We start from the raw sequence: 144,077 nt of genomic DNA, 5'->3' as shown, positions 1-144,077 counted from the left end.
GTATTCATGGAAGCAGGATGAATTTCCATTATTTTCCAGTTTCTCCTTTGTCTATGATTACAGCAGTGGCCATGATGTCTCAAATAGCACAGGTGCCTCCACCGGTAAGCAACGCTGTGTCGCCTTTCAAGTGTTTTTTTTTCTATGGAAGTGGGTAAGAAGGCGAGGTAAAGCTAAAAAGGAAATACTGGGAGGATCATCAATCCTGCTTTTGATTGCAAGGTTGAAATCGAAAACTCATTTTGACCCTTTTTCAATTTAAAATCAATAATGTGACACGCCTACTGGAAAGGTTGCCTTGGTAACTGACCTCTGCTTAAGAAGGGAAAATAAGTATTTGTGTTGCGCGTGTGATGTATAATTTCATCTACCCAGATGTTATAAGGATTGCAGAGGGAGGAGAACTAGCATCTAAACCATCAAAATGGAAACTAATTCTTATCGCATCTTGATTAACAAAGCCTTTTTCAAATGCAATGAAATCAGGATACTTAAAAGTATATATGTACAGTATGTTTTTAGAGGCAATCATTAAGCTGCTATTGCTAATTATTGTAAAATTCTTCAAAACAGTTAAGGCTTTGCCAATCAGACACACACATTCACACACAGAGGAACCAGCTAACCATGACAAATGATGCACATTGCCTCAGGCATTCAGGGAATTACTGAGCAGTTTAATATATTCGTTTTTCTTAATAAGGATGACATACGTAAACCTTCCCATTACACATGTGAGACTGGCGATCTTCCATGGGATTGCACATTTTTCAGGGCGTTCTGCGATCTATTAATCATGTTTATTCTTAATGAGGTGCACAGTCGGTGTGCTTAGAGGAGAAGAGAAGAAACAATAACACTAGGGCTAATACAGGGTCTCACAAAGTGATGCTGTGTTGCACATTGTTGTTCCATCTGTGTGAGATTTTCTGGAGCTGGACTGCATTCCTAACAAATGCCCAGGACACTTACAGCTTAAATTCTAGGTCGACTTTCAATAGAGCAGTGGTGTTCTGTGGACACAATATCTAAAGGCATCCCACTAAAAGAAAACATTCATCACCAACAAAGTGTAATACTTTGTCGGCTTCGGCAGTCGATGTGTCCTTGGGCAAGACACTTAACCCCAAGTTGCTCCCGAAGGCTTGCCATCGGTGTGGACTGGATGTTGCATGAATGTTAGTTAGAGTCTGATGGTGGCACCTTGCATGGTAGCCTGTCATCAGTGTGTGAATGGGTGAATGATATGTAATATACTACTGATTGTAAGTCGCTTTGGATAAAAGCGTCTGCTAAATGACTGTAATGTAATGTAATGTACATAGTTTGCAAATGTATCATTGTTATTTTGAACAAGGTTTGGTAAGCATAAGCCCTGCTCCTTTTCTCCTTAGACAATGCTAGGTGACTTGCAGTTTAAGTACATCGAGGCTTGGATAGGCATAAAGCTTATTTTTATTCAGAACAAAACATGTAACCCTGTCTCCTGCATTTGTTTATACTGTATACTTTTTTTTTCTAATATGTTTTGGATTAAATTGCTGCATGTGTTCTCCTAACAACGTTTTCAAGTCCATTAAGTGCTACGTTCTTGTAATCGGTTGCACAAAGTGAAAAGGTTTGACACCAGAGACCTTGATTCACATCTGCAAGTGTTTATTAGGGTAAGGGAAATATAATGGCTTTGATGTATACTGGAAAGTAAAGAGAAATAATACTTTAGGCTGTTGAATACTTGTGCTCAAGCTGGGGTGGTCTTGAGAGCTCCCTATAAATAAAATAACAATCAACCACATAAACGGGTGTATTTAGACTTTTGACAACAGCTCTCCTACTTCATATGGACAACATAAACCACCAGATCTTGCTGGGCATACTAACTGCTGGCATCAATGTCCCTTTAAAGACAACGATTTCAAGCATAACATTGATTTTTGTAGTAGATTTAACCTGATACATGTCTTAATCTTGTCCATCATTTATTTAACATAAAGATAAGATACCCCGTACTTACACTCCTCATGTTTCCCGTGTATCAATTGATTTTTGAAGCAAGAAAAAAATAACCTGAGAATAATGATAATTTAGGCTGATGGAGGAATATTGATCATATACTAGGCCTTTCCTCTTTCCTGTGCAGTACTTCTGACAGCACACCTTCTAAAAGGAAACATCATATCACTGCTTGCTTCCTTTTATTGCCTTTTGACTATGCCAAACATTTAATAATGAGATTATATCCACTAAACCTCATCTCCAAAGTAACAATCCATATTTGACAGATGGAGTGCTGCAGTCACCAAACTTTCACAATAAGGTTTTTTAAAGATGCAGGAGTTCTAGAACAACAGTTCCAAACCTTGTTGCACTGAAAAGTCTTCCTGGCATACAAACTGCTATCAACTCACTCTCCTTCTATAGCCAAGGCCAAACATTCGCAGCCCACATGAGGATCATGTAGTTCAGCTACTCCTGCTTTCAATTTGATCTGAATAGCCCAATATCACAAATGACATTACATTACATTACAGTCATTTAGCAGACGCTTTTATCCAAAGCGACTTACAATCAGTAGTATATTACATATCATTCACCCATTCACACACTGATGACAGGCTACCATGCAAGGTGCCACCATCAGACTCTAACTAACATTCATGCAACATCCAGTCCACACCGATGGCAAGCCTTCGGGAGCAACTTGGGGTTAAGTGTCTTGCCCAAGGACACATCGACTGCTGAAGCCGGGTATCGAACCACCGACCCTCTGATTGGAGAACTACCTTGCTCTCCACTACGCCACAGCCGCCCCAAATTTGCCTAAGAAGGGTTTACAATCTGTGGATCCCAGGATGGGTAGAAGTGCAATAGATGTAATTTGTACAGAATGAACAACATAGTCAATCCATATGACAGAAATAATATATATAATGAGAGTACTAAAAGCAGTAGAAGCACTAATAATAGCAGAAATAATAATAGAAAAATGAATACTACTAATGACAGCAGCAGTGGTTCACACATTGTCTTAACAAGAGAAGGAGATCGCTTTCATGGAGGTAGGCTCCTGGGTTGAAGCTTTTAAGTTAACAAATTAGGTAGAGATACACCAAATCTGTCAACGTATGTAAAGTTGATGCAATTCTATGTAGAGCAACAGAAACTTCAAAAAATAAGATCTCAATTTGAAGACAAAAAATCTGCAACTGAAAACTGTAAGAAGTGAAAAATGAAAATAAATATTTTATTCAAAACAATTCCTGAATTGAATCAAAGTTATATTCAACCCCCAAAAAACTTTTCCTTCACTTATTTTTAATAATGTATTTTTAAAGTTCAAGACCAAAACTTTTTCTCAAATGATCAAGACGTTTGGCCTGGATTTGGCTCCATAGATTCACAGTATGTACAAGTGATTTAAGATCATTTGTGGCATTAATCAATTTCCATGTACCTATGTTCTATTAGTTATGATGCAATTTGATTAGTCCAGTCTGTAAAATGATGCTGAAATAAAATAAAATAAAATACAGCACTTAAACAAACCTAAGACAAAATATAGAACAAACTCAATGCGGAATATTTGAATTGCATTATGTTTGCTTTAATTAGAACAATATTAATATTCTGTTCACCATGCAATATCATTATGGCTTGCCAGTTTATTAAGATGTTTTTTAGATTGTATATGTATTGCCATATTTCAGAACAGTAACTTCTAAAGTTCTGTATTGTAAAATACCATCAGTCCGACAGCTGCCTCAGAGTCTTTATACAAGAGGCTGTCCAGTATTGTCTTTTTCTACCAACAGTGTAACATCACCTACTGTTCAAGTGAGCTCATCCCTAACCCAACCCCCCAGCTTTGGCGTAGTTAATATTTTGAAGCATGCGAGTTAGGTTTAGGCAAAACTACTTGATAAGGGTTTGAAGAAATCTTATGGTTTTGGCTTAAAATAAGTATGCTTGAAGCGTGACTTAAGCTACGAAATTAAAGTCATGTGACTCAGTGAAGTAGCGTCACGTGACAACCTCATTTTACTGACATAGCTAGGTATAGTAAAAACTTCTCAACTTTTGGTTACACAAGGGTACCTAAAAAGGGAAACGAAAAAAACCCACCAAAGCACATTCTCATTAACAGGTGTTATTCATCAGGCTGAAATGGGCCATTTACAGCAAATTGGTCAAATTGAGAGATTGGTGTATCCAACTTGGAGAACTCCTCAGAGCAAACCTCACAGCAAAAAAGTAAACTAGATTAAGGATATGAAGATATTCATTCGTGTTAATTTTTTTGCCAACAAAATGAATAGAATGACACTGTATCACCTATTGCTTATGGATTGATCTGTAATCAATTTTAGTGGTTTTTTAACAACACTGACCTGTAATTACAAAGGTTAACTGTAACATTATTTATCTCTCTTTACATGGGCAAAGAAAAGTAAGAAAAAATGAGGTGTTAATAATTGATGCACCACCAGGCTTTTGGGATTCTGACCTCAGCAGTGTCTGGCCAGCAAAGCTAATAGAAACCATAAAGCACTACAGCACACCATATGTGGATCTGTTCGTCTGTGTGTCTCTCCGTCTGTCTGTGTCTGTCCAGCCTACAAGCTTTCCATCCTACTGTCCCTCCATGGTATCTGTAGTCTCATAACTACATGCGAAGTGATGGTGAAGCCGCCTGTATATGCACACTGTCATTAAGGTCGAAGCTACAACTTCATAGTGTACATCTTTCACAGCAATATAATAAGCGTCAAATCAAAACAAAACATTTAATATTGCATTAGTCTGAATGAACAACAAAAACATACCTGCAGGGCAATGCATATTTCACATATAAATTAGCACAACAAATAGCAGAATTCAATTCTTACAGCAGAAGATTTTTTTTAACCTTGAGAGTCTTCATTAGCATGGGCTTAAAACTCATGCAAGCAAAGAAAAGTTGGGCTTACAACATCTATTTGATGCACCTAAACCTCATGTTAGACTAATTATTAGGACAGCTGTAGAATAAGGGATTATCCAACACCATAATACATTTAAAACAAAACCTCTATCAAGTATCATCATTGATGTAATCAATCTTGTTACTGGCCCAATCTTGGGTCTCAGTAACTCGCGTATCCAGGATACCTTTGCTTCACTTCTGTACAGTGAGAGGAAGTGGGTACACGTCATCCATATATAGTCTGTGATGCAGTCTATGCTGGTGAAACTAAAGGAATGGTCAGGCTTAATGGGAAGCAAATTCTTGCCTGAGAACCTGTTCTATACAAATTTAACCTCTGGAATTGTTCTGCAGTCTGTGTTTATGCAACAAGCATCTGTTTGAATACTCTTACATCTTGACTTAATAGGCTTTAGAATAAAAAACCTTGAAGAGAACTCATGTCAAAAAGATGCAAATACAACTGAATTAGCAATGAAATAACAGTCAACAAAGACAATAAAGCAGAAGAAATAAAATATTCTTTCACCCCCATCAATCCAAAACATGAGACCGGAAAATTGAATAGATCACAGAAAGAGAGAGAGAAAGTGACAACATGTCAGACGATGTGAGAATGTTCTCATTTCTCAGGGAAAACTTGAAGCAATTTGTCTCATTAGAAAGGTCTGGATTTAAACTTGTTGAAAGAAAGCTGCAGTGGCTGTCTCACAGGGATTACTTATATGGGGATATGTTGACTGAAGGCTTGTTTAGTTTTTTCCACTGTTTGGTACTATTAATGTTTCAACGTAAGCCTCTCTGTCCTTGTGAGAAATTTCTTTGTGTGCTTGAGAGCCATGTGTTGTCCTTGATGAGCTGTGATACTGTGCCCTTTAAAACCAATCTTATTACACCATTATAATACATTTTTTCCTTAAAATACTGCATTGCAATGTATGAGTTATTCATGCAACTAATATGAGGTTGCCATCACTGTCTACAGTACATTGTAAAGCATTGGATACTTAAGTGGCAGTGTTTCCTCATGCATTTAACAGGGGTTCAGCTTCACCATATTTTCTTCAGGAACGCAATAAGCTTGCTATCTCTGCTTTAAGAAACCAGTGTCTGGGACGCCATTAGCATAATGGTTATTGGTCTTTCGAAAAGCGCAGTTGAAGGCAATGAGGGCTCTGCTGATGGTTTCGCTACCTACCTATTGCAGTGGAGATGAACAAAGACTTAGAGACAACGCGGAACAGCTCTACTAAGCCATCATCAGAAGTAGTCCCAGAGCCAAATTAACATCTGTGTAAAAGGAACAGCCAGCATGGCGGGGCTAAACGCACACACGATGCTGGCGTCTTACACTTAACATCTGGAATAAACTGCACATGATGCCTGCCAATAAATTAGACCCAACCAAGTGTTGCCAACTATTCTCCAATGGAACTAGTTAGCAGCACTAGCTGTGTGCTAGTCCGCAAGTCTGCAACACTGAGAGTGTATCCCTTCAGACCTCCTTGCAAAGCCACTCCCCTAAAATTATCTATATTATATATTATATAATGTTTATTACATATTATAATAAAAATAAAAATAAACAGCAAACTCCTTCAGTCCTCCCACTGAAGTAACCCTAGTTTCTAGCCAGCCAGGCCAGCTGCTAGCCATATGGGTTTGTCTGTAGCCAGCGGGGCTGGTTGCTTCTAAGACTAGTAGGCCATTAGCTGGGCAGCGCGACTATCATCGTCCAGCTAAATCTTGGCCTCTGTTTCCAGTATTTCCTCAGCAGTGTACACATATATTTATTTTATCTCTGACAAGCTGCAAAGCATTAAGTACTCTCCATAGGTGCTGACCAAAACGTGGTTACCAATTCAGATACAGTAGTAGAATGAGCTGTACAGTTCAGTATATGCCCCCAAGCAAGGAGAAAGAAACTAAAAATAACTTTGGTCCAACTTGCTCTTGGTTCTCATATAATCCAGTCATGTCAATGTATCAATGGCTGGTGGCAGAAAATGAGGTTGCTGCAGCTATGTACAGCTGGTTGTTTTATTCTTCATTTGAGTTTCCTGCTCAATAGAATATATGTCTAAGTTGAATTATTATCTGAAATGCCATCATGTAAGTTCTCACATGTCTTGCAATAATAATTTCTTTCTCCATTGCTCCCAAGGGAGGATCCAAAATTATTTCATGCTTTGCAAATGCTGAATTATATGAAATAATAAATCATTCCCACTAGGATGTCAGAACTTCAAGATAACTTAAATAATAATCCAATTGTTATGCTCTCAAGCTAGTTATTATCACATGTCACACAGCCACAGTGAGATAATTCCACATACATTTTTAATATGTAATGGAGTGTAGAGAAATCTATCAATTAAACAGAAGCTGCATTGTAGTTGTTACTGATATTTACCACACTTCCACTAAACAACTAGGAATTCTTAAGGTATTTTTTTAATCTTTAAGCCTAACATTTATTTTGTACACCTTCCCTTTCTCTAAATATAAAACAGAAGTCTTGCTGATTGCTAAGTTTCCTTTTTCTTTGGTGCCTGCCCTTGCAACTGTCTCATTTTTGTGTGTGTTGCCCTAGATGATAGAAAAGCGCCATAGATTAGAAGGGGCCTATACTCAACCCTGTAGGAGCAAAAGTCAACAATGCAACAGGATCTGTTTCCACAAGGCTCAGCCTTAAAGATTGAGTGAGAAGCTTGGAGTAAAGCCGCTGCTCCTTCATGTCGAAACGGGCCAGCTGAGATGGTTAAGGAATCTGACCAGAATACCTCCCTTTATTACTTTTCCAGGCTTGTACAACTGGTAGGAGGCCTAGGGGTAAACCCAGAACATGCTGGAGGGATTATTCATATCTTCTGGCATGGGAACGCCTCGGGGTACCTCGTGAAGAGCTGGAGAGCATTGCTCGGGAAAGGGACGTCTAGAATACCCTCCTAGCCTGCTGGCCCCAGATAAGCGGTAGAAAATGGATGGATGGGACGGACGTGAGGTCACAGTGAACTTTAACTTTGCTATTTCCTTCAAGATGTTCCTGAGATGTTCACGTTCACTGCAATGGTTTTGACGTTAGGTCACATGACCTTGACCTTTGACCTTTGCCAGGAACCCCCACCAGCGCGGACGCATGAATGTTTTTTTATTTTTGGTGCACACTTTTTAACTAACAAAAGATACACACAGGACCGATTGGGTGGTCTAATCCTACAGACTCCAACCATCTGCCATAGGCATATCATGCTCACAGACAAGGCTTTGAGGGAATTCTACTGTGTTAGGTATGCTGTATCAATGAAATGGAGATCCATCATTTTGCCCATCAAACAATAACGCTGACAAGTAAAAGGGCAGAACTCAACACAACGGAAAAGAGTGGTAGACATTGCAATGTTCAATGGCGCAGTCATAGTGTGCTTCACTTTGCAGCGGGAGGAGGTGCCATCCACAAAGTACTATGTGTGTGTGTGTGTGTGTGTGTTGTGTGTGTGTGTTGCAACTCCTGAAAATGAGTATTTTGAGCCGAAATGTTGGTATTGACAACTGAAATCCCATTTCAACACGTTAATACACCGTGGAGGTAAATGTTTTTCCTGACTGCCGGCAAAATATATTTAAAGGTTTTCATGTGTTGCAAATCAATTTGTGTCATGAGTCCATTCTTTGTTTCACAGAGCTTAATCATTTACAATTCTGTGCTAATCTGTTGTTTTGAAACCATATTGTAAGGGAACAGGTATGAACGAGCAAAGAGAGACCACAGCGCCAGTCAATCATGCTAGAGTGTGAATGAAGAGGGGGGCCGGTTTTAGTAAGAACAAAGCACTGAATCAGAAGAATAAATAATTATTTTCCAATTGTTTCATGACGGTTATGTTTTAAAGCACAAATAAATAACTATACCGCCTGTTTGGGAGAATTACACTAATCACAGATTTGTGAAAATATAAGAAAAAAAGAAAAATACTACTACTACTACTACTTGAACTGTACTACTTACATCCAATGTTGAGGTACTTGTAGCCCCACTACATCTCAGAGCGACAATCTTATTTAGTAGTGAGGGTACTTTGGAGATTCAGATATCTTAATCCAAAATATAAATAAACTAATAAACTATGATGTATCATTAAGTATTAAATAGCTTAATCATTAAGTATATAAAGCAGTTAAAATGAGCTCCCCCTTTACAAGCTGCAACATTAAAGTGATGAACAGAATAATGCATCAATAGATCTAATCCAATGGTATTGGCCTACCGTAAATATAATATTTGCCATTCTGCATGATGAGAATACTTTTACTATTTTACCAAAGTACACTTTGATGCTAATACTTTAAAAACTGCATTTGTGAATTGAACAAAGTCAGGGGAGTCTCAAAAAACCCACACATCTTAAAATGTCAATGCAAGGCAGAATATCAATAATTAAAATGAATGTTCTTGGTCAACTTAACTTTCTATTTTCTATGATCCATATGCCCCCACCAGCTAAATACTTTGATGAATTACATGCTCTGACTTATAAATTAATTTGGAACGACAAGAGACCTCGCTTTCGGCTGCATATGCTTCAACGCTCGAAGCACTCTGGAGGTCTGGCGTTACCTGATATTAAATTATATTACTGGTCATTTCAGATATAATCATTGACAACGTGGTGTGATGAAGAAGCTGCTACACCTTGGCGTCGGATAGAGGGCTGTAATGCCAAGCTCTGTGACCTGTATACAAATCTGTATATTTACAAGTTATAACAGAATTCTGGTCCATATTTCAACAACAGTTGGGCCTCTGGGGGAGTCCATAGCCGTCAAGATCTGTATGATAGAAATGGATTCAAGAAGCTGAAAGAGTGTTATTCTCCTCCTGGGTTTTCATGGTTTCTGTATCTGCAACTGAGAGCTGCAATCCGCACCCACAGGGTTCCTTGGGATTCGCCTTTCCCCTCTTATCCACTAAGCACTTGGGTTTACCCTCGGGCATCCTTTGCTGGATTGGTGTCCACCATTTACATTGATTAAATCACTAAAAGTGACAAGACTCTGGGGGTGATTGAGGCCTGGAACCGTGACCTTGAGGGACAGGCCCTTGAGCTCAATTGGAACAATATCTGGGCTAACATATTTAGCTCATCAAATAAGCCAGACACATTAGCATATTCACTATACGTTTGGCATACATTCAATGCCACACCATACGGGGGCTTCTAAATGAAGCTCACAGATAATCCAAACTGTAGAATTATGTTGGTACGTATACTTCCATGTTTTCTGGGACTGTCCTACATCTAATCTCTACGGAGGCTAAGTGTCTGGAAAACATCCTGGAATTTTCATTCAACGATGACTCTGCCCTCAGTGATAATTCCAGGTTAGCCCTTAGGAAAATCATATTTGCTGGTTTAACTGCCGCTAAGAAGCCCATAATACACTCATGGTCCTCTCCTGATCCCCCATCGATAACGGCATGGCTGAATCATTTTAGGGATATTGCTCTCATAAAAAGATAATTAGCTGTAATTTATAAAGCGCAGGCCTCCACTGTAGAGGCTTGGGACATCCTCACTGGTTGTCTTTAAAACTCACATTTTCTTACACAGGTATAATGTGTCCCTTTGATATAATGTACGAAGACCTACACATACATATTATCTTTTGTTTTTTTACATTTTAATTTATTTATTTATTTATTTTTGTCTCTCTGTTTGTTTGTTTGTTTGTTTGCTTGTGGATTTAATTATTTATTCTTATTTATTTATTTATTTCATTTTGCAAGGCAATGGTAATGTGTATATAGTTTAAGCTAAATGTTGTTGGTTTGTGCAGAAATCCCATCTGTGGGTACCAACAACAACAATGTTTATGTGACAACTCAATAAAAGTTGATCACAAAAAAATACAGCTCAGTCATAGCAACAGTTTGTAAATGCAGGTTCAACAGTTGTTATATAAATGTCACATATAAATATATATACATATATTTTTGATGACAATTTTAAATCCCTTAAATAAATGTATTTATAACAAGAAAAATATGTGTCCATTAGAAATATACAGTATGTGTGATTCTTTTTTACATGAGGATTTTGTTTGCATTTATATACAATAACTATTTTGTGTCTATTTAAGATATTTTTGTGGAGAGAGTCATTTATAAATAAATCACAAAATACATTTGTGAAACCTCTTGTGTGCATTCGTTAATATTGGGACTGATCTGACCCCATAGCTCTCTCATTGTTAACATGTCTTACTGGATAGAAGATGGAGGAAACCAATGCGAGTGATTCTCCCTGATCGATCAAACAGTCCTCTTGGTAACTGACCTGCTGACAAGACATAACAGGATACTGAGCTTACACCTTGAATCTAAATTGCGACGAAGGATTCAAGTCTCAACCAGCAAATTCCTACATAATGTGATGGATCATGCCAGCCCGGTAGCTCACACAGATTCCAACTCTGGATTTTTCTATAACAAGTCAAGCACTTCGGGGGGACGTGAAAAAGAATGAGTTCTGGGAGTACCTCTTCACCTTTGGTCACCATTTTATTTTCAATTACTACTTGAGGCAGACTGAATACTATGCTTCAGATCACATTTTAAAATACACGCTACATTTTCTTCCCTATTACTTTAGAATCAAGACCTGTAACACTTGTTTGATACTTTCATTTGTGCTCTTCCATTGAAATTCCCTTTGTGCTAAAGCATCAATATTCTTGCTAATTAAGATTTAGGTCTCTGTTGTCCCCTGTTGAGTCTTTTGTCACCACAGTGTAAGTGATCTGCATTGATTTTATTTTCTCATTTCTTTTTAATTGCATGGATTGTTTCCCAGTGTAACTGAACCTCTTCACATCACCCAGTTCACAGTATTAGTCCTCAAACACTGGGATGGTTTAAAACATCAAACAGTGCATATAGGCTGAACTTTTCTCTTACTTTATGACAGCACATAAACATATATACAAATGTAAAGCAGTCTATCCATAGCCAGCACTCACAGATGTGTGTAATGTGAACCATCCTGCGATCAATGCCACATATTCAACAGTGTATTCCAATCTGAACCAGAGACTAACCAGCTGAGTGCTGGTATTGCTCATTTCTGTCAAATTATAACACAAATCTCTTCTGCATTATTATGTTTATGTGCAATTACAATAGTGTTTCATTCATTATTATGTTCACTGGTCCAATTAAGCTCCAATGAAAGATGAACGTATCATACAATAGAGTGTAAAGGATGTAGAGGTCAGGGAGATGGCTGTGGGCAAACAAAACATATAAGTTGTGTCTCGAAGAAGTCGGGAAGTGACCATGCTTTAAACTAACACTACTCCATTACAAAATGCCTTGTTGCCCCTTATCCCAATTATATAGATCAGCAATGTTCCTACTTCAAACTGCAGTTTTCATAGAGCTGATTATAGTAATTGAGGAAAAAGAATATTATATCATTTTCTAATGGATATGGTGGTACAAAGTTATGAGGTTTTATAACTTAAAACCTTTAGTTATCATTAATAAAGATGGATTCTTGCTTCCATTTAATTTATTTTAAAAAGATTATTAAACACAATGCTAAAGTTTTAATGTGACCTTAGTCTGGTTGCAAAGCAGAATTGTCGCTCCAACACTTCTAAGTAAAGCCTCCAAAACAGTGTTGAATGACAACATCTTATTTTGAGCTATTTCAATGTACATTTAATGCTTTGGGTGTTATTTGTGAAGCACACAAGATAAATATTTTTTAGCACCAAATCACTGCATTTGTCCTATCTTTCCCATTCTAGATCAATAAGGTTTTCCAAGTCATGGTCAATGCTTAATTGGCTGCATAACTTTATTTTCTACAAAAACAAATAATTAAATAAATCCCAGTTCAGGAGGTCATGGTTGATATGCCACCTTTCCGGATCCTTTTCAGAAAGGAAACCCCTGGAGTGAGCACCATGTCTGGCTACATTAGACAAAAGTAAAACTAAGGATGGGTGAAAGATTGAAATGCAAATGAGGGAAATTAACTTTTATGGTTTCTTTAGGCTTTGAGACAGCTGGCAGTAGGTTGAGGGGGGGAGAAATCCCCACATCTTCTCCAGATGTAATCCCCACCAACAGAGATGGGGGAACATTTTGGAACAGGTTTGGAGACAAATCGGGACAGGGAAAATAGATGTGTTTATAAGTTTATGGCTTTATTACCAGGACAGATGCAGGCCCCTGCTAGGAGGGACACGTGTCTGTTACGTGCGTTGTGCTTGCATATTTCAAGTATATTGTACTTTTTCTAAGATGCAAATATTGTATGGTTACTTTTTAAAACAACATAAAAAAGGCACTGTCAGGTTTGTAGATTGCTGAAGAGTTAAGTTCTTAGTGAGACAAGAAGGCCAAGAAAACTGCATTTCAGAAATTGTGTTTGTTTAGTATGAGAAGAACGTTTGGCCAGTGGCGTTCAAGGATCAACTGGTTAACCTCCCTAAAAGCATTTCCTGAATAAAGTGTTGAAAGCTATGTGTTTTAGTTTGTTTATTACGAGGTTGTGGTGGATGACTGTATAAATAATTTGACCTGAAATAGCAGGATTCCCGTGCCTTCTCCTTAACATCCGTCAACATTGGTTTGTTTTCTAAATCTTAACCGAAGTTGCTTAAAGACAGACATATTTTAAACATGGGGGTAATGTTGGTCATTTTAAAAAGCACTGACATCAATCTATTTTATGGCTTAGGTAGGATGATTTGTTGTCGTAGAAGATGATGCAGCTTTTCCTTTCTGCGTCATATAATAAAATAAAGCCTGTCCCAGATAAATCTAAGGTAGTCCTTTGTTTTTCAACCTGTCTCAATGGAAGTAGTGAATGTAGCACTCCTCCGAGAGTGATCTCTTTCCTGAGTCCTGTTCATTACCCTGCTACAGTGCAGGGAGCTGTCTGGTAAATTACTTTATAATGGCTCTTTGCTTCCACTGTGATCTCCCTGCCCATTTTTCTGAATCCTGATGCTCCTTGGTGCAAAGAACCGTGTGACTCAAAACTACTATTAGTCTACTAATAACACTAAACCTTTTATTCTAACATTAAACCTTTTAGAGCTATGCACCTATATTCATTGTAGTGAATATTCACATTCATTTGTTGCACTGGTATTAGGAGCCGGTTGTCAAAGATAGTTTTTGTTCTGGAAAAGTAACCAAACAGAGAGTGGGCTTATATTAAGCATCTCAATATTAATAGGCTACTGACCATTTTGTCCTTGCCTCATTTCATTTTTACACACACATGCCCATACTATTCCAATCGCAGCAGCATCATTCTCCCCGTCTACAACCAACACTTCACCATCTTCTCATCCGCCCACACAGTAGAGTCACTGACCCTTGCATCACCTTATTTGATGTCAATGATCTACACTCAGCCAGGTGATTATTGCTAGCTGTTGCATAGAAAATATGCAATACACTTAATTGTCATGAAGAGTTCAAAATGATGCATCCCGAGCATTTGAAATTCTCACAAAAAAAGAAAACAGGCAATTCAGTATTTCAGGGTTTAAACAGGCATGCTGCTCTGTGACGATAAAACTCATGATATGAGAACAAATCAATGGAGATGTAAGTATTTCTATTATATATTTTTTTCCTACTGCCATTTAAGGACTTAAACATTTTGTTTGTACTCTATTGTATACCAACACAGAGGCTATCGGGTTAGTGTAGCAGGTCACAAATATCCATTTTTGTGTCCTACAACTTTCGTGATGCACATGTATCTAACAGAGACATGAGCCTTTAAACTTTATTCAATATATTCTTTTCTATCTAAAGTAAGAGTTTCATGGGTTTCATCTTTACAGTCTTCCTTATGAAGGTGTACCGAATTTAAGACCAGCAAAAGCTTCAAACTTTCAAACCAAAGTAAGCTGTTTTTTAAAGTCTTGAAGACTTTGAAGTTTGCGATGGGATGGTGCCGCAGGCTGAATTCCTGATTGACTTGTTATCATTCAGAGGTTATTGTATAGAGCTTAATGCGGTCTCAGGCTGGCTTGCAATTTTTGTTTTCTCAAAGGTGAGGTAGCAATACTTTTTCTTATAGTGTCAAAATATCTGAAGTACTGCATTCATATATGAACACTTAAAAATAATGATTTTAACTAGAATACTTTTTATGTCACAGCACAACACAGGGCTTCCATTTAAAGAATTACCCCTGCCATTCATATTTACTGCTACTTGTTTTCTTGCAATTTAGAAAGCTGCTGACAGGTTAGTTTATGTACAAATGTATGATTATTATATAATTTGTATAATTATTATTATTATTATTATATTGACAACCCCTAATAAACACATGATATCACTACAATCTAGATTAACAAACATTTCTACAGAAGAGAATTTCAAATATAGCTTCAGCTAAAGCCATTATCATTATCAACCATTCTGCTTTAGTTTCAACTTTCCTTTTACTGTAATGAAGTCGGATCATGGTGTTTTATATCCCAAAGCCATAAGAGAGCCCATTTCAAAGGCCTTGATTTATTCTACAGCTGTTTTCATTCTTTCCCAGACAATCAATAGACGCTATCAAGTAAACAGATATTACTGGCATGTGTCTAAACTAAATTATAAGGGTATTGCAGCGTATTGATTTCAGACAAACGGCATTTTGAATAATGTTGAGGAAATCATAACAATTCTGTTCCCCTCTTAAACCTATAGTGTCATGTAAAATGTTTGGTTACGGTACATTAAGCTCTATTTCACTTTACTGTGGTATGAATTACAGACTCCTTTTAACTCCTCACAACAAAAAGTATGCACAACTTGATCAGCTACATATACAGCTATAAAGTTACTTCCAACTTTGTACTCACCGTGACACATGCTCACTCCCTCTCTCCAGCTCCCTCGCTCCCCTCAACCTCACACTTGCTACTGTGATAGGCCGCCAGTCTTGCAATACATTGGCTCGCGGAAACACATCTTTTCTCGCCATCCCCAAAAAAACACATGATCTTAAACAAACACAACGTGTACCATGCACCTCTTCCCAGCTTCCATTTCTACTGAAATTTGTTCTCCTTTATATGGATTCCCTTGGCTCTGCAGGAAATTGCAAGTGGCAACAAGTAGCGACACACAAGTGTCTCTTTCGTTTAGAAATTAAAATGATATTATGTTAATCACGTTGTCATATGCAATACAAGCTGGATTTATCGATTTGACACCGTCAACGCAGGTTGCTGATGTAGGTTACTTTTAAATATGCCAGAATGACAAATGCAAGTTCAGCTGGTTTGAATCAAATCAACCCGGTGTAAGCTCGTACATCAGACCGGACCGGCAAAACCGGAAATCGACTACAGTGGTATCACTTTATCACCCCATTCTTAACTGAATAATGTATTGGTTGCGAAGCAGCAGCCTAGGGCTTTATGAAATTGGCAAGTTATTGATGCACTACTTTTACTTTTCAGTTCAAATTCAATATTCTGATTGCACTGTACAATTTCCGTTACTTGGTGAGCTGCATGGATTTACCGCATCCTCATTTTTGGATTTGCAGTGCAAGCTCATAGGCATCATTGGCTTTAATGAAATATGGGCCTGAGTTCTTTTTGTAGGCAGTGGAAGATTTTTTTTCCAATTTATAATGATTCCACACCGATGCATATTTCCTCATAATATTGTCAGACAGAAAAGTACGGAGAGAGAGAGAAGTGACAGCAAAAGATAACTCGGATTAAAACCACTACAGCTACGGCTTCATTTGAGGGTAAATGCACGTAAGCGCTGTTTACCCGCCTCTCAAAATCGTTAATGCTGCATGCTCTCATGCATCATCACACTCACACAGGGCATCTATGCATATAGTTTACAGGGGTTAGTAACTCTCGGATTGCTTGCCTTTATTTTTATATTTCTATATTTTCCACCGGATCATGGTATTCTCAGTGAGCACAGAGCAGCCGCCCACATGCTAGGTGGAGATAAAAACAAACCCTCCTCTGCACTTAAGCCAGCATCAGGCCATGTAAGACACTTAATTGTTAGCTAGAAATTAGAACTTTTTTGTGATAGACGGCTAGGTTGATAACGTATAAGTGCACAAACGATGGGAAATCAGGGATGTACAACATTCAATATTTGTTAAAAGCACATAAATAAAATAAAACATCTTTTTATCAGGTTTTTTTCTTCATGGACACCTACCATCAACTGGAAGGAGCTCTGCAGAGTAGAAGACTCCAACACAGAGACTAACTATAAGACACGAATAATGACTTCTGCAAATGATGGTTTAGTGTTACAGGCAAACATGTTAATTAAAAGTGTGTAATGTGTTGTCCCCTGTCCCACCACCTGTGAGTGTTTTAGCCCCAGTGGTCAATTGAAAGTGACACTGTAATATACAGCATAATGTATAACAATGTAGATGAACCCAAGATAAAAAATGTAACTTCTAATCTTAGATGCAACTGTTATTTTTAAATGTTTATCATTGATTAGATTAGATTAGATTGGATTAGATTAAATTAGATAAAATACATTTTGATTAGATTAGAAAAGATTAGATTAGATTTAATTGTCCGCCTCAGTGGAAATATGTCTTTGGCTTCTCCCAAGTACAACAAAGGTAAGATACACACAACACATCATTAGAAATATCCAAATATACAGTATACAATATACAATAATGCAAATGTGCAGGTAGCAGCAACTATGATATATAAATAATAAAAGAGAGAACATCTCTTAACATAACAACTGATCCCTGAATGGTCATTCTGTGTTCAGTGTCTGTATGGCATAGGAAATAGGACTTCTTATTTATGTTCTGTCAGGCCCTCAGGACCCTAAATCGACGGCGAGACGGGAGCAGCTCGAACTCTTATTGTAGTGGATGTGAGGTATCTGCAGTTTTATGTTTAGCCTTTTCTGTGTACAGCTCTGTCAAAAACATAGAAAAGCTGTTTTTATGACTTGCCAATCACCTTCCCTGCAATACTACTAAAGCACATTATTAGCAATCCTAAATTTGAGCTTTTTTTGCTCTCTCCACTCAAGTTTTCATACCGTGATGTTAAATGATAAATGACAGAATGATTTCAACCAGGCTTCTGTATGATATGTGTTGGCAAAGGCCAAAGCTCCTCAGCTTCCAGATTTAAATCATTCCTGATTGGCTGTCTTAAAAATGCTCTCGGAGTTCTTATTGAAGGTTGGGGTCTGCTTAATGATTGTGCCAAAGTACTTAAAATAGTAACTTAATACTTAACTTTTCCTACAGGCTGGTCATTGATGTGACAGGGAGGATGTACTGGTCCCACACCGTTTTGTTTGTATTATAAGAACTTTTGTTTGGGCCACATTCATTTTCAGTTTACTTGCTTGACACCAGTCCTGAAGAACAGGAAGTCTGGTGAAGTAAGCCTCCTCATGTTGTCTCTCAGGAGAAGACCAACGAGGGTTTCAAACTATCTCAAAATGAAATCATGTACTGTAGCTGGAACAGAAAACTCAAGACTCACCTTAACTTAACTCTGCTTCCCCCTCCATCTGCAGGACAGACACAAAGGTGCTGACGCATCTTAATGCCTCCTCTGCTCTTCTTTTCGGGTCAGTCATTATCATATCGAATTTGCATCAACTCCTCACTATCCTGGAGCAGGAGCAGCACCTTTCTTACCATTCCACGCATGTTCTCTCACAAGCAAATCCTTGCATTAATCTCTGCCCACTAACTCAGATGTGTCTTTTGCCTTTGTAGGTGGAAGTCACGTCATCCCAGAGTTTTATTGTCCATGTCAGACAGCATTCATTATTGGTAAGATTTATTAACATTAATAAAACAGAATAATTAGAATAAATTCGGTATGTGGGAGTTGATCCAATATGATTCTCATATTTTTTGATTCAGCTTTTGACTTACAAACCCGAGGATATCATTATTTTAGAGAATAAGTGTCCATAAATACAATATAACTGAAATAGAAAATGCTCATTTTGATTCCTTTTCTGAAAAGCATGATGTTTTGAAGTTTTCTTCACTAGTAAAATCAATCATAGTTGTCTGTACATCCATGGCTACATTGCAAACAGGAACTGCTCATAGCTAATTCGGCATACTTTTGATGATGCCAGTTAAAAACGCAAAAAAAACGGAGCTCAAGTTGTAGTTGCAGTTTGACCAATTTTGTCTGAGGGGCCAACAATGTGACTTAGAAAACCCCTATGCATTCCAAGATCTACAGCCAGAGTAATCTGGTCACTGTTAAATGCAGAATTTGCCAACATGGATATAAATAAATACATAAAATATTGATTATTGATTATTGAATTTTAGTTTCAATGTCCTACATTATGTACACACAAATGAAATTGCTTTTCAATTTAGTTCAAGGCTTTCTATTTGACATAGTCAATTAAGGATTCCCATGTTGCATGATGTAGTTGTTGGTGCTAAACAGCTTAATATTATACAATCTGCTATAGATCAGCCATTATTTCATGTACTGCTCAAAAACAACAAATCAGTTTGTCATTTTTTTTTCATGTTTTCACTGCATTTTATGTAGAAATTAAGATGAAAATATATTTGAGCTGGCTGCTTTCCTTGATGTTATTTACACAATATTGTTTCTTATTATTTTTGCTTTACTCGTTTTATTGTTTGGTTAGTTAATAAATGTAGACAGAAGCTTACAAGCTAAATATTTTAGCTTGGGTGTTTTTCATAATGGATTGCACACACTCTTTTCTCAGACACAAACAAGGGAAAAAAATACAGATGCAGAACAACAACATGAAGTAATCACAGTTAAGTCTAAGCAATAGTGCATCTGTCCACTCAGATGGTGGTTTAATGGGGATTGTAGAAGTGGTGGTATGGTTTCAATAGATTGGAATATAACTAAAGCACTTTCTTATATTTTAAAGCATAAATTAAAAAAAATAGCACTTGTATAAGTGAATCAACCAAATATACAACTAATATCACAGGTGTGGAGCCTGATTCAGTAAAGCAACACAACACAGTCACACTACAGCAGACACTATCATAAACAAAATATTAGCAACCTACCCAAATTATGTTCATACACTGCAAACGAACATCAGCTTATAAGAGAGAAACTATCAACAACTCAAACTATTTCCAACCAACAACAACAACAACAACAACAACAACATAATGCAAATACACAGACCGCAACTAAGAGCAATATCAACTACAACTAAGTCAACAATCAATAATCAGCACTAAAAACTGTCAACAATCAAACCAAGTCAAACGATTTGAACATCCACACTAAATAGACACGCTAAGAAATCACTGCTGCAGGTTCACAGCATAATAATACAATGCATAACATTAAATTAACATATTACACTCACTTTGAGCTGTCACTCCCTCACAGATCCTGGCACAAGAGGTCAGGGGGTCCAGGATTAATCCCACAGCTTCTCCACTGTCCCTGGCAAGCCTTGTGATATAATTACTGATAAACCCCTCGGGGGAACAGTTTCCCACCTTTCTGTCTTCAGCCAGAGTAAAAATAATCGTCATTTTAACTCGGACACACCTGGTTGGTCTTGAGTTTCTGCCTGTAGCACTGGTTGTAGTAGATAGCTCTCTGTGGATAGTAACAGCATAACGCCGGTACTCATTACAAGTCTTCTTCCGTTCACTGAGGGCTTCATTTGTGTTGCAGGGAACATTTTAACATCAACCTCTCATGTCAAACGATATTTGACAACCACTGACGTCACATAGGGGGAGGAGTCAGGTGCCAGGTGATAAACAAACGCGTGACGTTAACTAAATAAATCCCACTCAAATGCGAAATCCAAGATGTTGATTTTCCTCCTTCATAGTTGACTTAACTTCTGCTAAATGCCACTAAACGCCTGGAAGTCACACTGCAACAAACTGTGCTCCTACATCAGACTAAATGTGTTTATATCATATTCAGATTTCCCAGCAGATATGGAATTATTATTAATTTATTTATTTTTTACTGTTTACTGATTGATATTAGCCTACATTTTGTATCCGTGCCACATCGGAGCAAGAAAAAGTAGGACTGGGTCAGGTTTATTTATCCACTGATTTTATGGTGTTTGACCTTCTTTTCTCATACTGTGCACATGTTCTGATAGATGTTTGAAATGCAATGCTAGTTTAGCTTATTATATTTGGTACACTACACAAACCACATACTGTACAAACAGCAAAAGCGATAACAAAGGTAATGCAGTTGTGACAGTAAGAGGTCAATAAGCCTTATAGTCTTTCAGTGAACTTTGACAAAATAAAATATATACACAGTAAAAAAGAAACACACAAAATAGACAGAGCAATGCAGAACCCATTAGCTGACAATAACTATGGCATATACAAAGAAATGCTACTTGACAAACTCTTATAGGCAGTCTTTATCTCTGTCAGACCCACAATATTCATGATGAAATAGAAGCAAAATAACAGAATTTAAACTTATTACCATGGAAATGCATTGGCAGATTAGCATCTTGAGCATGCAAACAGATCACAATCAAAATGTTACACATCAGGGTGAAACATCAGGCTGAGTCTACATCTGTCAAAGCTGTACTTTTTTCTTGGCTGGTTGTTTCCTTGAAGTATCTTGTTGCATTTCTTAAAGGCTCAAAAGCTAATTTTCTTCCAAAGGTCTCTCAAGGTAAACAGCTCCCAAGACAGCTGAATTGTTCCTGCGGTCAAACACCTGATTTAAATGTGTCATGCATCAAAGGTGATGCTGTTCTAGAGATAGGGGTCCCATTTCTCGTTCTGAACAGACATTGCCATAAAACGTTTAACTTGCTATAAAACTATAAACAAGCGACGTGGACATCCACAGAAGCAGTCATACAATCAGTTCAGCTTCAGGGAGAGCAATCTTGAGGCTAATAGTGCACACTCCCATGTGGGCAGTGGCAACTTTGAATGCCTACTTTAAGCTTTCACTTTGTATTTTCTTAATTATTTGCCTGAAAAGTGACCTAGCCCAACTACCCTGTCATTATTTTAAATTGTGATAAATAGTAATCAGTAACTCTAACTGCCTTTTAGACAGCACTGTACATTGTCTGCTACATTCATGTGCATGTGTTGATTGGACTCAGCTGCGATGTATAATATATATTCATGCATTAGCGGAGAGTGCTATTCCTTACATTTCAACAGACAATACAACAAAACCACTTTGAAGGCAATCAGAAAGGCAAACCACGATCAATTCAGTTTTTTTCCCTCCACAAGTCGGATGCCCATGTTGCCCCCGCTTAGACTCAAGAAGTTACATTAAATGCAATAATTGAAGAATCTCCCAGGTGACTGGCACTGCAGAGGAAGCACTCTCAGTGTTCTCCCAGCCCACATCCTGTTGTGATAATGTTTCAGACCTTGGCAGGGACAACACACACCAGGCACTGGGGAGAGGAGAGGAGGGGAAGTGGAGGAGAATAAGCTGAACTACAAACCTGAGCTTTGAGGCTCTTGCTGAAGGAACAATGAAGGAAATTGTATTATTTGCCTTTTCTTTTTTCGTTTCATGATCTGACTGTCGTTAACACACTGAATCCTTTTCTTCAGTTTGTAAACTCATCGATGGTAATGTACTGGTGGCATGCTGGCTCCAAGTCCCTACCAGGGTGAGCAGCCAATTTAAACCTGTTGTGTTGATTTGATATATTATCCGCAAACGTATAACAGCAGGAAAGCCGGTCTTAACAGCCAATGAGCCCCAATTGTTGCCACAATGTATGGCTTCAATTTTCACCTTTTTTTTGGTCCACTTAAAGCAGTACACATACTATTTACTCATAAATATGGTCATAATCATGCTCCCTAATGACAAGATGATAACATTTTAGCACAACAATAGTTATACTAGTTTATCATTATAATTCTTATCTTTCTCTGCTTTTTTAAGCAGATACACAAGGCAACGGGTAAGTTAGAGTGTACAAACCTGCATAATGTCCATATGGACATGCATCCATAGGCTACACAAATTAATAAATAAATAGATAGGTATATGAATATGCAAATGTTTGTCTTAGATTGCAGGATTATCTGGATTAAATATGCAAAACAATGACCATAGCTACTTACATAGTGTAAGGGGAGATGTTTGTCTGTCCGCCTCTCTTTATGCAGTTCACAGAGGAGCACTGTAGGCGAGCCCTCCAGCTAATGATCTCAGATTTGAGAACCATGAATCTAATGATTCACTAATGCAGTCTCTGCACCAAGTATAACATTACTATGTAGCTCTCACTCATTGTGTAAAATAGCTAATACAATACAGTACAGAGAGTACTTTGGCTATGCAGACAGACATATCAGGTTGATGCCACAGTGAAGGGGGTTGGATTGAGACGAGCGCTAATGGTTCAATATTCTGTATGGTTTACATGACACACTGAAGTGTACTGTCCAAAATTGAGGAACATACATCTGACATTGAATTAACAGATGCTTATAAATCACCCCCATCAAATGGGGAAAACTTTTCCTAATTTAATGGTGGAAACTGGGTAAACATAAAGTTAACATAATAATAATAATAATTAAGCCTTTATTAGTCCCACAATGGGGAAATTATTTCTCTGCATTCAACCCGGAGGAGCAGTGGGCTGCAATGAAGCGCCCGGGGAGCAACTTGGGGTTAGGTGTCGTGCTCAAGGACACCTCGGCATGTTGCCGGTAGAGGGGTTTGAACCACCAACCTTGTGGTTACGGGACAAGCACTCTACCTCATGTGCCACAGCCGCCACATGATCATATATTTAAATGTCCTGTATGCTTTTTGTACGTATCAGTGTTCTTTGGGGTCAATTTGACCTCAGGCTGAACATTTAGTTGATGTAGGATTTTAAGTTTGAAATTGAGGTCACTATCACATGCGATTTTTTAATATTTAGTGCCCTCAATTACAATCATTTTCTGGTGGTTTAAATAGCTGGGTTCAAATTTAGGGTTTTGAGTGATTCAAAATTTTTAACAGCACAATTCATACAGGTTAAATATTGAAAATGTGCAGTCTACAAATAATAAGAGACCTACCTAATAAGAACTTGATTTGAAAAGTATGCTAAAAACGTTTATATAGACCATTTTTTAATACACAAACTGTGTGTATGAAAATATTTGAATGTACAGTACCAGTCAAAAATTTGGACACACCTTCTCATTCAATGGTTATTCTTTATTTTTTTTTTTTTTTTTTTCTACATTGTAGATTAATATTGAAGACATCCAAACTATGAAGGAACACATATGGAATTATGTGGTAAACAAACAAATGCTCAACAAACCAGAATATGTTTTATATTTTAGATTCTTCAAAGTAGTTGAATGAGAAGGTGTGTCCAAACTTTTGACTGGTACTGTATCTCACATAAAGTGTTCAGAGTTTAAATCTAAAGCTCTTGGTTTTACAATTCAAATTCTCTCTGGAAACTAATGGAAAGGAGATTAGCTGCTGCTGTTGATGACAGTAATGATTGTGAGCGTAATTGAAAACTGGGTATTCTAAGCAGCCTCACATCACTCTCCTCACATTAGACTAGACCCAGGGGAACAGGCAAAAAGGGAAATATGGGAAACAACTGCTTCATGTGAAGGCAAATCAGATTGTCTTCACTGTCCATTTCACTCAGTCTACCATCCCCAGTCTCCTCACCCAATACCAAGCCATCGACCCCCCACGCCCCCTTCCGCCCTCCGCCCCTCCAAATGATGCATGAACGCGCAGAGTTACAGCAACACCTACTGGTAGTCATGAATAAATGCATCAGATAATTTCCTGAGCTCTGATAAGATGATGTATTCATAGGAAAACTCAACAAAAATGAAATGCATTTCATCTCTGTCCTGTTGTGTTTTCTGTTACCCCCCCTCCTCCTGTTTTTAATGCTATTCATGCTCATTGTTAGACTTGTTCCCTTCTCTTAGATAAAGATAATGCAATCTTTGATGGCTGCTTGAACAGACATCACAGACATGCCACTATGCATACTAAATGTAGTGCTAAAAGCAAGGCTCTATAAAAATAATATATGCACCTGACTACTGCACCCTTTTGTCTGTCTGTCTATCTGACTGTCTGTCTGTCTGTCTGTCTGTCTATCTATCTATCCATCTATCTATCTATCTATCCATCTATCTATCTATCTATCTATCTATCTATCTATCTATCTATCTATCTATCTATCTATCTATCTATCTATATCTATCTATCTTTTTGAACAGACATAATAAACATAATAAACCCACATTAGATCATATTATGTACATCATTTTTAATTAATCGTCACAGGACCAGTGATATTGTTTGCATCATTGTAGTCTATGAGCTTAACACTGACTAATCTCACTCCTCATCTCATCAGCAGCAGATCAGTATGTGCAACAAACCCTCATCCTTGTAATAAAGATGATGAGCATCAATCTGTTTTCTCAAGTGCGCCACTCTTCAGTTTCAAGATCAATTAGCGTCACATGCGCCGGGTTCGTGGAGTAATATTTCCTTCAGTTTGGAAAGAGCTCATCGCTGACACAGAAGACTGAGCTGCGGTCACGACACCACATGAGGCCATGGACATGAATATACCAGGGGATCTAACCAGCCAAGATAATTCAAGCAAATGCCAAGCACTACAAAAGGGTAAATAGAGCCTTTTGCACTTTGTTAGAACTCAGATGTGCAGAAACAGAGCAAGGCGAATATTGTGGAAAATGTTTCTTCTATCGCAGCCTGCTGCGTCTGAGTGTCTACCTGTTGTTTTCATACCTTAATGGAAAAAGGTTAAAGAGTGTGTTTTATATAGCTTGCCGAACCACTTTAATACAATTTCAGAACATTGGGGACACTTTGGCTTTTAAGACTTACCAAAGAAAGAGGGTTCAGGATTGAAGAAAAAAAGTTAATCCCTACTATTCTGTTGGAGTAATAATAGTACCAGATGGTGCAGGACATTTATTTAAATTTCCCCGCTTAAGATAATAAATTGAAAGTCTGTGACGATTATTGATTCACATAATGTCCTCTGTGTTCTTAATAGGCACGTCATTAAATTGTCCACAGTGTCCTACACCTCTGCACCTCATTTTACTTTTAAATGTTGTGATTCCATCAGCGACCCTGTTCCCCATATAGCGCACCTCTTTGGGCGTTTGGCAGGAAACTGGATTGGAGTGAGCATGTGCTGTAATACAAGATGAGGCCTACACACCAGATTCTTATTATGCCTCGCTTTGAATTGTGTAAAGAGAATACAAAAGAAAAAACAGTTTTCTATTCATAGACATATGCAGTGACCTATTGTGTGTGAAAATTAAATTGTCAGAGGCCATCCTTCATCACTTCAACACATAAAGGCAAGAGAGTGAAGAGACATACCCTTGAACACACACTTGTCATATTCTGCATACTTTATCGGGCTGCTGCTCTATCTGCAGTGGAGGACAGAGGACATGGCTATGAAGAAAATGGAAGAAGAGACAGAGGCAGATTGTTTCTGTATCTGTAGCCTATTTAAACATTTTTATTTCACACATTTGCCATTTAAATGCTCCTCATCCTCTGAAGGTACATGAGGCTTCTTATGTTTCACCTGCAATGGTAGCTGTGACATCAGACGACTGATTCAACCGGAAGAGAGGAACTGTAAGCTGAGCAGAGGGCCACTGCATGTTCACCAAACAACAAAGGGATGCAGGCTGTTTATATTTATTATCCAAGATGCAGAAGGCACAATAGAAGCAGGCTGTTTAGTTGTATTGGTCATGTGTAGACAGGGCTATAGCTACCGGGGACTCTGTCATATCCTCTGTTATTCTTCTATTTACATTTTTTTACAATAATAATAAGTATTTTATAGGATGAGTTCAACTTTAATGCATTCAAATTTAACTTTAAGGCCAAGAAAGTAACAGCAACTAAGTAAGTAACTAAAAAAAGTGTGTCTCTTTCACCAGCAGGCCACCAGAGGGGTCGATGGGACTCTGCAGATCTTCCTCTCGGTTTCACTTCAGATGAAAAAACTTTGCTTGTTAGTTTTGAAAGTGGGCGGAGATTCCTTCCTCCTCACTTTAACCAATCAGCGGGACTTTGCCAGTGATGGAAAGTCGGTGGCAGAAGTGCAGAGTGGCCGGTGATAAACTGGGTGTCAATTAACGGAGAACTTCCAACGGTGAGCAGACACACACAGCGCAAGGTGACTGAACCAGCAGCTGTTTAATTTTTTTTTAATTTTTTAATTTTTATTTATTAACACTTTGCATTAATTTTTCCTCATGTTTGTTGACATTAATTGAACTTATTTGATAAGCTCGGTTGCGGTTCATGGCTTGGTGGCTCCTTAATTAACGGGTGTTTAACTGAGTCTGACCCCTGTGGCCCTTTCATCTGAGTGCTTTCGTTTGCTCGATCAGAGGATAAACGATGGAGTGGCGCCAGCAGACCAGCCTCAGCTGTGAAGACGCGTTCAACGAGGCTCAACGCTGGATTGAGGTACACGGTTCACTTTTTATCTTGTGTTTTTATTTCTGTATTTGCGCTCCTCTTCACTTTATAAATACGGAAAAAATAAAATAAAAACAACAACCATGGAGATCTTGCCAGCTAGTCACTTAAACCCCCCCTCGTGGCAGACATTTCAGCAATTAAAAGGAAAAAAATAAATAAAAAAAAAGGCACTCGTGTATCATGATGACTTAAACTGCCCCAAAAACAGCTGGTGCTTACGTTTTTAAACGGCTGTGACTCACCTGTCGCAAACTTTAAATTTACAGACTTATCTTGAGTTAAAACGGCGAAGTATACCTCAGGTAGGAGTTTGCCTCCTGACAAAGTGAGCCCTGTGTGAGAATCTCCTGTGGTTGCACAGATAACAAATGATTTGACTGCAGCACTCACAGAGCCTCGGAAGACTTTGAAGCAAGGCAGATAATGAGGTAATGTTTAAGAGAAAAGCCCTACACTGTGAGGTTTGTTCGTTCCTGTCACTGTTTCAATCTCCTAGTGTCATACAAGCTCTTCTAGGGAGGGGTGTTTTTGCAAAAGAGCATCCTCTATAAACACATTGGGACTTTTATCTGATAGCTTTTGTTCTGCTTGTCTACTTATCTTGTATCTGTCCCTAACAAATAAACCATTAAAAAAAAAGAATAGATAGTGTTTTGTCAACTGCGATGTGGTGCAGGCAGGTTACTTCATGCAAGCATTGGGGAGAATGAGGGGTTTTTTTTTTTTTTTTTTTTTTTACAGAAATGCATTATCTAGGTTGTTACAAGCTGCTGCTACCAAAACACTGTTGAAGTTGTAATCCTTAAATCACAACCAATGAATACAACTTGTAGACTGTGGGCACTGAATGTTGACCAACTCTTAATGGGACCATTAATGTCAATCGTGTCTGAGTGGATCATTATGAGAATTCTGTCCAGCGAGCTCTTGGCAGTCAGCCCATGCCAATTTTACCCCTATTTCCGTGCACTGGCGGATGAAAGGATGGATGAGCAGTGATGAGGTGTGTGTGCTTGTGTGTTTGTGTGTTTGTTTGTGTTTGACAGGAGGGAAGCAAAGCATGCTGCTTTTCAAGGAAATGGTAAATGGTATCATAAATTTCCCCTCATGCCAAACAACATCAGGAACGTGTTGGCACCAATATTCAGCGCAGCAGATTGCAGGATAATAAGCTTCCATGCATTCAAGTGTCCAGAAATGGTTCATCATTAGCACAGTACCAGTAGCAATTGCATGTAATTGTTTGCTCAAACCCTACTGGGCTTGAGAAGCAATAAGAATGGATTGGCCTACATTATGTAAACGGCCCATTTAGTCGCTGGTTTAACAGGATCACCACAGTGCCAACTACCTAACCAGAGGAATCCATGTTGAACTGTAAATCCAGTGCATTTTTCCTTTAATTTACCTATAGGACTGCAACTTACTGTTCTTTGAATTATTGATTTATCTGCCAATTATTTGCTCAATTATTAATTTTGTCCACCGATTGTATTTTCCTCAGAGCCAAAGTTGACATCTTCTCATGCCCTGTTTTATCTGATCTCCAGTCTGGAATCCAAAGCTATCCGTGTGTGACATATCATCACATTTGAGAAGCTGGAACTAGCCAATGATCGTGACATTCGAAAATGATTATTCAGTTATCAAAATAGTCGCAGATCTATCGACATGTCACTGCCGCTCCAAATGTTACATTGATCTCTAGGCTACATGTTGGAACTGGATTCAGTTATGATGACTGTGCTTTCATCCCAGTTGAGATAATTGTCTTGTTTGATCTTTATGCATTTTGGGAAACTCTCTTTTAGCAAAACTTTTAGGTTTGCAAGTCACACTTGTATATGGTTGAAATCCATTAAATGAAATGACCAATTAAAGTTTTGGTGGCGTAGAACAGACAGTCTCTTGACCAAGTGATTGTGTTTCATTGTGTTAACCTGGCACTGCTTTGTTTGTCTGATTCCGCTGAGGAGCCTCTGCTCCGTGCTCGTTGCCCAGTTCTACCCAAAATGAATTGTGATTGTGGATTCCTGGGGGGACTAATTAGTGAGAAGAATAGCCTTTTGGGGCCCTCTGTTAGTTATGGAGCTAAACCTTAATAGCCCCATTTTTATGTCCTCATTACAAAGCCTCCTTTGCCGTTTGCTTGCTTTTGCCATGTCAAATAATTTAGGTAACATTTGTTTGTGTTTTGATGGAAAACATGTTGTTTTTTGTGGGAATGTTTGTCCATATATATTTTATTATAGGCCACTGTTTTGCCCTGTAGATATTTTGTGTTCGTATGTATAAAGCCTTTCTTTTGTGCAGTAGATGGAGGGTTTTTCAGCTGAATCTTAACAGTATCCAGCTCACTTAATTTACTTGACTTTATTTTACTGTTGAGAACTACAGGACAAGGGAGTGTTTTCACTGTGGGCTGAAGAATGGCTTTAATTAACTTCAACCAGGAACTTGTTTTCCTAATTTTTGCCGTAGTTGGGTTTTTTTTCTTCTCTAACAGCCACTGAACAGCTTTATGTGTATAAAGTGCATCAAGGAGCAAGTCATTCTTCAACAGTTGAACCAAACAGTTTAATTAAAATACTTTTTAACACCGTAGCAACCTCACTGCACTTAACGAACTGTGTTGGGTTTAAATCTAACTTCCATTGTTTTGTTTTTTTCTGCAGTTCAGTACTGCTGTGTACTGTGTTTACTATGACTGTTAACACTAAAGCTGTTTGTGAAGTCATTAGGGAGCATGTATAAGATATAACAGTGATGGATACAGCAAGAGGGGCCCGGGTTCAATTCCCGGGCCAGACAACCTTCTGTGTGGAGTTTGCATGTTCTCCTGTGTGCGTGGGTTCTCTCCGGGTTCTCCTAAAGCTTTTTGGCTTCCTCCCACAGTCCAAAGACATGCAGGTTAGGTTAATTGAAGACTCTAAATTGCCCGTAGGTGTGAATGTGAGCGTGAGTGGTTGTTTGTCTCTATATGTCAGCCCTGTGATAGGCTGGCGACCTGTCCAGGGTGTACCCTGCCTTCGCCCATTGACAGCTGGGATCGGCTCCAAATATTAACTGGATAAGCATATGGATGGATGGATGGATTTATAAGGCTAATACAAATATTTGCATATAAATATATTTTTTAAGAATTTCAATGATTTATTGAGAGGGATGTTTTACGGTAAAAACAATAGGCTGGTCTGGGCTCTCTTGTGGACAAACTCTGAAATGGCGGCATTGTTTTCCGCAACCGTATCTTCCTAATTTTTGTGCTTACATTTCTTGATGCCTATCAACATATGCGTCAATACCAGTAGGCTTTTAATAAATAATAGAGGTGAATGTTTAGTATAAAATCCTATTGATGTGAATGCTGTTTGCATTTACAGACCATCTACTTGAACAGGGTTTCATAAAAACAGTTGCAAAGCATAACTGCAATTATTATTGGATGGATTCTGATCATACTGCTGTTTTTTATTTATTGATGAAAAACATTAGGAAGTGACTGGAAAATCGTTCGGCTGCAACGACTTCCGTGCTGCCCTGGAGAATGGAGTCCTGCTTTGCGAGTGAGTAACGATACACAAACCATTTTTAAGATGTCCTATTTTACTTTCAGTGAGTTAAATTCAGGCTAAATCAATGAGGGAAACCCTGGTTAGAGAGCATAGTTGCACTCTGAAGTGGCCTTGGTGCTTTTAAGTTAAACATAACAAAACTGTATATCCAAAGAATGAAATTACATGTAATATAAGATAAGATAAAACCAGATAAGAATTTATTTTTTTTCTACACCAACTTTCTATTTTTCTAGCATCTTCTGTGGAATGTAAGATATAGCCCCCTTTCTTCTAAATAACCACTGAACTTTATCACATCAGCTTGTAGCTGCAAAAGAACAATGAGCATGCAGGTTAGCCCAGACGTCTAGTAAGCTTAAAGCTCTTGGTCTAAGATACGATCAAACTGGTTTATGAAGTTTTTGTTGAACTTCTTTTTTTAAATATCTTTGTTGGAAGCTAATGTCTGTATTAACTTACTCTATTTGGCTTCTTTTGTTGAATTGGACCCTGACGATACCACTATATTATGTTTTCTAAATATGTGCAGCATCAAACTTGAATGTCCGAAAACTGTTTGCTGATTTTTTTGTTTTGTTTATTTATAGCTTGATCAACCGGTTGAAACCTGGCATTATAAAGAGAGTAAACAGACTTTCTACTCCCATTGCTGGCCTGGTGAGTATTAGATTTAACTGTTATTAATGTGTGTGTAAAAGTAACCGGTAGCTTGGTGGCGTGGTACAGGCGGCCTTGAGTGTCAAGCAAGTACATAAGAAAATAAAAAGGCACCTGCTAGCCAGGAAGTTTTGACACATTTTGTGGTTTCCTGTTCAAGGCACTGAGACACGGTGTTGCCACAGTCTGAAAGATCCTGAAACTGCATTTCAGTGCTACAACCAAACTGCTGAATATATAACGTTTTGTTTTGGGGTTTTTTAACAGCATAAATGCAAATGCAGGTTTATATTTGGGCTTCAGGCTGTGTTTTCCATGGCAAGTTCAATTGCCCAAACTGCCCAAAGCAAAGTGAGGAAGACATGAAAGTAAAATTTCAACCTCCCATCAGGGGCCAATAAATAGACCGAGCCCAACAGTGGATGCTGGACTGACGGTGGTGATGGTGGGTGTGAGGTGCAGGTGAAGCAGAGAATCCGCAGTCACTTTGACTTCCTAAAGCACTGCACTGGTGGTTTTGCGCTTTTAAACGAGCAACTAGAAAGTAAACACAGGCCACTTTACATTACTGCTGACATTACTTACGGTGCATATATTGACTTGTTTACCCTCAAGCAGCCATTTAAACATATACAGAACAACTTTGTTTTTAGAACTTTGAACTCCTTCATTGACATTTCTGAACTTAAACATAAACTGTGAGTCCAATATGTCACTTTTTATATAAAAAGTGACATATTGCACTCACAGTTTGTGTTTTTGCCACTAGAGGCTGCCTAAGCTTTATCTGACTAACTCGATCTAAATGAGGGGGCTTACATTTGTGGTGTACCTAAAATTACTCCATTATCATTTTTAAAGATAATCCTTTATAATACTTCAGAAGTGGCTGTAGACTTGCGATCACAATAAAGTAGATGATACTCTAAGTTGTATAGTGGCGTTCTTAGAATGAGTAGAATCTGACATTATAAAGATAAATCATGTTGTTTATTTTATGATTTTTAAATATTAATTATATTTGCTTTGGTAAGATTCTGGCTACTTCTTCCTTGTGTTGTCTCTTGGTAACCATGATATGGATGATAAAGCCGACTTAGCTAGCCTAGCTGTTTTTAAAAAAGCTAACAGGGAATGCCTCTCTTTAAATGAGCATAATGTTACAGGCAGAGCAAATAAAATCAGCTTATATTTATCATTGCAGCCAAGGGTCACTACCTAAAAATCATCAAATGCAGTCAAAATTTGGTGTCAATGAAAATGAACGTTCAATGAAAATAATAATAAAAGTAAACCTGTAGGTCATCATGACATTTATTGAAAGCTTTAACATTAAAATTAAAATGAGTAGCGGCTTTGACTCAACCTTCCATGAACCAAGTAATTGAATTATTGCAGACTAATTCAAAATGATTATTCAATAATTGACAGTGGTTCTAGCCCTATTGATAATGCATTTAAGAACAGGCATTGTTTAAACATTGTTTTATTTTTTTGTCTGTGCTTCTAGATATCAGATGAAACCACGTTAGGTTGTTGGTGGCACTTAGCCAGCTCGCCTGACATTAATTCAAACGGCATTGACAAGCTGTTCTGATTCCCCACCAGTTTTCTACCTGAACTTATTTAGCTGTCTGTGTTATTTTTATGTCCAGGATAACGTGACTGTATTCCTGAAGGCTTGTGGGAAACTGGGACTGAACGTGTCTCAGCTGTTTCATCCAGGAGACCTGCAGGACCTGTCTACTCGGGTAACACTCAGGTACAGAGGCCTCACAGAAGCAGTGGCATGTCGGGTTAAGTGAATGTGTACAACTGCCTTAAGCTACAACAGCGCACGCCGGACACAGAGATGCACACCTTTATCTTCTGTAGGTCAACTCACTTGACTAGTATGACGGCTTGATTCCAGTGTTTTCTGTATTGGCTGTGATGAGCACATTTAACACTGATGTGGTTTTTACTGCAATGCATGCGCTGAAAAAAAGTTTATAGTCCAAGTCTCACAGCTGCTTTGCATTTCTAAAGGTATTCACTGTGCCTGACGACAAGCTGCTGCTTTGTACAAGTTGATAGCCTGTCTGCCTCTCTGTACATTCTGATAAGTAGCTGATTAGTTGCAAATGAGAAGGCATAAGATGACACTGTAGATTTTTTTTAATCTCCCTAACAGCTCTCTACCTTGTTAACAGCATTATGCAGTCATACTTTAAACTGCTGCATTAAGAGCATCCCTTTTCTGTATAGATACTTATTTATCTTTTCATTTTTTCATTTTAGGCGTGATGAAAGCGACAGAAGACTCAAAAATGTAAGTTTGACCAGTATGACAGCTCTAGTATACTCCTCAATTGTTTTTCTATCTTTACATATTTTCCTGATTCCCTCTCTTGGGCATTTAGTTTTAACCTTAAAGATAATTGAGTCTTTCTCCACTGTACTTAATAACTTAATAAAGGGCCCCTTAGACTACCTCTGAATTTACCCAATGGGAGATACTCAGTTGTCAGCATCGTATTTTTCCCTATAATCTCACATTATACCTCAGATAGCCTGCGCTAAAGTGTAGTTTTATGTTTCACCACTAGGTCTTAAACTGTATCTATACAGTTGTCTATCACAAGTGCAGATAGTGTGTGTGTTTGTGTGTGTGTGTGTGTGTGTGTGTGTGTGAGACATGTGAGTACTGTATGTGTACACGCTTGTGTGCACTGCTGGTATTTTACATGTTCTGAAGTTTATGGTGTTGTTTGGTTATCTGGGAAGCCTCATTTGAATGACACAATAGCTGACAACTTGGACCCAGTAATGAGGCTGTTTGTCAGAGCACTCTTTCTTTGAAATGGGTGTCGCATTTTTCTTTGAATTAACCAATTAGGGTCAATTTGCATCCATTGAAATCCACTGTTTTCCTGCAGGTCTCCAACCAGATACATAAACAATTGAAGTTGCAATAGAGAGCTGAGCTTCAATGACTTAAATACAGCAGTGATGCAATGTGGATTAATGTGGACGTGTAGTGTTGCACACTAAGCATTTAGATTAAGTAAGGATTGTTTTCTGTATTTTGAGTTTTATAAGCCTGTTTTATCATTACAGTTATTGAGTTTTCTTCATTCTTACAGTTGTCATGTTATTTAGGGTCTGCTAGAATACTGATGTGAATTAGGGGCCAACGTTAACAGGACTTGATGAGAGATTTAAGTGTGCCTAAATAATTTATGATAAATAAAATCCGATCTGGCAAATAACACCATTAAAAAGGATTAACCTACCTGTTGTGTGCAGTATAATTATTTGCTTGGCATGAGGTAGGTGGAAGGCTATAAAAAAGAATAAACACATCCTGTCTCTGTGCGTCAGACTTGCGTGAGCCTGTAATTCTTGTTTATGCTTAGGTTTACAAATGAGGGAAAACTAAAACCAATTTTCGCTTCAATGATTCAAACAGGAGTAGATATCCAACAGAAATATGTATTTTTGGTCTTGCGTATTACAGTGGCTCTATCGTTTGTGCTGAAAATGTGAAAATAACTCTTTATTTGGTTATATTGCTTTACCACTGTGATGGCTAGAACTCAGATATAATGTCTGTATTCATGCTTTCAATGGACCGGTAAGGTAGCAGCTACAGACACTAATCAAGCATAATGTGGAATCCATACAGAGGTATTTATTACCACTCATAATCCTTTTCATCTCACATGCACTGTGCTATAAAATATTTATTCAGTGACTCAAATCCCTCAAGGCCCTATGTGGATTTTTTCAATCTGATGACCGGCTCTTTGATGACTTTGTTAAGATACAGACGGAGAAATTCTGACATGTTGTGATGATCCCTTTGCAACACAGGCTGCTTCTCTGCCCTGAAGAAATGCTGACCGTCAAATAATACCCTTCGCCTCAAGGCAAATGAGAAACGAATTGTGTCCAAAGCGGTTTGCTGGCTCAAATAATAAAACACAAAATGCCAGGGAAGAGGTCCATAATTTCAAATGCCATTACTGTCTGTCTTAATTAATGGTGTCAGTGTTGTGTCTGACTGACCGTCAACAGCGCCTTGTGAAGGCCACGTGCCTCGCCCTCACCATATTTCTTGTGGCTGATGCTGCGGAAAACTTCACAATTGCAAAACATTTTAGCAGGCAATAACGATCAAGTGGTCCACCAGTTTAGTCCCGACTGAAATATCCAAAAAATATGGAATCGATTGCAATAGAATATGGTACAGACATCCGTAGTCCCCAGATGATGAATCCTTATGATTGTGGGATCCTCTGACTTTTCCTGTTGCACCACCAGCCGGTCAGGTTTTCACTCATCCTGGGAAATATCTCAACATCTACTTGATGAATTGCCACAAAAATGGCTCAGACATTCATGGTTCACAGAGAATATCTGCAGTTAATACTTTTTAACAACATCTTCGTTTTCATATCGTCGTTTTCACCCCATTTATCGGATCATATCGTCTTACTACAATAGTGAGAACTGTTTTCTTTTTGGTTTTTTTCCATGTTGGCCTCGATCCTAAACTGTACATCTACATCTCTGTGGTTTGGGCTGTTCAGTTGGAGATGAGTTAAATCAGGGTGGGCATTTAATGTTGTGCCTTGGCCGTCCATAGATGGGGTATAATAAGTGGGGGGGGGAAATAAAACAGGCTGCTAAAATATATTCTATTCATACACTACACTTTTTAGCAGGAAAGCGGAAGTTGTGTGTGGTCGTAACGTAGTCTGTTTACCCTTTCTCAGGTTCTCATCACAATCTACTGGTTGGGTCGCAAGGCTCACCTAGACGCTTTCTACAGTGGCCCTCAGCTGAACTTCAAGGCCTTCGAAGGGCTGTTAGGGTTGGCCTTGTCCAAGGTGAATTGCTCTTCCAGGCTTTTAACATAGTTGTCGTGCTTTTTATTTATCATTATTGACTTTAACTCAGCCTTCTTAAATCCAGGCTCTAGATGAGGGCAGCAATGTGTTTGTGAAAGAGTGCTGGTACCCGGAGAGGGAATGTCGGCTCAAGAGACCGAGCTACAAGACACAGCACTCTGTGGACATTATTGACTCTCTGGATTCCAGAGCCCTCCGCCCAAACAGTGAAGGTATGTTTATCATTCTAGTCAATGACTTGTGCACTCCACACCCCCTGAATGAAGTGTTATTCCCTTTTTTGTTTCACTGTAGAAGATAGTCACTGCAAAATGTATCATTTGCTGAAATCCCTTGTAATCAATCACTGGCCAATAGTGACACCTTTTTTCCTTTTTGCTTCAAACCTTTTTTATTTTTTTGATGCAGTAAGAGTTTGTTTTCAGGGTTCTGTTTTTGCAAGCTATCCTCGCTGAACAAATTGCTGATGCAACTTTTGCTAGAGGCTAAGACATCATGTCCAATCCACAAAAAAAAAATTCCGATGAAAAGACCTACCTGCTACTGTCAGTCTGCTAAGGAAAAAATGCATTTATCAGAACTCATGAATTACAATAAGTTGATGGTTTCATATGCAACTACGTTATTAGTCTCGATCAACACATTTTTTGTTGGACCAACAACATTCTGATCTTCTTACTCAATGTGTCATTTGTGTTTTCTCTCTGCTTCGTTTGGTCTCCGTGCACGTCAGTGATAGATGGTGGCAAGTTCCACACTGTGGTGATACAAGTTTGTGTGATGGGAGTGGGCAAAATACTTAGCTGTGTAAAGACTCAGTCCCCCTATAAAGTTATTTTAGTGGTTATGTTTTGTTATTGAGACACACTCTTGGCCTAGTCAGTTTTCTTTTTTTTTTCTAGTGTTCCCCTTCGTTGTTCTCCAGACTTGTATCCTTTCTTTTTCTAATTTTCCACACATTTTTGCGGCCTCAAGGTTGTGGAAGTGACGCTGAAGCTGAGCAGGTGTTCAAGATGGAGACAACACGGCCCTCAACCCAACAAAATAAAGGTTATATCCCAACGCCACTCCTACGGAGAAAACAAGGACAGGAGGAGAATGGACGGGGCTGCACTAGTCCACTTGCCAGGTACTGCAAATGTGTCCACTACTGAGAGTTCACTGACTGCCACTAACTCCCTTATCCATAGCTGCTTAAGGAAGCTGATTAAAATTGAGATATTTGTATTTAACATTTAATTGCACAGTGGATTTTAAAGTTAATTTATGTTTTTTTGGGGGAGGTTTTTATGAATTGATGAGAGAAATGGGTTCAATAATATCTATCAATAGTATAACGACATGCTTAGTTGAAACTCATTTATGTAACAAATGTAAAAGTTGTCAAATCAGTTAAGCACTGATCTGCTTTCTTATAATAACGTATACTAACAAAGCCCAAATCAGTGAAGAGACGTGCATTTATGAACATTGACAAGTAGACTCGATCACTTTTACACAGGTGGTAATTATCTTCATATGGTATTTATACCTTGTACTGTTATGTCTTTCTTGCTAGAATTACATCCGAACTACTTCGTCAGTGTAGACTGAGTGATGTGTGTTTGCAGCAGCAAGTCCACATTCTAGTTAACAATATGATACATTTTTGTTTTTTTAAGTACTTTATTTAGGTGGGTGAAATTTGGGCTAGGAAGTTGTTATGCGATTTCTGTTATGAATCGAAGGAGTATTTTTGAGCTTTGATGTTGTCAGTGTATGTAGTTATCTGTTTTAAACTAAAGTCTCGCTCAACAAATGACAATTCAACACAATATAAGTTGATGACAATATACAATATTTGATGTTGCAGGCCATCGGTTTTCGGTGCTCGACTTCGCTCTATTTCTCAACCACACTACCTGCCACTCCACTGCTTGGACCCTAACCTTCTCTGCAAAAAAACTGTAAATTTGCTTCCATGCATTAACCATAAGCCACACGTCTACCTTTTAACATTTTGGAGCAGCTCAGAGATAATTTCTGTGATACTCGGTGTAACCATTTTATCTAAAGTGATGTCTGTGTGATCATCACAAACATAGACGTGGGTATATATCACTCTTTGCTGCAGCATTGAAGATGCCCCTTTCTCCCTACAACCCCACCACACTGCAAGTCCTCCCGAGTGCGCCTTTGATGAAGAGCTTTTCCTGAGAGCTCAGTGTGAGGACGACTCAGAGGACGATTATACTGATGCGGACCCTGTCCTAGATGACTTGTATTTCCGGAGAGTGCAGCAGACCCTTCATCAGACGTCTAATAACCCCAACTATGACCGCTTCTTACCCCGATATTGGACACCCGAAGAGGAGACTCGTGTGCGCACAATCTACCTGGGCTCCCAGAGAAGACCCTGGTATCGTAAAATGCAAGGCTTAAGGTCTGTTGGCTGATTTTTATTGCTCTATTTAGCAAGATTGTTCTGATGGTGAAAGCACTAATGCTTTAAGATTTACAAATACTTTATTATTAATACAAGGCAAAGCTGAAGCTGCAGTTTTTTACTGTCGCCTATTTGCTTTTAATTTGAAAAGATGCATTTGCTTAAGCACATTGACTTTTAAAAAAGGAGAACAAATTACATGGCATGAGTCTAGGTTACTGCAACTCCTTTAGTGATATCTAACATGAAACAATTTGTGTGGTGCAAAAATAACTCGCTCTGTAACATGATTGCATGTGGTCAAATTTCTTATGTTGATTGCTGTTCGTCTAAAACGTTAGATAGAAGTTACTAAAACCAGCTTAACTGCAACAGCAAACTAAATCCTAGTTTGCCAGGCACATATAAATAGCTAGCACTACTTTGCAAGAAAGATGACAAAAGCTAAAACTGCCAAACCCAACAGCTTTCAAATTGGTATCCAATTTCTTCTCAGAAGAATTCCTGTGTTGTTGTTTTTTTTTAAGTTGTTAATGATGTTGTACTCATTTCATGCGTCTGCTATTCTTTTTCTTTGACTGTAGCCATAAAGCCCTGGGTTCTTCCGTGGAAGTGTTTGACTTCATTTCCTGGCTCGTGACATCTGCTTCTGTGCAAAACATCTCTGCTACATCTGGAGAGCAGCAAACCGTCTCTAAGAAGCTTTCCCCCAAGCCTGAACAATCACTCCTGTCCTAAAAATCCACAGCTAATGAACAAATACGAACTGTACAGAGCTCTAACACTGTCCTACTTGTTCTCTTCTATTCCTGTTGTATAGCAACATGGAAAAGTGCACCTGTTACTCTTTCATTTGCAAATCTCTAATCCATCAGCAAACTACTTCATTTTGATATGCAAATTTTGCCCTGTTTATCAAATAGATGTTTTATGAAGTAATCAGGCAAATTAAACCTGCTTTGAATTTGTACGGCTACTGATTAATGTTTTCCTAGCTACTGCACTGTGTTATATCTGGCATTTACTTTGGCACCTTTTCTAATTTTTTATTTATAGTGCTGATGATGTGAGGCCTTTTTAACAGCATCATGCTGAGTGACTCATTAGTTCATAATGGTTAAACCGATGACTCATGTGCCTTGTCATACTTTGATAGCCATAACAGAATCATGTTATTTATAACACTTTTTGTGCCAGCACAAATGTGTTCCAGTTCACTTTCTGTGTGAATATGGCTTTTGTGTGGATAAACTGAGTGGATCAATAAACTAAAATATGTTGTGTTTTTTGCACATTCTTTCTGACAAGATCTTATTGGTGTTGGGTTTTGTATTAAAGCTGTGGTACTGAGGGCATACGTGTTGAATCTGTCAAATAATGTTGCCTGCTAGTAATCCATACAATGCCTATTGTCTATATAATGTGTTTTTAGTCCAGTCTAGCCCCTTGTCATTCCCAGCATTCATCACGTGTTTCTATGCTGTTAGTTACTTTTGTCAAACCCGGTGCCTTATATTTAGATACATAATGGCGTTCATCAGTCTGCGTGTCTGTTTCTTTGGTTCTGTAGAGCATATCAAATCCAGGTCAGACCTGAGAGACCAGTTCAGGTCAACCCTGGCTGGATTTGGTGAGTCCCTCAGTTTTGAGCGACGCTGCTTTGTTGTTGCTTCATCTGGGTGTGCTTTTGTTTGTATTCAGTTTACCCACCTACCTAAATTATGCTGCAAACATAATTTGCCTTTTCATAAAGATGAAGCACTTGGTATACCTCCCACTATCAATTTTCCTGACAGTAGAATTTATGACAAACTACAGGATTGTTTGTAATCACAGTCTTGGTTCCTCCCATTGAAATCATGTCAGAGTTTTGATGTGCCACCTGCTAAATGCTGCTGTAAGTTATTTGAATGTCATCTGACACCCTCTGTTGCCCACAGCAGTGCTATTACTTCTTACAAGTCATGGCTGTTGTGTTATCCAGACAGCAACATCTGCTGCCATTTATACTGCTGCGTTGCTTGACTTGCATGCGACTCTCCTGCTCGCACTTTGCTAAGGATTCTGTTGTTTGGATGCAGAATGTGTCACTCTGCAGCTGTTAATACTGTTGCGGTGTGTGTGCGTGTGCATGTGCGTGTGTGTGTGTGTGAGCTGACATAGAGCACGTACAGAACGTAGCTGTTTGTGTGTGCCGCATTGCAATATTGCTATTCATAATGCTTGTTCTGCTACTTGGTGTTGCTGAAGTGTTTGTTTGCTCTTTATATCAGTTATTCATTTGTAGTCCTGCCTTTTTGTCTGTCTGAACCAGGAGCAAATCCCTCAGTGACATCCCGATGGTGTACCCTGTGCGTAAAGTTTGTGATGGGAACACCATCAATGATTTGGACCACGACACAGACATGGCAGGGGAGTGCAACCAAGAAAACAAATGGAAGTGTAGCGTTGCTGCCAAGGACAGTGAAGCTCAGTGGCATGATGTAAGTCTAGGAAAGCCTTACACCTAAATGATGTTGACATAATAAAATGTCTACAAGGTCCGTTGGGTAATGGTTAGTGAGATATGCTTCACATGTTCTTCAGCAGATGAAGTTTGCTCAGCTGTCATGGAATTATAGTTATTGGAATTTCTTTTTTGTGAGCACTTATATTTCATGTTGATGTTAAAAATTGAAAGTTTATTCTTTACATTGATAATGGCTGTGTTTAATATTAATGTTAAATGTAGCTACGCCATCTGCTGAGGAAGATGTGTGATAGGACTGAGTGGAGTGAGAGTTAGCGTTACTAAATCTGAATATTATCATGCGAGTAAATCACTTTTTTTAAATTTGAGATTGTTTAGTCAACCAACCTGACCAAAGTCAAAAAGGAACTTTTAATCTCAACAAAAACATTTCTTTTTTCGAGAGTATGATCAGTCAGAAGAAAATGAGTTTGGAGTCTTAAATTATTCTTAACATTAAACTGTAGTTCTATGCACACAAGCAACAGGGTTATTGGGTTGTACATTTTTTTTAATTTTTTTTTCAGGACTTGACAAAGTGGAAGAATCGTCGCAGGAGCACCAAGTCTGACCTCCGCAGAAAATCGCAAGACAGAGAGCACGTCATTAACCAGATGGCCAATGGGGCCATGATTAAGTTTGAGAAGAAAGAAGCACAGGGCAGACTGCTGAGGTACACTGCTGCATAAATGCAACCGTAAATCTTAAGTTTAAACATCAAACGCCGTGCTACCAACAATTTATTTAAAGTGTGTATCTAAAGCTGCTGACCTTGCTTGATAACTGTTCAGTATGCCACAGTGAACTCATGTAATATGACACACATCCACCCCCCCCTCATCTCTTCTGCTTCCTTTTATTACATCGGCTCCTCTTTCCTCGCATGAAAAATCCCCAGAGACCAGCAGTCACCACGCAGGCATTACGCTGCCCCTCGTCCTTACTCCACCTCTCCTCCATCAAAGACATCCAGCTCTGATCTCCGTCCACATACTCGGGCTCTGCTGGCCCGCAGCTACGCCACAGAGGCACCTTTCAGCCCCACGTCTCCACTGAGCACCCACAACTCAGCCCACACTCCGGTACGTTTAGAGTTTTTGTTGTGTTGTGCCTGCCTGACCTTGTGTTGACTTTAGTGTAACTATTGCGAAAATGATTATTTTTACATTGCAACTCTCTAATGTTGACTTGTTGGATCATTCAGGGATCATCAGTTGGAGCCATGCCGGCCTCTGATGGGAACATCTTTGGAGAGGAGACCCACTCCGCCTCCTTGGCTTCAGACGGAGCAGGAGTTACCACCCCTTCTCTAGACTGTCCTTTCAGCTCCCAGACCCAAGTCAAAGTGCAGTGCAGCCCAGCGCCTCTCCAGTTCAAAACAGAACTGGCACAACCAGAAAAGGTTTTTACAAGCCAAATCTCCACCCTGATTACAACTATACAGCCAAATGTGACCACAAAATCAACCAAGACCAGGGATCCTACTGAATCCATGTCAAGTCACCAGGAACCTCCATTCTGTGGTGTTCCCACTTTGGGCCCCGATGCTGTTTATCAGGCAGGAGTTGGTGCTCTGGAGGACTTGGCCCACGAGAACCACAAGTCCCAGGAAGAGAGCCAGAAGACATCTTGGGAACCAGCTGTGGAGCAAGGCAGAGGCCAGCAGGTTGCAGGCGTCTACAAGTACTTGTCCAGAGCAGGATCGTGGTCCGGCTCAGCCAGCCTTCCTCGTGGCTACCGGAGGTCCGAGGGCTCAACTCGTCTCTCTTCTGCAATCACAGCCAGACCCTTTGGGACCAAGCAGTCCAGGGTGTCCTCGCTGCCGAGACTGTGCAACGTGAGTTCATTGGTTTTTACTGTAGCTCTTTGAATGTATTAGAGTTTAATCAAATAGTCTCCACATAGTAAATCACCATTATGTGGGACTTTTTATTTTGTGTTTCCTGTACTGGCTTTAAGAATACAAAGTGTTTATTTATTTATTTATCTATGATTGCTAAATAATTTCCTAAAACTGCGGGGCACTGTACTTTTAATCAAACATTACTCAAATGGATGTTATTAGTGCTTTGGTCTGGGACTGGTTTCAGCTATGGATTAAAGCACATTTTTGCTCTAAGTAGTATTTAAGTCAGCAGGACAGTGTAAGTGGGATAAACTACAACTCCCATGGTCATCATTAACAAGGAACATGTCACCTGGTGCAGCAGTGTGGCTTATTGATGTGTTTTTTAATAGATTTAACAGTATATCTCTCTGTTGGTCTCATAAAACATTTAATCAGTACGGTTAACCATTGTTTGGTTTTTTTTTGTCTTACCATCCTCCTCCTTTATCACCTTCAGATAAACCTGGAACAAACCTGTATTTTTCTTACCAACACTGTCACTTCTCAACAGTCCATCCACACAATTCACTCAGGCTTCACATCCTGAAATGTGTCTAATTTGGAAATCAAGAGATTCTCAAAATGCTGGTGATTGTGATTATCCCAGTCCGAGCACCATATTAAAGATGGGTGTTTGTCTCTCTTTGTGAAAATTGAAAAAAGTTTCTCAATGATTTTAAACCAGAAGAACCTGCCAAATGCCGATTTTATTTTACAGTCTGGATGGTTATAACTTGATGGAAGGTTAGTGCTCAGGAGGGTGCATAGGGACTTTAGTTTAGTCAGCCAAGGGGGTGGGGTGGGTGTGTGTGTGTGTGTGTGTCTCCTTTGTTTTCTTGGATCGCCCTCCTCATTAATAATAGAAACGCTGCTGCACCATTGTGAACGGTGTCAACTCGCTACAAGATTCCACATTTCTATTTTCACATAAGGCTGTTTGGTTGAACACATTCAGTACCAGCTGTCTTACATCAGCGCAGTCAGATGTCGAATGCTAAATTGTCACAATCAAATGCATCTGTACTGTCCTTGTGAGCACATTTTGTTGTTGGTAATCTCCAGGTTGACAACAACGAGGGTCGGCTTTTGAAAAATGAGAAAGAAGAATCTTTTTCTCCATCCAACAAATCTTCACTCAAAAGGCAGACCGCAACCGCCCATCTGAAAGGTCAGCACCAGGCTTCAATCAGACAGAAGGAAGCTAACCAGGCGAAGCAGAATGACACAGAGGAGGTGAAAGGTGCCACTCTCTCCAGCCGGACCAATGGCTACAACTATCAGCCCTACACCCAAACCAAGCTAGTGCTGCGACCGCAATCAAACCTGCAGAACAGTCACAACAAAGGCTCGACCCTCCCATCTCATCCAAGCATTGACCTCCCAAAGGTATGCTAGATAATTTTACAGCATACAGAATTTGTGCTGTGTATATATTGATGCAACTTGGTGAAACATGTGATTGATGAACAATCATCAATCACGTGTTCAATTCAACAATTTAATTGATTTTTAGCAAACTGTACTCTTTTATAATCCGGGATTATCAAATCAATTTAATTCATCGGTCAGTGACTGTGCCTGTTGATCAAAAGAAACTAAATGTGCCAAAGTTGTATAAGAAGAACACAGGCAAATGGATGGAAAAAAATGACTTTACCAAGTAGTTTTGAGCGTTTTTTTACTTGGAGGCAGTGATCAGGCCCTAATCAATATCTGCTGATATTTAATTGTAATTTAATAAACAACCAATTGTAAAGACGTTTAGGCAAATAAATGAACGTGACTTATTGTTTCCACTGCCTTAGATTTCATGGTCAGAGGCATGCAGAAGAGAAAGCGCTATTAATAATCAACATTTTGTAATTAGTGATTCAATTCAAATTTAATTTTAGTCTTACTCTTTATGTAATTAGCAGATTGGAGCTCAGACACAAAACATTAATATGTTTGGAATAGCAAGTCAAACTTGGAAACAATGTGATAAATAGACATGGAAACAACATTTTATATTCTTAGTGTCTTCCTTCACCCACACAGGTGAGTCGGCCTCTAATCAGCAGAGTAAGTGAAAACGTGTGTGTGTGTGGGTGTGCAGGCCCGTTTAACAATAAAAGCCCTGAAATGCTTAAAGCTAATAATGACGACATGCTTGAGGTGGTTTAATATTCTGCCCTCCCTATCTAATAAATGAGGGATGAAGAAACCCCTTTCAAAATATAATGATGAACCAGCACAAACGTTAACGTAGCAATGAATCTGCATCTCTGACAACAAAACAAAAGCTGAACATTATAAACTTCACAAAAACGGCATTGGTTGGAGGGCTGCTGTGATGATTTCGCTATATTGCACAAAATAAACTGGTCCCTTGGTGTGTATTTCTTACTATAAGGATCTAGTTTCCACCAGGAAGCACGGGACATTGGATCACAGGGTGTCACCTTTAAGTTTGTGTATGTGTGTGTGTTTCAGGTGGATCACAGTGACATGAGAGTGAGCCTTACTCTTAAACCCAACAGTAGACCAGACTTTGGTTTCCAGACTCATTGGGACTCCAAAGGGGCGAGAGTCAAAGACATTCAACCTGGTAAGACTTTTGCTATATTTATCTGTGGATTGCTGAAATTATGGCTCACTGACATCACATTTACGGTTGGTCTGAGAAAGCAATCTAGAGTCTTTAGAGTCTTTATACCTAGTATTGTAAAACAAGACATTTTTGTTAAGGTAGTGGCAGTGCTACATTGTGCTCTCAAGTTTTTTGCTTACCCAAGAGGACATTTGTTCTAACATCCTGCACTTGCAAAAAGAACAGTAATTTAAGACTCTAACTGATTTCAGAGCAGATAGAGCACAGACAAATTGTCACTATTGAAGCACAAAAATGATGTGTCTGAGGCAGTTTGTTGAGAGCTAAGACGAGCAGCTTCTCATGTGCCTGGAAAAGAGCATCAAGACTCTTTTTATTTTTTTTTTTTTTATTTCTTTAATGCCAAAAAAGCAAGAAGTCTATATATTTAAATTTATGGCATACATGAACAGTGGGTCATTGTGATGTTAATGTTTATTTTTTGTGCATTTACTTTACATGCATAAAACTACAAACTATAGCCAGTGATTTTAAAAATCAACCATAAATATTTAATTACAAGTGAGAGAGGTGTCACTTACTCTCTGCGGGTTACTGGCCTACTTTTCAACTTGGCACAGCAACCTTGTCCTCAATATTGCAGCTCATTTGGTGCTAAACAAATCATTTCTGAAGCTGGTATTTTGGTTCTGCTGTCCTCATCTTTCTTCATATCCCTGACACATGTCCCTCCCTCCTCAGGCAGCCCAGCAGAGCTTTGCCAGCTGTGTGCGGGCGATGAGATTGTGGCTGTTAATGGGGTTGCGGTGGCACACATGAACTACAACCAGTGGAAGGATAAAATGACATCTTCCCTGCAAACCGGCAATCTGACCATGGACATTCGGCGCTATGGCAACAAGGGTAATATAATGAGCCAAAGAAGACAGTCTTGTCTTTTCCCACCTTGATCATTTTGTGCTGATTTAACCTCTGACAAGGTCACAAACAGTGAGGCCTTAGTTTTGATGGCTGGTTGTTCTCATTAGATTGGAGCACTAGTGAAGGGAGTCATCATAACCAGCCAGGCCAGAGCAGGATGACCCTCAATCTGACTGCCGACGCGCCCGTTCTGATAGGTAGTTCCAATCACCATGCCAACAGCGGTGCCTCTACAGGAACCCCAGGCAGGAAAGTGTCCAAATTGAATGGGCAGACAGACAATGTGAGCAATGTTTAGTAGTTCAAAAAGGATGCATAAACTTCTGACAGTGCAGCTTAATAAGTGGTGCTCATCGGGTGAACCTTGACGTTCTTTCACCTGCCCAGGTTTTACAAGGTAAAGTCATGCATGGCGAGCTCGCTGACAACCAGGGGACTACAAGAAGTAAAGGTAATAACAAGAATAATGTCTGCAATGGCAGTAACACATGACAGACATATTTTTTTATTTTTTTTTAAATGTTATCTCTTTGTAAATGGTATGAATTGATCTAACATGTCCTTCCTCTTCATATAGATAATAATAACATTAGTAGCAAAAATCAGAAAAGGAGGGCAGACTTTTTCAAACAGAAAGGTAAAATTCCAGTTTGCAGTTGGACTCCTTGTGTAGCAGCTTTGCTGGCTGGTGCTTTGCTAGGTTAATTTATAGTATCTATTTAAAGTCTTTAAGAAGGGAGCTTCTGATTAAAACGAATCATAAGATGCACAGTGATTAGATGGGTTTTTACTTTAGCACCACCATAATAATAGTCTAGTACTTTTAATGTTTTAATCAAAGCACCCTAAGCTAACAAAATATATAGCTTTACTATAAATAAACATTCATCATATTTCTTAGTATTAATTGCTTTTTGCAAATAACGCTGCTCAGCTTGGCACAACTTTACCTAGCAATCACAGAGCTGACAGCACCGATCATGTCTATTATATACCATATATGGTGTGAAGTAGATGCTTCATTTACTGCTCGGTCTTCTGCACAATGACTGATTTGTAAGGCTGTCCTTTGTGGTTGTTAATGAATTTGATGTGTGTCCTACTACAATGGCTTCTCTCTTCAGGCTCGGCAGGATTCAGCTCGTGGGTTTACTTGTGTGGTAAATGTTTGCCCTGTAATGTGTGTGGTGTACTCGGAGCAACATGCTAGCTGTTGTGGAACACCAACATATGAACAAAGCAGATTTGTGTTGCCATGCAGTGTGTGTGAATCCTTTATTTTTATTTACTATGGCATGCTTAAATCTTTGCTCAGCTTTTGCTTTTTCAGTAGTTGTGTGCAGTATCTAAAGGCTGGGGATGCGTTAGCAGCATGTTGGTATTTAATTACCAAATATTTAAGCCAGTCCTGCAGGGAAAAAAACGCTTTTGTTCATTTTGTCCAACGGGTTTGTATTTTGGAACATTGTTTTGCAGCCACTAAAGCATCTAGCAGGGCTGTACACCTAACTCTTGTTTACTTTAAAGTGGCCTGCTAACCTCCAGCTCTGGAGTCAATGCAATCTTTACAGTTCATGTTGATACTGTTTCTGGCTACAGCCAAAGATTTTGTGCCACGTAGGAGGATGCCGCAAAACATTTTATGAGGTCAGCGTGATAAACAAAGTTTTTATATATATATCTATATCTAAATAGATATAGATGTATATAGAGAGAGAGAGACACCAGGCGAAGACGCACAGAGAGACTAAATATACAATAGATAATCCAACATGTGATCCAGTACATTTTAAAAATGCTTTATATTCTCCATTTTCTAATGTTTCCCCAGCCTTTGTGTTGTGTGTGTTTGTGGACTTTATGGCTTTTAACTTGATCATCTGTAGGAGATACTGTATCCTGTTCTCTCTTCTGACCTGTTAATTCCCCACACAGGAGGCTCAGAATCTGCAATATCTGATGTAAGTCACCACACCACTTGATCAAAGGATGTTTGCATGCCTGTTCAAACATAAGTTATGCATGTGTGTTGAAAGAGTTTGTGCGTGGCACTGTGATCGTGTTCGGGCCCACAGTATGTTTGTTCATCACCAGCTCCAGGTGCCATCCCTCAGCCCCTCCTCCTCCAGCTGGTCGTGGGACCGGGAGGAGGATCGGAGGCGTCAGGAGAAGTGGCAGGAAGAGCAGGAGCGCCTCCTACAGGTGAAGACTTTCTCTTTTTTTTCAAACAGAACTACGCAGCACACTCTTTTATAACCTTAATCATCTTAAATTTAAAGCAACATGCAAATATGTGCCTGCTTGTTTTTTCAGGAACAATATCAGCGGGATCAGGAGAGGCTTGAATCAGAGTGGCGGAGGGCACAACAAGATGCAAAGGGGCAGTTATGCAGGAAGTCAGGGGTAATGTTGAGTGGTCCTCTGAGCCTTTTCCAACCTGCAAAACATTTTTAATTATAACTGAGTTATCATAAAATGTATTTTCATCAAATTTTCATCTATAAAGTTGCCATAGAAAAAGTTACAAGTTTAAAAGTATGTGCATCAAGACTGTGGCCCCTGATGGACAGTACTACTTACAGAACATATTCTTTACCAACATAACAAAACTGTATTCTAGTGCTGCAGACAGACTGTAGACGGCACACGGGATATCACTTTAGTGGAGAGCAGGAAAGTAAAATAATGTGAGACAGTCAGGAAAAAAACCTGGCAATGATAGTTATACTGCATTGCAGTCAAAAAAAACTTTATTGTCATTATACCTAGGAATACCTCCAATAAAAGCCTTGGGTCTCTACTTTGTGGTTGTAAAGTTTCACAAGGCTGTGATTATCGCAAAGGTCACTACAGGTAATTTTATGCAGCTGCGTCAAGTTCCAGAAAATGGTCTCACTATGTGAAATGGCTACTATGGGGACTAAGATCGTCACACATGAATACAACTGGGCTGATTAAATCATATTTATGTTATTCCGAGACTGTTTAGAGAGACCAATATGTGGACATTTTAATTTTCAATCAGATATCTTTAAGGTGAGAGGTCAAGGGACCCCTCTGAAAAATTGCCATGCCCCTTTTCCCTCAGTGCCGAACTTTGGAGCATAAATCATCCCTTCCAGATGTCGGAAGTCTCAGAGGGTTAGGAGAAAGCTGCATTTAAAGCATAACTAGAACAATTACATATGCGTTTTTCCCCACGCTGTCCAGAAAGTGTTGTCCGTCTGCCTAGATACCTGATTCCATGTGAATGCAGCATAATCAAGATCCAAAGATTTCATGTTTCCCTCAACATTGTTAGACTGGTTAAAGTAAGAGTTGGTTTAAATCAGCAGCTCTAATGTGCAGGCTGACAGTAACAAGTACAACCTGTTAAACCTCATCTTTACTTCTTATTACATGTTTTCTGGCTTCTGCTTTCCTTTCAATTCCTTTTTATTTTTGGAACACATTAAATATCAGTGCTTTAGAGTGCCATTTCTTTTCTTGTCTTTCTTTTCATGTATTTTGAAACAGATCACCTTTGAAACGACCGATAACGGTGAGAGCCCTGCCTGCACCCAGCCCTATGTGAATGGATTGACAAACAAAAACAGAGAAGAAGAGCGGAGCCCCGACCAAGATGAGCTGAAAGAAGCAGGATCGAAACCTCAAAGTAATGCACACGGAGAGCAGCATGACAAGAATTCTGAACAAGCCTGGTAAATCAATTTTTTTCTCCCCAATATTGTCTGCTCTTTTCCATCCTGTCTGAGTGTAACATTGTTATGTGTGTGCAATTATTGTGCTGACTATTGAATGAAAGTTTGATCATTTTTATTTAGAAATTCTTTGACATGACTTGGTTTTTTTTTTCCCCCCTGACTTTGTGGTGATCTCTTCTACATTACTGTGGTTGTTGAATCTGCTGCGCTTCCTTCTGCTCTTGCTGGGTCTTAATGCTTCTCATGCTGTACCTCAGGGCTGAGGACTCCTGTGGTTTTGCTCAGCTGTCTCCTGCACACAGGTCAGGACTAATTATCATGTAATAGTTCTTAATATTTAGCCTTGGGCATAATTGTCCTTGTGTAGCATATCTGTCTGGTTGTCTGCAAACGTAGCACAGGATTGTTCTCTCCAAGATAATTAATATCACACAAGGTGATTGTTCATTTTTGTTAAGTGGGTATTATTCAGAAATACCTTTTACCTCTTGTGAGGGGATAAACTGGCTGGAAACTAACATCAGCACGCAACCAGCTTGGTGCTAAGGCTGAAAGTCCAATTTTTTTTAAAAACAAATAAAAAGGAATTGTGTGTAGAATAATGTCTTTTTTTTCTCCCATAGGGCTAAGTCCTTGTCTACCCCAGCATTAGCCGGCCCCCACAAACCGGCAAGAGGTTTGCCTACCATCTCTGTCAATATTTTCCCCATTGGTTCTGGTAATGAACATTACTGTGCTAACCCACCAACACTTTGCTTGGTTTAGGTGATGAGAGTAAAAGAAAAGGACAGTCTGGGTCTAACTCTGAGAAAGACAGGCAGCAGATATTGGAGGAGATGAAGAAAAGGACTCAGCTTCTGACCGACAGCAGCTGGATACGCCAGCGCAGCAGCAGCTTTTACAAGGAGCCAATCTATGTTGGGGTTCCTATGAAGAGGTGGGTGTATTGGGACTCCACTGCACCTTTTTAGGCAGCTGTTGTTTCAGAACTTTCGGTTATGACATTTCCACAGTCTTTTCCCTGTACCCTCTTTACTACCGTTTTTCTGAACTGTGAGGTCTTCTCTGCAGGTATGAGTCTCTGGACGACCTGGAAACTTTGCGTCAGTTCCCCCTCTCGACCACTACATTCAGTTACCCTCGTCCACACTCTGCTGCTGCAGGTTACGGGGCTCCAAGTAGGAACTCCTACTCCCGCTACAGCACAAGCGCAATATTATCCCAGAGAAATGCATTAGATTCCTCTCATCATGGCGGGTACGCAGTTCATTTGAACATAAAGCTTTTCTCTCTCGTTTATTTTCTGTATGTTATCATTCATTTTGGCCTTACATTGTTAACATGTGCTGCCCCAGGATGGTCAGTGGCAGGAGGACTTGCTGTGTGTGTGGGCGTGTCCTGGGTAGTGGGGCAGCCATGGTCATAGAGGCCCTTAGTCTCTGCTTCCACCTCGCCTGTTTCCAGGTGAGAGGTCATGACCAGGTTAAGGTGCAGTCACAGTAGTTCCAAGCTTTGTAAATAATCACGTAGTCCCTCATTGATGTAGTGTGACATCCCCTTAACATAGTACTTCACTATGTCAATAAAAAACACATTGTCTCCTTCCACCTGTTATGCACATTTTCACTTTGTGGATAAAAATACCTGAGTGGAAGCAACTGAAATATTAAAAAAGTCCAAATATAGCAGAAAAGTTGGCAAATTGTGTAGTTATCAATACAGACTTTTTCGCCTCAGCAAAGTGTAAACAGTGCAATGGAACATCAGATAAAGCATGACGTACTGTGTGCAAAGCATTTGACTCAAAACAAATATTCAGGTCAAGGCACACATTTATTTTTAAAGCACATTTTTGGCACAGGTGTAGACTAAGAAACAACCTCTAGTGCTGAAAAATGAAGCAAAATGGAAAGTTCCAAATGCTGCATTTCCTCAAATGGCCACTTGAGGGTGGCTTCAAAAGTGAGTCAATCCCCATAGACCCCCCATGTTAGAAAACCAACCCTACAGCAGAAATAAACATGTTTAAAGCCTGCCACTAAAAACAATTTAAGTCTCCATAGATCAATTTCCCTGTTCATGACAACTGTACGGGGGATGAATTTATATTTAACTGACCCGTTTAAATTATATTAAAGCTTAAAGTTAGTCAAGTTGAGTGACAGGTTGGTGCTGTCTAAAGTTGCTGGCGCCAGCTGTCAATACACCCAACTCCTAATATTCACTTAACAGTAGTGAATAGAAAAACACATTCATTCGCATTTTCTCATGCTGATTCTTTTGAAACCATTAAAAATGTGTGCTACATTTGGATTGAAACTTGACTACAGACTGCTTACACCTACTATGAATTTGACCAAGATGAATCACTTGCGTCAGAACCGTGACATCACACGCTTTCTTATCGTGCGAAAAATGAATTAGACTGAAGACTAATGTGACCGCACCTTAAGCAAGGTCAGCAGGAATGTCGTATCTTTAGTTACAATCCAATCACTTCAATAGGCATCTGCTAGCAGGAGCATATCTGACACCTCTCTATACTTCCATCTTTCCTAACCAGTGTGTTTCCTTTACTGTGTAAGGTATCCGGCCTGGTGGTCGTGTCTGGTGTCGTAGTTCTGTGTGCTTTTAGTCTCTCTGTCTCTTAGTTTTTTGCATGTAGTTGGTTTAGTGGGAGAAGCCAGCCTGCTGTCCTGTTGTGCTAGTAGATGCTTATTGTGAAAATCTCGGGCAGAGCTACAGCCGCATTTAGTCGACCCACGCTCATTAGCATGTAGATGTAAAAGTCATGACAACTCTCCGCTCCATATAAGCTAGAGACGCACATAACACCCATAGAATATTAATATACTAAGTGTTTGTATGTGGAAACAGAGCTTAGTTGTTCGGTGCTTGGGTGGCAGACAATCTGGTGAAATGATTTGGACACAAAATGCCCACGTTACAGGTCAGCTTTCTCTTAAACAGTCTTCAATGTTTTGTTTTTTTCCTCACCTCTCCCTCCTCCTCTCAGTGTGTGGGCTGCCACCGACGTCTCGGAGGAACTGGGGCTGGAGTCCAGGTTCGAATCCGAAACAGAAAGCTCCACTGTGAGCCCTGCTATTTCCAACTTAAGTGTGAGTATTGGTCTTAAAGGTTTTGTTTTTTCTCTGAATCAATACAGTTGTTCTTTTATGGCCGATTCACTTGCAATGACAAACGGGAATGAATCCTGATCATGTAATCTGAACCAAATGTACTTTGACTGCGCTTAACAGCTGTCTGGGGAAACTTGAATTGAATTGCTTATCAAGTAAAAATGAAACTGTATTATTAATAAAGCTTATTAACATTTTAGCCGCTGGTGTCCCCTCCATGTGACCAACATGTTGTACTCCAGATCGCAGAGTAAGCATACACATCACTGGGAACTCCTGTTGGATAAAACTATTTAAACACAGTGGAGACATCGTCCACACAGCCAAGCCATGCCTTTTGTCTACAACAGTCTCTGCTGGTAAAACCATAACGTTTTCTGATGTGATATATAAAATGTTGACAATCTGAGGATCCACATACAAAGTAGACATTTAATGGCTGTTTTAATCAAGTAGGGTTAATTTGGTAATTAGTCTATGTTCTTTTTTCTGCTAACTTGTTTCCAAGGAAATGTAGTTTTAATATATTAAATAAAGCAATTATTGGAATTATAAGTGTTTTGCTTAATGCTTTTATTTTAATGTTAGTTTTGCTATTTTTTTCATTTCCTTGTTATATCCTATATCTGTCCAGTAGTACAATAAAGAATATTTCCTTGTTAATGTAAGCCATGAATGGTTAATGTAAGCCATGAATGGTTAATGTAAGCCATGAATTGTATTTAAGCACTTTCTGTTCTATTGTAATCTCACCAAGTGCACTTTGGGGTAAATCAGTGGTACAGTTTAAATAACTATGTATTTCTCATGTGAAAGTGGGAATCTTAACTGAAATGTTTTTGTAAATAAAGTAGACTGAACATAAAGGGGTTTGATTTGTTATTTATTTGTGTACCACATGGTGGCATCATTGGTCTCATGGTAAAACAGAAATTTCAGTCTCATACTGTGGGTAGAAATGTCATTAGAATAATCAAAATATTATTGAGCAGTGACACTTTGTGTGTTTTTGGGTCTGTAGTCTACAATATGACTATTTTGATATGTTATTAAATATGTTATGACTGTACAGGTACTTGCCAGCGTTTACCTTTTGGACGGCACTTTCTACAAGTATGAAATACTTGTTGTTTACTGCATATGTTTGCTTGGTCTTTTTATTGTTTTCTTACTTTTATATTTAATTATTTGTTTACATGTTTGAAACAAAAACCCAAGAATTGGCAGCAGCTACAATGAGTGTATACATGGACATGAAGAACATGTTTATGATACTTATCATGATTGTGATCATATCTTGGATATGATGTGTACATGCTCAAACTGGATACCCCAAAAAAGATCATAAACAGGTTATTCATGTCCATATAAACTTACTCAAAGATGAGCACATCATTCATGAGGTGTCATTGCTGTCAAAAGAAACCGGAAAGAAAGAATAAACAGAAATCTTCTGCCTAACCTGATGTTGTGAAACAATAGAACCTTTAGATAATCTGCCAATCTGCTGTGTAATGCATCACAAATCTGATTGGACTAAAGAAAGAGGAACTCCAAGTGAAGCTGTAAAGTTTATCAGTTTTTTCGCTGGTACGTTTTAAAAAGTACTTTTCAAATTGAAATAATGAGAATTTGTTGTGTGTGTGTGTATATATATGTATACACTGCTTTGAAGTCCATTTTAGCAACAACTGCTTATGGTTGGGAAAGTATCTGTTTAAACAGTGCACTGCCTAAGACTAAAGGAAAATGTCTGTAAAGTGGTTTAAAACACTTACATTAGCTCTCCATTTATAGATATACCAATTCCCATGAAAATGGGGAAAACATTCTCCTAGATCGCTATTGTGTTGGGTGAGTAAGAAAGTAACTTTGTGTTATTTTGATGAACTGACCTTTTATGGAAAATTGGGGAAGCAGTGTTAGTGACAAAAGGGAAGAGAAAGTGTTCTGTCCTCTTGTCTTTAGACAGGGAAGTGCTATGATCTAAAATAGTCCATTGAGGCTCTGACATTACAAATCAAAGAAGAGTCTGTGGTTGTGTGCCTACTGTGGTTAAAAAGAAAAAGTTGGCCATGAGCTGGTCTGTTTTGAGTTGTATCACAAGGAAGGTTACATAGCAGTAAGTGAGTAAACAGTAGTGGAGCAGCACAAAGCAGTATTTCATCCGTAGAAGGAAGTTGTGTGGCAATGCAAATCAAACATTTGCAACAGCTCATGCACATCTGACAGTTATGTCTTCATGCCACCTCTCCACTCAGACGAGTGAAAAAAGGAAGCTGCAAGAATATTACAAAGATGTTATCTAGGTCGTTGTTGCATTGGCCACATTGGGATGTATCTTCTATCGTTTAAAACATTTAGAATAATAAATGTATTTATTGGCTCATGGAACAATTAACTCTTTGTACTGGAAACATCAGTCTGATGGATGGAAATGTTTTTAACAGTTTACTGTGACCTGGTCTTTTGGAATGGAGATTCAGTTCCCTTTAGGCACAAGTAGAGACATTTTTTTGTTTGTTTCTGATGACTCTTGTGACTCCAGCCTGACCCATTTAAATGTCACAAGTAAAGTAAGATGGAAACAGCAGAGGGTCAAACTGAACGGGAAGGCCAAACATGAATGAAATAATGAGACATTAGTTACTTGAAATTCCTCTTGATATTTTAAAGATCATCCAGATTGATTTAATGCTTTTGTGCATCGTTTGTGCAAAATCGTAACATCTCCAATCAAATCTAGAAGGTTTTTTTAATGTGTAACTGACAAGTGTAAATGGGAATGCATTACCGTGAGGCACATTATGGGAGAGAGATCAGTCTTGAGCATCACTGGGACAGTTTTTAAAAGCTACTTGTGCATTTATTCTGGTTTTTGATTGCAGAGCAGCCAAGTGGGAAATCATAACCTTGGTCTATAACTGTCTGCTGCCTTTGGGTATAGGAATGGTTCTTTTGCATAATTATATATATATATAATTATGCTTCACAGGAAACTGTTTTTCATGCACAATTCTTCCCACAAAGTTTCCATGAGAGGTTTTCTGTTTAGTTGGCCACATGTTTTATCATTGGTTCAAAGTTCCCTGACTCATGGCTCTGTTCTGGTCCTTTCTCGGATAAAGACTTCCTTATCTACTCTAAATAGTTGTCATTGTGAAAGTATGGCTTCTTCTTAACTTTTATCCAGGTTTACAAACAAAGTAACTTACCCTTAGTGGTTTGCTCGATGAACACAAGTATCTTTTGAGCAACTGTAATAATTAAAGAGTGTTCTAACTGTGCTGTTGAAACAGAAAGGGGGGGTTGACAACTCTGGGCTGCTCAGAAAACCTGCAAGGCTGGTGTGGGCAATCCACTTGGGCCTACAGTGAATTATTGTGGGTTTGCCACTGCCCACAGCAAACCCACACTTACCCACAATGAGCTCTCGGGGCTCTTTTTTAGATTTAGGAACAGTTTTCAGAACTGTTTACATTTGTTTTCTACCAACACTGCAAATAAAGGGATCGTCTGTAACACAGTTTGACAAACTGACGCAGGAAGCAGTGAAGAGGAAGTGGGCGTGTCTGTGCCTCGCTGATATCTGTGTCCTCTCAATGCAACATCAGTGCTGTAACATTGTCCAGAGCCCTAACAGACGGAGACAGACAGGCGGTATGACCTGGAATCTGCTTTCACAATCCTCACTTGAAACTGTAATGAATGTTAAAATATTATCTTTTGGCCCATAAATCATGAACAAAGGCTAAACAAGGTCAACACTTAGGAAGAAGACGTACTCACAAAAACTGCTTTATACAGGGGGTTCTGATAACTTCTGCATCTTTACATATCACTTCTGCATCTCACAATCATAAAGCCCTGCTGATGTTAAGCAGGTATAAGGATTACCGTGTTCACAATCTTAGTTTGATGTGTTAGCATTCTAACATTTGCTAATTTGCATTTAACAAAAAGTGTAGCCGAGGCTGACTGGAATGATATCATTTTGAGTCATAAACGCCACAAAGTACTGGACAAATTGTAATTTTGAATTGATGATGGCACTACAACGTCCTGTTTTCAATTATTACAACTCATCCTCAGGGGAATATGAATGTTTTGTGTAAATCTGTTAGCTCTTGAGGTTTTTCACTCAAAAACCACAAGTGTCAACCTGCTGGTGGCGTAGCAGGAAGGCTCATTAGGATTCATCCTCTGGGGACCACAAATTATTTTACCATCTCCGTAAAAAAAGGGCAATATTTTTAGATCCAAGTTGCAGGTGCGTATATGTTTTTGAATATTACATTAAGAGTCGTAAACCCAAGATTAGCTGCAAAGGCAAAGAAAGGTGTTAATTCAGTTGCTAACGGTTTAAAAGTACGACTTTCTTCAGATTCTGTTTTGTTGAACCATCGCACTAAGAACAAAAATAATGCATTATCTTACTATTCATGACGTGGCATTACAGCTCAAATTAAAACGACCTTAGCAACAGTCTCACAGACAGACTTTTTCTCCACATCTTGCCCTTTCAGACAGCCCAGAGAGGAGGGAGGGGGGTCGCACTTCTTGTGAAAGGAAGCCTGCTGCAGCCACAGCAGGGGAGGAGGATGCTCCCTCTCCTGTTCCCTGCAGCTGATTGATGATGGCAGCCTTTTACCTTTTAGTTTACCGGCTCAGTGCAAGGCTCAGCTTTGTCACTGGGAGCTGCACCAATCTCCGGTCTGCTGCTGGGCGCTGAGAGCAGCTCAGCGGAGACTGGGCGACATTTACACCCTCCCTCTACCTGACTAAGCTACACAGAGCAGACAGGGAGACAGAACGTTATGGTCAGAGGCACTGAGGCTGAGTCCTTGAAGGAGACAGATAACATGGCCACTGGAGGATCACCGATTTTAATCCGTCTGTCTGCAGCTGTTTTATCCCCCCCCTGGTTGATAGTATGACATGAAACTTTATAGTATTTCAAAAGCAAGAAAGTTGAATGTAAAAGCCAAAGCAATTCGATATCCAGAGAATTCTACAAGTATTTACCCAAATTTATTGAAGTGCTCAATGTAACTTCATGCAGTCTTATGTGTGAATTAAAAGGCATATTAAAACAAGTTAAAGAGTGGCATTAAGAAAATATTTGTTCATAACTAGCGTCTTGCACAAAGCTGATTGTGTTCTGTACTTAATAAAAGTAATTTGCGGTTGCAAAAGTTCAGCACTACAGTTTGATGGTATGAAGCTTTTGGGTAATGCTGTCGTGACCAGATCTGTTGTTTTTTTTTAATTTTTAATTTTGTGTTGCATTGCTGAGCTATCAGCTACTAGAAACAGGATAGTAGAATAACTAAAGCTTGTTGTGTGCAGGTTTGTATGTCTTGTCTTATTGCTGGCCTTTGACTTTACAAGATGAAACAGGCTTATGTCTGACTGGCCTTAATGGAGTCTTATAGGGGTGGAGCAAAGTTCTGACTAGAGTTCATTATTGCTTTCATTTCCTGTGTTTTACCTCTTCTCCAGTGCAGCCAGGGACTGACCTCATGCTGAGCTTGGACACAAACCTGCACACACAAAATAAGTAAACATTAACCATGTAATGTACTGCCCTGCCAGTGTGTCACTTATTGCAACTGAAGAGGTAATAAAAAGATGCAATCCCTTAGGACAATAACAAAACTGTCAGATTATAAAACTGAAATATTCTACAGAATTAAAGATATCACCACCAAATTGAACACAATTCTGAGAAATGTTAATGATTTAAGGAATGTTTGGACCCTTAATGGTTTCACTGCTTGTTAATACTTCACTGGGCAAATTGTAGGTGCAGGCTGTTTACATACAATCACAGATTGAGTCTGCAGTAATTGAAGCCTGTGATTCAATTCAATTCAGTTTATTTTGTATAGCCCAGAATCACAAATTACAAATTTGCCTCAGAGGGCTTTACAATCTGTGCACATGCGACATCCTCTGTCCTTCCCTCACATCGGCACAGGAAAAACTCCCCTAAAAAACCCTTTAACAGGGAGAAAAAAGGAAGAAACCTATGGGAGAACGACAGAGGAGGGATCCTTCTCCCAGGATGGACAGAATGCAATAGATGTCATGTGTACAGAATGAACAGCATAACAGAGATACAACACATTCAATGTGTTGTATCTCTTTTTCCGTTACAATTTGTGTACATTACATTATCAGGCAATGGCTGTAAATCTTCTCAGGGTTTGTTGAAACAGTGAAATGTTTGCTTTAATAAAGAGGCATGGAAAAAGCTTGAGAACAAGTGAGTAAGTGGACCTTGAGCAGAGGTTATTTTGTCAATTTATCCTTCTCTAAACTCCGCCCCCGCTGCTACTCCTTCAAGCTGTATGAGCTACCATGGAGCCCAAACTGTCACGAACTGCACTCACTGAATAACTTCTATATCATTTTTGGAAAGACTGATTCAGCAGTGAAAACGAGTTAAAAAGACGAAAACAGATGCCAAAGCCTAGAGATCACAGTGTAAAAGTGAACCACAACATCACCTGGCGATCTAGACAGAAGACAATTCAATTAAGGAATAACACTGTTACTGTAAAGCCAGGTATCTGTATTCACTGGTACAATCATTAGAAAGCAATAGTGGTGACTTTTATATGCGACCATTTTCTTATGAATGATATGATCACAATGAATGTTAAACATAGCTGGGGAAAGGACTTTGGTGTTTACCTTGATGACCAGACCTGGACCAAAGTTTTGTACACACAAAACACAACAGAAGATAATTAATAGACTGCATGTGATTCCTGAAATACGTAGTTAATATGATGAATTATCCACTGTAGTCTCAAGATGCAATACATTGAACATTTTTCCAGACGATGAAACGAAGTTAGGTTTTGGAAACAAAACCACTAAGTTAGGTTGAGGAAAAACATAATTAATGTTATTAGGCAACAAAACCACAACCACACTTTAGGACACGCTTTCCAATTGTTTTCATCCTGAGCGACTGAGTGGAATAAAATATATTTACTCTGTAAATGAGGACAGCTTAGGATAGTTTCATGTTGATTGAAATAAAAATAAAAACAATTATCGCTGTTTGAGTAGATTTGAGGTTAATTAAGGATATGGAAATAGGGTGTATGCACTAAGCTGTGTGACGTACTTCCTGTTTCAAATAATACAGCTCGGTTGCTTCCGGTCTGTGTGTTTATCGCGCTAGCCTGCTGACTTTGGTACAGTAAACATGGATCAAGACCGCAAACCTCTAAAAACTGGACATTTTCAGAGGCAGGAGACAACCTACGCCGAGCACTGCTGTGTCCCCCACTGTACAGCGTCAGCAAAATTCAACGGGGTATTAAGTTTTCATGGCTTTCCGAGCCAAACTGACGTGAGGAGTCGATGGATTGTGAACATACGCCGGGATGCATATGTCATCACCACTCACTCCAAGGTCTGTAGCAGACACTTTAGTCCCGACAATTTGATTGAGCCAACTACTCCTCAGGGTCGAAGGAGACTTGCAAAAGATGCCGTACCAACCCTTTTTGAGTGGAACCAATATACGGTCGCAACCCCAAGGCGCGGCGTGTGGGATAGAGTGGATCGGTTCGTCGAGGCTGCCCCTCCGGAAGATGAGGTTGATCAACGTTTCAAAGATCACGACTACTGCTCTGTCCCAGAACCGGCTGCCATGGATATGGCCGCATCCGCTGCTGAAGGCGTCACAAATGAAGTAGAATGTAATTAAAGTTTAACTTACCATTGTTCGCGGCTTGTGCCATTGCTGCTCCGACTCCGTACAGCTATGCACAGGGGGCACGACAGGAAGCTTCAACGATGAATAGTGTGCTGTCTGAAACAATAATGCTGCTAAATGGTTGCACAGAACAGTGCCAGCCACACAGGAGCAGCGGTGGTGACTTAGCATCACTGGGGATGAATCACAAAGCTTGATCTAAGAGAAAAAGGTAAATCATTAGAAATTATAACCTCAGCATCATGGGTGTAAAAAAACAATTGGTTCTTATGAAGGTAAGCACTTGAACTGTGCTAGAAAAAGCCTACCATCCTGAATGCTTACTGTTATATTCTCTCCCTCTTAAAATAAAGATGTGTTTGTTTTTAAAGCGGACTCCAAGAATCACACAATTATTCCACTGTACCTGTACTTCTGCTTTGCAAACGACAATAAATATCTTGAATATTGAAAAGTTGTAGTCTTGTACTCATTACCTTGACTAAATTAAATTGTGTTCGGAAAAAAGGGAGGCATGAAAAACATTCAAGTTGGTGGCCCTTGAGGACTACACTTAGCTACTGCTCAACCGAACAAACTCCACTGAACAGGGATGAACACAGCATCCTGCCTACACTCAAACTGTGTGGTGCCTCGCTCTTCCTCATCGACCTGTAGCACAAGGCTCTCACGCTGACCTGCCCTGTCAGCTTGTCTTTATTGGACACTGAATGAAATAACATACAAATTCATTGAGCTTCAATTGTACTGGATACGCATCATCACTATCTATAACAAGTGACTACATGGAAAGTAAGGTTAGGTAGCTACATAACGTTACTTTTGTATACGCAAAACTGTGGCTATAAATTAAACAAATATTACTCAACACAACAGGCAAAAACATCAAGGCTGATATAAAACACTGGTTAAGAAATCTTGTTAGAATTTGCTGTTACTGCATCGTAATACACGTTAGAAAGTGACAGTTAACTGACAGACTAGCCTTTGACAGTAGCTACTAGCTAGCGTCTGTTAGAAGTAGTTTTCTTACCTTCGTAGCTGTGAATGTAGGTCGCAGCATACAACCTAAACCCCTTCTCCAATTTGCTCGTCGGAGTTTTTGTTTCCCGACATAAACGATGCACATCTGTGATATTTATTGCCGGCAGCTCCTGTAAACACCGGGTGTAGAACGTTGCCATCTTGGAACCGGAAGCTGATGAGCTGTATTACGGCGAATCAGGAAGTGCTTGTGCAAGTAGCCTAATGTTTAGCAGTTGGCTTGCTGGTTCTCTATTACAGTATAACCTTCACGATGGCCATGGTACTAATAGTTATAAAATGATTATCAGAAAGACTCTCACCCTTCTGAAAACGCATTTGGGCAAACATATCCTCACTTCCTTCTATGATTTTATAAGGCTTTCAGTCCTTGTGTTATCATTAATATATTGTCAGGATGTCGAGTTATTACTCAAAAGAGGAAAGAAAACACTAAAAAGTCTGTATGATTCCCTCATCTTCATGCTTAATTACTCACAGAATCTCACACTAGACAGTAATTATGAATGCAAATGCAATGCAACAGCCACTGCTGTCATGAATAGCTGTGAAGGAGCTCTACAGTAAATGGAACATTTCAGATAACATGGAAATCAAGGGGAGATGTTCTTGTGATTAGGTACATGCCATCACATTTTATTTTCTGCTCTCACACCTTAACAAGCAGAAACGCATCGTATTCATTAATTATACATGTGTTGTTCTCTCTGTGAACAGTATGAGGTGTCTATATCAAAGAGCAGGAGAAGAAAAAAAATCTACACACACACACATTATTAAAGACATTATTGTGGACATGCAGGTCGCAGTGAGCTAGAAGCAAACAATGTGAGAAAGTGTGAACGATTTAGCAAATAGAGGCTGATATGAAGAAAGCTGTGTTATCTCCAACTCTGCAAATAAGCTAATTTGGCTCTCTTTATCTGTCTCCCTGCTGCGCTCAGTGTGTTCTTTTATATATTTGTGTGTGTGTGTGTGTGTGTGTGTGTGTGTGTGTGTGTGTGTGTGTGTGTGTGTGTGTGCGTGAGCGAGCGAGCACATTTCAGCATTTGGCTCACAGTTTTCTTCCAGAAAAAAAAGCATACCCCAAGTGAAATGTGTTTTGGAGGTGTTTTTTTTCACAACACTGTATTAGAAATCGCTGTATGTGTCTCTTGACTAACAAGCATCTTATCATTTGGTCTCAATCTAATGCAGAAGATATAAGGTATAGGAGGGCATCCTTTCCTCAAAGAGCATCTCGAGGCATACACCCATTGTTGTATCAATACGAGAAATGTAAGACACACAATGAGGACAAATGTGTCGGATTTCTGCCGTTGCTGTGTTTTGGTTGAAGACAGCGGAGCACTACGTCCTGTTTCTGGAGATTGCACTAGTGGAAGAGTTGCGGTGGATCCTTCCCTTTTCCTGTCCAGATGGCAGCATCAGCTGACTGCAGATACGAGGTCTCTTGTGCAGACATTTCTATCTTTGATGCTCTTACGAAGCTCATTGGTGGCAGAAGTGTGTGTAGGAGGTTGGGTTGTTGGAAGGGTTGTTGGAAGTGTGTTGATCTTTCTTTGTGCATATATAGTCTTATGATTGTGTTTGCATAAATCAATCATAATGTGTTTAACAGCTTCAGTGCTCCTGGATATCTGACAAATAAATGAATCATTTGGCAGATTTTTTTTTTAACAAATTTGTTCCAACTCAGACACGGCCCACACAAAGCTCTTTTTTGATTAGACTCCTGGGATAGTTTGGATCTGTGCCCCAGTATCCCACAAGGGAACAGACATTTGATTACTGTACTTGTCAGCCAAAGAGAAATCCCTCCTCCTTCCCATCCTGCCCACGGGAGATAACAGAGCTCTTCTGTGCTGCAGAAAAGGACACTCTGCTATGGTCTGCCTGACCGACTAAGAAGTTATGCTTCTGGCTGAAATTTGTCTTCATTTTTTTCTTGAACTGGACATAAAATATCATCTTCAAGTAAAAGGAGAAGTTATTTAGTTAAAAGATTATCAGAAAATGTGCATGAATATGATAAACCTCTCTGAGGAGAAATGATAATGAAAAATGTTACTCTTCCCTAATTTGATTTAAATGATGTTTAATATGCAGAATTCAGCAAATTCGCATCAGTTTTTTAACCAAGACAACCAGCTGTGTTTTTAAAACACATGACTTGACATCAGCATACTGTGTCTGAATATAAGTTAAGTTCATGCTACACTTCAACTGTAACAAAGTGTATTTATAACACCAATTCTCTCTTGTTTCAGTGACCTTTGAATTTATCATTTAATAAATTACATCATAGTCTATTATGTTCATCTCTCATTCAGTAGGGGGCAGATTTGATCTCTGATATAATACTAATTTTCTATGGAAGAGCCTAGATAAGATGGTCTTGTAAACTTCTACAATGCCTCCACAGAGGAATCACCAAGAACACTGTCAATTTGAGAAGAAATAAAAATGTTTGTGCTTACTTGCAAGAAAATAAGCATCAATGCTTTAAGACATAAGACATACATCTTAAATACGTTCTCACAGTGAACTCACAAGTACGACGGGGTGTATAGTGTTACATTGTCTCACTTTATTTGCTGTGGTCTTATATCTAAAGAGAAAACAAAGACAACAGCTCATAGATGGTACATAGCAATGAAGCATTGTTAAGAAGTCCAGATGCGTAATCTTGAAAGCAGTGATACTGTGGTTAACATAATCAAAATAGGCAACAAAAAAAAGTTAATTAATTAAAAAAAAATGTAAGTATCATACAAGGAAGCAACTTAATGTCTTCCTTATCAATCAACCAAAATTAAAGACTATTTGAACAGTAGGCTATTTACAGTATTTATGTCTTATATTTAATGTGTTCAGATCACAAGTAGCGGCTCAGTAAGGATCAATAAAACCAGGTTCGAACATCCCTGCCAGTAAACACTCATTTACTTTTACAAATCAGTCTCTGTAAAAAGCTACAAAGAATAACCAGGCCACAAAAATAACACAGCTAAGGACCCAGTGACGTTAAAAAAAAAAAAGTACTTAGTCTCCCTCCTTACTAACCAATGAGATATATGTTTGGGTTTTGGAGGAAGTCTTCTGCTTGCAGAACAGAAGGAGAAAATGGCAGAAAATGGCAGAAAATGTCAACTGTGGCTGATCCCACTGCGCAGGGCACAGAGTGAGAAAAAAACACAAGAAACTGACACTAGACAGTTTGGAGAGCTCATTAAAAGTAACAACTAAAGTAGGAAGATGTTTGCTCCAAGTGTCGGCCAATGAGTCTCAGAGCAGAGAGTTCCCGCCTCACCGGGAGAACACATACTCGGTGTAACTGGTCCACAGTTTGTCCTCCCCCGGGTCGTTGCTGCCGTACGAGCAGGTCCCCGTGGAGTTGCAGGCCACCATGTGGAAACCCACCTCGGCCAGCCGGTCAAACGCCTGCTCCAGAAAGTTATACTTCAGGTAGTACCGGGCGGTGTACTTGTCAGGCGGGCGGTCCGGGTCGCGACTCTCATTCAGGGTCTCCCCGAAGACCTCTTTAGCCAGAGAGATCTTGCTGCAGACGGTGATTCTGGCGACCCTGCGGAACTTTGCGTCCGCCTGGATGTCCCTCCCGATGGTGTAGCTGCCCCGGTACCCGACGGTGATGTAGCCGGCGTTGCCCCCCGGAGAGCGCGGCGTCCTGTCCGAGGAGGACGAGGAGGAGGAGGAGGTGGAGGTGGTGGTGGTGACCGGGCTGGTGAGCTCGGCGTCCTCCGGCTCCCCGCTGCAGCTGTCCTCCGCCGCGCACAAGCTGTCTTTGCTGCCCGTCGCCAGGCGCACGGACAGCTCCGGCAGCTGGAAGAAGTCCGCCTCTTTCTGCAGCCTGCGCCTCTCCTTGAAGTACTCCGGCAGGAAGAGCTCGGAGTCGCGCAAGTAATCCAAAATGTAGCGGAACAGAAAGCCGTCCCGGTCGAAGAAGAAGCGGCCCTTGCCGTCTTTGGGCAGGTCGCCCGGGGAACTCTGGGTGAACTTGGTCCACAGGAGAGAGTTGGGCACCGCCGTGAGAGTTTCGAGCCGGGTCACATATACCTGCCCGCCCACGTTCAGCTCCACTATCTCTCCGAAATGTGAACTTTGGCTATCGGTCTGCGCCATCTCTCTCTCTATATCTATCTATCTATCTCTATATATTGTTCTTCTTCTCCCGGCGTAGTGTTCCTGTAGGTGCCCTAAGAAGGACGGGTAGTTTTGAGAGTCTTCTTACTGTACAGAAATGTTTGTATTGGTTTGGCTGTGTGGGAGGAGAAGGAAGAGGACGGCCAACAGAGACATTAACTGTTCACTGGGAAGCTCTGAGAAAACACAATGATGCATTCAAGGGCCCCGTGTAAGCCTCAGCATCCCCCCTTGTAAACATCTTGACATGCATGCATGCATGAAAGCTGTGGAAAGTATTAGTTTGTTGCACTTATTGTATTCGTATTAGTTTGTTGCACTTATTGTATTCGTATTAGTTTGTTTCTGTACTTTTGCTCTGGTTTATGCTTTTAGATGCTTGTTTAAGAAAGGAGATGCACTTATGACTTCTGGTGACTAGTAGTTATCTTCAATACCTATGTTGAATACACTTATTGTAAGTCGCTTTGGATAAAAGCGTCTGCTAAATGACTGTAATGTAATGTAAAGTAATAAAACCTGCCGCACCTCTAAAGATCAATCATTAATCATGTGTACTTTTTACATGCCAGTTTTGGTACAGACTAAACAAACGAGATAAAGTACAACTATGAGGTACTTGTGCTTTGAGTTTGCTTTGCCTGATAAGACCGACTTGCTTCTGACACTACTTCATTCTTCACTATGTTTTCCGTGGGAAATAATGTACTGTGTGTTTAACAGAAGTGGAACTAAAACTTTCTATGAAAATCTCTTTTGTAATGACAGGGCTTTCCAAGACTTTCTATAAGCCTTCATAATACACATAATAGACTGGGTCAAGTAAAACAATTGCTTAGTTACTTTTTACTCATGTTTCATGACAAGTGTTAAAGATATTTGAATCTATTTGTAACCATAATAGATGGTAAATGTCTGTATTGCCTGCCATAATACATTTATGAAAGGTCAAATAAGGGTGTGTATATCTGTAACAGGATGTGTGTCTTTATGTGGCACAATACATAAGAGGTCATGTAGCATGTTGCTTTAGGCTACAGATACAGTGTGGTCTGACTCTGTTCAGATGGTAGTAATGCTCCACTAGAAGAGGACAAGCTGTTGTTATGAAGACAAAGTTATTGTGGCAACCTTAACACCTCTCCATTCATCATGTTTACATAAAGCACCATGATGTTCCAGGAATTCTCATTCATGTAACATAAAAGTTCTCCTCAGAAAAAAATAAATAAATCACATTTCAACAAGTGGTCAAACTCAATCTGACCGTGTGATCAAAAGCTTTGGTACAACCACTAATTGGAGCTTGAGATGAGATATATTAAATAAAGGCGTGTCTTGGGTCTTTGTGTGAGCAGTGTTAGCTGTTTCATATTTCAGTCCCCACATCAGTATTTCTTTCACTGACATTATCTCTCATAATCAGAGTGACTGGTCTGTTATCTCAGATGAGGAATTTTGTTTCATGCATAAAAAGCTATTTGTTAGAGAAAATGTTTTTGTGTTGTACAGCTGCAGCTTGCATAAATTATACAAAAAGAAAAATAAGAATGGTTTTGCAATAAAATTTCTGTTGATACAGTTTTTCAATGTGATTATGCCATAAAATCTTGCAGAGATTTAGCCAATCTCATTGGAACGTAAAGCTAACATCAAGCCAAACATAACACAAAAATATTAATCAACAGTGGAAATGTTGACATAGATTTTGATGAAGCAAAAAGAATGGATAGGTATTCAGTTCATAACCTGGAATAACGTTGGTTTACATAAACTTTTGCAGCTGAAAGCAGACAAGCTTGCCTTCCTGACACTTGATGTTCTTGTTTTAGAGCACAAACCTGAATGTGTCACCCAGCATTTCCTACTGAAGAAATGTCATTCTTTGAATTAGAGCGACATCTAGTGGCAATAAACCAAGAAGCTTGTTGATGTTCTTGTGTTTAACCGAAATGGTTATACTGCTAAGACACATTGTGTACAACCTTTGAATGAGTCACTGTTTTCTGCCCAAGTATATCACAAACACTTTATTATATATTAAATGATTAAATGATAAAGTCTCTCTCTGCACATCACAAGGGCTTACACATTGTAGTCCTTTGTCCAGTCTCGACCTAATGTCTGTGTTATTACCATTAAAGGTTACCAGTCTGGCAGAAGATAATTTGATAAAGGGACTTGTAAAGTTTATCTCTCCAGCCATTTCCTAGAGAATATGAAGGTCAAGAGATATGGCAGCTCGTTAACTTAACATATGGTTTCCCCTCAGAGGCAGATATATTTATCTGTAGTTTCTGGTTCATATTTCTAAAGCCATACATCACGTTGTGTTGAGTGTTTCTAACCCTGACAGAAGACATTACAAGCTTCATGTTGATGTAACATGTGGGAGCTGGACTTTGAATGTTTTGGTTGCTTAGAGAAAGAAAGAAGAAAGAGATGTGTATGGTTGAATACAGTGAGTATTTAGGTGGAAGAATGGGCAACAAATACTTGCAAAAACAGAGAGTTACACAATTTCACACAGTTTATCATGTGATCGTTTGAAAGGGCATACTGCTGTTCTCCTCAATGTGCTGTTTCATTGCTCAATTTCCTGTGTGTATGCGCTGTAGGGGTGTGCATGATAAGTCGACTAGTCAAATCAAAAGTCGGCAGCACAAATACTGGTCGGTCTAAGGTATTATAATTTTATTAACGTGCACATTCAAATTACATATTGCCAAATGCTATCTCAAATGTTGCTTTGAAGAGCCGCCACTCCTCCTGCAGCAGCAGTGTCTCTCTGCTCTGATCTGAACTCATCAGACACTCCTGACTCACTTCCACCCCGTCGAGTTCTCCCACCACCACCTCCTCTTTCTGAAATAGAGCCTGTAGGTTCAGCAGTAAGTGTGTTTTTCTCAGGATTGACTGGATTGGCCATCAGATAAAACAGTATCTAATGTCTTATATATATTTTTGAAGCTTCTTTTGAGGTTTTAGAATGAAACTTCGAATGACTGTCATCATATTTTATTGTGTCATCAGCCTTAAAAATGGGGAAAATATGACTGTGTTATTGTGGTTAGGCTAAATGTAATATATGTTATACTAGACCACCCTATTAATACAGTTGAGTTCAGGAGAGTTACCAGTTCTTAAACCACAGTGAAAAAATAGATATTGAAAGGCTAAACGCCAACAAATATGGATTGAAGCTGAATATTTCACAAGATAAAAACCTGTTATCCATCCATTATCTTAAACCACTACTCCTTTACAGAGTTGTTGGGAGAGCTCAAGCTAATCCCAGCTGACACTTGGCAAGGGCACACTCTGAACAGAGTGAGACAGGGCTGACATACATAGAAATACACCATTCCCACTCACATCCACACCTACGTGGCAATATAATTCATCAATCCTGCTTTGGACTGTGGTAGGAAGCCGAAGAAGCCGAAGAACCGGGGCCACTCTTGCTGTGAGGCAACAGTGCTACCCACCACACCACGGTGCAGTCTCTTCATTGAGGAAGAGAAAGTTGGAAAGCAATAAAACATAAATCCTAATTACTGTAAAAGTGATGCCAAACCATTAACTTTGCTTAGACCACAGTCCCCACTGGCGTTTCATCAAATGTAACACCACACACCGGCTTCGTGAGGCACATTCATAACCAGCCATCTGGAGGCAACACTGGGGGCAGCTTCATTTGAAATATTATGTGGTTATCAAAAATATGGGTGATAAATGATTCAAATGGCCTTTATACAAAATGTTTAACCTTACAGGTTAGATTGTGCAAAATGTAGACTTTTTCTTCTTTTAGATTGATCTACTAGTCTATGTTTAAACTTCTGTTTAAATGCAGGGGAAATTAATTAGTCGTTAGGAACATCCCTAGTGCCTGAAACTGATTACCGGTTACTTGGCAACACACAGACAACCAGCCCCACGTGGCATCCCAGCTGTGCCATCCGCTCCAATTGCCATGATCATTAAGGTTTTCCAATACTAGAGGCATCATAGCGGCCTCCCGGGGGTATTAAAAACACATTTTCACACTAGCATATAAGAAATGAATCTTAAACTATAGAAAGATGATAAATAACAGCATTGTTACCTTTCCAGCTTCGCGGCTCTGAACCGTTATGGAGACCTCTGGTGTCTCTAAGTGAACTCAATCACCTGTGAGCCTGACTCGCAGCAAGCCACCAGCATGAATGAATCTTGATGAAACGTTGTACCTAAACGTTGCATTAAACACATCATTTATTTATTCCATTGAAAATAAAACACGGCGCTGTTTACAGTCGTTACACTGGAACCTGGCTTTATCGGGACACTTTCTACTGACTACAGGCAGCTTCATTTTGACTGCAGTACCTGCAGCTGCCGGTGGGCGGAACCCTTCGAGCCTCACCTCCTATAACAACACCGGCCAGACCGCGTCACATACACAAGTCACCCACACTCCTACCTGTCCTAAAGGGGAAGGCTCGGTCGGTCTCAACAGAAATCGAGCATTTTATTATTGTGCCATATATTAATCCATAATTATTTTTAAAAAAAATCCACTAAAACTACACCTGTTTTCTTTTGCAGCAGGTGTGGTTCTGCTTAATAGCAATAACATATTGGAAGTAGTTCGTTGAGATTTATAGGAGAGTGAAATCATTTTGTTCACCTAAAAGCACGTTCATGGATGTGTCCCCTGCAGTGGTGGATTAGGTGTTCAGATCTGTACCAATACAACAATGTAAAATAGTCAATAATTACTATTCTATTGTTCCTTGTTGAATGCGTATCATTAGTCTATGAAGAACCAGCTCTATGGGGGAGGTGGTGGTATGTAACAATTGTTCTTAATGTATTTGGTAGCTATACAATTCCATGTGTCCCCCACATTCCAGTTGGTCTTATACAGCCACTGAGCAGAAAGAGAGACAGGTAGGCTACCTGAAAATAGTATTGAAGTACAGAGTTTGAGAGTTACACTTTTCTCTCTCTAGAAACACCAGTACAGACTATGGAAGCAACTCTATTCTCAGTCCACTTGGCTCCACCTAGTGGTTGTGAGATAGGTAACTTCTTTTCATAAAGAAATATCATACAGTGTAAAACGAAATAACAAGCTATAACAGCATCACATATTGACATTCTGCTAATGCATGCTTCTATGTTCGTAATATATTACAACTTTTTGGAAAGATATGTATTTGCCAACATCAGAACAGCTGTAAATGTGTCTTAACTGAGCAAATCTCTGAATACAAGTTAAAGTAAAAAATATTAATTGTATTTTGAAGTGCTGTTCGATTCTTGTGACTTTGCTTTTCAGGACTTCTCCATGTTTATTTGTACATGTTTTTATCTATGTGTGTGAATGTGGGTGTGTGTGTGCAGCGCTGTGTTACGACTCTGAGCAATCACGTGTCATCCTGCTTTTGACATGAGGCAACCTCCTGATGTGACACCCAGCCACACACTGTCACTCTGCAGTGTGCTGGAGTGTGACCTCCTCAACACCGCCTCTGTGTTCTCTACAGTACCCGGCCCATCGTCAATGTGGGGGCTCCCCTCGCTCAGCCCCTCTCCAGTGATCCTCTCCCTGATCCTGTCTGACACAACGACAGAGACGAGAGGCAGAGACCTTCTCTTCTTCTCTGTCAACAGAGAAACAATCTCAAAATCAGGTACACACAAACATTGAGACATCACAGAATCTCATACAGTCTGATTCTTCTTTCAGTATTTTATTGTCTTCCCTTCCTCTGAACAAGGTTGTTTGATCATACCATACTATAACTAAAGTGTACAGTTTAAACAACATATTTATATAACCTTTAAACAACTTGAACGAATGACAAAGGATACCTTCACCCTTATCAGTCATCTAAGTGCTAATGCAGGAGGAACATGATGCAGGGAGTTAAATATCTGAAAGAGTAGCAGGAAGCAGACACGGACGTATGTGATTGGAGACAGCTCCAGACATGACATGTATGTGTGTGTTGCACAGATTGTCCAGAGACACTGTTGATGTTATTAGCAGTGTGTTCGGAGTCCAAAAAGATCCATTTATTATCATTCATTATTTGTTACCTCTTAAATAACTGCAAATTCATCCCTCCCTCATCAGTAAAGAATGTCAATTTACGTGAGTCTTTGTGTGTGTGTGTGTGTGTGTGTGTGTGTGTGTGTGTGTGTGTGTGTGTGTGTGTGTGTGTGTGTGTGTGTGTGTGTGTGTGTGTGTGTGTGTGTGTGTGTGTGTGGTGTGTTTGTGTGTGTGTGTAATATCAGAGGTAAATATTAATGGTAATGGTAAATGTATGTAATGGTAATAAATCAATCTTTTGGACTCCAAACACTTGGTTCCAAATAGTTCTTCTTCACAGCATGTCATGTATCTTCGTACATGTTTAAATGCATTTACATGGTGTGTCATCATTGTTCTGCCATCTTATGCTCACATGTGAGTCTTTATATGCCTGTTACATACAGTAGTTGCTTGTAGCTCTAGTTTTACTCATGCTTTATGTGACTGGACTGTGTGAGTGTGTCTGTGTGTGTGTGTGTGTGTGTGTGTGTGTGTGTGTGCTCGTCACCTTCTCTCAGGGTTACGTCTGCACCCTTGTGCTCCTCAATCAGCTCTAATGGATCCTCTGGCTCAGACTCAGCCAGGGCACTGATTGTGATACTAAAGACGTTCACACACACACACACACACACACACACACACACACACACACACACACACACACACACACACACACACACACACACACACACACACACACACACACACACACACAGGACAGGGCGGGGCTGGATGTGCGTCGTGATGAGCTAAGAGGTATGACGACCGTCCTAACATTTTCTTCCTGTCTTTGTCCTTTGTTTCTGCTTTTGTTCTTGGCCATTGCTGTCCCTAAATGCTGCAACTCCTGCAGTCAATTAAAAAAAACTTAAATACTCTCTCGCCTAATATCATAAGGCAACATTACTTATAATATACAAACTCAAATGTCACATCCTTCCTTCTGTGTCTTTGTGTCACCCACCCCCAACCATCACACTCACCATCAGGACCCTTGTGTGTGCATGTGAATAGTTCACATGGGTCCCATCCACCCTCCCTCCCTTAGCGTCTCCATTCAGAGAGTGAACAGGTCCCCTGGGGCCAATGTGGGCTTTTACGTGTGTGTGTGTGTGTGTGTGTGTGTGTGTGTGTGTGTGTGTGTGTGTGTGTGTGTGTGTGTGTGTGTGTGTGTGTGTGTGTGTGTGTGTGTGTGTGTGTGTGTGTGTGGCTGCTACATTATTCTCCCCACTGACTCTCTATGGGATTAAAAAAAAAAGACTGTACATCCAGTGTGTCCCTTTCTTGCTGTCTTAAGAAAAGAGAGGGCTGAAGGGGGACGTGTTGTGTGGCAGGGCAGCCCTCACATGAGAAAACAGAGATATAGAGATATAGAGATACTACTGTTGCATTTGTATTTTCTTTTACAGTCACTTTGGTCCAATTTTCCCAACTCTAACCCTAAATGTGACCTTAAAATCTCACATAGCACACAAACTGAAAACATCTGTTTTAAATTGGTTAATACGTCAGCCACAAAAAAATCTTAAAATTTTATATGTTCAACACTGAATTTGAATTACAAAATTGTCATTATCAATCGATGCTGTCAAACATAGCTAATTCACAAAGAAAACTGATCTTGCAAGAGTCCTTTCAGAGAACATTATACAAATATCAATGAGAGAAAAAATGCAAAAACGTATGCAGAAGTTGGTATTCAAAATAATCCAGAGTAAGAATGACTTTCACTTTATTCATTGAATATTCTTTATTACTGAAAATATCGGTCTAGAGCCTAACTTTGCACAACAATAAATCCTACATGTATACAGAAAAAATTGATTATTGCGATTATCTCGACTGTTTTAATTGACTTTTTTTTCAAGTTGTATCATCTCAAACACAGTAAGCTACAGTGCAGTACTATTGTAAGGCTGGAAAGAACGCAATAGACAGAACATTTTGACAGGAACCAATAGGCAAGAAATTACATTTATTTTTAATTTTCATTCTCACATCTGAAATGTTGGTTATAAAACATGTCATTTTTGATTATGTTTGCAACCCTCAGGTTAATGTTGTTATAATAAGGAGAAGATATTTCAAACTCATAGTGCAATGATGGGTGGACCTGGAACATGTGATGTAGCACAGCATTTTAAATTTAAAGGTGAGAATTTTTGCTTTTTTTGCACACTTTTGCACACTTTTGAAACACTTTTACGTTGCTATGGCATTTCGATTTTCTCATTTTTGTTTCTACCTCACAAGCTCTGCACCACTGACTCTCCAATACGTGCAGGTTCAATGGAACATTTAGATTCCCATTGATCGACTGGAGCTGACGGCTCTCCACCAGTTGTAAAAATCTAGTCTCGGAGGATCTGAGTACCTTCTTGACCCACAGCTCAAATTCCATATCAGTGAAGCTGATTCATACATCTGACTCATTAAGAATCAGTGGGGTTTGCTGATTGTAGAGCAGTCCCCTCTCTGCTGTGGTGAGCGACAGACGGTTCTAGTCAGCCCGAGTGGAACAAAGCTGGTTCTATAATTAGGTTCTCCTGGCTGATTTGATTAGAGCAGCCGCTACATTAATTTCGCTAAAGATGCTCCTCAGCTGCTCGGAGGGACTAATGGAGGAGATGGAGAGATATATGGGAAACAATTAGACATGACATTATTTTTCTGCATGTGTCTGTACTTGTGGATTTAAAAAGCTGATGTTTGTGCCAGTAAGTCAAAAACTGGTTGGCATTATGTTGATATGCCACACACATATACTCTTTCATTTATCCTTCTCAAACCTACATCGCTTCTTTTTCTTCTCCATCCCTCGCCCTCTGCCGATGTTTCAATTAGATGCCTTGCAATTAGATTACATGAGACATTACTTAAGAGGGACATAAATAGTGGCCTGCCTCAGCCACAGATGAGATATGAGCTGCCTGGTGTCACGCTATCTGGACATGAGACAGTCTGATCCAGAAACCATGTCTTATGCTCTACATCATATTCAAATCACACATTTTTAAAACCTTTTCTGTGATTACAATAACAATTTCAAAATGTGTTTTCATAGTATTACCTCACTTGGATGTTTGACCTTCACTGTGCAGAGTGATGGCTGTATGGATCTGCACTTAAACCATTGAAATCGATAATACATTTTTGTGGAAAAACTGTAAAAAACAAAAAAGCCTTTATTCATAGAAGATAATCCCTTTATATTTTATGTGAAGTTTTCTCGGCATAAGAAATATGAGAGCTGCTGTCCAGTCTGCGTTTCCCTGTTTTACACAGTGGAACGGTTCTGACAGGATGGTGTTTGGGAGCAGAGGCTGTTTGTAGCTTCTGTCAGATAAAAGCTCTTTGAGGTTGGAGGAACTGCCCAACTCAAGTGCAGGTTTGTTTTGCACAAAGTTAAAAAAATCTTGATTTTTATTTGCCGGTATGAGCCAAGCTCCAAAAAAAAGACGAATCCTATGCATCTCAGTAGTGTCTTTCATTGGACCAGCCCTAGCATGTTCATACATAACTTTCAAACTCCACAATCCCACAGTTATACTAGTTAGACTGTTAAACTGTTCTTATGAGGAGTAAACTGATCTTCATGTCTGAACTTGGTGGAACGGCCCTTTAAACTGAAAATGCCCCCCTTCTCACCCTTTATATTATTGCAAATGTGTCTTGTCGTACTGTTCAGTCCTTAAAGTTGATTTAATATAGGAAGTTGCTGTTTCCACTTTGCAGTGGATCTTGTTACATTGTTGAGCCTATTGTTTCCACCTCATTTTTGTAATGAGGAAGCTAATTATATTGTTAAATCAAACTGACCTATCAATATCAGTGCTGAGGCTATTAATCACAAATCTGGGTCTAACTCCAAGCGTTTCAAAGTTAAACAAATAACATTTCCAGCCAGCGTGATACCTGGACAGTCTCCTTGCTTTGAGTCCTCTCTCTAAAGTTATGCCTGACTCCAGAGAGTAGATGTCTATCTGAAAGCACCGTCTGCTCTCTGTAATCTCATCTCCCCGTGTCCACGTTAAGGGGAAAGTGCTCCAGTGGGACCTCAATTCCCAGAATTCCATTTTATCTCTCAAGGTTTGTCTGGGAAAATGAAACAGACAGCTGTAGCTGATTAAATGAAGTGAAGTAAAAGTGGTACAACTTCACATTTTCTAATATTTTGTGTGTCCATTGGGTTGGAGCTTAAAGAATCTTCCTCCAGACCAAGACAGAAGGTAATGCAACTTTACAGTACAAGAGGGTTGTTTTTAGTTTGTGTGACCAATCGAAAAGATCCCCGAGGGTTTTTAATAAATGGAAAAGCAAAACAACATCATTCAGAGCTCTTATTGTGTGGATTAAAACAACGTTTCTTTAAAGCTTTCATAGAAGAGAAGAAAAATAAATGTCAAAACATTTGCCAATTGGAGATTATATCAAAAGCAGGACAAAAGTCCGCCTTAGTATAATATCAGACTCCTGGAAAGACATCATAGGAGGTTCTAAAGATACCCAGTAGATATGAATGAATCTGTTTTGGTTCACATCCAAATTATCTCTAGAAGAAAGAAAAACCATCCCCCAACGCTGTCCTCCCCACCCGTAAAGCCTTAAATAAATGGATTGACTTTTGGACAAGCGTCAGTTTTTCTTGATAATTGTTAATTATCATGAGTGCTCTCTGAGGTACTTTCTATGAATGGAGATGGGACACTCTCTCTCTTTCTCCCCCCTCCACCCTCTGTTCTTTTTTTATGGGATTGGCCTTAGTTCTCAAGGACGTCAAAAAGGACGCCAGCGATGGAGGGAGGAGGTGCGGTGGATGGGTGGGGCTCCTGCGTCATTCCTGCGCATCAGAGTTGGTGGGTTTTATGGCGACGGGCGCCAGTAAGATACAGCCCCTCTAACCCCCACCCGGAGTCCATCTTCCCTGCCTGACCACCAGCAGCCACACCCAGCCCCGGGTGGCTCCTCCCAGAGTCCCAGACGAGAGAGAGTACAGCACTTAAGGTAATGTAAATAACCAGAGAGCGAGAGCTATTTTAAGATGCTGTCTTTCACTGTGGCCATGGATGGGGACAAAGACGCAAGCCAAGCGATTGTAATTTCAGTCACGTTTCGGGACATGTTCTCTTTTTCCGTCTCCCATCCAGCTAGCTGAAGGGCCCGACAGACAAGAAAGAGCTCGGACCGGCTGCAAATTCATACTGAGCCTTTATCTGAGGAAATATGTTTTTTTAAATTATATTTTAAAGTAGAAGACAGAAGCTCTGAAGTGTAAAATACCACAATTAAGCTTCATATACACAAAATGATTAATAAAACAGGATAGCTGAAAAAGATATATTTCTGCGACACTAAAGCGTTACTTTGATGGCTTTTTCTGATCCTGAATTCCTAGTGAATCTGACCTGTTTAGGCCTCTAAACTTATTGACATACAGCAATCAAACAGTGAATACTCACTTTTTGGATGAACCCAAATCAACATAGCTTTGTTTTAAGAAATGATATGCCACAGAACTTCGCTGATCATGATGCTGATCACGTTTCACTATCATCTACAATAAAAAAAACAGCAAAAAAAACAACACATACTAAAATCTAATTGCAATATTCTCAAAGTGTAGTTTTAAGAGTCAGCAAACAAAAAATGTGAAATACCAATTTTATCGTTCCAAAAGTAGAATTTATATATTTTCTTGAAATTATTTGTTCCTGTTTTTTAATGTTTCATCTTTTATGACATCAAAAATAAATAAACATTTAGACAGCATCCTTTCTTTCTTATATGAATCATTTTAACCAGCATGATTTTATACCTATGCATATATATTTCTTCCTCCATATTTATACAAACATACACATCACAGAGAAAATAATTTGCTGATATAAACAAATAAAAGAACAGATTTGTGAAGCAGAACCTGCCGCCACATTGCTCTGCAGCAGTTACTGTTTGACTTTGCAAAATCACAAACTAAAACGACAACACAAACAGCAGTAGAAGTACACTACTTGATATAGTTCGATCTTTTTGTAGAGGTTACATTCATATTCAAGTCTTTGTTTGCTGCAGTCTGACCAGAGTCCAGTCACAACTGTGGAAATAAAACTGTTTTATGAGCTCCATTAAGGCAGTTTAATACAAGATCATTTAAAACACTAACTTACACCGATTCCTAGGATTAAAACTGCTTCTACACCTGACATTAAAGAGAATATTAGCTAATGCTTTAAGTCAACTACAGTCACTACTGTTTATATTTTCTACTCAGCACGATACATGGATTGTTTCTTTATTGATTCACAGTCATGATATGTTTGTGTTATTAATGAAGAGACATGATTGCCTCTAAAAACTGTGTCAAACTAAATTAGTTGTGGGTGTTGGTTAATATGTCGGATGTGTTTCACTTTATGACATTACAGTCTGTTTAATGTGTCACTTAAATCCTAAATCAAAACCCAATTATTTCAGTTCTACACATATTAATTACACATTACATAAATGTATCGGCTTGTTATGGCATATTAAAGCTATAAAATATGCTGTTTTCCATATTTTTAAAATCTATTTAACTTCAACTGTCTCTCACACTCAGCTTTTTATAATAATTGGTGTACAGTTGTTAATGTTTGTGTGTGTTATTGCTTTTATCTAATTGGTACATACTATGGTTGTGCTGTCAGTGGCTTTTTCATCAAGTACCTGCCATCCGTGAATTCCTTGTCATATTTCTGATCAAATATTACACCACTTCTCCGCGGTAGAAACTATGTGCAGCATCTCTTCTCTCCACTCATCTGTAGTTTGATCTGCTTTTTCTTTAGTGATAAAAATAAAATCAATCAAGTTAAGACCATCTTCTTTAACTATATCTCCAAAGCAGTTCAGAAGAGGATGAATATGCAGTACACCCAAATATACTGTATATAAGAGCTATATGAGTGAATGGTTGATGTACTTCACAGAAAGAGAACGTCATGTCCGGACAATCAGCAAGCTGCTACACTATATATCCTGTCATGTGGTTCTTTTGTAGTCCCACCGGAGGACGTTGGCTTCTTGTCCCGTACTTCTTTTTTGAGGATCTGACAGAGTAACCAGTTCTCTGACAGTTCTCCTCACATGTTCAGTGTATTTTCTTAAACACATCCTGAGTTTGTCATTCTTCATCATGGTGGGAGGAATCAGGGCTTGACTCCTCCTCCTCCTCCTCCACCATTTCTGTCGGCAGTGTGTCACGGCGCGTGAAGGCGGCCGCCAAGGTCACGCTCAGCCGCGGTTTGACGGGCGCCATCTCTGACAGCCCGATGTTGTTGCTGCGAGTCACGAGCGTTGTCTTATCCATGATCTCTCCGCTGTGCTTGGACACCACGGCGTCGAGAAAGTCATATTTGTGTGAAATCTTGCCGCTCTCAAACAGGTACTTCGCCAGGTAGGAGAAACCGACGTTACCCAAGAAGGAGGCGACCATGGAGATGGTCTTGAAGGGGAACTTCTGAATGACGACGTCCTCCATCTCTCCAGTTATGTGGTGTATCCTCTGCTCAGTGGTCCAGCCAGGGTAATAAATGAAAGGAGGCAGCTGTAAGTAGGGTTCTCCTCCACCTATACGCAACACCATGCCGAAGACGTAGGCAGCCACGGAGCCGTACGTGTTGGTGCCTTTGACAAAGAGCACGCTCAGCAGCTGGGGGAAGATGATGACGTAAACCAGGTCTGAGCTCAGGTACCAGAGGCCGTAAACTGTCCCAGTCACCAGCGCCATCAACGTGGCAAGGCCGCCGAATACAAAGATGGTAATACGCATCACCCACACGATCTCGCGGTCAGACGCCTGAGGAGGCAGAGACGAGTGGGAAGAGGATCGTGACGTTTACCAAACAGCCATAAACAGGCCCCAAAAAAAAAACATGGATTTTGAATTAACTTGTACTCACCGACTGTCTGAAGGCGAGCTGGTAGATGTTCCTCGCAAACATGGAGCTCGCTGACAGGATGGAGGAGTCTGCAGATGACATGACAGCTGCGGACACGGCACCGAGGCCGAAGAAAGAGACAAACGGCGGGCAAAGGTGTTGGAGCACGATGGGTAGAATCATGTCCGCTTGGTCCCTCTCTTTAGGAGGAATAGCACCATAACTTGTCTGGTTCCAGTCTGAGTAAGAGAAAGAATAAATTATACATTCGATATCGCCATACTATACTTGAACTGTAGCATAAAAAAACTTTATAAATAACCACTTGCCTCCAGAGAAGAACCCAACTTTTCAAAATTCCTTAGAAATGAAGGTCATTTGCAATTAAACATTCATAATACTGATATATACTGAAAATGTAAGCCATAGCTTACACAATATGCAGTACCAAAATGTCAAAGCTCCAACAAAAACATGCATAATCGTTAGAAAATAATATATGATAGCATTGCAACATTTATTTACAGTTTTTGGCTCATCAACCAGAGACTGAAACTACTGATAATGGGAATAAGCAAGAATGAACTTGAAGTCTAACAAATAAAATATTACTCGCTGCAGAGATTTAAAACCATCTTATCGTTAACATTTATGCAGTGTTTATTATTTCCATGTTAAAACAAGACAAAACAAAGTTGTGTATTCAGACGTTCACCGAGGAATCTGACGCCTAAAAATCTGGAGATCAAACCTCTAATTTGGTCCCTTGCCTCCCTCTAATGTAATATTTACACAGCCAGCGTGGCTATTAAATGGATTGCTGCTTCATTATGGATGAGGTGAACCAGCTGCTATTTACCCGGCTCTCTCAGATCTAAGGGCAACATGGACCCATCCGGAGCCTTCCGCCCCAAAACAAAACAACACACACACACACACACACACACACACACACACACACACACACACACACACACACACACACACACACACACACACACACACACACACACACACACACACTCACACACACACACACAGACTGTGCATTTGCAAGCTCATGTGTTATCTCTCTAACCTGTGGAGGCCCCGATGGCCCCGATGAGAACGGAGGGCACAGCCATGACGAGGCACCCGAAAGCGGCTATGAAGGAGAGGACCTGGGCGTAGGTGGCCGAGGAGGCAGACAGGACTCTCTGGAAATACACTTGCCAGGGTATTCCTCCAAGCATCTGCAGCACATTTAGAGACCAGTGAAGAACATGTTCAGAACTAAAGCGTAACACAGTTGTGACAATTCCCAAATTTGCTTCAAAAGGCTTTACAATCTGTACAGCGCAAGACATCCTCTCTCCTTAGTGCCTCAATCTGAATAAGGACCAACTATAGAGAATGGTTTTGCAGAAAGTAGTGTTGAGAGTGCATGAAACTACGTCACGTAAGGTTCGGCCAAATTCACAAGCTGTAGTATTTTCAACTCATATAGTTCACACTGATTAATTTGCTGACATTTAACAAATAGTCCCAGCATACTGATATTCATCAATGAAATCAGTTTTAGACCTTTAGACCTAGTGCTGGTCACAGTGGACTTATTTCTGATGGAGTGATGGATGGATAACGTGTGGTGACTGTACCAGGAGGCAGAAGTTGTCAATCCAGACCCAGGTGTCGCCCTTCTGGATGCTGCCTCTCCAGGGCGACTGGTACACCTGCTTCACTGCAGTAATGGTGATGTCTGACACGGCAGGGTTGGTCAAAGCAAACGGGACGCTGATCCACTGTAGACATCCAGAAACAAGTTACAACAGTTACAAAAAGCATCAACAAATAACAAATAGGTTTAATGGTTATTATAACTTAGGACGTTATTATCCCACCTTAGTTTATTTTCATCATTTCCAGACAATGTGTCGAAAATAAAAATGTTGTATCATTTCATGTCAGTGTGTTCCTTTGGAGCAGCACTCGTGACTATTTTTGTGCGTAGTTCATAGAGTGATTTGTCATACTTTGAGTCAAGGTCAAAGTATGTTTTGTGCGACAAATACAGTAAATCTACTGATGAGGGTTATTCCATTACACTAGTTACTATAATCTATCTTTAACTCGTGCTCAACATGAACCTACCAGGCCAAGAAAGATACAGAAGAGCTGCACGACATCAGTGTAGGCCACAGAGTAAAGTCCTCCAACCAGGGTGTAAAAGATTGCAATGAGCGCCGAGATAACCACGGACATCTTAATGTTGATGTCCACGATGACACTCAGAGTAGCACCTAAGGAAATGAGCAAATGTTATGGCAAACAAATATATATATATATAGACAATATAGACAAAAACTCACTTTGCTCTTATTTGCCACCAGAATCTTTGACTTTGTTGTAGATGGGAACATGAACTCACCAAGGGCGGATAAGATGGCTGCGGACCAGAAGATCTCACCCATAAGTGCAGGTATGAAGAGGAGGCCACCCATGCGTTTCCCATATATCTGTTGGAACGGGTCCAACATGGTGACGTAACCTCGTGAGCGCATGGGTTTAGCGAAAAAAAGACCCCCTGGGACAAAGAGAGGACACATTGAATTGACGCACCTTCAAGTGTACCTCTATAGAAAAAGGCAAAATCTGCATTCTTTTTTGATTTGTTATAATAGACAAACCATGAAAAAGAGGCTGTTACTTGAACCAACAGGTTTAAGACTTAACAAGGGGATAACGTTCAGAAGGATGAACAAAGGACCATTGGTGACGGTTTGATTAGCAGCCAAACTAACCATTTCAAACAGGTATGTGGTCAATAAATCAATGTATTTACATGTGTGGTGCATTTCAGCGTTAATAGGAAGAAACAAGGACACAGAATCCCTAAATTATGCTCCTGATCACACATAATATCAACCTGTATTTTACATTGTTTTAAACCACTCACCCACGACAAGACTGAGGGCATATCCAAACGGAGCTTGAGCCCAAGCCAAGCCATAATCCGGCAGATACACGTACTCAGCTGTGCCGTTTATATATCCTCCTCCAACCCAGGTCGCTGAAGGTCACACACACACACACACACACACACACACACACACACACACACACACACACACACACACACACACACACACACAAAAACATGTTATCACTGGAGAAAAAACAGAATAAACAACTAAATGTATTTGGCATTTGTGTTAATAGACAATCTAGAGAAGATTTTACAAAATGTTGGCAATTAAAGAAAAAGAAAGACATATACAAAAAAAAAAATGGATTTTCTAAATTCAGCATATTAAGAAAAGAAAAGATTAAACTTGTCAAAACGGACACAAGTGATATTTTAAACATTTTAAACGGTAATAGCCACACAAAGTCTTTAATTGAATAACTAAGACAAACTTCACCCGTCATGGTAAATCCACCGACAAATAATCCAATGTCTCTCCCTCCGACCATGATGGTTTCGCTGCGGTCGGTGCCCTCCGCCTCCCCGGAGTGTTTGTTCTTCCATGCCGCCCAGATGCCCACGGCCAGGATCAGCAGATAGAAGATCGCGATGGCCACCAGCCCCTCTACGTGGATGGTCATTGTCACACCGGTCTATAGGAACGGGAGGGCATGGAGACCTGCTTGGCGCACGGACGAGCAAGGATCAGATGTTAAGTACAATGAGGATATATATATATAAAAAAAATAAATGTGGGTTTACTTTTTCTGCAACATCTGGCCTTTTAGGTTCGTGTGAAATCCACAGAAAGTTTACATTTTTAGCAGGTTTTAGTTGAATTATAGGGTCAACTGAACAAACACGTATTGGCTTGTTGAAACAATCCAATCCAATCCAATCCACTTTATTTATATAGCACAGTTTAAACAAACACAAGGGTTTCCAAAGTGCTGCACACAGAAAAAGAGATAAAATAAGTATAAAATAAGTAAAAACACAAACAAAAATATTAGAATAAGAATAATCCCCAAGACAGAATTCCATCAGATGATTAATCTGATGTCATGCCCGATGTTGTGGCCCTGAAAGCTGTCTTTTCCAGGAAGTTGACTTTCAACACAGCGCAGGTCATTTGTGGTGCTCGTCAATCTACATTATCACAATGACTTAAAGTCAACATGTATCGTTAAGACAGCTGGAGGCTCGACTTTGTCATTTTCTTTTCCTTCAGGCAAGGTAACAAATAAAGTGTCATCTACGTTTCCTTTGCATTTCCTATATACCAGTTCACACAAATGGGAAATCATTCCCAACATAAATATAAATGAATACAAAAAAATTGTGAGAATTGTGGTAAAAAAAATAACCACAAATGTCACACAATGTGTCTTCTATTTCGAGTTTGTGCTTTTGGATCAAACATTGTATCTCTTCTCTGTCTCCTTCTATCCGGACACATGCGCGTAAAATTCAAATTACGCACAGCATTCACTGCAAAGATATACAAAAATATAACCACGTTGAGTTTGAGACAGCCTTATTCAAATGATATTGTAGATAATGAGCGGTCATGTAAAGATTTCCACTTTTGGTCATGCTGAAATTAATAAGAAATCATCCTAAAACGCACCTAAAGAGTTTACAAAAGCTTGAAAAACACATGCAAAACTTACCACAAGTATTTCTACAGTCATGTGCTGGGCCACCTGAGGCAGAACTATTAGGAGCCTCGGACCAGTTAAAGAAACGTCGGTGGAGGTCTCCCGGGTGACTTACTGAGGCTTATAAGGGGGCAGGAGCCGTCGGAGGACTGAAACACACGTCAGAGGAAACCAAACGTCCCTCGTAATGAGCACCGTGCATAGAAACACGTCACGGTGTGCTGGCCGATCTGACTGGATGACGGTGGGAGAGATTCCTTTACTCAATAACGGGGAATCACTCAATAACGGGGAATCACTCAACATACATTTTAATAAAACATTTTTAAATAATCAATATTTTCAGGACATGAATTTTAATAATAAAGCATTTTTAAATAATCAATATTTTCAGGATTGAGCAGATGGGATTAGTTTTACGCTTCATGTGCTCCTTCAAACTCTGTGCGTAACAGCCGCTTAATTGCGCAGCCATACTTCATGTGGCCTTTTATCCGCTGTCACTTGCTCTTCAGCCGGCATTTTACCTTACAACCGCAATTAACTTTGCTCCACAGGAACATTTTCCTTTTTTTTCTTCTTTTTTTTTTTTTGCGCGACTGAGGAGGAAGAGAAACTGCCCTGAAGCCCTCTTTGCTTTGCACAGGAGCAAATTGTGGAGCGGTGCATTTATCTTTAAAATAACAACTACTTAAATCTTATATTCATCAAAAGTGCATTTTACAGCTATTTGACCTCATCCAAGCTTGTTAATCTTCAATACCTTCTTAAGCAGAGGCGGTCCAGTCTTCCTCCTGATTTTGGGCCTAATATGGCAGAATTCGTGTAGTCTAAAAATGCTCCCCACCTTTAAGCAATTAGCATTTATTGAAGTGTTCTTTTCCTGCCACTTCCCCTTCAGGGTGTATCAATGAACTGTGTCTACTTAATGGCCGTCTCTGCCTTGAGTCGTTTAATGTGGGCTCCTCTTGTCAAAACTGACAGACATCCAATTAAGATGGATCCTGAAGAGCAGTAGGAGAGATTTAATGATACAGTGAGTCTCAGTTTAAAAAACTGCTGGTGTGCACACACACACACACACACACACACACACACACACACACACACACACACACACACACACACACACACACACACACACACACACACACACACACACACACACACTAAGTACGACCACAGAGGTGTTTGCTCATAAAGACAAAAGGGTGACAAGTTTATTTTAAATGCTAGAAGCACACAGCGTCCCCGTTTCAGCACCATGGACAGAGGCCAGTAAATATGACTCAGGTTTCCAATGCTAGAACATGTTTGATCTTAATTTTTCGAATTGATGAGACTGCATCAATTGTATGGTCATTATTTATTTCTATATTCATATTTTGATAATATTATGATCTTTTTGCATCTGCCTGTCATTTCATTAGGTGATGCAATGTATTTCTGATGTTTTGTCTTTAAAGAAGACCAGTTTTTTAATCACTCTGGTGAACCAAATATGCTCGAATAAATAAAGGTTTTTATTTAAGCTCTTTCCTTGCTCGGACTGGCAACTGTTTTATTTTCTGTTCTAATGTCCTGTCTTGTTAATTTAGGGAATAATAATAAAATGTTATTTGATTCAGCTTGAGTACAGTGCTTGAGTCAAGGCTCAACAGCACTGTACATTCTTTTGTGGGGTCTGAATCCAATTTAAACCAATAAATAAAGTAACAAATAAAAGCTGCGTAGCTGGAATAACGTTGATTTTAATGTGATTTTGTTTTGCATCTGACAAGTGATTCTGTGTGATACTGATGCCAAAATCTAAGACTTCCCGAAAACATCTGGTACGGTTTCTAACTGCATGTTTGACAGATGGCTGCCACACGACCCTGACTCTCTGCGTTTGTAGCTCGATGATGCTAAATACGTACACATGTCAACATGAAGATACAAATAACAAACAATTTACAACTATTAACAACCTGCTGCAAAGAATAATAACAGAAATCCTCTTGTATAACTTGTATAAATGAATGCTTGTGTTTATCCAACTACATTCTTCAGGGTTCGAGGGCTCGAGGTTTAATGAGCAGCTGTTGCTGGCAGCCCTCAAGATGTCAGTGAGAGAGCGCTAGAGAGACACACAGAGAAAGAGAGAAAAGACAACACAAGTAACATATGAAGCCACCGAAGTGACGTTACTCCCAAAATGATGAAACAATATTCATTCTCCACAGCATTTATTCTTTAAAAATAAACACATACAATGTAATAAACAAAGTACACAAAGCTCATTTAATAACAAAAATCTACAACGTCTCTGATGCTAAAGTGAACTCGTGCTCAAAGGGTCTAAATGTTTTAAAATAGACGTCTGGAGGATATGAAACATGACTTCCCTTCTTGTTTTAAAAGTATAAAGTGAGGTGACAGAGGGATATGAAACTTGTCCCAGTAAATATTCACTCTGGAAGTTAGAATACATGATATATTTCAAAATCAATGTTGTGTCCTGAAAGCCACAATGAGTAGAGTTTCAATATTTTGGACCTTGGCGTCCCCCAGTGGTAGTCTGAACAGGGATGCTGATTTGGGTGGGCGGTGGGGGGGTTTGTAGCTTCTGCAATTTCTGATACTAAAAATAAGGTTTACAGCTGAGACATTTATGAACACGATACCACAGAGTATATAAAATAAAACACTTACTTAAGATGGATATTTTACTATACATTTTTGTCAGTTGTTCCCTTTTGCCTTGAAATAATCCCAGAAACAGTGAATCACCTCTCACTTCCCATACACACTCTGATCTGTACAGAAATGGTCTTTAATGCAAGCTTTCAGTCCGAGACTAAAAAGGAAGATCAAAGGCTTGCCTTAAAAACTGTGTGCAGAGTGAGCGGATGATTTTTTCTTTTCAGTTGTCTGCCTTTGAATCACTGAAGTACAGAGCAAATTGTATCACGCAGTTTGTAGGATTACATTTGTTTTTGTTTGAGCACTGAAATAAGGCAAATATAAAAACACTGATTAAAAAACAGCTTTGTAAAGACAAGTTTTGATTTATAAGCAAACTCGTTTACTTGACATTCACTTTATGACAATCATTTCATCACTCGCTACAGCTAAGTCGACTATACACGTACGCTTAGCCACAAGTTACAATATGTCCAACAAAATCTACAGGGTCCTGGAAAACATTTAATCTTAATCATTAATCAAACATGAGCGGAGAAGCATGATGTAATAGCTGCAGTAAAAATATAGTAAATATTGTTGTTTTTAATGCGACAGTGAGATGGCCCAATATGCAAGTTTGAAAAAGGCGATGTGCACTGATATGCATGAACATTTTGGTATTGTCAAAAAAAAAATAGCAAAATAAAAAAAAATGTTGCTTCTGCTGGTGATGATGCATCAAACAAACACAAATAATGATGTATCTACAGAGTCCCTGAGAGACAGACGGAAAAAAGAAAAGAAATGGAGCATTTGGCATTTTCAGAGGTGGAAACAATTTCTAAAGGACCTTGCTTAAGATTGTTTTATATGTACAGTATAACATACAGATTGAAGTACCTTAACCTACTACCCCACCATTTTTAGAATTATATCTGATGCATGGAGGCTTGAGACAGGCAGAGACTCTCACCTGCGTTCAAGCAGTGGCCATTCATTTGCAGAATAGAGTATTTATCCCCCCGCTGTAACTGTGCAGTGGAAACGAATATGATCACACCACACAAGGTCGCACATATCTAACAGTGGTAACTGTGAGCGAGTGGACATCGGGCCAAATACCTCACTGGTATAATGTGGTGCTCGTCTAAATCAATCAGCTGTGAAACATGTTTTCTCTTCAGGGAAGCTGGCATATGCCATTTGTCAGACACAGGACAATTGAGGGGCTAAAACAAACAAAATAAAACACCTAACAAGATGTAGTTTCTAAAAGACATCCTGAGTATTCATGCTCCCTTAAATAAAGAAAGCAACAATCACAATAACTTACATAACTGCAGCTATAGTTCATTATGATTCCTGTGAGACGGTTACACAAAGATATTGAGAAATGGAAGGGATAAGTATCAAATGTTTTTTAACATTTTACTGCCCCTGCTGACAGCTGTAAGTTACTACTGGTACCGGGAGATCAAATCATGTACTCCTTTTTTGAATGAAACCTCACGCAACCAAGAATAATCTAAATACCCCAGTAAAAACATTACTATCCCATAGTACCTCTGAAAACAGGGTCCACCCATCTTTCATAAAAGACTTCCATGGATGCTGCTTCTTCGGACCCGTCCATCATCATGCCCTCACGTTCTCATTGTTTTGATTTGATCTGTAAAAATGTGAGAAATGCAGTTAATCAGCAAAAATGAAAATCTGATATTGACATAGTGATAGTGACAGCCCTAACTGTACTGTTCAGACTGACCTTGTTGTTCACCAAGCTACATCAAGACTAAGGTCACAATAACAAAGTAGACATGGTAAGGAACAAGTACAAGTTGTTTTTCTAAATACAGTCTTTACAGCTATAGAAGGACACAAGGAACAACACTATACTTATAAAACACGCAGTACTCACTGCATAATTTGATCTATGGAAGGATTTGAATGAGGGCAGTAAACATAATAAAAAAGAAAAGGAAATGATTATGAGGTTGTGGAACAGACACTTTGCAGGTTAATACAAAGTTAAGTGAAGTGTATTTTTGAGTCAGATATACATTAAAACAAACATGATCCATTGAGATGTGGAGTGAAAACAAAGACCTTTTCAAATTCCACACATTTAACTGGTTTGTTACTGCTTGAAATGAGAATGAAAAATAATCAACTGTAATGTATATATAATGTATCCAGGGAAATTTTACAATTATGAACACCTAAACTCTTCAGCAGTAAACCAAAAGAACAATTGATGAGTTTGAGTTACATTAAAGTAGAAACTAAAAATACCTAAATATAAAATGCATTGTAGGTTTTGAGAATGATGTGTAAGGGTCTTGTTGCTAAGTTACGGTGGTCATGCCAAAGCTCAAAATTTCTTATATGGAACTTTTTTTTAACTGACGGTATATAATGTAGGTAAAAGGTGACTTGATATACATGTACTCTACACTTACAGGCCCACTCCCACTTTAATTCATGTGAACTCTTATCATACCTTGTAACCAGTCCACTCCCTCCTGTAAACCTTCTCCTTTCAGAGCATCAGTGGCACTGAAACATATAAACACATCTTATTAAAAAAAAGCAAAACACTTTGGCATCCTTGCATACAGGATTGGGAATAAGTGTGCTTGAAAGTTTATACCAGATATGCCAGGGTTTGTCTTTAATGTTCTCCAGACAGAGCAGCTGCGAGACCTTGACAGAAGACAGAGCTTCCCTGACATCCATCTTGTTAGCAAAGAACAGGATGGGGATCCTCCTGTGTTTAATATCTGTAGTAAGAAAGTTAGTGTTATGAAGTAGTAAGGTTTTTAAATTCTAGTAATGAGGAACAACATTGTGCAACCAAAATCACTTTTAAAAAAGTGGAATTGGCAATAACAAAATGTGTGCTCATTTAAACAAACAAAAAAAACCATAATTGCATAGTGCACAATTAAGTTAAAACATTTAACAGGGCTGAGATTCAAACCCAAGTTCAAGAACCATTTTAAATGTACATGAGCATACCAGGGTGGTTTAGTAATGTGTCCAGTTCTTCTTTGGCTACTACCATCCTCAGTTTGTCTGCACTATCAATGACAAATATGATGGCCTGGCCTTCCCTGAGAAGAGATCAAGATAATGAATATGCATACTATATAAAACGGCAAACAGGATTGGTGGTTTTTCTAGCAACGGCACACTTACTTGTAGTAGTGCTCCCATAGGTTTCTGTATCTGCCTTGACCAGACATGTCAAACACTGTGAAGGAGAGACTAGAAAAATAGAAGAGAGAAAACTTTTGTATAGAGTTGAGAAAAAAAAAAGCATGATATATCTAAATGGCTCCAGGACTATAAGAATTTACTCTAGACAGAAATATGTAACTATTAGAGGTTGACTTAAAAGTTATTGAGCTACCGATTGTATAAAGTTAAGTTGCTGTTTTGAACCGCTACCTGGATGTCTTGAACTTCTCTATGCTGAAGCCAATGGTTGGGACGATGTCTTGCGCCTGAGCCTGGGGGAGGAATGCAGCATGTGGTAAATAAAAATCTAAATAAGCAAAATGCCTTAAATTCCTTCCTAGTTAACCATACAAATACTAGTTAACCATACCAAGTGATATGTAGATATTTATGGGACGATAATGTAGATAATAATAGGAACAGAGTTAGTAACATTGAATATGGATGTGCACAACTCCTGTAATCTCTAGTAGTACCAGTGAGAGTAAACAACATTTCTGTCAGAAACTCACTTCTACCTTAGTCCTAAATTTGCATCACTATACAAACTTAAAAAAGCATTGGGTAGACTTACATTAGAGGGCTTCAGTTGGTTGATGATTGTGGTTTTTCCACTGTTGTCCAGACCAAGACACAGCACATTGACCTCCTTCTTCAACCCCAGCCATCCTGCCAACTTGTCAAACAGCCCCATCGGCTGCCTGTCTGATCTGCAATAAAACAGGCTGTAAATACTCTGACAGGTAGATGGTAACAGCATCCTTTGCACACTGTGGTGGAAAATATTACTATCTATCTATCTATCTATCTATCTATCTATCTATCTATCTATCTATCTATCTATCTATCGATGTCCCCGAGATGAGTCCAAAGTGAGCATTGAAATAACAATCAATGACAAAGAGTGTCTTTGTGGTATTTTATTTCTTGCTAGAAAGAGGCAGAGGTTTACAGGATCACACAGAGCCTACAGAGTATGCACTGTCGAGCCTGCAAAGTAATGCACCGAAGAGAAAGGCTGCACACTCTGATATATATATATATATATGCTTTAACAAGAACGTCTTGTTAAAGCAGACATGACACAAATGTCCTGTTATGTCTGCTATGTTACATTTGTGAGAAGCCTGAGAAGCAGATGATCAGGCAGGCGTGAAGGTCAAAGAGGGAATAACATAAACGTGTTCACATGAAGCCTTCACACAGTAAATGTCCACTGCATTCCCCCCTTTTGATCACTATCTATCGTGCTTCAGTTGTCTGAGAGGTGATCATGGGTGTCTCCATTGAAGCTCAGTTCTGCACTTCACTGACATCTAGTCTGATTGAGTTTAAAGATACGTCTGAGTTACATTAAGCTCACTGTTAGCTTGAGCTAACGTGTTAAGAGGGCTCCTGCCAGGTTGTAACGTCATTAACCTTCACTAACAGCTGTTTAGCTGGTTAATCTCTTGTTGTTAGCTAGCTAGCATCGAGCTAACGTGTAGCTGCTGGGTTAGGGTTAAATACTTCACATGGACAGGTACACTAGCTAACGCTGGACAACCCCTTTGCAGTATTGTATACATCCCCTATTCTGCACGACAGTCCCAACACAGTAAGCTAGCTAACACTTAGCTTAGCATGTTTGAAACCCAATGTAGCTTAAAGCTAAAGCGTTGCACTTAAAGCTAACACGGTAGCTAGCGTTAGCCTCTTCCTAACGGTTGCGTAGTGCAGACTTGTACCTGTTATTTAGCGTAGAGGTCTTGTTTCAGGTGTCCCTTAATGCTCCTTTAAGCTAGCTCATTAGCATTTCATTCATCTCTCTTCTCCTCGCTCTTGCTCTCACGTCAACAGAAGCTGTTATTGACACGCTGTTGCTGGGAGACCAGAGTTCTAACTCACGCCTGCCACCTGCAGGCCAAACAAGGTACCGCTCACCCTGTGACGTCACTGTTAAGAAACAGCAGAACCTTCACCCTACTGTGCAGCCGACCCTTTTATTTATGCACATTTCTCCTTTCTTTGATGAATTTTTTTTTTTTTTTATGTCTTCCAGCTTTTTTTATCCCTGCAATTGCATTTGTAGTTAATTAATGCAAGGCCCTATGGACCGGTATAGTAAAATAGATCCAATAACTTTAAATAAGGAAAAAGCAGTAAATCACATAAAATTCTAATTTCTTTTGCCACTTTCTTTAGCTCTTTAAGGTCAGTGTGCCTTTTATTTATAACCTACCATAAGCACCCACTTGACAAACTCACCTGGCAATTCTTCATGTCCAGAAAACATGTCAGTTTCTTGAGTGACATTTAAGAGGACACTGTTATTGTGTGCACGTGTGTGTGTTTGAGAGAGAGTGCATCCATGGATACCTGTGTGTGTGTATGTGTGTGTGTGTGTGTGTTTGTAAATGTGCTCAAGCAATTGACAGCTTGCTTTGAAGAGAGATAGATGTTCAAGCTTGTGGAGGTTAAAGCCTGAGAAAAAACAAAGTATTAAAATAGGGTTGTTTATTAAGGAACAAACTGAATAAAACATACAATTTTCACAACACTTTTTGTACAAGACATACTGCATTATCATGAGGATAGAATGTACATTTCTATAAAATCTTTTGACATTCAGCGGTCTTCAGTTCAAAAACATGATTGTATATATACCATTCTGTCAATCTTTATTCCTGGTGAATTGTTTCATTAACCAGCTGGACAGATTGTTATTAAAAATCGCATACTGTACCATTAATTACCATATATCCTCTATTCTATCCACGTCGTCTCTGGTCATGAGGTAACTGACTTGAGACCATTCAAAGTCAATAGAAACCATTGGATTGTCACTTGGAAGGAGAAGAGGTATTGGTGAACACTTGAATAGACACTAGAGAAAAGAAGTCCCAAATTCAAGTGAATGCTAGCAGTTGCTGAGATAATAAAGAGACGGCATTTGGCCAACACTGACGGAGGTTGGTTGTTGTGGAGGCTGTTTTGATAATGATCCATAAGATGATGAGTGTGTATAAACTAGACCACGTGTGTGTCTAGCAGCGGCCCGCTTTCACATGAGCAGCGTGTGGGACCTGCTACACCTGACAGTCTGGTGTTTGTCCAATTAGTCGAATGACGATGCCAAGGAAGTCTGGTTGGTTTCCGGCTCAGTGTGAACACACAGTTTGTCTGTGTGATGGTCTCATACTTGAAAGCCACTCTGTTGGATGTGGTGAAGCTGAAGGCGAAGTGACTGGATGCTGCTTATAATTCTCCTCTGGTGGCCAATCAAACAGATCCCGATACGCCTGATGTCACTGAAGGGGGAGAAGAAGATGTACACTTTTGAATTAATAGTTATAAAAGAACAGCTACCTATTTGTACGTCATGACAAACATGCATAAAGGTAATAATCAGTCATATTTATAATAGAAGGACAACATACTGTAATACTGATAGTAGTAGTAGTAGTAATATTATAGTTTCACATAAAAACACATACTGTACAGATCATTTCTTGCTTGATGATGGAATCAAAAGTACAATTTCACAATTTATCTGTTCCTTTGATGCTCGTTTCCTTTTAGTGCGCTTCTTAAAACTATAGCTGCACTCTGTATAATTTGGCTTCACTCACTCTATGCTCATTGTTGAAATGGAATCCAGTGTTGTGTATCCTGCTGCAAGGAAGTTGTTCTTATACTGGCTCATTTTGATGGAGTCAAGCCAGTCTCCGATAGAGATGAAAAGAGGGTAGTCTGGCATATCCTCTGGGGAGTCAGCGAAACTGAGATGACAAACAGAAAGTTAAGGATTACAAAGAGACAAGTTGGCATTTACTTTATCTGAATATTAAATATTCTTTGAAACACCATGCCAGTGGTTTTGAACTACAAACTGTCTATTATTATTATTATTATTATTATTATTATTATTATTATTACTACATAATCACTTATCATTCCCAATACTTACCTTAACCTGCCTTAGGGGTAAGTAATTAGTCATTATTACAGCTTTATTGATTTTGACCCTGAATTATTATTGTCCAGTGATACCGCTGTACCACATTTACAGAATCCTTTCCAAGATGTCCAAATTTTGCTTGATGTTTGTCCTCTGGGTTTGATATTCGTACAAATAGCACATTTATACGATGCTAAGGGAGCTCTAACAATACATTTTAAAGCTTCTCATAAGCACCTGAACTCACCAACAAGTGTTTTTCACTCTCATATTTGCATTACCAAGCAGTGATGACTGATAAAATCCAAGCTAAAAAAATATTCACTGTGTGGCTTACCTACATTTTGAAATTGCACGAAATGACTGCCTGGAAGGTAGGAGAATAAAACAGTACAATATGCTAAGATAGCATCATAAAGGTTACACATCTTATAGTTAGTGGGCTAAAACATGCCAAAACACCAGTATGGTCCTTTCACCAAGTGTCTGTATTCATATTGATAGTTACCTTTGCGCATCATTCACCAGAGTGAGCAGACTACTAGGATTAACTATGAGTTTGTCCATGAAAGACAGCACATTGTTGAAGCGTGGGCGCTGGTTGGACTCCTTCTGCCAGCAGTGCAACATCAGCTGGTGCAGTGTCACAGGGCAGCCCATCGGTGCTGGTAGACGGTAGCCCTCGTCAATTGATAAAATGACCTGAGATGAACATCAATAAGTTAAATACAAACGATAAATGCAAATGTTTTTTTGTGTGTGTTGATTATGCTTTAGTGGTTATGGAGTTTTAATGTGATCGGTAGCTTACATCTTGATTGGACATCTCCCAGTAGGGCCTCTCACCATATGACATCACTTCCCACATGACAATGCCGTAGCTCCATACATCACTGACTGTGGAAAATTTCCCATAAGCGATAGCCTCTGGTGCAGTCCAGCGTATCGGTATCTTTCCTCCCTGACACAGAAACAACAACCCAGAATAAGCCACTGTAATAAATGTCAGAGTGTAATACCCTGCAGTAACTGTCAGATCCACACTCACTGTAGCAGTGTAGGCTGCTTCAGTGTCATCTTCAAAGACTCTGGACATGCCAAAATCAGACACCTTACACACCAAGTTTTCATCCACCAAGATGTTGCGAGCAGCTAGGTCTCTGTGAATGTAGCCCATGTCTGAAAGGTAGGTCATGCCCACTACGATGCCGCGCAGCATGCCAACCAGCTGCAGCACTGTAAACTGCCCGTCTCGTGTCTGGAGTGGTTGTGAGAAAGAGAGAGAGGACAAATGTGATGTATGGAGGACAACATTCTACTCAGGAAACAGCTGCACATCTGTCACTAAATGTTTCTCTTACCCGGAGGAAAGAATCAAGCGCTCCATTTTCCATGTACTCAACGACTATCATTACTGGTCTGCCTGAGGAAAAGGTAAAAGACAGGATTTTAGTGACAAACAGTGAAGAATAAAGTAAAACTGATGCTGAAGAGGAGAACGCCTATGCAAAAAAACAACACACAGCCAGACATATTCACAGAGAGAGCTTACTCCTAGTGACCACTCCTTCCAGCCTGATGATGTTTGGGTTGTCAAACTGTCCCATGATTGAAGCCTCACGTAAAAAGTTTCGCCTCTGTTGTTCCACATAGCCACCTTTAAGTGTCTTTATTGCCACAGCGATGTCCATCCTTCCAGGTATGCGCAACCGACCGCTACAGACTTCTCCAAATTCACCTGTCAGAACAACACAATACATAAAAGGGTTCACTATCTGTCGTATATCATAAGACTTTACTGTAACTCAATGAAATTATGAAAAGACGACATATATTCAGTAACCGCTGCCCACATGTTCTATTCTTATGTCCTGTTCTTTTTAAAGTATAAATGTATGCTTTTGCTTCCATGAAATCAGGTGATATAAACATTGTCGTTAACTGATTAAAACTTGTAATTGAAACAAGAGAGAAATGTGGAAACAAACAACAGTAATCAGCCGTTGCTTTGTCATTTAAACATCTGTACACACTGCCTCCACCAGATGGAGCCTTTGTTACAGAAACTAGACAGACGGAAGGCACCTTCATAATTACTCATGGGCTAAATAGCAGACACAATCTGTTGGATTTAATGAACCATCGAACATTCATAGTCAGCAGCGCTGGCTTTGCTCCCCTAAAGTACAATACTATAAACTAATTTAAAATTAGCTTGCTAAGAGTGGCTGTAAGGTTTAACATTTCTTATAAAATAAAAATATTACTCAACATTAAATGTGACCATTCCTCTAGTGCAGGTCAACCATCATGACATTTTTACAATATTACTGTGTAACCCTGAATATGAATATAAGAAATACCCAGATTTTTATTTGGTTACCAGTAATGTATTATACAAATTGATGTTTTCCTCTTGGACACAGTTGACACCTGTGCTGTTCCTGCCATGAATACAGAAAACACATGGACTGTATACAGTACGAGTTAATGCTTTTTTACATTTGTGTACATAGAGTATTTACACGTGTGTATCTGTTTTACCTGCACCAATCACCCTCTCGATGCATATGTATGAGGGGTCTATCTCTTTGGCGAATTCATCCACAGCCTGAGTGGGGTCTTCATACGTGTCTGGATCCACATAGGTCTTTATCCCAGAGAATGGGACTGGAAGAGGAACAAATATATGATTACAATATTAACATTTTATATTAGAACATGGAATTTATACACAAACACACACACTCACATATACTCATCTCAAACACACTGATAATCTGCAGAAATGTCCATGGTAAACACTCACGTATACATATGCTGGTTGGCACTATTTGCTCTTCTTACAGTATAATAGTAATGGAAACATGGTACACATGCAGATCAGACTATTTGTGCATCCACTAGTATATACAAGAAATTGACATAATAATATGACAACCTGTGCAACCTGATTGTACATAGTAAAACCCCAGACTGTCAACAGTTTTGAACCACAGGTTCCCTCACCAGATTTTAAAATACTTTTCTTAAACATCGCTTTGATTTATGTAGAAAATAAAGTCTTACATTTTACTCAATTTGTATTACACCCTTACTCAATATCTTACCCATTCATTTTGTGTATTTGTCTAATATATCGTCATTTTCTTAATATAATTAAAATGCAGAATAAATCTTTAATTCGACCTTATCTTTGGACTGCAGTATATTCTGATATATATTGGAGCATGTAATGACATTTTTGCTAAGGCTGTGGGAGAGAAGTTGATTCTTGCTTTAACTGTATGAGACCATCATTAATGGTGTATCTGCTTCTATTATACTGTAAGGTTTTCTGCTATTTCGTCAAGGGATTGAGAAAAAGAGCAAAAAAAAAGAGCTCCAAAAATGCCCCAGAGCAGCATATAAAGACATTGCAGGCAGCCAGCCTTCAGTATCCTCCTCACTAGCTGAGGCTGGGGATATTGCTGCAGTGAGCACTGTGCATGATGACTGGCACAAATGATAACTTGAAGCAGCCCCTGGTACACCTGGAGCAGATGAGCTGGGGACTAAATGTACTTTATAGCTCTGTCAGCTCATATTGTAGATGGTTGAAGGCTACGTCTGAGAAAGATTCCAGTTTGGAGACTACACTCTCCCTCTCTCTCCAGGGTGTCTAAGCTCAGCTCTATAGCAGAACAACCCTTTGCTTACAGTTTGTTAAGGCTGCTGGCATCCCCTGCCTAGGTGATGCCTCCGCAGCATACAACAGCAAAGAACAGAACAACAGAAAAAGACTGTGGGAGGCCAGGATTATAACTATTCAAGTTATTTCCATAATATTTATGTATTCATTCTGTATAATGTTCTGCAAGTAAAACTAGACGAGTGATGATATGTAAAATTAAAATAGCAAAAAGTATGGCGAGATAATTCTGCAGCAAAAGTCTATCCAACTTTATGTACACTTGAGGAAAAGGAAGGAGCCTGAAAACACACACAAACAGTAGTAGTGCACACATATAGACAAGCCTTGTGTCTATGTGTGTGTCTGTGTGTGTTAGGGGGAGGTACTTGTGTGTCAGCATGTTATAATATTTTCATTTACAGTCCTTTATGTTTTTCAGGTGATAGAATGGTTGGATTTGTGTCCCTGCGGGCCTCAGATCGAATCCTACAAGAGCTCTCACTGAACTGTCTTAGTAAATCACAGCACACCATTTTGTTCCCCAAGAATGATATGCCTCCCCTGTGGTGTCAATCAATAACCCTGTTTTTATCTGCGATTGACAAACCACACTGGGGTCAATCCTGTAGATCCTAAAACAGAGCAGCGGGAACCCAGTTTTGTCACAATCCAATAATGGGTGAATGAGATACTGTGAGTGGTGGATCATGATGAAGACTGCAATAAAATAAATTGCAACTCCGAGGCAAACTGTGACCGCTCTTTGTATAGCTTGTGTCAAAACTAAAGCCCTGGGAGTTGGAGCATACAGTCTGTTGAGGAATGAATGCTCGCCAATATGAAATCCCAGACAAGCAATTTTAAAACACATAAACAATAAAATATATTATACAATGTACCGTGTCCACCGTGGAAGCGAGTCCTCCTCTTCTCCTCTGACTTCATCCTGGCTTTAATGTACCCCTGACACCTGTACAGGTGAACCAACCGGCCATAGAGTAAGAATCACATCATAAAACACACCAGTACATCCTTTTTTGTTCCTAACCCTCTTTTCTCTTTTTTCTAACAATCCTCTTAGTGTTTTCTGTACAACACAGTAGATTACTTGTAATCACGGCAGAACAGAAAAGTGTGACGTTGGTCGGTGTATCATTAAATTTTCCTTTAAGAAATGGGTGTTTAAAAACAAACCGTCCTGAGGGAGTTATAAGCAGAGCAAATTTTGAAGTCATTCATATTTTTAATGGAGCTGTGTGACCTCTTCTCCAACATGCATGTTGATATGCAGAATAATTATTAATTAAAACGACAGATTTGATGTGTATATAAGCCACGAGGCTCTGTTATCTTACAAAAGTCTGATGCTGGTTGGCACCATCCTCATTGGCGCTCTTTCCTTCTGAACATATCGGGTTTCAGAATATGAAAATGGCCTTTTTTCATTTCTCTTTTTGGTGATTTTATTATTTGGTATACAAAATAGAAAAACTATGAGAATTTCTTTGATTCTGCTCGTCCCTTTTTGACCATGAAAAAGAAAAGAGCATTGTATTTTCTTTTTGTATTTTCAAATGAAAATCAAATGACCAAAAGATACACGGACCGATGTCTAACAGATTTACTGCCCTCATGGCAAAAGGTGGAAAATGAACATTTGCTCTGACAGCAAAAGCTGCCATCACATCACCAGTCTTTTGGTTTGCTAAGATGTCTCGGGTGAAAAGAACCCTGTAATTTTCCTCTTTTTTTATAACCCATTCTTTTTGGGCAATTTTTGTTCTTGCCTTTATGTAGTTTATTTTCTTCAATTTCCCTGCTTGTCTCCTATTAAAGTCCCACACATTCAAGGCTTTCAAGGCTCAGTCTCCATAGAGAGGGAGATTCAGGACAAAAGTAGCAATCGATCCCTAGTATTCAACAAAAAGTACAATTTGCTTTGAGGATTTTACATCCTCCTTGCACAAACCATGCAGAGGATAAATATTATGGAAATATCATCGTACAACTTAAGTTTGACTGATACTTTGCATATTCTTTCTTTAGAGGAGTTTATTTATATGCAAATAGTTGATAAACCAGATACAAAAAAAAATCTTTAGCGAGCTTAACCTGTTGGCTAAAGAGAAATTAAGAGATGAAGCAGGTATTGTCAAGTATCATTCACATACTTTAGTCTTTCTGGCTCTATATTAAGGTTAAGGTCTTTAATTACATCCAGTTAAACACAGTGGTAGAAATTCAGTTTTATTATTACTGGATCTCAGTGCTGCATTCGACATGATAAAACAAAACATATAACTAGACCAACTCGAAATCTGGGTGGGATTTTCTGGCATAGTACTGAACTGGTTTAGATCATACTTAAAGGACACAGACTATTTTGTGTCTCTAAGCGGACAAAATTGACATGCAGGGTTCCCCAAGGCTCCATTTTGGGGTCTCCTCTGTTTAACATTTACTCTGCTTCCACTGGCTCAGATTATGGAAAACAACAAGAAAAGTTACAATAATTATGCAGACAACACACGCTCTTAATTGCATAGGCCTATCACCAGGGAACTATGGTCTAATATAAGCACTTAGTTAGTGCATTGGATGTGCCAGAATTGTCTCCCATGAAACAAAGACAAAACGGCAATGTTTAAAAACCACAAACCAAGCCAGAAATCTTGGTGTAGTCATGGACTCAGAACTGAATTTTACAGCCACATTAAAATAATTACAAAGTCAAGGAATAAATGACTTGTGTTTCAGCAGGATTGGGAAAAAACTTGTCCATGCATTTATCTTCATTAGGTCTCAGGTGGTCTGGGACAGGTCTACATTCTGACCCCAGAATCAACTCTAAACATGGAGCAGCAGCATTTAGATTACTTACTCAGAATTGTAACTTTCATTCTTATTCTCATAACTTGTTTCAACTTTTTAATGACTGTGTTCATTGTAATTGAATGTTCTTTTGTGGTGTGTTTTATTTTGCACTTTGTCTTGATGCTTCTGATGTTTTATGTAAGCTCCTTGAATTGCCTTGTTGCTGAAATGTACTATATAAATAAACTTGTCTTGCCTTGCCATAATGTAAGGGACAGGAACAGGTTTCTGACAGATATCTGGTCATGTACAAGAACATTTCAGGATTTTTCAAATTTAGAGGTTTAGATACCTCTAAATTTGAAAAATCCTGAAATGTACAGCATTGGATAAAAATATGCACTAATATCATGCGGATCCGAGAAATAGCAGGAGAGGATATTTGAGATTTACTGAGAAACACATTCCTTTCAAAAAATGGGCAGATCTCTGGAAACTCATCATGTTGGATATCATGAAAGAACTTGCACCGATCGATTACTGTATGTAATTTTGTTACATTTAACAATTTCCTCGTACTTAAAATTTTTGTTTTATGTCGTACAAGTAATGTACAGATGGTCTTCCTTTCTCAACATAAGTAAAACAATTGTTTTACTTAAAAATAAGTGAAATGCCTTAATCTGAGGCAGACTTCAAATAAGTTTGGGAAACATTTCTGTTAATGAACCCATTTTTCACAAAATGCACGGAACTGGTATGGCAACTTCGTGGCACTGATAATGCTAATGATCAAATCTCACAAACTTGCACCTGGTCATCAATGGAAGGCTTCCATCAAGTTGAAACCAGCGATTTATGACAAGTTTGTGCAGCTGAAAGTTTTGTGAAGACTTGGAAGACTTTTTTTGTGAATCTTCACAAAAAAACGTGTCAGGTTTAGGATAAGAATTTAAAAATGTTCTTGCATTAGGCCAACTGTCTACCATCTGTTGTCTGGGAATCACCTGAATCTATTTTTTTTCTGTAAACTGAGACACATTGTGCCCATTTGACATTTGCAAATTGTGGGAACAAAAATGATCACTTCAACTTGCTTCATAATCAGGTAAAAATCCAGACAAATTACCTAGAGATTCTTGGCCATTTTTCATTGATTATTAATAAGTGCCCCTAATGGTGAAACCCTGTGAACCAGAGGCGGAGTGAAGTCAACGGTCTGAGGGAACCTGTGGAAGTAAATGGAATGGAGCAAACTGCTGGTACATGCATTACATGCTGAGTAATTAGGCAGAAAATTGGTTCAGCCATTTGGAAAATAAGAGTGTCTGCTTCGTGGCAGACCATTAACAGACTTCGGCTTGTAGCGTCAAACTGGAGATTATGAGAAGAGAAGAACAGAGGTGTGTGTGTGTGTGTGTGTGTGTGTGTGTGTGTGTGTGTGTGTGTGTGTGTGTGTGTGTGTGTGTGTAAGCCAGCGCCAGAGAAAAACAGGGGTTGTCTTACCGTCCAGTAATGAGGAGGAAGAGGGTCAGGATGACAAGCAGGGAGAAGCCTCCTACAGACGCTGTAACTACCACCAGGACTTGACCTTGATCAGCAATATCAGGATCTGAGGAAAGTGGAAACAAAGCAAAGCCAGACATGTCAGCATCTGTTACTCTCATAGTGTTGAAACCACAGTACCATTACTTGGTGATATGAAAATGTTGGAATCTAATCAACACAATGGTAAAAAATATATATTTAGTTTCTGTGCTGCTTGATTCAAATGGGAATATTCCCTCTACTACTATTTTATGTCCATGGCGGGCGTGTCTTTATCTATTTATCTACAACAAAAACTATAAATATATATATACATACATATATATATATATCCTGATGGTTCCCTAAATGGACTTACATCACAGTGATATCTGTTGAAATAAACACATTTATTTAGTAATCTAAAGTGCCATTTATTTTACATTTAACTGAGGCTTACTTTTAAATATTGTTGTACTTCTCCAACAGTTAATGTAAAAGGAAGGTAAGTAGGAAAATAGTCAAGAAACACGAAATTCACTGCATTCTGTGACATAACGCTACGTGAGAGTGAACATCGTATGGGTTGAATAAGGTGACAAAGAAGATGGCATATTTGTAGAAGCAAAATCCAAGTATGTATAGATGCACTGGCATATGGTAGTATGAGAGTATGAAGGTGGACATCTACATATTCATCACCTAAAGTGTGTATCTTGTAGGAGGATGTGCATTCGTGCATATTTCAGGATTAGAATCAGCAGAGCGTAATGTGTGCATCAGGAACTTACAGAGCTTATAAACATTTAAATAAATGGCTCAAGCCTGAAGAAGCACTGATGAGTTTCACTGATCCGTAGCAGAGAATGACCATAAAATGTATCCCAAGAGTTTATAAGGTTGTTGATCAAGACCGATGACTTCACATCTCTGGCTTTAAACCCTCCTTTTTCTCTCCAGCGCATTGTTTTAAAATAAGACTTTATATCCATTGGAATTTCAACACAAATCTAACTGACTGGATGACTGAATATCAGTGCCTTTCCTTCCCAAAAACACAGCCAGTGTAAACACAAACAAAGGGGCAATTCCCTCATGCTCACTCCCCCACAGGCGTACCCTCAGCTGCAGTGGCAAACTCAAAGTTGGGGCTGTACGCTGTGTAGCCTGCAGCAGTGCGGACACGAACATGGAAGACATAGACAGTTGAGGGTCTGAGGCCTGTCACAACCACGCTGGGGGTTTTGGTCCGTGTTGACGAGTAGCTAAGCTGCTCTTGCTCCTAAAAAAAAGTAGAAACAGATTGCCAGAGATGATGAACAAAAGCAAGTTTTGGCACGACAGACAAACAAGTGTTTGCATAAACCCATTATCACAGCATCGTTTGAACCAAACACATCATTTTCATCCTATTAACTATCAGAGCAGATGGTGAAAAAAGCGGAGATAGCATGGCATTTAAGATGCTCTGCACTTTCTGCACGCTAACAATGCAAATTGTTCTGTGAACAGTGATTGCTTTGTGTTTTGTGATTTGTACTATATGCAATCACTTAGGGTTCATTTAAGCGCAAACCATTGTTACCACATAGCAAGTAACAAATATGTTACATAAACGACTAAGAAAAAAAACCTAACTATTTATTTTATATAAACAAAGATTTTACCTTCTCAAAGTATTTAACTTCATAGTCCAACATGTCTGAGGGCAGCTGTTCCACTTCTGACCAGGAGAGGGCGATGCTGTTTTCAGAGGCCCAGTCTTTCCTGACTACACCCACCAGAGCAGGACCTGAGGATGCATTCAGAGTGCAAGGATCTCAGCTATTGTTACAAAATTATGAGCTTACTAGATTTAGTGACTCATTTTTGTACAAAGGGTTATGTGCCAAATAGTGATTGTTATAAGGATTGAGTAAAAACACGAGCAAGAAAAATGGAGAGTTTGCAGCAGGACTAAGCCACTCAGAGTCACCTGTCCGAGAGGCCCGAGGGAATGAGGGAAATGACTGATTTCAGCCATGTATCGCTCGAGCCACTGCAGTGAACTCTAAAGTGAATCCACTGAGCTCAGGGACTCGACTGCAAGACACATTTTAAAAGTATCTTCAGCAATCACAAGAGAAATATCTCAACATTGAACAAAAGGTTTCAAAACTCCACACTGGAAAGAAAATCTGAAACACAGCCTGAGAAAAATAATTGCATGCGGCATATGTCACACTATATCACATTACTATCCCTATTTTCATAATTATAATTGTACTGTAATAATTGCTGCTGTTATTATAAGTAGTCTTATTATATGAATAATTTATGTCATATACATTGAATGTGTTGTATCTCTGTTATGCTGTTCATTCTGTACACATGACATCTATTGCATTCTGTCCATCCTGGGAGAAGGATCCCTCCTCTGTCCTTCTCCCATAGGTTTCTTCCTTTTTTCTCCCTGTTAAAGGGGTTTTTAGGGGAGTTTTTCCTGTGCCGATGTGAGGGAAGGACAGAGGATGTCACATGTGCACAGATTGTAAAGCCCTCTGAGACAAATTTGTAATTTGTGATTCTGGGCTATACAAAATAAACTGAATTGAATTGAATATGTAACTTCTCTACTATCCAGCTTACAGAGGAAAATTCTCAATAAAAACAACTTTTGAGAAATGAAACAACCTCATTGCAGTTTGCAAGATAATTGTCTCTCTATCACAATACTATCCAAAGGGAAAGGAGGACCAAGAAACAACAATTTTAATGTCCAGCTCCAGAATGATGTGCGTCCTGAGAGAAACATTTTTGTTAACCAAACCACTAGAGGCACAGCAACTGTTTATCATGTTTGTCATTATTGCTGAATTTGGGGTAATATTTTGCAAAAGGCTGCTGAGGAAACACAAAATAACCCAGTAGAGATTCAAATATTTACCATCAATTATTCATAAAGCCTTCGCTTGAACAGAATACGATCTGGCAAACTAATAGATCCAGTCCCTCTGTTGTGGAGCATGCTGTTTTAGAAGTCATTGTTAGAATACAAATTCAAGCCCAGATTGTGTTTTCCTACACTGTCCTAATGCTCAGAGAAGCAGATCACCTACTAAACACAGAAGGCCAAAGTCTGGATGGGGCATTTCAGAAAGGTGAGTGTCACTGAATTAAGTCAGAAGCACTGAGTTTCGGATGCGACCTTCACATCTTGTCAAGAGGCCAAGATTTCCCTCGCTGTGGCTTGGTGCAGACATGATGCGTCACAGCCCAGCAGCTTAACCACTTTGACAACTGAGAAACAGAGGTGTGTCATATTAATTCAAATCTAACACTTCTTGCATGATTATCCAAGGAGACAAAGCCCACATAGGTGCATCAATCATTGAGACATCAGCACACACCCTAAACATTCAGCATCACACATGTTCCACACATGGATAGGATGCCCATCACTTTACTGTGCTGTGTGCGATGTGACTCAGTTTGCAGAGTCACATCGCACGTCCGCCATGTCAGCCATGCTATTCCAGATAACATGTGTTCTCTCTATCCTGGTGGCAGGTGGTGCCTGAGCTGCACACAGCGCCTGGAGATGTTGTGGGAATATCTCAAGCCTCTCAGTGTGGCTGCCTGCCTCAGTTATTAATAGCAAACAGCAGACACACCAACAAAAATAAACACTATGTATTGACAGCACATTCGATGCAAAAGTGCACTGGCAAGGACAAACTCCAGTGAGTAGTAAATGTCATCCATGCTCAGTACTGACCAGTATTTATTTAAGAAAACATGAGTATTTATTACAAAGCGCTCTATATTAAACACAAAATCCTTTAAACAAATCTCTCAGCAAGGTGTCAAAGGTAAAATATGACAGTTAGCTGAAAACATTTCAGATTTAGCTGTGGATATTTCATTGTTTCTGTCTGATTGATGTGTGACCACAACGCCAATACAATGCGAACACTGTAATCCCTAACAAAAGCAAATTACATTTGCACAGTGGGGCTGCATCAAATAATTATTTTCACTGATTCATCTGCTAATTATTTTATCTGTTAATCAATTAATTTATGGCCTAGAAAATGTCAGATACTGGCAAAAGAAAATGCTAATCGATCTTCAAATGACTTGTGTTCCAACAGTACAAAGCAAAAACATATTCAACTGACTATCTCATAAAGCAAAGGCAAGGAGCAAGAACTCTTTCTCTGTAATATTAAGCTTATTTTACTTAAAAAATAACAAATGATTAGTTGATTTTCAAAAGAGAAGGATGAATTGTCCGTCGACCGTTTGAACACATTTTAGCTTAAGCACACAGTACTGAAAGATAGAGAAAAATCTGTCCTTATTCACTGTAAAAATGGAAGAGGCACACACAAAACCTGAGGCAAACAACAACTTATCTGAAGAGGAACAGCTATAAAAATACATATCGCTCTATGTGCGACCAGCAGAGATGTCTACCGTCTCTCTGTAATTTGTAATCTAAAACACAAATATATTTGTAATTGCTTATTTCTAGTTTTACATGCAGTTAAAACCATGAAAGGATTCCTTGCATTAAAATCCTCAAAATCATGCATTTAACAGACCCCTAAATTTAAATGAATACATTTAAGTGTAACAACATGGGCTTGTGTCGGTTAAAATATATCAAAGCAAAAATGGTGTCCATAAATTTCATGTTTTAATAGCAAATGAAGATGTTTTTAAGTTGTTACCAGTGAAACTAGGCAGATAAATATACATAACCCACTTACGGGATACAAATGTCCATGAAAATCACATTACTAGAGGGGACTTCTGTCTGCAGCTTACAGTATAATGTTATGTATCTATCACCATGCATGTATGTGTGTGTGTGCGTGTGCGTGTGCGTGTGCGTGTGTGTGTGTGTGTGTGCGTGTGCGTGTGTGTGTGTGTGTGTGTGTGTGTAACTGTGCTTGAGTAGAGGAGTTTTCTGTGCATGGATATTTTTGTGAGAAACCCTCTGAACTCTTATGCAAGAAGCTATTTTAGGTTCAGGATAAATCAATCCATTGGTTAGCAACCTACTGCTATGTATGAGCGACTCAAAGAAAACAATTGCGGTCATTACAGTTCTATCAAGATTCACCAGCAAAAGATTATTTAAAACGAATTAACTCTATAGATGGTTTATTGGCAACATCTTAAAATGGGTTAACCCTCAACTGAAGATGAACAAAGATACAGAAAGGACAGAGGGGGTAGAAGAGAGAAACAGTTAACAGGGAGAGCTGTTAAGAAATCCCACGAGGTTGCATCTCCCCAGCATCTGAGCATATAAATAGACGTCAGCCTTATTCCCACAGCAAAGGAGATGAAAACAGAAAGGAATCCACAGGGGGAAAGGGGAAGAGAGCAAAGTAAAAAGAGAGAAAATCTCCTGAATCAGGACACCGCAGAACATTGGGAAATGTTCACACGTGGATTTAGCATGTGCAACCTTTGCTTGACTCGTTATTGTCTTGAACAGGAAAAAATGGGACGATGAAGATACCAAAGCTTAAAACAAAACAAAAATAGACAAGTAAACAGTAAGATGTGAGAGACTTGAGTAAAGGTTACATACATACATACACCTCTCCTCAGGATCCTTTTACCCAAATGTTTTAACTTGTCAGCAGCCCATAGAAAGACATGCATACAGCACACCAATTACATTAACATTCACTGTATACTACAGATGTACATTTAGACATTGATAATGTTCTCATAGTGTGGAACAATACGCTTGTAGAAGGGTTATAAAAAGCAAGTGTTCACGTACAAGAGCTATCTAGAAATCTGTGTTCTTAATCTCAGAACATTGCAGAAGACAAACGATGCCCAACAATGTTATGACGCTGTTAAACAGAGTAGAAATATACTCAGAACAAACATCAAGAATATCCTTAAAAGCACTGGAACTGGAACTGTAGTTGTGTGCCTTGTACTAGCATTGACGGCTTGTGGTTTCTTGATTGTTGTATAAGAAGAAAGAGGTTATCAACAGACATGGCGCAAAAACAAACATTTATGCGGTGGAGAGGCATAGAGGTTAAATAAAGGGACAACGGCATCAAATGGCTCAATGTCAGGTTGGAGGGTAGGTGCTCTAATATATGGCAATCCTAAAATGATGTCATGGTGATGAACCCACTGTTCATGTGAAGCTATAATCAGGCTACGTACCACAGGCTATAAATGCACACTCATGAAGGTTAAGTGACTTAAAAGCTCACTGATTCTTCAAACCTTTTCTATTGTCAAATATTACCAACAACGAGTCAGCTGACAATAAAAAAAACCAAAAGAAAAGTTTTTTTTAATTTTAAAGACTAGTTTGATAAACACCAGCACAATCTGAAGAAATAGAAGCAGAGCAGTAGAGTCTGGAATTAACTGAAAGACAATGAGCACAACTTACCATTTCATCCTGCAGCTATTCGTTTTTGATTATTTCGGAAAGCAATCAATAAATCATTTTATGATTAATTTGATCCTATTACATTTGTAATTCAACTAATTTAGATTCTTCTAGGCTTCACAAATATAAAATCTAACCCTTGCCATCAAAAATAACACATGTAAACTTCACATTTTGTCCAAACTTTCAAAGGCTGAAATGTGACATTTTTAAGCCTCTACTAGGACGCACTCGTTTATGGTACATGAGGATTACTTTGAACACGGAGTGAGTCTATCTCTGTGTTTGCCTCTCTGCTTCTGGTGTAGGAGCAGAAAGTTCCTTTGTGCTGCAAACACCTCAGACAAATTTGCACTGATTTCTCTGTGCCTCTTCACAGAACACTGCAGTGAACTTTGTGGGAGGGATTGTCGGTGAGAAACACTCTGCTGAGCAATAACTACAGTGTTTTTGAGCGGAGTGCGGCTCACTGTTCATAAACACAGAGATCGTCCTGCTCACACTGCTCTGCGTTGCTGCCTCGAGAGGCTTTAGGACAACAGCTGCTGACCTTCATCAGCTTCAACAAGCATCCTGCTTTACAAAGTAAAATTAAGAGTGGAGGAGAACACACACAAAGAGACGTTCAAGATGATTAAATGTGTCTTCTGAGAATCTATGACTAAATAAATATTGCTCAGCTCTCACTGCTACAAAATTGAATGATAACTCAAGTGTATCAAAAGCAATAAACACTCCATTCTGTTCAAAGACAGAGCGATCATACATATTGCTTAACTTGGCATTATAACTTTAACAAGGTTAGACAAGCACACAGGCATTAGGGAAGAGAAGGGTTAGCATAATTAAAGGTATATTGAGACATTAATATGCAATTTACAAACAGAGCATGCCAACAGAAAATAAATGGTCCCTCCACCTTCTCACAATCTGTTAATTGCTATTTCTGCTTTTGATTGGCTATCATTCCATCATTGACATAATATCACAATCAATTACATGAATCACCTTGCAGCATCTGCGTTAATTGGCAACAAGGCTGTCCATCCCAAGTCCATCCAAACAAAAATTTGACAAGCACAGATTTATAAGAAGCCTCTTTCTCAGCTCAATGAATGTTCTACCTCATCTCTGAATTTATATTATGTTTTTGAGTGCTTGACAAGTGCTTTGCATTTAAAAACAATCTACTTTTGGTCTGTTATTACATGGCATCATCAAGAGGATTCTTGCAAGATTTTCCTCTATGTGCAGCTAAAATATATAGATATACGACATACCTGTCTTGGGCTGTTCATTTACATTTGTGGGAGTTATTAAGAAGAATTAAGCTAATGTAATACTGTGAAACACCTGTGGATTTATGTAAACATTTCAGTCCAATGAACTACAAAAAATGATCCTTGTATGTGGGAGAAAGAGAAACCAGAGTGAGCAAAGGGAAGAGCTGGGAAATGACTAACAGACCATAAGCAAGGCTGTAGGTGGTATACATGGGTGAAGCAAAAGTGTGTGTGAATGTCATATGTTTATGGATTTGGTTGCCTGCGTGTTTGCATGCCTGCCTGGCTGTGTGTGCAGACAGTGTGTCTACTGAGGAGAGGCAGTTTGACAAGTTAATCCATTCTAAACATCCTAATGGAAACATCCCCAAAGGCTGCTTCTCCTCTATCCGCTACAGAGATTATTTTGCCTTCCGACTTCCTCCCGTCAGGCGAGCTGCTTTTGCCAAAGCGATGGGTACGAAGTGACACATACAAAACTGACATCTGGTTTCCATGGTATGATGGCAGCCTATCAGCGAAACATTTCTAAAAATAGTCATTTTAATATTGAATAGTTTTCCCTGTATACTCGAGGAGAAGCCACAATAAATGACTTTTGAAGTGAATTGACTGTTAAATTAACTTCTCGGGAATGACGGTGATATGATCATTGAGACCCACTTAGCAACCATACACTCTGTATTACCAGAGAAACTGAGAGAAGCATAAACACAGCTATACTAAATCCTTAAAGAAGAGCCAATAAACACAAAAGGGTTGGTAGAAAATGATAAAAACTTGATAAGAAAATGTGGATATTTTTTAATTCAACAACGTCTGGAGCTGGTTCACCACTTTGGTCCAGACTGAAATAAATCAACAACTACTGAATTGATTGCCATGACATTTTGGTACGTCCATTCCATGTTCCCCCTCAGGATGAATCTTACTGACTTTGTTTATCCCCTGACTTTTCCTCTATTTTTATTTCTAAATAACTGCAAACTAAAAACTGCAAAACATTCAACCTCAGCTATATTGTATGTATAGTGCTAATCTTACTGCTACAATTATGCCAGCCTTCTATGAAACACAAAGAAGATTAAGCACAGATAATTCCCTATTTTTTTAACTGAGGCACTGATGAGCATCGGTCTTGTTATCGTCAGAAATTCATGGCTTGCTGAAAAGAGTGAAAATGTACACACACGTCCCGGTATTATTTATTAATTCACTCCCTTTCCTTCCTTCATTTCAACCTTCTCCATCAAATATGCCATCAATATTCTTGCCCTTAAAATATCAGGTTCAGGATCCGGCAATCACTAGAACACTCAGGTCTCTTATTTTTCCCAATTCAAGCCCAAGACAGTGCTGCCTCGAGGATATAAATCAGTAGTTGTTCTCAGGTCAGCTGGATATTGATAATAAGGACAAGGTTCAGGTCATAATGGCTCTGTCAGCTACTCAAAGGTCAGAGATGTGCTTCACCTTTTGACACACTAAGCTGGACGGTAACACTGTGGAAATAGACACAGGGTTCTCAGGAGGGAGAAATGCAAATCTAGCTGCAGAATAAATAAATGTTCCTGTTACTCTAGCATAAATATCTCAATCTGTTCCCATGCAAACACAGTATTTATGAGCTAAAAATATGGTATTATGTAACTACAGCATGTGCATGACAAGCTGTAGTGACACGTATAAGGGAAAATTCCCACCTTTCCAGATGGTCATTTTGCCCGCGCCAGCAGGAATAAATTGATGAAATTGTCTCAATATTTTGTAGCATACCATGAACTATTTTAGCCCTGCAAAATGTGTTAAAATATATATCTGTAATAATGACATGCATGGCCGTAACTAATAATAATTAGTCTTTCAAATATGTTTTAAAGTCATAATTTAATCAGAAAATAGTATTCAAATAAGACTGGGAGCCCAGTTAGAGGTCTACGATTTGCTTTTTTGCCCGACCAACAGTCCAAAAACCAAAGTTCTCCAGTTACAGTGACAAGAAACATAGAAAGTCTTGGTATTTTTGCTTAATAAATGACTGTTTAACATTTGGGAATTAATCAATTAATCCACTTTCTGTTTAAGTAGTCATGAAAATAGTAGTTAATTGTAAATATTATCCAAGTCAAGAAAATTAATATAACTAACCCCTATAATTATGTGGGAGGTACTTTTGCTTGTCATCATTGCAACAGTTGGATTTGAAGACATTGAATCAAACAGAACTGTCAAGTAGCGCTGAAGTGAACAAAAGCTCTTCAACTCACCAGCTTGGTTTGTATTGACAGTAACATTTGCCAGGGAGCGTGCAGACACCCCCAGCCCAGAGACGCCGTTTGCCGCCTCCACATGGAAGGTGTAGTTAGCGTGCGTGGCAAAATCTAGTATTGCCACAGAGGTACCGGTCAGACCAAGCGGCCGTGGGATGAAGCGCAAGTCCGGTTCACATGGCTCACACTGTGTCACGCCGCTGTCGCCGTCTCTTCCATCACAGCGCTGGCACAGGATGTTGTATGTGATGTCCTTCCTGCCTCCTGTGTCGCTGGGAGGCATCCACTGTAAGAAGAGAGCCGTGTCATTGATCAACGAGACCAGGTTCCTGGGAGCCGAAGGAGGCCCTGAAGGGAGAAAAAAAAGGCATTTAGAGAGAGATTACTCATTGATTACTCACTGATCACTTTGTCAGGTTTTGTGTAAACATAGCGTAACACATGTAGAAGGGTTTGTTATTGTCTGATTGAATACAGTTAAAACACATGATCTATGATCACTGGAGCCATTTCAGCCTCTGTAGACCTTTTGGGAGAGCCACTATGAGTGTCTACGGTTTACAAAAAAATGATGAAATGAGCAGCAATAACACCTTACTTGTTGCATACTACTTTGCAAAAAAGCAGGTTTGTATGCAAGAATCGGTATTAGGTATAACAGTGAATACACCACTCATCTGACCTTGAGGATGAAGCTTTAGTGGAACCATGATCACCAAAATCGGTCAATTAAAGGACCTTTAGCGGCGAGTGAGCATAATTTGAATCTGAAGTTTGATGTGCGTAGGTAAGTGTGTCTGTGGGTAGTTGGTTGGCTTTCAACCTCTTTTGAAGTATTTTATTCTAACAGATCAGTTTCCTGGATAATACATAGATCTGATGTTTTTCCAATTTTCAAAACTCTAAAATGTCTGGTTTGGCAAAGTCATCGGAACTGAAGGTAGTGTGAGTGAGTGAGTCTTTGAATATGTGTGTAGGTGTGTGGGTGGTAAGCTTTCAGAGTGCCCTAAGTGTTTAATTCCAGCATAATACTGAATTTTGTATGTCTATAAATGAGGTACATCATAACTTGTTTTTTTCAAAATTGAGATACGGAGAAATATAGTTATGGAGGCATATATCTGGATTCAACTCAATCATCTTGCTTGAATAACAAAAGTGCAAATGGACTGGGGAGGGATGGCACAACAGCCTATAAACTACAGACATGCAAACAGGAACCAACAATGTCCCAGCTGAAAGAAGTAGTTTTAGTAACTACTTTACTAACTTGTACAGGCCATGGTGGAGGAGTCTTTGATAGCTCTGTAGAAGCCTTTGTCACAGTGACAGATGGTGGCGGCCTGGTCATGGCTGGAGCTATGAGGAGGACACTTGGAGCATTTGGTGTTCCCAGCATATGCTTTGAAGAAGCCAGGTTTACAAGCTGGAGAAAAACAGAGCGGAGGGAAGAAGACAGTTAGACAAGGTAAATGTTCCTTATGCAATTGCATTTACATCAGCACACACACACATATTTAATTATATTTCCAGCTGCTCCTCTCCTCACCTGTGGTCTGACATAATTATTTACTATTAGAGATGCACGGATACTGATATCAGGTATTAGCCCATTACTGACTTATATAGCTGGATTGGGTATTGGTGACAATGGGCCAATCTGGTATTGGATACCATTATTTTCATTAATAACAATTCAGTTAATTAAAATCTATGTCTTTACTTGTCACATTTTGTTTCACAAAGTTAGAAAAGCAATGTTTAAGTGAAGCCTGATGCCTGTTGCTTTACACATAAAAGAATAATCCCAGTCACTTCCACACAAAGGAATTATTATTTAAAAACTGGTATCAAATAATTGCCCGTAGGTGTGGATGTGAGTATGAATGGTTGTCTGTCTCTATATATGTCAGCCCTGCGATAATCTGGCGACCTGTCCAGGGTGTACCCTGCCTTCGCCCAATCACAGCTGGGATCAGAAAATACTCTGGAGCCCAAAAAAGGAAAGTTTGTAATGTTTATCTGGCAAGTTAAAAAGCTATTAACATACAAATATTATGAAAATGCAATTATAGTCTTCTTTCAGACTAAAACCTCCATCCACTTACCTGGTCCATTCTGCTGACCTAAGTATTCTGCAGTTTTCCGCCCTTACCCCGATTTACTTTCCTACCTCATTACTTCCTCCAATTCTCTCCCTTTTGACCTTTCCATTTCCTTTTTTCCCATCTATTCAGCCAGCTCTCCTTTCCTTATCTCTCCAATGTTTCTTCAACTGCTCTGCCACACATCTCACCTTTTCTTGATTTCTTTCCCCATCTTTCTTCCAATATTTTCCTTTTCCCATCCATCCTCCTGCTGTCCTCTGCTTCGCTCTTTCCCTTAAGGCTTATCAGAAGATGACAAAACCATTGCAGATTGCCTCCTTCTCCCAAGACTTATCTCAGCAGAGAAAAATAAAACACTAATAGTGTGATTATATTATATTCTGGGAATCTGGGGATAATGTTTTGTAAAATGATTTGTATGAGAATACATGTGTGGGTGGGGTAACAATTTCAAAATTATCAAATAAATGTGCCAGATATAAGACGGTGTAATGAAATTCAATCAAGACTTCATGGCAGACTGCCAGAGGGATTTTATCATTTCAGCATTCTAATACTTTTCCCACAATAACTATAAGTAGGGAGCCACATTTGTTTCTTTTCTTCCTCACATCATCAGAGACAGAGACCATATAACATAAGTCTGTTATTTGTGTGATGCAAAATTGTCTCCATTCAGACATATAAGCCCTTTTTATTATACAGAGATAAGTTTCATACTGCGTTGCATTAGTGATGACCAGCTGCTATACAGTATTTGGGTACTCCTTATAAAAAAATATTGATAGTGCATGGATTATCCTGCTATTTATATTCATGCAGTAATGGAGATTAAGATTGAATGGATTCAATAGTTGTAGGTACACTTAATCCCTATAATGTGGACCAATTGATGCAGTATCTCTCGCATATACATGTAGTCAGCTTGGGAGACCTGTGGGAGAGTACAGGTTGGATGAGGATAAGACTTCCTACCCTCAGGCTAGATTGTTGTTACGTGAGTTTACCCGAGGCTAGAAACTTTTTAGAGTGCCTTCAATAGTTCAGTTGTTCATTCAATTGATAATTCAATTCACTGTGTTGAGGCCACCTGTAGAAGAGCAGCCAGTCACACCAGCCTGGAAAGTTATTTTGAGAAAAGACAAATTGGACTGTATGAGTACGTGAGCCCTTGTTCCTGAATGATCTTGTTGAGCTTCAGAATGTTTCACCAATAATGAATCCAATGAGTGGAATAAATCTCATCTCTAGTTCCCAGCCATCTAAAACTATCTCATGTTATAACTGTCAATATAACAGTAAGTCCTACACTGTCCATTCCCAAAAATATTTTTGGATGGGTTTCAGGTGTTCATAAGTTGAATATGAAGCTAATATCTTTAAATTGCCAACCGTTTTTCTTCTTGTTTGACAGAAAGATTTAGGAATGTTGATTAGCTACGACTTTCAAGCAAAAAACTAAATATTGCTTCTTTTAACCACAGTGAACGAGTAAGTTTCACTGCCAATTCTGGCTTCACCTCACCACCAGATTTAGAGCTACAGTTAACAATTATCTTCTGATGAAGATGAATCTGTTGATAATTATTTTTATCTATTATTTAGTCTATGAAATGTTATTTCTGAATGCCTGAGCTGCTGACATCTTTCAATGCCTTTTTGCTCCTACAAACAGTCCAAAACTCAAAAATAATTTAATTTAAAATAATATAAAACTTGGAAATACACACATTTGAGATGCTGACAGTAGCAAATATTTGACATTTTGAATGAAACCACTTTAGCAATTATTGGATTATCAAAGATTTTGCCAATTCGCTTTCTGTTGCATGACTATTCGATAAACTGACTTATTGTTGATCCATTTGAATTTGTTTTCTATAGAGCTATTCTGTATTCTGTCTATTTTACATATATATCCTTGAAACTTGGTGGTCAAAGGTCACTACCGTATTAAATCAAGCAATGCTCAGTGGATTTGAATGATGGGACAAATGAGAAATGACATGCAAGGTAGGGTGAAAATGAAATATGCAGGAGAAAAAACAATCTGCATAAATAGGTGGCTATAATTGAGTATAAAGATATGTAAAAGGGATGAGATGAAAGATTGACACACAGACAGATATCCTCGCCAAAATCACATTGCTGCTTGGCACCTAATGGGAAGAGTAATTTGTCACCCAGCTTCCAATTTTTGAGGCACCTCAGTCACATATTACTTTCCTCCTATGTTGAGCTGCTGCCAAAGGCAACAAACAAACAGATTCATTTGAATTTCCAGCTGCTCCCTACTCTACCATGTTTGCTGGGAAGATCACCACCAAAAAGCAATTACAAGACTCATAGCACTATTTCTATCAAAAAGTTTGAAAACATCCCCCCACCACACACATATGCACACCCAGGCACATAATGAGATCCAATTTGTACACTATCAGCTGTTTGGCTTTTGTCATGGAACGCATTCTTATTCAAGGAGCAATATTGGCACAAAATAAGTATTCCCATTCAGAGGAAATACTGCTGTAGACAGATAACAAACAACAATAATGCAGACAGAGGTACATTTTCACCAGTTAATAATGTCAGTGCCGAAACTAATGATTCTTTTTTTTCATTATCAATTATTCTGCCAATTATTTTGTTGCTAAATCAATTAATCAGTTGGAGTTTTACAGGTCAGAAAATAGTGAAAAATGTACATTATTATTTTTACACTGCCAAAGGAGATGTCCTAAAAATTCCAAAGATGTTCGATTTACTTTCGTATAAGGTTTGGCATTTTTGCTTAGAAAATTACTAAAATGATTAATGGAATTGATAAAAAATGTTTTTCATTTTCAATGAAAGAATTGATTGATTAATTGTTGCTGCTTTATTTGACTTCATAGTCTTTTATCGACCAGATTGGCATGGTGCCAATCGGAGCTATAGTTGCATTTTTTCAGAGTTGACTTTGGTCCAAAAAATCAGTTGACTTTTTTGCTCTGAATTGGTCTACACCAACTACGCTACTAAGGGAAGTATGTGGCTCTTCAGCTGCTAAACACTACACTATGTTAACCAATAGTTGCTAGCTTTGTCTGAGTGGTGATGGTGGTGAATAGTGGGTTTCTAGAGTGTTTTCGCTTAAATCAGCTGCCTGCCTGCTGAAAACATTGCCGATAAGCGCAGTAAGTGAATTGGAACAGTAGATTTGCAGGCTGGAAAACCAAAACAATGACCTGCAAAGCTCTGTCGAGCTAAGGGGGACCTAACTACAGGTGATCCCTTTTAAACTGCACAGTAATTTGATCCATAAAAGTATTAATCCAAGTAGCTTAAAAACGAAATGAAAGACGTGCCAACCAAGAGATTTTGCGTTGTGTAGAGTTGGAAGTGTCTCTTGGCTTTATGTTGTAAGAAACAGATGGAGTCTGAGACTATGTTTACCCTGGACTCTTTGAAGCTTTGATATGCAGATGGGAAGTTCACAGAGAATGAGTGATGCTCTAGTCTGGCTGAGCGGTGTTAGAGGCCAGGGTAAACACAGTCCTTAATGGACAGAAGAGGTGAACAGTGGCTCAGATGCAGCTAAGAGAAAGTATTGATTTCATCATTTCCTATTCCACTTTACCTGGCTCACTAGTTTGTACTTTTCCTGCCTGATCAATCCTGTATCTTGAGACAGCAGAGGTCATCAGTGAGCAAGCTAAGTTTTGTTGATTTCTGGAGAAGTCTGACACGGATGGGTCATGGGGACAAAGAGAAAAGTGAAAACACTGATGTGATTCTGAAAATCTCTGTTCATCATTCATCTTTACAGTTAGAAGAGAAACTGATCTGTGTTTGTATCGACTTCATGAAAAGTACAGGATATGCCAAAATTATCAATTAAAAGGTTTTGCTGAAAACAAAATATTTCAATATATAAGATTTTATGCTGTTGCGTAATCACTTAGATTACTGTTAGGTTTTTGGTTTTGCCTGCATATTCATTCTGATTCAAATTCAATTCAAAAAGATGTCTCTATTAGCTTCCCCCACAAATCACTGCCTCCTTTTGAATATGATTGTGTGACGAAAGGACGTGGAACAAATAGCATTAGCACTATGATGTTGCCTTATCTAGGTCATGATATAACCAGCCCATCTCTGAGTAATCCTCTTGTGGCTGACACTGTATGAAAGGAATAGAATAATAAAACACTCGATTGAGATGTCAAAACAGTCTGGCAGAATGCTATCGGGGTGGAAAGCAGGGTTTGATAAGCGCTGATGCCTTTGTTTAGGCAGCTGGGAGGGAAAGATGGACGTGTTCGCGGAGAGCTCTGCTTATATTCGGGAGCGCTGGGGTTTTCCCTATTCTCTCTCACACTCTCTCGCTCTCTCTCTCTCTCCCTCTTTTGCTCTTTCCCCATGCTGCCTCTCAGACAGCTTTGATCACAGTACCCTTTGAAGCAGTGTTCCAAAATGAAAACGAGGAGAAAGCAGAAGTCACCGCAAGTTCAAGCCTAAACTTCCTGCAACTACTTGCAAAAAGTGCACATCTTCATTACCGCACAAGCTCTGCCAGAACTATGGAAAATATTGATTGAAAAAGAGAATTAGCTATAATTCATTAAAGCCATAAATCATTAATTGCAAGGGTATAATGTGTTGTTACTATCGATCACCTCTTCTGAGCTAATGTTAATGAGTTCAAAGATGTCGTTTGAGAATTGCACAGCAGATCAAACTTGATAGATGTTTCTGAACCCGACTAACTAACTCCTGCACAGCAAAACAAAAGAGCCGTATCTCTGGCTTTCTTTACCCAGGATGATACAACAGTATTTCAGAGAAGGGTAAATCAGAAAGCTTGTTTCTTTCAGACACAGTGAGACAATACGTTCATGTCCAGTGCAGGGGTAACTTTGGGAAATGTTTTGCAGACACAAAGACTGGACACAAGGGGAAACTGCTGCTAAACTTTACGTGCAGTTACTCAGGTCAGCTCATGGTGCCTACCGAAACTGAATTTCTGATCCACACATTTTATATATCTGTATAACTCAAATCATTAAAATAATTTTCATGTTAAAAAAACAGGATTTTATGACACTGACATCCTGGACGATACCTGATCAATAAAGTCAGTATCAGCGTTGATACTGATCTGGCATGTTGGATTGTGCATCACAAGTATGTACTTATATTCACATACAATAGTATTTTGCATTATTAAATGTTTGGAATTATATTACAAATATTTAACTGCCGACAAAATACTTAGTGGGACTGATAATAGAAGCAATGTACTGTTAGTCATTCTAAATTACCCAGCTAGTTTTACCAGGTTAAAATTAAGACTAGAGTGGCAATAATACCTATTAATACCATAATAAACCTGTCTCAGAAATACCAAATACCAAGAGTATTAGTGAAAAATGAGCTGGTTGTGTCAGCCAATCATCCTTAAATCTCCTTGAAATCAGTTCCAGTTGGGCAACAGAATGATATATACTGTGAGAAGATAAAGATTTTTCAACTGTCAGAATTTTTCATTTGTTAATAATGAGATAGCTGTCCTCTATATCTCTGGCTGTATTAAACCTTTGTGGACAGTGTTGCAAATCAACAGCAGAATTAGTTTGTGGCAATATTAAACCTGTACATGATTTTTACATTATTGTGATATAATAACTTGATTGGTCAGCTGTTTATTTTGCTGGATTATCTGAAAACAGACATTCCTATTTGGTTGTTTGATCCATGAGCAGTTTCTAAATAGATTTTAAGCATATAAATATGTACTATATATATATATATATATATATGTGTGTATGTATTTATTTATATATTGTAGTATAAAATTGCATTCATCTCTTACAGTCGACCTGAGGTGTCTGACAATTTAGCTGTGTTAGTTCAAAGAACATGCAGTACGTACGAGTGAATAAATAGACAAGCAAACATTGTATTCCAAGTGTCAAGTGGGTTCCTGCTACATGAGTTACCGATCCATTCATTGCAGCGGCTGCCAAGATCCCCTAGACACTTGCAGCTACAGTACAATCGAGAGCAGCAACTACTGTCAAAGGGGAGGAACAGGGAGAATATAGATGCAGGACATATACGAGGGACACCATGAGAGTGCTGCTCCTAAACTGCCGTCTCATCAGTAATCTCTCCTGACAGGCTTCTGTGTTGTTTAACTACATCTTTGAGATGATTGAGGGCGAGAGAGAGAAAGGATAAATACGAAGCACAGAAAAGAGCAGAAGATAAAAAGAAAGATTACACCCGCAGAGCAAATAAAGGAGATATTACAGGCTGCCCTACATATCAACTGTACTAATGACTGTTGGAGTTCTCTCTGTAATAACCTGAGTAACCATATCACCACAGGGGCACTGCATGAATTTCACCCCAACCAGCTGAGACTTCTGTAAGTCTGCAAAATGTAGCTAGTAACAGGAGGTGCACTTCAATTGTAATCATGCAGTGTGGCTCCATTTAGCACCTGCCTTAATTACAACAGCAAGCCTCAGCTTCGTAAATGAAAGAGAGGGTTGGGGGAGTTTTAAAAAAAGACTAGGTGCAAGCTAAATTAGCTGTGAAACTAACAAATGAAGGCAATTAGCCAGCTAGCCCCCAGTCTGTCTGCACAGTCTAATTGGGAAACCAGGCCAAAGACTATCTGGAACAACTCAACAGTTTCTTTAACTTTTTCACAATCTGTTTTGCTGACAAAAGGCCATATTTCGATAATGCTGATACGACTAATTAGAGAAGTGGCATCCTTAAAAAAAGCCTTTCACAGAAGCTTTGTGTTATTCATCAAAGTTGTTAGATTTAAGAGTGTTTATGTAAATGCTATGCGGGTGAATGTTTGCATTTATCTGCCACAGCGTGATATTTATCAAGACAACAACTGATATATAAACAGCAGAAAGCCAAAACAGCTTGATATTAAAATAAACGACTTTCCCATTTTAACCAAATAATTGACAGAGTCCAGAAGGTTCCTCATAAGAGCCATTTTGAAATGTCAAATGAAAATCCCTTCTTAACCACATTGTTTGAGATCGCATAGCAGAAAAGGATGGTGATGAGAGACAGCAAAAGGGAGGAATAAAAAGAGAGCAAATAAAGGGACACGGAGGAGAAAGAAGGAGGGGGGCTGGTAAGTGAAGCAAAACAAAGTGGACAAGAGAGGAGAGAAGATGACGAGGGGTAGGGGTGGAGCTGTGAAGAGATGAAGAGAGATTGAGAGGATCAGACAAGGATGCAGGATCTTAGAATGAGAGGAGGGAATAGCAGTTCTGTAAACTCAAACTCCTGCAGATGACTGGGGAGGCCCTGGAGATCTGTTATCGCAATGCCTTCTTTTATTTTCTTCTCCCCCTTTCTCTCTATCACCATTTGATTCTTACTCTTTCTCTGTATCTCCAGCTTTGGTTCACTGTTCTGCTCTAAAATTAGTACAAACACAAACACACTTCTCACCCTGGCAGTAGCCATCCATCTCTTCGTGGCCAATGCTACAGACACAGCGACCCAGTGGTACCAGCCAGTCTCCGTCAGCACCACAGTACAATTTGGGTGTGTCCCTCTCCTCTGCGTTCTCCACACATGCGCCCCTTACTTCCACCAGAGAGGATGAGTCCATGTGTGGCACTGTGTCTGGAAATGCTGCCAGGTTCCTTAAAGTCGATGGGCAGCGCTTGTAGAACACCTTATAAGACAGGAAGTTGAATTACTGCCAGTCTTGTGAAAGAAATACAATTGACAGGTTAATTGCTGTAGTTCATGCAAACATAAGTCGAACCACCCCTGTTCACTGACCTTGACAGACACGAGGGCAATACAAGCTCCTACGTCCTGGAATGCCAAGTAGAATCCCTTCAGTGTCACCGGTCCCACCTCCCTGACCTCGGTATTGAGTCGAAGAACCCGATCTCCAAGATCTGTCTGCGTAAAACTCTCATCTGCCGCTATGGTGTCCACCTTGAAGCCAACAACAAACAACTTTTTAGCAAAGTTCATTGTTACCGAATCATACCATTAGCGCAACAGAGAACTCTTTTTTCAAGATGCGGCTCTGATAACCGACCTTGGCATAGTCAGTGGACCTGAACCGTGTCACTACAGAGAGCGGTTCTTCTGTCTGCAGGTAAAAGAGGTTGAAGGTTTCCTTACAGGTACCAGACACCCAAGGAATGGAGTTGCAGTCTCTCAGTGTGAAACGCAGCTCCACATATACCTGAGTTAAAAAATATAGATTCAGAAAGAAATCATCCCAAGCTCATTAAACATCTTAAATACAGACCTATTAAATATTTTGCAGTCAACTCTACATATTGCCTGACCAATGGTAGGCTTTTCAGTACATTTGACTTTGCGAACTTGAAGACAATGTCATAACCTGGCCCTGAATCAAGACTTCATTTGATTCAAATTTCTTGCAAAGTAAAATGTGTCTTAGGAAAGTGATATGTTGACCAGACCCTCTGTGCAGCCTGCCGCTGGATCCATCCAGACCGTAGCCAGTTGTTCTGGTTTGGCTCCATTACATGGCAAACCTGGAAGGTGTGAATAGGTCTGTTCTGCTCATCCATCTCTGTGATAGCATCCCACTGTAACAATATAGGAAGCAAATATGAGGACATTTGTAAAAACACAAAAACAATTGCCATATAGCAAGCAGAGTATTTAGTCAGTAACTTAAATGCCTACCATCTCAAAAGAGTAATACTAGATTCCATTATCATGTGCGTCATTTGGGTGAACTGACCCTAAGATAACAATTATTTGTTGATTGATGTGAGTGACTAGAATTGGCTCATATGCTATTCTGTATGTTTTATATTTGTAAAGGGCTATAGATTAGTAGAAAATATAGAAGTACAATACATGCCCCCATGAATGAACTGGTTTCAAATCTGTTCCATAAGAAACTGTGCACCATATATTACATGTAGTGAAACTTAATTTCTATGAAAACATGACGTTTGAAAGACACGAGTTAGATTCACCAATGTTTTCAAGCTGTTGCATCAGCCAGACTCTCTCATTTGTCTGCTCCGCTTTAACGGTGTGATGATCAGAGCTTCAAAAGCCCTAACGTGTATTGACAGAACTTCTTTCTCACAACTCCGGTGGCAACGAATGGGCAGCTGAGATTTTGTCAGTTACCCAGCTGGACTCAATTATATCTCAAGAGCATGAGATCCATGGGAGAACTTGTGGGCGTTTTTTATTTGTTAACGGGCTGTCATTTCCATCCGTTTCACTGGAAACTAAACGAGAATCATTTTTTTAAGCTATGGTTGAACCAACCGTTGGAACATTGCAAATCATTGCTTGTTTTGGTTATGTCTCTACAATATTTCAGTAATATTATTTTACAGTAATGCTCACAATAGCTCACTCTTTACACTGTGATCAGGTCAGCTGCAGTGACAAGTTTATAACCATGCCCCTAATCAGAGGCTGGATTCTCCAAAGGATGCAGCCCATAGAGGGGGGTCCTTTTTCCTGGGAGTTAACATGGATCAGTCAAACGCTCCATTGAACAAGTGATGGTGCGCAATGTATCCTGGTATACTGAGGGCTGTAAAGGCTACATGGGTTGTGTCCTCATAATGTAGGCAAAAGAAGGCTACATATCTCGACCACATTTGGAGGAATCCTCACAGTGGGACACCATGTCAGCCTATTACAATGATTTTGGTCTGGAAATGCTGCCTTTCCAGGATCTATCCCCTGAATTTGGAAAGAATTATTGAATAGATTTCCATAAAGGGGAGTCACTGTTCAGAAAAAAATCCTGCATAGGATGTAACTTTTGCTTTTTTTCTACTAAAATAACAAATAAAATAAAGGCAACATTTTTGCACTAAATTATTATGTAGATATGTATCAAGACTAGTTTTTGTTTAAACTACTCAATTTTTGTATTCTAGCATTTCTCTAGTCATATTTTAAAGTGTGACATACTTAATTCCATGAGTTTTGTTGTCTATTTTTTTATTAAAACCTACAAATGTTTTAGATTTGCATAATAATTACTTGAAATTGGGATCTACTGTGTTTTTCCAAATGCAGTAGTATCATTTCAAACTTACAGGGAAAGTCCAACATGGACTGAAACATTAGCACTTTTGAATTATAAGCACTTTTGCACAGTCTGTACAGCCCTGTGATGTATGAAATAGAAACTTTCAAAAATCAAGACCCTGGTTCGAATATCTCTTTGATTATTTGTATCCAATACTTTTTCTCTGAAGACCCCACAAGCAAAGACAAACAAACTCTTTTTTTTTAGTCCTGCTCTTTTTTCAAGATGCAGATTACTGAAGCCTCCTCCAAAATAGAAGACTATTCTATAATTTCCAGGTCCACAGACTGGAGAATGGAGGATGTGAAAAAGCATATAAGTAGCTAAATGGAAAGCACTTCTTATTGATTTCACTCTCCACCATGTTGGTACCTACATTGTGAAATTCCGTACCCGTCATATCTGAAAAATGGGATGTTCAATAGGAGAAAATTGTCCAAAGCTGCTGTGTTGATTAATTAATTAACACACACACACACAAATACACACACACACACACACACACACACACACACACACACACACACACACACATACACACACACACCTACAGACACACTGCCCAGTTCTTGATGATGAATATCTTGTGTTGCACAAAGAGAAACCCAAGGAAGGTAGATGACAGACAGAGTAGAGGAAATTGAAACAACTAAGGGAGAGTGTTTTCAAATATAAGTTATTTAATAACACTTTAACCTTGACTTGAGCGTACAGTGCCAAAGCAATCAATCTTGTATTAATTAGGCTATCTAAATTAGCTCAATAGACACCCAGTGGCTAATGATTAATCAATCAATCATAATTACTTCCTCTTTCATTTGGTACTCCAGCCAGACAATAATACTGTTCCCGTGCCTTTATGATTAGTGGACTCATGCATATATCATTGCTGTTGGAACTGGAGGAGCAACTTCTTGGCATTTGATCATAATACATTGAATTATATAATTATTGTTTCATTAAAGTATTTCTTTTTATAGTCACAGCAAGCAGAAACTGTTTTAATGTTCATACAGGCACTTGTCTGTTGTTTTAAGAGGGTCTTGAAAAAATTTGAACTTATCTTTTTCAGCAGTGTGGTGTTGCATTGAGCTAAATGTGTTTAAAATTATAATGCTAGCATGTAGACGATTTGTCTTAACTATCTTAGTTTAGTTTGTTAGCATGCTAACATTTTCTAATTAGCAAATGGCAGCTGAGGCTGATGGGAATGGCTATAGTTTTTCAGGTATTTGGTCATAAAAAGTATTGGGAGAGCTGAAACTTTGACCTGATGATGAACCTACATGAAAAGTCAGGGGATCAATTATTTACATATCTTCGGAACCTGGTCGTTTTCTTCATTGAGGTTTGGTTTGAACCATTATTCCTCGTCACCATCTCTCTCAGCACGATGCTGAGTCATCTTATCAACCCCCTTCGTAGCAGCAGGGGTCAATATGGCACCTTTGACAGTTTAAAATGTCTTTTATCTCAGTCTTTTCTTTCAGAGTCTCTTTCTCTTAATAGTTGCTGGAATCAATTTTTTGGTGCATTTTTGGAAGTCGCAGCTGCATGTCACATTAGACGGCAAGGGATGGCCATAGGCGACGGGTCAGGAACAAATTACAAGGGAAAAGGGATGGAACCCGCAAAACCGCGAGGGAGAGATATGGCGTACAGGATTCAAAGTTATCAATCATATGTGTGGTGATTTAGAAACCAGGTAAAAAACAATTGCTTCTCAGCCTGTGGAGATGTTTCTGCTCGCAGAGGGCCTTCAAGTCTGCAGACGGACAGAACTGTCCACTTCCCACCTCCCAGGGGATTGGGTTCAGAGATCACCCTTCAGCGTTAAAGTCCAGAGCAGCGTAGAAGACAAGAGAGAAGCGCTGACAACTATCTTGATTATTTAATTTCCCCTTACTTTACAGAATTGATACTAGTTACTTACATACTATATTGAATTCTTCCGTATTTGAAATGTGAGCTTTCTCAGCTTCAAAAAGGTACCAAACAGTTGATATAATATAAATTATATTTTATTATATATAATAATCACTGAATAAAACCTGACCAACGGTTTGTTGCCATGATTGTCCCAAAGTCTTATATCTTGTCTTTCCAGGCACATGGTAAATTGAGAGTCTAACCACTTAGTGACCTACAGGTTCCTAAGGGCATTCTCTGTACAAAAGTTATTAGTTCAGATTGTGTCATAGACATTTCAGTTTTATCAAAAGAATTCTGTATGTAAAAGTGGAAATGTTTTAGAAGTCAGAGAAAGGAATTTAACTTTAGGCTTATAGACTCACACACTCAAGAGGAGCTTATTCAACATATACACTCTATATTTAGTCATTTCAGTGCCCTCCTTACAGAGCAGAAACAAAAAGTATCTTTACAGAAAGCAGGCTTTCTGGTTTGCATAAGATCAGCATTAAGTAATTGAAGTTCCATTATGCAAACAAACAAGAGAAAATGGTAATTTGTCACTCTGTGTGCTAAAAATGCCCCCTTGGGATGTGGCATGGTTCAGAGCAGAGAAAACAAATGCGAACCCAGAGTTTGAAAGATGAGCTGCAGCCCACGCTCTCTGAGGCAATCAGATATGCACCTACTAATCGCTCTGCCTATTAGCCCCAAGCTTAGCAGACTGTAGCAGACAGATAGTAGGTTTTGAGTACAAGGTGTGGAACTAATTAATGTATTAAACTAACACTAATATTGCGATATGGGAGTGCAATACCACATTCTCTTAAACTAACCTGCTCACTGTTGACTTAGTGTGCAGGCTGCCCCTGTGATGAAATACTAAAACTAAGATTAATGCAAAAAACAATTTGGGGCCTAATTTGTTAGTTTGGCATCATGACCCTTGAGTTTGTTAAAATTGTCCTCACCCAATTCAAAAAGCAATTAAAACACCTCATATCAACACAATGACACTCGCACTTCAATTAGACGTGCCCCTATGAAGTGTCCTATTGACTTTTGCTTGTTCAGGCCTCCATAAGAGATTTTAACTAAGTTTGCAACACAGCAATTAATGACTATGGTGTCTGCATACAGTTGATGTATTGAAGGAGAGAGTGGGATCATCATAAAGGACTTCATCATTATTGCTTCATAGATGATCATTTACTTGAAGAGTTTCAGTCCATCTTCAGACTTGAAGTGGAAAGACACATAGCAGCTGCTCAGTTCACATCAGTTCTATATAGCAGCCATATTAATATAGTGGAGCAATGCTGAGTGGATCAGCACTTGTGGCTGCAGTGATAGTTCTTATGGCTTAAGAGTGGAAGATGCTTATCACGTATGCATGTAGGCAAACATACAGTACACTTGTGCCGTTCAGGGACATTTGCATAGCTGATTTTTTTTTTAATACTTGTACGAATGCAAACATATTTTTCCTTCCGATTTGAACATACCTCATGACAGGAAGTTCTATAAACCAATCAGCTTGTCTGATGCAGGGCTGCACAACATGTTGGTATTTGTTTTTAAACTGCTCTTTGAGCCTTTGCAACATAATTTGCACACCATGTGCAAATTTAACACAAATAAAAAATGTAAATCCTTTTTGAATCCCCTTTTTTTTTGCCATGTAACCCACTGTCTGTACATATAAAATGTGATGATCAGCTGACAGTGCCTTTAACTTAATTGACATTAATATCTCCTACAAATTAAAAATGAAGTTGTTTATTTTGATTATCATTTACCTTTTAAAAATTGGTCATGTAATTGAATTACCACTTTAATTATTTCAGTGACGGCTTAAACACAAATTATTAAGAACCAGTATAAAATGTTTTTTTGCACAATCTTTGACTTGGATGCTGCTGAACACAGTGCAGCCTGTTTTCTCCCATTTCCCCTCTATGTACAGTTTTTTTCCCAAGACCCAATGCTAGACAGTACAGCTGTAACCTGTGCATGTTAATCCCAATAAGCCTTTTCCCCCTCCTGTCCAGGCTTCTGAGAGGATTCCTACCACTCAGGAAAAGTAGCATTCTGCATCCTGCTTTGAGAATTGACAATACCAATTTGTATCAGCCGCCCCCAATGACTTCACAGAGACACACACATTAGCCTTCTGCTCAATATATTCAAAAGCAGTTGCAGAGCCCTATCATTGTTTAGAGACATTCAGATATTGAAAACTTTTGTTTTGAGCAATGCTCCTGACAGAAACCTTTGACAGCCACTGAAGTGGTTCATTGTAAAGTTGTTATGCAGGTTGTTTATCGCTGAAAAGAGGCTTAGATGGAACCTGTTCCTCACAGATAAAGAGATCATCTTCTAAATCAGTGATATAGAGACCAGGCTAACCAACATGAGCAGAAGCCTCTTCCTTCATTTGCAGGGAAGTGACATGGCTTCAACCGAACATCAACTTCATTAATAATGAAACAGACAAATTGAATGTGTGTGGCAGTTTTAAAAGCCAAAATTAAATTAGGTGGTTATGTTTCTCATTGAGCATCATTATAAAATAAATCTTGAAAATGTATTTCTCTGAGAACTTTGCTAGAAGTAGCGCTATAGAAAGTGTGACCAGATCAGTCGTAGTACGTTTTACTTTTGCCTCACACAACGTCTGCTCTTCCTACCTAGTTGCCTTTCCTCGCCTACTCATTGCTTAAAGTATGTGTGTTATTAAACAACACCGGAGTGGTGGCAGTGGGAGAACTGTGAGAAAGGATAGATAAAGAGAAAGCGAGCAAAAGAGGTGCCATTTTTAGTGATAATTTAATGCTAAGCCAGTGTTTTTAATGCCAAACAATACTTAGACCCTTCAGTGGAGCTTTTGCATTCGGCCTCAACCTATAAACTACGGTATGTGATTGTTTTAATAAATCATACTCACATACTGTGGACAATTACTTGTCTCAATATCACATAATATGTGAGAAACAGTTTATGAATATCAGCCCAAAAAATAAAATAAATACATCTGACCATTTTTTATCATAATGTGTGGATGGTTTTATGGATCATCAGTGTTTTAACTCTAATCACAAAAACAGTGGACCAAGTTTGTAAAAATGGAAACCCCTTATGCTGCCTGCCTCATGGTCAAAAGGGCCACATTCATCCTTTGAAGCCATATGATTGAAGAAAAGCCCTTAAACATCTTATCTTTTCAGTGAGGATGAGTTTATTTACCTTTAATACTTTTAATTACTAAAGGGCTACCTGGTTGAACCAATACTACAAAGCTAGTGCTTCCTCAGTTTAGGGTATGATTTACCTGTGAGTTACCTAATGCCACTTTCAGTTCAACTCACTACCAAAAATATTATGGTATTAGTTACTCTGACGACTGTCATTTTATTCCCAGTGGCAAAGAGTGGGTTAGCCAGTGTTAACCAGTATTAGGTCAACAAGAATCTGTCAGATTATGTGTATAGCGAACAAATAAAAAATCCCATTTGAGGATAGATTCTAGCCTGAGGATCATCGTTTCATACGTTTTAAAAAAAAACATCAGGACGTTACATAAACACACACCCGTACCTACACTGCAAAGACAGATACTGTTGTATTAACAACAATGGTGGAGTCTGAGAGGTATGATGTTTTGATTAAAATCACACAATTTGTCATTGTCAGACTAAGGGGAAAAGAGACAGAGAGGTGTTATGAAAATATCATTAAATCCGTGTAGTAGTAATGAATTATTGATTCGACATGAATCTGGGTGGTGGCGTTGTGTTTTTGTTCTACCAATTAATGATGTCCTCGCACCCCATTGCAAAAACCTGTGTAGGCAGTGTTCCAGGGAGGAGAAGCTGTTGCAATATTGGTATTTGGCCCTGAAAATATTGCAGTATTTTGTTACTATTTATTGGTTTTGGTCCAAAGGATTTATTACACTTTTAATACTAGCCCAAAAGCACAAACAGTCCCGTCACCACCTTGTGTCCTAAATTAGACACAACATCATGGACAAATTATTGTTGTTGCTGATGGTTGCAGTCCCAGCTGAAATATTTGTATGAATGAAATCTACAGCATTTCCCCTTTAGGCTTAGCCATATGAGACTGATATGAGACTGACAGCTGGGATCGGCTCCAGCACCCCCGCGACCCTTAACTGGATAAGCGGTTACGGAAGATGGATGGATGCTACAATTAAATTAGTTTAATATCTAGATGTTCTAAAGGCTTGATCAAATCTGTATTCATTGCATATAAACATTGTCTTATGTGTTCAATAAAAAACACCAGCGGAGAAACCCAGAGACTATTAAGTCAAGATGTTTGTGTTTTAGGAGATTTATTCTGCCTTTACATTTCAGAAATGGTCTCTAAAAGTGTAGCTTGTGTATTCTTATTTATCTTTTAAGTGTGCATTGTTTGTGAATAGGGTTGAGATAAGGGGAACACAGGATGAAGAACTTGAAGTTTAAATAGCATTATCCTACCAGTAACATTATGCCAGTATTTTTTGGATTGATAAACCCACATGTATTAACAACCCATAACACTCATGTTAAAAGTTGTAATAAGGCAGGACCTGCTACGTGCTGTCTGATGGGGTTAATGTTGAGATGATGTCAAGCGCAAACTGGTCGTCATTAAAAACATCACAAGAAACTTGTGGGAATCCAGCCTTTCAGGTCTGGAGTGTTTACATGCACACAGCTGTTATGAATCCATATGGTCCTTAATCATATTCAGGATATGATGTTTATATAGAATATAGAGTAACCCAGGTAATCATATCCCTGATCATTCGTTAATACCTTTATCCAAGTTTCTAATCACTCTCTACTGTCTACGGAGGCGTGTAATGCACTCAGAATTAACCCTAATAAACTATATATATATAAACAATATTGTAGTTAAGTAAAAGTACCAGTACACTAATGTAAAAATACTCCATTACAAGTAAAAGTCTTCAATTCAAAATCATACTTAAAGGTACAAAATTCCAAATTCAGATCTAAGATTTAGGGATTGCCTCCACACATCACATTGGCGAGCGCTGAAGAATTATCAAAATTAAACATACTGGCAGTGAAATGGTACTTGTGTCATATATATTATAGTATATGACATTGATACATTTTAGTACTAATGGAATCATGTGTAAGCAGCATTTTGCTGGTCTAGCTGGCTGAGCTGAAGCTAATTTATATACATATACAGTAAGAACAGATAAATCTGAGATTAGATTATTGGGGTAGAAGAGAAAACCTGTATTCGTTTTTTTGTTGAGTATTGAATATTTGTAACTAACACCTCCAGAAATGGCAGCTCCATTAGCTTTCCCTGTTAAATTGTGTTGCTTTAGTTTAACAACAGCACATAGTATCCCTAAAAAGCTTCTACCAACATTGGATGAAAAGGTAAAGTACCTTAGACGTTGAAGTTACATATAGCAATTGTTTAATGGGATACTTCACCCTCAAAATGCATAGCAATTATTCACCCCATGTTACATTGAAATCTAACAAAAGTAAAAATATATCAGAACATCCGTTTAAAAACTCTCCCACAACTCTTGCAGTACAATAGTGCAGTAAAGTCTAATTTATCCAGTGGTATGCTTGCTACTTTCCAAACACATGCATCTACGCTAAAACCTTACTATTTAGAACACCTCTGAATATACAGTCTCAGGCTTGTGCAGGCGTGCCACTTGTATGTGAAAGTCTAAAGTGTTTGCAAAAGTAAGGTTTAAGCAAAGATGCATGTGTTAGGAAAGTGCTGAGCTAGTTTTGCTGTTGTTGAACTTGGCCGCCATTTACTTCAATTCATCAAGAATTTTCTCAGTTTTATTAAACATTTGTTGACCGCGGAGGCATGCGAGAAAAACACGAATTCAAGGTAACACAGGGGGAGTCATTGATATGCAAATGCTCATTTTGGGAGTGAAGAATTCCTTTAAACGGCTTTTCATGAAAATGAGGTGAAGCCTAGTGAAGTCTGTCAGCTCCCCTGCTGTGCTTTGCTTGGTGCTTCCTTGTGTTGGTGAGGTCAGGGCCTAGACGCCAAACATCAATGCTAATCTACATTCACATAACAATCCATTCAACGTGACTCGGCTGATTGAGGTGATGCACATGTTAAATTAAAGACTGTTGCAACATTTTAATATAACTTAGACATCTTTAAAACAGTTCACTTTTCAATCACATTTACCCTGGTTTTAACCTTTATATATAGATGGCATATTGGTCTAGCTACTGTCGGCAAGGTTGGCATGTAAAATATGTAAACTGCTGATTATGTTTTTAATGAGACCCAAGATAAGCACAAAACTTTGACAGGCTGAAGGGCTAAGTTTAGGAAAGAAAGGGTTATAGGACAGTTTGGATATTCAGGTTAAAGATATCCTCTACTTAATGAGTTAATTCGTTAGATCACTTAAACTGTTTTAATGCATTTTTGTGTATATTAGTCAATTTGCTAACTTGACTGGTTGACTGGTTATATTCAAGTGTATAGTTGTATATATAGTAAGTTTGTATAAAAACCCCAATCTGCTTAACAGTGAATATTCTTATTCTAAGAAATGCTAATGTCACTCACCCCATTGACAGGATAGGTCTTCCAGTCCAGCTCTCCTAGCACTGTCGTAGTGTCCAACAGAACCACTAGAGAGGCAGAGAGAGAGCAGGGCAAAAGAAAGTCATGTACAATGGAGAAGAAAAGTTGGAAACACGACAGTATAAGCTCACAGAGTGACAGCAGAGAGCAGAGAGGGGAAAGGAGAGAGTGCGAGAGAGGTTGGACAGTGAATTTTAAAAAGAAGAGAAATGGAGGTGACAAAATGGGAAGAGAGCAGATAATAGTTATCAAGCTGTCAATGAGGAGCTGACGGAGCTGTAAAGCCCTTATCAGATTCAACCACCTATGAAATAACAGCTCTTAAGAAAGTCCAGGACAACACCAACACTAACACAGATCCTCCCTCCGTCTGGAAGTCTGGGAGATTAGTACTCTGCCTCTCAGAGGTCAGGAGTTTTCTGTGCTTCATGACATCAAAGATAAGTCAGAGATGAATAAAGGGGAAAGATAAAATACAAATACAGCCCACCTTTATGAATGGCGACAACCCTTTCAGTAACCTTATCATATTCTTCAGAGAACTGAAGTTCCCCCTTGAGCCAATTGATATCATTTTGTCACGTGATACAACAGCCCGAGATTGCGTCATTTTGAATCCCACAGCTTTTCTTGGCAATAGCTGACCTGGGTAGCTGGTTGAGGTTAGACATTAGGGTCAGGATGGCCTAATGATCGGTGCATAGTACCTGAACAAATCTGGATACCGGTACCTTGTGAGAGCATGAACGCCTGGCCAATTGTAGCATTTGAATGCTACACAGGGCGTATCTTGCCAAGAAAAGAAAGGGATATCATAATTATGCACAACAAATTACGCCCGTATTGGATGATTCCTCCAAATTTAGGTCCTGTTCCAATTATTAGTGTCAATTCTGAAAGAAGTGTAGCCTACATATAGAGATGCAATAAAGGAAAGAGTGGAGACAGCCGTGATGCTTAGAGAATCCGACTACACTTTTACTAAGCTACGTAATGATGATGCGACAGTGGATGTCACTGATGTAGGTCTGCCATGGCAAAACTACAACAAAGAAGAACTACAAAAAGCGCAAAGAAAACTTGACCCTATGAAATCTGTCATTCTATAGTATGCAGGATATATAAAGAGCTCCTGCAGTGACAGGCTGCTTCACTCATGATGTGTGAAGGAGAGAAATTGGAGGTCCTTAGTTTCTGCCGTTGTCACACTTAACAATCAACACTGCTTCAATTAACGGAAACGGAAATTCACTCATGTGCAATATCAATGAAACCATAAAATATCAATATTTCCTTTGTGCAATAATGTAGATTCAACTGTTCGGGTATATTTTGATTCTAAACAATTTAGTAATAAATCATAATCTCATAATTATTAATGCTTCTTATTATTGAAAATGAGAATTTATTAACTGACAGTTTGCTATATTTACTGTTCATTTCCACAAGGAATTGTCGGGCGGCACTTTCTTCTTTCCTTTGGTAAAGGATGGTCCAGTGTATCCTATGCTAAAGGAGCAAAGAAAGAAAGGACTGAAGCACCTTTCCTTAGCATTTAGAGAATTTGAACAGCTCTTATCATGGCAGCCACTTAGATACTTCCGAGTCATTTCACTCAGTTAGGAACCTTTCAAAGCAAAAATAACTTTTCAACCGCAGCCATATTATAGTAAGGGACAGTATTGCTTACTTCAACCATACTTGCATTTTGGGTTAAGCGTGGGTTCACCCCAGTCTGCCTTATGTCGATTTCAGACTGAACAATATCAGCCCAACAATGGCAGACTTTGGGCATCCCTTATTTTATCCATTGTAATGTCCCTTGGTGGAAAACAACAGACGAGGCAACTTGGACACTTCCAACAAACAGGCCAAGTTTTGCAACTAATACAACGTCACATCTGATTGGTCCAGGACCAGCGTTAAGTCTGACATGTTTTGAGTTTATGGCTCTGATAGCCAATCTGACACTCATAATTTCAAAATTATCATCTAATCTCCGCATCAGTATTTGGTGGTGTTTTGTTCGAGCATGTTAACAACTTTGTTTCTTGGCTTGCATCCATGAGCACATTGTGCACATACAAGTGCAACAATCTCAAGCTGTCTGCACTCTGGTCACGGCTCAGGCATGAGGAGAGCCATTATCCGGCCCTCGCTGAGCCCCCTGAGCCAATTTGATATGATGAATGTGCAATTTCCTTTGTCTCCACACAGCCAGTTAATTACAATCTCTATCGATAATGTGCGTCCCACTTCAGCGGTCGACACTACAGACCAAAGAGTCACATCTTCAGACGAGCTGTCACTCCTGACTGCCAAATCCGGACTAATTCAATGGCGTTGCTACTGTTTTAAGAACAAGTCAGATAACCAGAGACGATACAATTTGATGAGACTAAATGAACCCCTTGAGTATTTACAGAGACTTCATTTAGCCTTGATCCCCTGCTGGTAATTAAGGGCAGAATTATAATAAGATGGCCTTGCGTCTGTTTAAATGGAGGATGTGGAGTGAGGGAGGCAGACAGACTGTGAGACAGACAAAGACAGGGAGATATTGATTATCTAAAAAATTACAAAAACAATCTTTCATAATCATGAGCAATGTTCCAAACCATGTATGACAGTGGCAAACTTTCCCCAACAACTCCCTTCACTGTCTGTCTATCCGTCCCTATCATACACACAAAAACACAGACACCAAAACATACATGCACAGAAATGTAGTCATAACATAATTACATTTCTGCAACTGTATTTGGAGCCAGGAAATAATAGATGACCCAAGACCATAGTGCTGAATCTGATAAACAGATTTTCTCACTCAAAGCGCACACACACACACACACACACACACACACACACACACACACACACACACACACACACACACACACACACACACACACACACACACACACAAATATGCTTACAAGTATTTATCTGGAGGACAAATCACATTACTCCTGTCTGGGTATTGTGTCTGGGAGCATAATAATCTGCAACCTTTCTACAGGACCAGAGGAAGAGTACAATTTTAAAAAAATAAGATGGACACAAATAATCTTTATAGCAGTAAATCGCCACAGTTTCTCTTTTGATATTGCGTCGATACTTACACTTGCTGAGTGAGGTGTTCAGTACGTCCATGAACAAATGTTTAACACTGAATCCTTAAGATGAGCTGAGTGTATTCAGTTGCTTAAAGCTTACTGAAATCAACCACAATCACAAGGTGGTTAATCTTAATAACAGTGCCTAGTTTTAAAGCAAACTGAACAAAAAAGTTTGTACCAAAAACAGACTAAACCTACGTAGCATCTGACACTGAACAGAAACAAAGTCACTGTTAACGTCACATCGACTCCAGTGTCCCTACAAAAAAACACAACTTGACGCTTTTTAGATTTATTTTTGAGTGCGGATTAAACAAACGAGATATGATATGATTATTAGTAAGCTTTAGAGGGGCTGGTGGGCAGATGTTTTAACTACTGAGAGAACCAGCTGTTTACCCCTTCTTCCAGTTTTTTATGCTTAAACAAGCTAGCCATCCCCTGGCTGAAACTTTGTATTTACCATATGATATCAATTTTCTCAGCTAACTCTCAGTATAAAAACAAATAAGTGTATTTCCTTCAGTGTCAAACTATTCCTTTAAGGATGGGTTCATGTCTGTTAAACAGACATAATGATACAGTTTGGTCTATTGTTTTACCTTCATATTGTGGTAGATTTCATTGACTTATGATTTCCAACACTTTTAGTAAATACAACAAATCTTGTTGTACAGTGGCACCACATGTGTGATTTCTCTATAAAAAAAAAGCCTCACTTACTAACTGTACATTCAGATCTCTTCTGCACACAGCCTTTATCGAGCATTTGTCTCCAGAAAATTGCTGCATGTGTCTATGGGTGAGATCTGACTAAAGCTGAATCTGAAAAGTTTCCTATATATCTTCCCTGCAAGTGGCTCACGAAGCCTCAAGAACTAGGCATTAAGTTAGAATCCTAAATTATTGAAGTATTTGGCTGAGGATATTCAAGCAGACAAGCACTTGACTGAGATCCCTCAGAGAGACAGGCATTTCTATAAAGGCCCTCGTCTTTTTCTCACTTTCCAGGATGTGGTTCCAGAAAGCCATTGGGAGAGGAACAATCATTATTTTCTATATGAGATGGTAATAAAAGTCGACAGCAGCATCTAATTCAGCTGATCATGACACAGACGATGCTGCATGCATCCTTGTATTTAAAGAGGAAGACAGAGCAGCATCTACCTCAATGCTACTGCTGTGTACAGAGATGCCAAAGCCTCCATTCAAAATACACCCTAGATAACAAATAAATGTTTAATTGTTTAATCAATCAAAGTGATTAGTTGGTTAGCAGAAAATTAACCAATGAGAGTTTGGGTATTGGATTCCTGTGTGAGTCATTTATCGAGAGAAATTAACAAGTATTTTCTGGTTACAGCCTCTCAGATGTGAGGAGTTGCTTGTGAACTGAATACCTTTCAGACAAATTACCCAACAGACCGTTCACCAAACTCCTCCCCCAATCAACAATTGTCTATTTGTAACTTAGCATCTGTAACTAAGAGTTTACACTCTAATCATCGACATAGCCTTATGCGGGACACATTGGTTGGTCATTACTGTATATTTACATTAAACAGCAATATGACCAATAAATACCTTCTTATATAAAAAAACCATTTCATCTCTGTCACTTTCTCACAGTCTGAGGGAATATACACAAGCGATTCTCATTCATTAGAAAACTCCCCGAGATAAATTGCCCCTGGCTAAAAAATATATTCATATATATATATATATATATATATATATATATATATATATATATATATATATATATATATATATATATATATATATATACGTTTGATTTCACTATATTTTAAACCGTTTTTTCAAGTTTCCCTTGTGTGCATCCCCTCCCCTGCAAGCCTGTCACCACCACAGGCAGACAGGCATCCTGTTGGGAAAACTGAGCACACACACACACACACGCACATACACTTACACACACGCACACACACACACACACAAACACACACACAGACACAAAACACAGAAAAATGAAGTAAAGGAGACTTTGACATTTGGCTAGTGAAAGGGCTCCTGTCGTTTTTGAAAATGTGTATCCTAAACATTAAACATTCAGGAAGGAATATTAAACTGACCTCTACAAATGTGCAAAGTGGAGGATGTCAAGAACAGATTACATTATGGCAACCTTTTACCCATGAGTACGGCTGAGGGGAGATGAAATGTGTTTCTCATACATATGCAACTACACACACTGCCCATATCACTGGAAATGATTTTTTTTAAAGTGAGAAATGATATATTTCTGTACATTTAGTGTCAACCACTAGCCCAAACATAAGAGGAATATACAATAATAAAGTTAGTACAACAAGTGTCTGTGAGGAATCATCTTGGGACTGTGTGGGCCTAAATCAGTTATATTTTCATCCATGAATGTATGAAGTCATCATAGAGGACAGAGCGGCAGAAATAGGCAAATTGGCAGAGTTTGCCATAGGCTGACATTTACTGTAACAGTCTGTGGTGCCTATAGCTCTGGTGATGTCTCTGTGCATTCACACTTTGCAGGTGAACTGTAATGTCAGAGTCTGGTCCATAATTTGGCTGATTTAGCTCACAGTATGTAACAACTCATTAAACCTACAGGTATGAATTTTTGCATTCTGATGCTGTACATCTGTATTTCAGTGTATGTTCATTCAAATGCAAAGCAATTGATTGAATTTTGAGATGAGGTTTTATTAGGTTGAAAACTTCCATGAGTTCCATTGACATGTTAAGCCTTTTAACCAAGACTGCCATCTTGGTTAAGGCAACACATTAACATTATTGCGTGAATTTTGAGGCTGTAAATGTATAAATGTGGGGGGTTTTTATACATTGAGAGTGATATTGATATATTTTGAGAAAAGTAACTACCACATGACAATCACTGCAAAAAATGGAGTAGGAGTAGCGATACATCAACTGTGAGCTCCTGCTTACTGACATAGTTTAGTTCATGTTCATGTTAATGTTAGTGTTGAGGCTGTAAATCTTTAGATGTGCATTATTTGTAAAATCCAGAGCCAAATAAATCTATTTTGAGACAGATTAGCTTTGTAAAAGTAACCACATTATTAATACAGCCATGTTCAGTCTTTCAGAGATGTGTGTTGTAACCAACACATTATCAGTGATCGGAAAACAGTTAAATGTACTGAAACCAAGTCTGACATACTTTGGTTTGGCCAACATTTTGAAGTTGTGCATGAATAAATGTGTGTTTTGATACATGCAGAGCCAGACTGATCTATTTTTAAAAGACAGTTGGTGCAAAATGTATGACGAAAATCGAATCATTACCGCCCTGTTCAGTCTTTCAAAGCTGTGTTGTGTAAGATAGCATTGGTCAGGGCAGATGAATCTACTGAAACCAAGACTGGCACATTGGTTCAGCCAAGAGCAAAACGTTTTAACAACCACGTTTAAGCGTAAGATGCATGTTTCAATGTGTTTTCTGTTGTTGTTATTTTACAAATCCCAGATAGACACTGACATCTTGTGCTAAAACCAAGAGACTTACTCAATTTGGTTCAACCCAAAAAATGACACTGGAGGGATATAGCAAAACACCTTATTATCTAATGAAAAGATTACACTACTACTCCTCATGGCAGCAAAGGCCAGTGAAGATATATTTCTTATTGTGTTGAAAGTATTTAACCTGTGAAACAAATGTGATGGTTGCATACAATTTTGAGAATGCACTGCAAAACATCAATTTGCTTTGTGTTTTGCGTGTGAACGTGCGTGTTTGGAAGAAAAGAGGATCAGTTCTGTTGGGGGAAAAAAAAATGCTTTCAAATGGTTAAAATCCCCTAAAATGGTGCATCCACTCTTGCTCCCACGTCTGTGGTTTTGATGCTCTTCGTACTCACCTTGGTTTGTGGTTCCCGGGTCCGACAGGATACTTCTAAGCAAGAACAAAAACACAAAGTATTTCCCAGTGGAGCACATCGTTGAGTCAGACAGGAGTGAACTAAAACGCTGCACAGACTCCTAAACAGATCCCCCCAAAAATGAAGAGGTGAGGAGGTTTCATGGAAGTGGCAATCCAGACTCAGAAGGTCACTCTCGGATCCACACGAGTTCTTATTGAATTATTTTCCATCCATCCCGAGCCACCTCCATGTGGACACGAGCAAACAGACGACAGAAACAGTCAGCCATTGCGCACGAATAACCCGACGGCTGGAGTGTTTGTCTGGAAACACGGGCAGGTCAGCAGGTGCAAGACTATCCCAAAAGTGTCCAAAAGCGAACTTCCTGGATGTGCGTTTGTGGTAAAAGTCAGTCTGTTTGTCTTTAATGTCTTTGATTTAATGTTTTTTTTATCCCAAAACGTGAGAGAGAGACCGGGAGAGAAAAGGGAAAATTCCGGACTTCCCGCCGCACTTTCAGCCAGTGAATCCTTCACTGTGTCTCTGTATCACTGCGTGCATCTCTCTCTCTCTCTCTCTCTCTCTCTCTCTCTCTCTCTCTCTCTCTCTCTCCCCCAGTCTTTTACAGGACGGATGCTCTCGCGCAAGCCAATTTGTATACCTCCACTCCTCCGTGTGCGCAAATCTAACTGGGTCTTTGTGAGATTTCTCACTTTACACCGTGTAAAACGCACCTCCATCAGACGGACTGTGTGGGCTTCTTCTCTGTTATCGATTCAGGGGGAGACACAGGAGATGGGAGGAAATATGAAGCCATTCTTGAAGTCGGTGTATCCCATCTGTGCCATGATGTGGGTTACCTGCATTGGACTATGTTGTAAGGAATAGTAATGTGTCTGGGCCAGTTTCTATTTATGGTGGCAGGGGAGGAAGGCGAGCAGACAAATAGAGTATAAGTTGATATGGGACCTGGTGGGTTGAAGGTGCACACACACACACACACACACACACACACACACACACACACACACACACACACACACACACACACACACAAACATGCAATGCATTCACGTGTTCCTCTGAGTCACTTCATTGTTGTTAGTGAATATTGAAAGCAATAATCTGCTGCCCATACATGTATCCTAACGTAATGTTCCTCTTGCTCACCAAATGGTGCAACGCAACAGTAATTGATTCATTAACATAATGCAGTTTCGGAAGACTTTTATATTGCTGTTTATGTTTGCAGGAACGTATTGCACTTGAAGTTATTCATATGATTCAATCAGCAGCAACAGAAGTTGGTTGTTTGCAAATACACAAACAATGTCATCTCAGTCAGAAAAAGAACACAAAGAACATCACATTTTAATCCTATAAAGTGTTTATATGAAGTATTGTATGATGGTTGATGGGTACCTGCTGATTAGGACGAACTCACTCAACGCGTCCTGAAGATTTTTATACTTGCTTCAACCTGTCCTGACTAATGGCATGTGAGCTTTAATCTGTAACACAATAGCAAAGATAATTGTTAATAGTCCACAGGGATAAGGTATAATTACCCTTTTGCCTTCAGAATCACGACTTGGCTGTTGGAGGATAAAGGTGCTGCTTGAACTGATGGGTCACATCAGTCTCTCTTTGTCTGTTTGATTGATAGCTCAAGTAATACTTGGCTGCATATTGACAATGGAATTGTAGCATTTAGGTAGGGCATACAGTTCAACAATGTTATGCATGAGGTTGCTGACAAGAAATGCTGTCTCCTGTATGTTGTGTATGGGCTTGAACAGAAAATAAATGGTGTTGCAGATACTGTGCACAGCGAATGTGGATGTCTGGGTAGAGTGTCACCAAGTGAGTCACCAAGATGATTGTTAAACATAACTTTGTTTTCCTTCTTGGGTTGCAACAGGTTCAATGTTAATGTCATAGTGAACCATTTCCTAGAGGCCAAACTAACTATGTCTAACAAGTTGGTGCAGGCCTGCGGCATGGACAAAGTAGGCAAATGCCAGGGTGCTCGCTGCTTTTCGGCTGACGCCCATGTGCATAGCTTTGACTTGATAAAATATGGACATAGTCTCTGTGACATCACCCATAGGTTTCTGTAGAGCCATTGTGGAGCTTAAAGTGGGAAGAAAATAAAAATAAATGCACACCTCCTGCAGTTAATGGGGATTTTAGTTATAGAGACCTAAATCATTTTTGTAACAAGCTGTAAGCATGTTTATTTATTCTATAAAGTTGGGCAGTTTAGCCCAGAGTTGGACTGGCAATTGGAGCCAGCTTCAAGTGGTCTTTTAAAGAGCTGCATTTTTTTCTGAACTTCCAAGTTGGCTTCATTTCTCAGCAACGGACCTATAAACAAGGTTCTGAACAATGCAGTCATTTCTGAGTAGATGGCAAATGTTTATTTTCAAAAATGACTTTTCATTGCCTCCCTGAGTAAAGTATTCTCAGGCAGTCTTTTTAGGAAGCTGGGAAACATGTCATGTTTATAAAATGTAAAATAAGACAATTTAATAAGATGTTCACTTTACCTGGGGCCCCCCAAAACACAAATCCTGGCCTCCTTCAATGAAGGAAACATAGCTCATCTCTTTCCTCAGTGTACCTCAGTTGGCACCGAGCATTCCAGAGCATTTCAGCACCATGGACAGCGGCACCAGATCCCAGAGTTGTTTACCTCTGGGATATTTATTTTTTGACGTGCTTTGTTAGAAAATAAAGTCTTAGGCTGTTCAGACATTCACTTACAATGTAAGTACTTGTTTGCAATCTGCTAAGCTCAGACAGTATTAGTCAACTAGTAATGTGTTTTCCCCCACTTCCAAAAAATGTATTTAGCTATCTACATCTAAAGTGTTCAGCTTTTGCTGCTTCAGGTTTCCAGACAATTTCCAGTGTCCCATCAGTATTTCCACTCTCTGCTTAAGTTGGCAGGATATGATGAAGATAAAAAGTGGGAATTGATTTTAGATTGTATCCTTACAGCATTATTTTGTTTAAAATGTCAAGTACAAGAACATATAAGAACTGAAAATGATCACTGTTACTGTTACTGAAACTGTTACACATA

The 144,077-nt window shown here is 39.1% G+C and overlaps 5 protein-coding genes across 11 annotated transcripts; 1 reads left to right on the top strand and 4 right to left on the bottom strand.

The window, feature by feature from the left end:
• Positions 1-27,116: 27,116 nt before the first annotated feature.
• On the top strand, positions 27,117-54,712 carry LOC129102303 (LIM domain only protein 7-like). Of its 6 annotated transcripts, XM_054612427.1 has the most exons (31): positions 27,126-27,230; positions 27,448-27,526; positions 31,037-31,107; positions 31,707-31,776; positions 33,432-33,538; positions 34,057-34,087; positions 36,537-36,650; positions 36,736-36,883; positions 37,647-37,800; positions 40,667-40,726; positions 41,411-41,579; positions 42,133-42,278; positions 42,504-42,687; positions 42,810-43,007; positions 43,164-43,442; positions 44,556-44,879; positions 45,966-46,080; positions 46,825-46,986; positions 47,112-47,287; positions 47,392-47,455; positions 47,582-47,641; positions 48,940-48,965; positions 49,099-49,206; positions 49,318-49,407; positions 50,521-50,705; positions 50,966-51,010; positions 51,332-51,384; positions 51,474-51,645; positions 51,780-51,965; positions 53,725-53,827; positions 54,049-54,712. In XM_054612427.1, the coding sequence occupies exons 2-31, from the start codon at positions 27,458-27,460 to the stop codon at positions 54,100-54,102; spliced, it is 3,723 nt and encodes a 1,240-aa protein (XP_054468402.1). In that variant the 5' UTR covers positions 27,126-27,230; positions 27,448-27,457; the 3' UTR covers positions 54,103-54,712. The 6 variants fall into 6 exon arrangements, with proteins under 6 accessions (XP_054468366.1, XP_054468402.1, XP_054468356.1 ...); XM_054612391.1 differs by having other exon boundaries at positions 27,117-27,206; positions 42,810-43,442; XM_054612381.1 differs by having other exon boundaries at positions 42,810-43,442.
• Positions 54,713-64,962: 10,250 nt separating this feature from the next.
• LOC129099526 (BTB/POZ domain-containing protein KCTD12-like) lies at positions 64,963-67,078 on the bottom strand. Its single transcript, XM_054608782.1, has one exon. It carries the CDS (start codon positions 66,771-66,773, stop codon positions 65,940-65,942), a length of 834 nt encoding a protein of 277 aa, XP_054464757.1. The 5' UTR covers positions 66,774-67,078; the 3' UTR covers positions 64,963-65,939.
• Positions 67,079-80,041: 12,963 nt separating this feature from the next.
• On the bottom strand, positions 80,042-84,383 carry slc5a7a (solute carrier family 5 member 7a). Its single transcript, XM_054608729.1, has 8 exons — positions 84,200-84,383; positions 83,734-83,847; positions 83,206-83,361; positions 82,929-83,077; positions 82,436-82,579; positions 81,877-82,030; positions 80,820-81,037; positions 80,042-80,716 (listed from the first exon to the last, which is right to left on the bottom strand). The coding sequence occupies exons 1-8, from the start codon at positions 84,381-84,383 to the stop codon at positions 80,042-80,044; spliced, it is 1,794 nt and encodes a 597-aa protein (XP_054464704.1).
• Positions 84,384-87,628: 3,245 nt separating this feature from the next.
• On the bottom strand, positions 87,629-93,244 carry arl6 (ADP-ribosylation factor-like 6). Its single transcript, XM_054608807.1, has 8 exons — positions 93,038-93,244; positions 91,885-92,020; positions 91,521-91,582; positions 91,269-91,337; positions 91,089-91,183; positions 90,721-90,850; positions 90,571-90,626; positions 87,629-89,739 (listed from the first exon to the last, which is right to left on the bottom strand). Exons 2-8 carry the CDS (start codon positions 92,002-92,004, stop codon positions 89,714-89,716), a joined length of 558 nt encoding a protein of 185 aa, XP_054464782.1. The 5' UTR covers positions 92,005-92,020; positions 93,038-93,244; the 3' UTR covers positions 87,629-89,713.
• Positions 93,245-94,273: 1,029 nt separating this feature from the next.
• LOC129099458 (ephrin type-A receptor 6-like) lies at positions 94,274-141,065 on the bottom strand. Of its 2 annotated transcripts, XM_054608710.1 has the most exons (20): positions 140,987-141,065; positions 133,969-134,033; positions 123,824-123,952; positions 123,430-123,579; positions 123,162-123,323; positions 122,823-123,051; positions 114,512-114,667; positions 113,239-113,589; positions 104,932-105,056; positions 104,384-104,546; positions 103,244-103,349; positions 99,799-99,893; positions 97,795-97,920; positions 96,803-96,988; positions 96,612-96,673; positions 96,299-96,508; positions 96,062-96,211; positions 95,759-95,952; positions 94,922-95,071; positions 94,274-94,600 (listed from the first exon to the last, which is right to left on the bottom strand). In XM_054608710.1, the coding sequence occupies exons 1-20, from the start codon at positions 141,063-141,065 to the stop codon at positions 94,486-94,488; spliced, it is 3,003 nt and encodes a 1,000-aa protein (XP_054464685.1). In that variant the 3' UTR covers positions 94,274-94,485. The 2 variants fall into 2 exon arrangements, with proteins under 2 accessions (XP_054464685.1, XP_054464694.1); XM_054608719.1 differs by lacking the exons at positions 133,969-134,033; positions 140,987-141,065 and having other exon boundaries at positions 99,823-99,893; positions 123,824-123,949.
• Positions 141,066-144,077: the final 3,012 nt, after the last annotated feature.

The sequence above is a fragment of the Anoplopoma fimbria genome, chromosome 2, assembly GCF_027596085.1.
Source record: "Anoplopoma fimbria isolate UVic2021 breed Golden Eagle Sablefish chromosome 2, Afim_UVic_2022, whole genome shotgun sequence".
In the NCBI taxonomy this organism is placed as follows: Eukaryota; Metazoa; Chordata; class Actinopteri; order Perciformes; family Anoplopomatidae; genus Anoplopoma; species Anoplopoma fimbria.
Note: the sequence above shows the minus strand (reverse complement) of the source record. Positions and strands in the feature narration are given on the sequence as shown.

Coding starts and splice junctions, on each gene's coding strand:
- LOC129102303 (XM_054612391.1), top strand. CDS start 27,458: ATGGAGTGGCGCCAGCAGACCAGCCTCAGCTGTGAAGACGCGTTCAAC. Junction 40,727..41,410: donor GTCAACCCTGGCTGGATTTG/GTGAGTCCCTCA, acceptor TGTCTGAACCAG/GAGCAAATCCCTCAGTGACA. Junction 53,828..54,048: donor CTGCTATTTCCAACTTAAGT/GTGAGTATTGGT, acceptor TTAACATTTTAG/CCGCTGGTGTCCCCTCCATG.
- LOC129099526 (XM_054608782.1), bottom strand. CDS start 66,773: ATGGCGCAGACCGATAGCCAAAGTTCACATTTCGGAGAGATAGTGGAG.
- slc5a7a (XM_054608729.1), bottom strand. CDS start 84,383: ATGACCATCCACGTAGAGGGGCTGGTGGCCATCGCGATCTTCTATCTG. Junction 83,848..84,199: donor CGGTGGATTTACCATGACGG/GTGAAGTTTGTC, acceptor TGTGACCTTCAG/CGACCTGGGTTGGAGGAGGA. Junction 81,038..81,876: donor GGCCATCGGGGCCTCCACAG/GTTAGAGAGATA, acceptor TCTCTTACTCAG/ACTGGAACCAGACAAGTTAT.
- arl6 (XM_054608807.1), bottom strand. CDS start 92,004: ATGGGGCTGTTTGACAAGTTGGCAGGATGGCTGGGGTTGAAGAAGGAG. Junction 91,184..91,268: donor CTATGGGAGCACTACTACAA/GTAAGTGTGCCG, acceptor ATCTCTTCTCAG/GGAAGGCCAGGCCATCATAT. Junction 90,851..91,088: donor CACATTACTAAACCACCCTG/GTATGCTCATGT, acceptor TTCTTACTACAG/ATATTAAACACAGGAGGATC.
- LOC129099458 (XM_054608710.1), bottom strand. CDS start 141,065: ATGTGCTCCACTGGGAAATACTTTGTGTTTTTGTTCTTGCTTAGAAGT. Junction 114,668..122,822: donor GATGGATGGCTACTGCCAGG/GTGAGAAGTGTG, acceptor GTTTTTCTCCAG/CTTGTAAACCTGGCTTCTTC. Junction 97,921..99,798: donor ATTGTATAATATATTTTATT/GTTTATGTGTTT, acceptor TTCCTCTTCCAG/TCCCATTCTCTGGGATAAAG.